The sequence below is a fragment of the Oncorhynchus mykiss genome, chromosome 2, assembly GCF_057628025.1.
Source record: "Oncorhynchus mykiss isolate SJ-2025 chromosome 2, ASM5762802v1, whole genome shotgun sequence".
Taxonomy (NCBI): domain Eukaryota; kingdom Metazoa; phylum Chordata; class Actinopteri; order Salmoniformes; family Salmonidae; genus Oncorhynchus; species Oncorhynchus mykiss.
Window position 1 is genome coordinate 85,780,986 of NC_143023.1, and position 120,502 is coordinate 85,901,487.

The 120,502-nt window shown below is 42.7% G+C and overlaps 8 protein-coding genes across 20 annotated transcripts in view; 2 read left to right on the top strand and 6 right to left on the bottom strand.

Annotated features, from left to right (window-relative positions):
• LOC110498230 (adenosine deaminase 2-A) overlaps positions 1-596 on the top strand; it is a 6,835-nt gene extending 6,239 nt beyond the window's left edge. For both annotated transcript variants that reach the window (XM_021574876.3, XM_090210825.1), the window contains exon 10: positions 1-596. This exon is cut by the window's left edge and continues 230 nt beyond it. The gene's annotated coding sequence lies outside the window, so the exon portion shown is untranslated.
• Positions 368-5,571, bottom strand: ribc2 (RIB43A domain with coiled-coils 2). 2 transcript variants are annotated; one of them, XM_021574882.3, is made up of 7 exons: positions 5,289-5,571; positions 2,694-2,775; positions 2,236-2,547; positions 2,030-2,148; positions 1,608-1,835; positions 1,297-1,463; positions 368-788 (listed from the first exon to the last, which is right to left on the bottom strand). In XM_021574882.3, exons 1-7 carry the CDS (start codon positions 5,403-5,405, stop codon positions 710-712), a joined length of 1,104 nt encoding a protein of 367 aa, XP_021430557.1. In that variant the 5' UTR covers positions 5,406-5,571; the 3' UTR covers positions 368-709. The 2 variants fall into 2 exon arrangements, with proteins under 2 accessions (XP_021430557.1, XP_036813550.1); XM_036957655.2 differs by having other exon boundaries at positions 2,030-2,547.
• A 404-nt stretch (positions 5,572-5,975) lies between these two features.
• LOC110498224 (putative polypeptide N-acetylgalactosaminyltransferase 8) lies at positions 5,976-11,958 on the bottom strand. Its single transcript, XM_021574863.3, has 11 exons — positions 11,680-11,958; positions 9,168-9,450; positions 8,467-8,633; positions 8,201-8,387; positions 7,819-8,016; positions 7,593-7,707; positions 7,272-7,457; positions 6,959-7,096; positions 6,731-6,823; positions 6,461-6,628; positions 5,976-6,313 (listed from the first exon to the last, which is right to left on the bottom strand). The coding sequence occupies exons 1-11, from the start codon at positions 11,870-11,872 to the stop codon at positions 6,194-6,196; spliced, it is 1,848 nt and encodes a 615-aa protein (XP_021430538.2). The 5' UTR covers positions 11,873-11,958; the 3' UTR covers positions 5,976-6,193.
• A 15,810-nt stretch (positions 11,959-27,768) lies between these two features.
• On the bottom strand, positions 27,769-34,040 carry LOC110498255 (putative polypeptide N-acetylgalactosaminyltransferase 8). Of its 4 annotated transcripts, none has more exons than XR_005038580.2 (12): positions 33,702-34,040; positions 33,078-33,324; positions 32,739-32,905; positions 32,473-32,656; positions 32,233-32,375; positions 31,365-31,419; positions 30,072-30,186; positions 29,699-29,884; positions 29,398-29,535; positions 28,623-28,718; positions 28,362-28,543; positions 27,769-28,140 (listed from the first exon to the last, which is right to left on the bottom strand). XR_005038580.2 is itself a non-coding variant. In XM_021574894.3 (12 exons), exons 1-12 carry the CDS (start codon positions 33,979-33,981, stop codon positions 28,006-28,008), a joined length of 1,911 nt encoding a protein of 636 aa, XP_021430569.1. In that variant the 5' UTR covers positions 33,982-34,038; the 3' UTR covers positions 27,769-28,005. The 4 variants fall into 4 exon arrangements, 3 of the variants coding, with proteins under 3 accessions (XP_021430569.1, XP_021430563.1, XP_090066971.1); XM_021574894.3 differs by having other exon boundaries at positions 28,362-28,529; positions 32,473-32,653; positions 33,702-34,038; XM_021574888.3 differs by having other exon boundaries at positions 28,362-28,529; positions 33,702-34,037.
• A 711-nt stretch (positions 34,041-34,751) lies between these two features.
• Positions 34,752-40,265, bottom strand: LOC110498273 (NADH dehydrogenase [ubiquinone] 1 alpha subcomplex subunit 9, mitochondrial). The gene is made up of 11 exons (XM_021574904.3): positions 38,773-40,265; positions 38,238-38,408; positions 37,455-37,552; positions 37,223-37,314; positions 36,792-36,933; positions 36,582-36,684; positions 36,163-36,233; positions 36,016-36,092; positions 35,561-35,656; positions 35,239-35,305; positions 34,752-35,054 (listed from the first exon to the last, which is right to left on the bottom strand). Exons 1-11 carry the CDS (start codon positions 38,825-38,827, stop codon positions 34,884-34,886), a joined length of 1,143 nt encoding a protein of 380 aa, XP_021430579.1. The 5' UTR covers positions 38,828-40,265; the 3' UTR covers positions 34,752-34,883.
• Positions 40,266-41,315: 1,050 nt separating this feature from the next.
• Positions 41,316-58,735, bottom strand: dyrk4 (dual-specificity tyrosine-(Y)-phosphorylation regulated kinase 4). The gene is made up of 13 exons (XM_021574914.3): positions 56,454-58,735; positions 53,695-53,769; positions 51,929-52,081; positions 51,335-51,649; positions 49,787-49,923; positions 49,125-49,265; positions 48,150-48,288; positions 47,875-47,956; positions 47,569-47,741; positions 47,374-47,434; positions 43,357-43,486; positions 42,915-43,087; positions 41,316-42,814 (listed from the first exon to the last, which is right to left on the bottom strand). Exons 1-13 carry the CDS (start codon positions 56,475-56,477, stop codon positions 42,582-42,584), a joined length of 1,836 nt encoding a protein of 611 aa, XP_021430589.3. The 5' UTR covers positions 56,478-58,735; the 3' UTR covers positions 41,316-42,581.
• A 31,360-nt stretch (positions 58,736-90,095) lies between these two features.
• Positions 90,096-95,151, bottom strand: LOC110498321 (uncharacterized). Of its 4 annotated transcripts, none has more exons than XM_021574957.3 (6): positions 94,912-95,151; positions 94,616-94,662; positions 94,404-94,508; positions 93,852-94,019; positions 93,592-93,726; positions 90,096-90,926 (listed from the first exon to the last, which is right to left on the bottom strand). In XM_021574957.3, the coding sequence occupies exons 1-6, from the start codon at positions 94,926-94,928 to the stop codon at positions 90,799-90,801; spliced, it is 600 nt and encodes a 199-aa protein (XP_021430632.3). In that variant the 5' UTR covers positions 94,929-95,151; the 3' UTR covers positions 90,096-90,798. The 4 variants fall into 4 exon arrangements, with proteins under 4 accessions (XP_021430632.3, XP_090067036.1, XP_036813622.2 ...); XM_090210910.1 differs by having other exon boundaries at positions 90,096-90,921; positions 94,912-95,150; XM_036957727.2 differs by lacking the exon at positions 94,616-94,662 and having other exon boundaries at positions 94,912-95,136.
• A 190-nt stretch (positions 95,152-95,341) lies between these two features.
• Positions 95,342-115,106, top strand: LOC110498298 (FERRY endosomal RAB5 effector complex subunit 3). Of its 5 annotated transcripts, none has more exons than XM_090210873.1 (14): positions 95,342-95,436; positions 103,168-103,286; positions 103,419-103,564; positions 105,208-105,389; positions 105,514-105,613; positions 105,728-105,849; positions 106,334-106,440; positions 106,641-106,838; positions 107,168-107,293; positions 108,177-108,251; positions 108,439-108,641; positions 111,582-111,639; positions 111,728-111,795; positions 113,213-115,106. In XM_090210873.1, exons 1-14 carry the CDS (start codon positions 95,429-95,431, stop codon positions 113,303-113,305), a joined length of 1,605 nt encoding a protein of 534 aa, XP_090066999.1. In that variant the 5' UTR covers positions 95,342-95,428; the 3' UTR covers positions 113,306-115,106. The 5 variants fall into 5 exon arrangements, with proteins under 5 accessions (XP_090066999.1, XP_090067001.1, XP_021430608.2 ...); XM_090210875.1 differs by having other exon boundaries at positions 95,343-95,436; positions 103,101-103,286; positions 103,451-103,564; XM_021574933.3 differs by having other exon boundaries at positions 95,347-95,436; positions 103,101-103,286.
• Positions 115,107-120,502: the final 5,396 nt, after the last annotated feature.

The following is a 120,502-nucleotide window of genomic DNA, read 5'->3' on the forward strand; positions in this document are numbered from 1 at the left end:
GGATGTAGGTGTTATTGAAACATCATTTTTGGTATTTCCCTTTGCCTATGATGCTGTAGACAGTTTGGCAAATTAGGGTTGAGAAGGAAAAAGAGAACAAGTTCATATCGCCCTCACGTGGATAGGGTGTGTATAACACTCCTGTAAGAAATCAATCAGGAGACCACACTGCTGTCACCTCCTACAAAATGGAGGCCCCTGACAGAAGTTGAGTTCACTAGTCAAGGAGTCATGAAGGAAGCGTTTTTTTTTACACAAAGGCATTTGATCATTATTATTTCAGTTGCAGAGAATTGTATTTGCACTGTAATTGTGAATTCAAGGAGACTCTACATGGTAATAGAGCACAGTGAGAAAAATATTACACCGAATGAACTGACCAGCTAGTCTTTAATAGCATTTTATGCTGGTAATGTGATTTTAATGGAGAACATGTGCATTTGTACAGATTTAATTAATTATACGGACACGTTATGACAAATGCATGCAGAACAGTAGGCAATGCCTTATTCATAGACACACTTTTCTATTAATACTTTTTTGATTGTATTTTTTTAGTTGTGAAATAGTTTTGAATTAAGGGAAGGAAAACATCAGATTTGTTCGTTTTTGTTACAAATCATTTATCTACATTTTCACTTTTTAATACAAGAAACATTTCTCCATAATAGTCTAATGCATGGCATAGTAAGTAAGGCCCTGTCATCCTTTATCGACTGCTGGTGTTGAACTGGGAGAAGTAACTGTCATCTGGGATGTTAGTGTACACCTTCTCCAAATACTTTGTCCTGAAAAGAGAAGAATGCATTGGTCTAGAACTGATATCAAGAACAAAACTGTAGGCATTTGATATGTCGTCTATGCAATGCTATGGGCAGGTCAACAAGCTCTAGGGCTGGATTCAATCCGTATCGCGGAATATCACGGTAAATATTGCATATGTCTGCTCAATCGCAAATTACCTTTACATTTTAACACTGAATGCAGTCTCTGAACTAGGGAACATTGTCTTTAAATTTCAATCGAACGATAACGCGGATTTTCCGCAAAATTGATTGAATTGAGCTCCTAGTTGATCATTTGTGTGTCCATTAAGTGTGCTAATCTTGTTGATCAGTTTCTTCTGCACAATTGAATTATTTCTGAGCACAGAAGTGTTAAAGAAAATATTTTCAAAAAAAGTGACAAACAATGATGCTGTATGGTAATGAAGCCCAACAGTACAACATCAAACAAAGTGAAAGGTATACAGCTGCGTCCAAGTGTCTAAACCTTAACATATGGAAAGTGTCTTACTGTTCATGGTGGGCCTCAGCCAGCTGTGCGTTGGTGTTATCCTGGGTGCGACGGAGCTGCTTGTTGATGCGGGCCTGCTGTCTCTCCATTAGTAGGGCGGTTCGAGCCGAGGCCACACGGAACCGGTCCTGCTGGAGCTCCTCCTGCTGCTGCTCCGCCTGAATTCTCTGCACAACCAAACATGAAGAGAAGGTTAACACTATTTATGGGTGTTGCGATCTACTCTCGCTTTTGGTCCTCTTTCAGAAGATAGAGAGTGCAACATACTGCAATAAAAACATCTCTGCTGAAGGTAAACAATGTAGATGTACCCTCTTCTCATCTATCTGTTGCTGCTGGCAGTTGATGATGTGCTGCAGCTGCTCGTCTGCGAGACCCTTGTAGCTGTTGGGACTGAGGCGGGGCAGACCCAGCACACTGATGCCCTGCTCCTGGCTCTCACTCAGCAGCTCCCCCTGCAGCTGGTTCAGGATGTCTGTCCTGTTGTCCTCCTCCTGCTGCTGCCACTCCTTCCACCGCTTCTCTGCATTCTCTGTTGCCTGGGAACAGACAAACAAAATATCACACAGTTGACATGTTGACAGAATTACATTCTGTTCCCCCATATACAAATCACAGGAATCACACCACACATGGTGAGATTCAGTGCCAGATAGTACTATCAATCCTAATAACTTACCTTTGTCAGTGTGACAACCACACCTGGTTAAGCACCAGGTAAAATATGACTCACCTTTGTCAAATTGAAATTCTTTGTAGCGAGGGCTACGGTTCTCCTCCTCTCCTCCTCAATTGTTTGGAGCTGGAGAGCTTTGTTGTCCAGGTCCACTCTGTCCTGGTCATACTGCTGCTCTGCAAGGGTGAGGCAGGGGCGGAGATTATTTTGAGAGGAGGCAGTGAGTGTATCAGTGTCTAGCATCAGGACAGGTTGTAGCCTACCTTCCTGTCTCTGCTGGTGTCGCGCTGTGGCCAACTCATGCTGCTGCTGGAAGGACCACTCTCTGAGCTGCTCCTGCTGCTTCTTCAGCCTCCCCTGGCTGTCTGGGTCCTCACCCACCAGCCCCGGCAGCATCTGGATCTTCTCCTGACCTCTAATTTTGTCTGGGTTGCTCAAGTCATACTCTCGTCGACTCCACCGCGGCTGGAAGTTCAATCGGAAGTCCTCTATGGCTCCCTGCAGCAGACGCTCATCCTTAAGTTGGCGTTGATCAAGTAGACAAGCGGCCTTGTCGTTGCGCACTGCATCTGCAGCTAGAGAGCATGCATTCCAGAGACATATGACACTAGCTTACAGCTAGCTAACATCAATAAAACCTTAGTTGCATTGAAGCTTACTGTATGTATGGAAGCTTATATAGAGCTGTCAGGACTCCCATTCTGTATTTTATTGCACTTACCATATGCTTTAAGTGACTCTGCCTCTGCCTGTTCTTTTTTCTTTCTTTCATTCACTTGGGAAACAAGAGCCTCTTTATCTATCTGTGAGGAACAGAAAAGTGTGACAAACATGTCTTCACAACTAAATTAACGTGAGTGTTGTGATGTCACAGCCGGTTACAGTTGCAATAAAGATGATCCATTATATTGACCAGACCAGATACTCAAGTGGTCGCTGTAACAATGAAAATAAGTCTTCAAAAATGGAAGGCAGTCGGGAGGATCAGGTGGTGCCATTCTAACCAATGAGAGGGCAGATACGTGTGTGAACAACAGGAACAACTAATATAGAGCAGTGTTTCCAACATTTTTTAAAAAGCGACTAGTGACAAATCTAGCGACTTTTCCTGGTGTTATTGGAGACTTTGAGACTCTGACGTGAAAGCACGTATAGTTCTCAATGAGCAGCGGGTGCTGCCGTGGGTCCCACCCCCGTCCCAAAGCACTCACAGGCGGCCCAGTCCTCACGCAGCAGTCCCTCCCAGCTGCAGTCAGAGCAGGAGATGTTCACCCCACCGCATCCAGACTGCAAATGAATCGCGCATGTGGGAAGCCGCCGCTAGCTGATTCCACCCTGGCTTACATTCAGGGCGGATGTCAATGTAAAAAACTAAACAAAAAAACACTAGGTAACTCCGTCTGATTGTCTCTTTTGGGTCACTTTTGCCGGTCCCAAGCCCAGATAAGAGGGTTGGATTTGTGACATTTAAAAAAATAAGAATCGACAGAAGTTTATTTGTAGTTCTAAACATATTTAAGGTGTTTACTCACTTTCTCTTCCACAATGTTATTCCTCTCTCCTACAGAGTCCATCACAATTACATGCACAAAGATTGGAAAGCAGCTGCGGTTCAAATCCCACCGTACCTTCTCCGCTATGCAATCTGGTTTCAGAGCTGGTCATCGGTGCACATCAGCCACGCTCAAGGTCCTAAACGATATCTTAAGCGCCATCGATAAGAAACAATACTGTGCAGCCATATTCATTGACCTGGCCAAGGCTTTCGACTCTGTCAATCACCACATCCTCATCGGCAGACTCAACAGCCTTGGTTTCTCAAATGATTGCCTCGCCTGGTTCACCAACTACTTCTCTGATAGAGTTCAGTGTGTCAAATCTGAGGGCCTGTTGTCCGGTCCTCTGGCAGTCTCTATGGGGGTGCCACAGGGTTCAATTCTTGGGCCGACTCTCTTCTCTGTATACATCAATGATGTCGCTCTTGCTGCTGGTGAGTCTCTGATCCACCTCTACGCAGACGACACCATTCTGTATACCTCTGGCCCTTCTTTGGACACTGTGTTAACAACCCTCCAGACGAGCTTCAATGCCCTACAACTCTCCTTCCATGGCCTTCAACTGCTCTTAAATACAAGTAAAACTAAATGCATGCTCTTCAACCAATCGCTGCCTGCACCTGCCCGCCGAGCATCACTACTCTGGACGGTTCTGAATTAGAATATGTGGACAACTACAAATACCTTGGTGTCTGATTAGACTGTAATCTCTCCTTCCAGGCTCACAGAAAACATCTCCAATCCAAAGTTAAATCTAGAATTGGCTTCCTATTTCACAACAAAGCATCCTTCACCAATGCTGCCAAACATACCCTCGTAAAACTGACCATCTTATCGATCCTTGACGATGTCATTTACAAAATAGCCTCAAACACCTTACTCAACAAATTGGATGCAGTCTATCACAGTGCCAACTTCTCCTGTCCTATTCAGTGTCCTGTGTGAATTTAAGTGTGCCCTCTCTAATTCTCTTTCTTTCTTTCTCTCTCTCTCGGAGGACCTGAAGCCCTAAGACCATGCCTCAGGACTAACTGACATGATGACTCCTTGCTGTCCCCAGTCCACCTGGCCGTGCTGCTGCTCCAGTTTCAACTGTTCTGCCTGTGATTATTGTTATTTGACCATGCTGGTCATTTATGAACATTTGAACATCTTGGCCATGTTCTGTTATAATCTCCACCCGGCACAGCCAGAAGAGGACTGGCCATCCCACATAGCCTGGTTCCTCTCTAGGTTTCTTCCTAGGTTTTGGCCTTTCTAGGGAGTTTTTCCTAGCCACCGTGCTTCTACACCTGCATTGCTTGCTGTTTGGGGTTTTAGGCTGGGTTTCTGTACAGCACTTTGAGATATCAGCTGATGTACAAAGGGCTATATAAATTGATTTGATTTGCACCCCAGTATTTCTACTTTGCACACTCATCTGTCAAATCTACCATTCCAGTGTTTTAAATTGCTATATTGCATTTACTCCGCCACCATGGCCTATTTATTACCTCCCTTCTCACCTCATTTGCTCACATTGTATATAGACTTATTTTTCTACTGTATTATTGACTGTTTGTTTTACTCCATGTGTAACTCTGTGTTGTTATGTGTCGAACTGCTTTGCTTTATCTTGGCCAGGTCGCAGTTGTAAATGATAACTTGTTCTCAACTTGCCTACCTGCAAATAAGCCATTACATTTCTTGTTGACCAAATTCGACCCTCATATGACCATACAAAAACTAAACGCCAATTGCTGGAGAAGACAGAAACTTACCCCAATCGTTCTAACTTTAGCATTGAAAATCCTATCTTGACGTTGCATCTCTCGATTACGTCTCCTCTCCAAACTAGCCGCAGCAATGCGGTCCGAAAGTAATTCAGCATTGTACATTTTCCAATCTTCCCTTAGTCTCGCTGTGGTGAGAATCAAATGACCAGGGCTAGAATGCACTCTGCAAACATATCCGTTGCTAAGCTACCCGACATTCGGATACCTATGTTGCTGTTCACAACCAAGTGGGAGAGGTAATTGCCAGTTGAATGCATTCATGTGCATTGAACTCGTTGAAGAAATCCGATTGGCTAATGGCCAACAAGCTGTGTCGGTCTACCACGAACTAAACGTGCAGCCATCATGCTTGTGAACAAAATAATATTAAGAATGTTTTGTTAAACTGCCGAATATGCTGTTAGAGGTAATTTCCTAAAGTGGTGAGGTAACCCTAACCCTAACCCTAACCCTTTCACAGGTTAATTGCTCATGGAAGTCGCTCCGGATATAAGCGTCTGCTAAAGGGTCTAAAATGTATATGGTAAATACCATCTTCCCTCTTGGTTATGAACATATATATATATATATATATATATATATATATATATATATATATATATATATATATCCCTCTTCTGTCTCAGCATGCATGGATTGATCAGTCTTGCAGACAGACATTTTGACTACAACAATATTTATTTTTTTACAACTACTTTTATTTATGGCAATCCAAATCAAGGACAGAAAGGCACATTTCCCTTTCAACAAAATTAAATAAGCACTGTTATATCAATGCATAGGCATATGCCACATTTAGGTTAGTAGTCCAACGTGACCCATAGAACAGAATAGCAAACATAAAATGTGGTTTAGTCTAGAGGCAAACATGAATCCTCTATGCTGGTCCATTAGAAGGGCTTGATGATGTTTTGGATTTCCCATTTCTGGCCAGTGCATTTCTGGACCACAAGTTTCTGGTTTTGTATTTCTAAGCATCTTTTTGTTTGTCTGTTCTTAAGTTCCTTGCCCTGGAAAAGTATACATATTTTAATGATTTTAAACAGTGGACCTCTTTGGCAAAAAGGAAATAATTTAGGGGTGCATACAGTATAGGAAAGAACTGCCTAAATACGTATTAGGAGTGTATTGAGTTCAGTGTCAACTGTGATATGCACCTGCGTGAAGTCCCAGTGAATGCCCATGCCCTTCTGCACGGCCTCGTTACAGTCGTACAGATCAGGAAAAGTGTCTTCTCCACTGTCAGCCAAACACCTGTTGTCATTGTACTTGTGGGACTTTAGGCCACCAACGTAAAGCTCCCCATTACTGTGGTAGTATGTGTGCTGAACGATCAAACAAATAAAGATAGGACATTAGATTTTTCCTTGAATACAGAGCAAAGTTAATTAACTGTAACAGTAGGCGACAGTATTGTAATGAGTTACCTGTGGGCCATAGTTGAAGCAGTCGAAGGCTATAGGTGTATGACCAGGAAAAAGTCCTTGATCTATACATATGTTTGCATCCAAGTTCTTCATCTACAAGTAAAAGGGTCAAATATTAAGCAAGGGATGACATACTTTATCAAACATGTGGATAAATAGCCAGGCATTCAAACCTTCAATTTAAAAACTAGTTTAAAACCACACACAAAAGTACTGTAAAAAACATACCCCTCCATAGGCCAGTATATTGTCCCATGTGTCCAACTGAGGATAAATCTTTTCCAGGTACCACTTGAAGGGCTTACATTTCAGCTTTTCTCTGAGCTCCTTTCTCTCTGACACATCACCGATATCTATTCCATGATCCTATTGTTGAGAGTGTGATTATGGATTATTTGTTGTATCCCGCAAAACTCTTGTATTATCAACATATGTAATAAATCAAAAGCTTGCAAAACTTCCAATGGTTTTATGAGTCTCATGAAGGTAGAATTCATGGGTAAAAAAAAAAAGTTATGGGTATGTTATCATAAGCTCATACCTTAATTGGAATGTTCCAGGCAATATTGACATTATGTTTGTACTCATCCATCCAGATCTCTGCTGCCCTCAGTGCATTCCTCTTCATGGACATGCTCAGGTCAGGTGCGTAAGGCTTGTGGTTCCTCTCAATGTGGGCGATCTTAGAACAAGGCACTACCTCTATGCTTCCTCCACACAGCCACACCTGAAACATTTACATTATTTGTGGAGGACATTGACACCATTTAATGACCACAGAAAACAATGTTATCGAAAATATCAGATGTTCACAGAATCTGGTAAAAAAAAAAGAATGGTGTATAATATTGTTGCTTCTCACCCGCACACCTAGTTCGACATTTTCGCCTCCATACACTTTCATTCCACCATCTAGGGCACCGATTTCACCCAGGAATTTCCTGTCCACCACCATGATTCCCATGACAGAGGGACTCCTGATGACAGAGACAAAGCGTTAAAATAAACACTATACTCGCTGTCACCACCACAACCACAAAGATGTGGGTTTGACAGTATGAGTGATTCCATTTGCCTGGTCAACTTACTTTCCTGGCAGTGACGTGTCGTTGAGATGGTACCACTCCGGCCTGAAGGACTCATACATACACCATAGAGCCCAGTCAAAAGCATGGGCTGCTGGGACGTAATGGACAACATCCAGGTCGTAGTAATTCACCCTGTCAAACACAGGGGAGACCACCACTGTCCGGTCTGCCTTGATACGAGTCAACAGAGGCTCCGCCCTGCAAGCACAGAGAGCAGAGTCATGGAAAACAACACACTGGCCCTGTTCCTATAGTTCAAAGACTTGGCTGAACTGTACAAGGTGAGGGACAAGTTATACAGATATTTAACATGATGTGCAATATGGCAACTACTGGCACAGTAGCTATTTCAGAGACACTGTACATTCCTAAATACTCTTACCACTCTTTGTGGACCTCAATGTGAGCGTCTAGAATGGCAACCACATCCGCAGTAGCAGCTCTCCACCCAGAGATGCGAGCTTGAGTTAAACCCAGTGATTCAATATGTCTCACTCTGACCATGCGAAACAAAGGATTCTGCGCCTCAATGGATTTGACATAGACATCCAGGTCCCCCTTCAGATCATCTGATTGGGTAAAAAAAAAAAAGGGTAGTAAATTAATATTATCATACAAAAGCTGTCAGTATAGTTTGGTGAGACGTACCATTGGAGCTGTGGTCGTCCACCAGAATGATTTCTCTCAGCAGGTGTTCAGGGGTTCGGTCGATGATGCTGCGGATGGCCCGTTTAATGATAGACAGGGCCTCGTCCAGGTAGATCAATACCACAGCAATACTAGGAAGGTCCTTGGGGTATTTCTTCTCCAAACATCTGTTGAAGGAAACTAACCATCAGTTACACTCCTCTCATAGGTATGTTAAAAAGGGATACATCAGGATTTTGGCAATGAAACCCTTGATCTACTTCCCCAGAGTCAGATGAACTCATGGACACCATTTATGTTTCTGCATCCAGTATGAAGGAAGTAAGAGGTAGATTTGCAGCACAACGCTAACTAGCGCTAGTTATCAACTTCCTTCAAACTGCATGCAGACACATAAAAATGGTATCCATGAGTTCATCCGACTCTGGGGATGTAGATAAAGGGCTTCATTGCCAAAATCCTGAAGTAATCCTTTCATACAAATTATGTCTTGATCTTGAAGTTCAGTAACATGCAAAACTGTAGCCACATCGCCTTCCCATTGGAGATTCTGTACATTATTATTCCTTTCTGGTTTACAGCTGAATAATCATTATGTGCATGAAAGAAGGAATGTAACAACAGACAAGCGATAGTGTGAGTGAGGGAGAGAAACCTTAAAAGGGTGAGGGAAAAACGGCGCCAGAGAATCGTTACTTTACTTGGATTCACGTGTCTCTGGTAGCTCTCGGTTGAGAGGCAGACGATCGCTGAGGAAAACATTGTAGCCATATTTCTCAAACAAAGCCTGTGCCTCCTCCTGATCCTCATCCGATAGATTCTCTCCCCAGCCCTGAAACAATGGAGATTGCTGGGGCTTGAGCTTCTGTTCATCTTGTCCTCTCTGAGATTTGACCGGAGCTGCCACAACTTTCTGGTCTCTCTCATCCACAAGCATTTTCTGAATGGCATCCTGCTTTTGTTCAAAGTTTTTGAACAAATCGTCTGAGATGAATAAAATAAAGTGTTGGTGGTTTTATCCCAATTTAAGACAGAAATAGCTCTTAATTTGAATTGTGAAAAATAAAAAAGTTGTCAGAATATCTTCATCATACATACACATATTTAATCTGCCAGTGCGTGACAGATAATAGCATAGTCTTCCAATCAATGCATATTAAAAGCAGTCACACGTTTAAGTGAATTAGACATGTAAATTAATAACAAAAAGTCAGACACTTTAATAACTCATGAATATGTATTCATAAATAATTGAACTATGAATAAATAAGTATGTCATTATTTATGTAAAACGTATTGTGGTATATTTTGCCCTATGAGTTCGATCAGTAGAATTTTATTCAAAATGTTTCACAACTGTAATGGCCGCCAAAGGTTTACAGCAGTGTTAAGTATTAACTCTGGGGTGTAAAGACATACGCAAGCAACACATATTTTTGGAACATTTTCTATCATTTTCTTTCACTTTGAAAATGCAGAGTAGGTTGTGTAGATCTTTATGGGGGGGGGGGGGGTGAATATAATCCCTTTAGATTTAATTTTAAAGCAGAAAAATGTGAAGACTGTGCAAGGCGTACTTAAGACTTTCACTACCCCGACTGGCACTCTGACCAGACATCCTCATAGGCCTACCTATGGTATTTGTAAATATTCGTGCCCATAGGCGACGTTGTTGCCGGTGATGTCTGGTGAGGACCTGCCTTACAACAGGCCTACAAGTCCTCAGTCCAGCCTCTCTCAGCCTATTGCGGACAGTCTGAGCACTGATGGGGGGGGGGGGGGGGAGATTGTGCATATGTAACTTGGGCTGTTGTTGTTGCCATCTTGTACCTGTCCCGCAGGTGTGAGTTTCGGATGTACCGATCCTGTGCAGGTGTTGTTACACGTGGTCGGTCACTGCGAGGACTATCAGATGTCTGTCCTGTCTCACAGTAGGACATTGCAATTTATTGCCCTGGCCACATCTGCAGTCCTCATGCCTCCTTGCAGCATGCCTAAGACACGTTCACACAGATGAGCAGGGACCCTGGGCATCTTTCTTTTGGTGTTTTTCCAGAGTCAGTAGAAAGGCATCTTTAGTGTCCTAAGTTTTCATAACTGGGACATTAATCGCCTACCGTCTGTAAGATGTTAGTCTCTTAAGACCTTTCCACAGGTGCATGTTCTGTAATTGTTTATGGTTCATTGAACAAACATGGGAAACAGTATTTAAACCCTTTACAATGAAGATCTGTTTAGTTATTTGGAGTTTTACGAATAATCTTTGAAAGACAGGGTGCTGAAAAAGGGATGTTTCTTTTTTTGCTGAGTTTATAAGCCCCTTGGTCTCTCCCAGGACCGCAATTGGCAATTACAACCAATAAACTGGTTCTCTGACGTAAAAGTACATTTCCACATCCATTGTTACATTAGCAAATTCTAGTTAATCAGACAGTCATTACATTTCATCACCATTCATAAATAGACTGGCGTGCAGGCCACGTATCTTATTTCTATGCGCACTCCTATTACGCACAACCAGAATGACAGACAAGTAGCTATGACACAACGCGGGAAATATGAACAAAGGAAAACATTAATTTAACGAAATAAATAGCACTTCCATCTCGTGAATGTTGCCATGAATCTGTGCACCGAAACAACGAGTCACTTGAGTAGAGACAACGGTAAATGACCGCATGTCTTGTGGAACAGAAAGCCTACGGAAATTTCCAAACAAACATTTCTTCGACACTTGGTTAGGCGTAGGCACAGTAAATGATGATACTTGTAAAACAGCAATATATACATTTTGTAAAAAGTATTTACTACCTATAGCCTTTGGGGAAGCACATGCTCGAAACAAATAAACAATGCGCTTTCGTGACGAGAGTTTCCTAACTATTATTTAATAAAGAGCAAGCGACACAAGAAACAGATTTAGGGTGCGTTCGTAAATTCACTCTGGCCATCTACTCCAATTTTAGAGCACGCTCGTCTGAGTGCCAGAGCGCAGAATAACTGATGCATTTACAAACCCACCCCGTCTCAATGTGGAACTAAAGAATTTAGCCCCGAAAACGTGTAAACCTATACGTCCGTGTTCTAGAATATAAATAAAGACATGTCATGTGTTCCCTATAAAGTGTAACCAAATTATTTTCTTGAGTTTATACGTTATTCAAAAGGCACATCTTGAATTGAATCAACATTCAAGAAAGTTGACTTACTCACAGACTTTGTTGATGTTGCTTTCCAAGTCAGAAAATCTTCTATCAATATCAATAGTTTGGGCCTCAGTAGGCCTCTCATCTGTCTTTTTGTCGGTTTCATTCCTCAAAATCAATGATATATAGCTGAGGAATAAAATACATCCTAAAACTAATAGACGTTTCACCCACATAGACCTCATATATATTATTTGCATGATTCCGTTTTTAATGGCATAGTCAAGTGTCAAAGCAACAGAACCGGTGTGATGATAACTCGAGACGTTGGTATTATTAAGACAACACAAGCATTTATTTCAAAGAGTGGTCCGTAAGCCACGCCCCAGTGGGCAGAGCTAGGCATGATGCACTGGACACGTTTGGAACACCTTCAGCTATATATACATAAATATACATACATATATATATATATATATATATATATATATATACATATATATATATATATATATATATATATATATATATATATATATAGATAGATCAAATATTGATTTTGGAGCATAGAAACACCAAAAGGACAGTAAAAAAATCATCATAAGAAACAAGGTTTTTAAGTGTCTGTCCTAAATCTATTATATATTTCCTGAGTTTTTATATATAATAAATAAATATATATATATATATATATATATATATATATATATACATATTATATATTAGTTATGCTAATATAGTTGAGACCAGTTTACTGCAGTTAATTTCGTATTTGACTAAATAAGTAAAATATCTTTGAGTAGTAAATTGGGAATCAACTTGTCCCAGATAACAGAACATACCATTTATTGGGATCATCTGGTTGAGCTTGTTGACAAAACAGACCATGTTATGCCTTTTCATACTGAGATTTAATTGTCAAAGGTCTGCGGTGAATCTGTGTAAACTATGCGATTATATTGGAGACAGGTTTATATCAGTGAATGCCATCTATAAATGTACTGTTATAGTATGTCTAAGTAACAGCCATATAGCAGCCAGGGAAACTTTTTGTTCTCACTGTATAATAGAATATTCTGAATTTTCTGCCTGACTGTGGCGCACTTCACCTTAATTGTTAGGATTTTCATGTGATCACAACAAAACTACTTATTTTGCTCAAATGGAGATGGAATAAACGTGTGCTTTTTTGAAGAGATGGGCCTGGTTGTGAATAGAACATTTTTCTGCCTGGGTGTGGCGCTGTTTACCGCAATTTTCTGTATGACTTTGACCAGAACAAAACGATTTATTTTACTCAACTAGAGATTGAAATAAATTGTGTTTCTTTGAAAAGATGTGCCTGGTTGACATGAAAAATACATTAAGAGGAAATTATCCACAGAGGCTGATTATTTTTCTGCATATGGGCAATTCCATGGTAACGGAATTGTGCTGAGACTAGATTTTTCACAAAAAATGTATGCCAAACAAAGACCATTGATTTCAAAGTTTAACAAACCATATGTACAAGGACTCATTTTAAGTGATAATGGCTAGCTAGTTAGCGGTGGTGCGCGCTAATAGCGATGGGTAACGATGCTTCCTGGGTGACTGTTGTCTGTGTGCAGAGGGTCCCTGGTTCGAGCCCGGGTAGGGGCGAGGGAACGGACTAAAGTTATACTGTTACATATTAGCACGGGTGTTTGTCTTGGCCGGCAAACCGTGCCAATATATCATCCAAACACCGTCTTTGAGGGCATTATCCCTTTTATACAACGGGTTACCAACATATTCAAAGAATGATTGACATATTTTCATTAAACGTTTATTTTTATTCCACAAGATATAGTCCCGAAACAAATCTAGGATTGTGCTACCCAAGCAGGCTGATCATTCGTTCTACTGGTTTGGTTGCCAGAGACGCGACCCAGTCGTTCAGTATTTTTGTTCTGTATCTATGGACGCGACCCAGTCGTTCGTTCTAAATGTTCCGTTGCCAGCCTTATCTCTTGCTTGCTATCCAACTACAGCTAACGTACAGTAACGTCAAACAGTGCAGACCTGTTTACTAGCGACATTTATTTGGATACATCCATAACAATGAGCGAATGAGGCACGATTTCGCCTGGCATAGAAAGTGTGCTTGCTTGTTAATTAAGACACTGTTGTTCAGAGGAGCTAGCCAACAACACACCCCTGAGGTGCCTTATTGCTATTATAAACTGGTTACTAACTTATTTAGAGCAGTAAAAATAAATGTTTTGTCATACCCGTGGTATACCACGGCTGTCAGCCAATCAGCATTCAGGGTTCGAACCACCCAGCGGTCTATGACACTGCATCACAGTGCTTGAGGCGTCACTACAGCCCTAGGTTTGATCCCAGGCCGTGTCACAGCCGGCAGTGACGGGGAGACCCATGAGGCGGCGCACAATTGGCCCAGCGTCGTCCAGGTTAGGGAGGGTTTGGCTGGCTGGGTTTTTCTTGTCTAGCGGCTCCTTGTGGCAGGCCGGTTGCCAGCTGTACAGTGTTGCCTCCGATACATTGATGCAACTGGCTGCACGGGGTAAGCTAGCATTGTGTCAAGAAGCGAGCTCAGTCATTGAAGTCTATTTTCTTTTCTTTAATATTTTATTTTGGCAGTAACCCTCCAAAAAGTAATTCATAAACCTTTTTAATTTCCATATGTATAGAAAGCTAGGTTTTTGCTCTAGCACTACACAGCTGACTCATAACCAACTCATCATCAAGATTTGATTATTTGAATCAGATGTGTAGTGCTAGGGCAAAAACCAAACGTGCACATAGGATGGGCCCCAGGACTGAGTTTGGAAAAATGTTCCAGATAGTTTGGAAAAATCTTCCACATATCCTGCCTAAGCTGTTTACATGCACCTTTGATATCCCTCTCACAAGTATCCCTGCAACTATGAATAAACATAATATTCCTAATTTAAATTCAAATGAAATAGTAACTGAAATCTGGACACTGACTGCAGGTAGGCCTATAACCTCTCACATGTAGCCTAAAAGAATATGAACTCCTGCAGAATGATGCATTTCTTGCGGTAAAATTATAAAATACATGTTATTTTTCTCTGGAAAAAAATTATAAAACCGGTCCATTTTCTCTGCAGTTGTTGAACAAATCGACTGATGTCAGTAAGGAAGCACAGTTCATTCCGTTTGTGCAATACAGAGACATTTTGGAAATTAATGAGCACTTTCTGTTCTGCAAGAAGCTAACGGGGAGAACTACAGGTGAGGATGTGTTTCACATTATTGACAGCTTTTTCTCAGAGCACAATCTGGATTGGAAATCCTGTGTTCGTGTGCACACCTGGGAGAGTGAAAGGATTTTAATTGCCATTAAATCCAGGCCTCTGAATCACCTACTGTTTGAAAAGCTCTGTGATGACAGTGGGACTGAGCACCAGCAGCTACTGCTTAACACGGACAGCAGTTGGCTATCTAGTAGGAAAACGCTACAGAGGCTTTTTGAGCTGCGATCTGAAGTAATGATTTTCTGTCTGAGCACTCACACACCCTCTTGTGGCTGTGATCAAGGACATAGGCATGGCGGGCACCCAAGTCTATCTTGCTGATGTGTTTATCAAACTCAACAACCTGAATCTAACTCTGCAAGTTAGACACACATTCTAAACATGTATGACAAAGTGTGTTGATTCATTAAGAAGATCAAACTTTGGGAGTGGAAATGTGAAGATGGAGATATAAGTTTTCAGCAGCTTGACACCTACAGTGGGCTATAATTCTACAAGTGATGTTGAAAGAGCTCATATGGTGCAAATAGTGAGCTCACATTTATCCAAAATCATTGAGTACAATTTCTACTTCCCTGACATTGAAAACAAGTCTGCCAAACTCGACTGGGTGTGTCATTTGTTATTTTTTAACATCTCATTTAGTAATCATGCCGGTCGCACGTGCATGAGGGGGTACTTCAGTCAGGTCAAAGGGTTTTAGTGGTACAGTACCCCACAAAGTATGGATACCACCGTTCTAGGGCACACTGGCATAATGCAGTTTCTCTAGATACCTGCAAGGTCAGAGTTCGCGCTCTCCCCCAGCTTGGATAGAAAGTTGTTGTAAAACCAGTCTATTAATGCTCAATAATAGGCTACAATCAGTCCACCCTCATAACACTGGTGGGCTGCAACACTAATTTACTAGGGAGTGTTTCATTATGCAGTGTAGGCCTACAATCGATAGCTGTATACCATATTTGGCTGCTATTTATACACTTTAAAAAAAACGAGACATCAAATAGCCTAATGCTGCGTTTAGACGAGGGACGTATAAACCGTCATACCAGTCGGTTCCAAGATGGCATAGCAGTTCAGACGTCTTTTGTCCTAGTCTTGTCGTGTCCCGTATATATACAGTGGGGCAAAAAAGTATTTAGTCAGCCACCAATTGTGCAAGTTCTCCCAATTAAAAAGATGAGAGAGGCCTGTAATTGTCATCATAGGTACACTTCAACTATGACAGACAAAATGAGAAGAAAAAATCCAGAAAATCACATTGTAGGATTTTTAATTAATATGTTTGCAAATTATGGTGGAAAATAAGTATTTGGTCAATAACAAAAGTTTATCTCAATACTTTGTCATATACCCTTTGTTGGCAATGACAGAGGTCAAACGTTTTCTGTAAGTCTTCACAAGGTTTTCACACACTGTTGCTGGTATTTTGGCACATTCCTCCATGCAGATCTCCTCTAGAGCAGTGATGTTTTGGGGCTGTTGCTGGGCAACACGGACTTTCAACTCCCGCTAAAGATTTTCTATGGGGTTGAGATCTGGAGACGGGCTAGGCCACTCCAGGACCTTGAAATGCTTCTTACGAAGCCACTCCTTCATTGCCCGGGCGGTGTGTTTGGGATCATTGCCATGCTGAAAGACCCAGCCACATTTGATCTTCAATGCCCTTCCTGATGGAAGGAGGTTTTCACTCAAAATCTCACGATACATGGCCCCATTCAGTCTTTCCTTTACACGGATCAGTCGTCCTGGTCCCTTTACAGCCCCAAAGCATGATGTTTCCACCCCCATGCACAGTAGGTATGGTGTTCTTTGGATGCAACTCAGCATTCTTTGTCCTCCAAACACGACGAGTTGAGTTTTTACCAAAAAGTTCTATTTTGGTTTCATCTGACCATATGACATTCTCCCAATCTTCTTCTGGATCATCCAAATGCTCTCTAGCAAACTTCAGACGGGCCTGGACATGTACTGGCTTAAGCAGGGGGACACGTCTGGCACTGCAGGATTTGAGTCCCTGGCGGCGTAGTGTGTTACTGATGGTAGACTTTGTTACTTTGGTCCCAGCTCTCTGCAGGTCATTCACTAGGTCCCCCCGTGTGGTTCTGGGATTTTTGCTCACCGTACTTGTGATCATTTTGACCCCCGCGGGGTGAGATCTTGCGTGGAGCCCCAGATCGAGGGAGATTATCAGTGGTCTTCCATTTCCTAATAATTGCTCCCACAGTTGATTTCTTCAAACCAAGCTGCCTACCTATTGCAGATTCAGTGTTCCCAGCCTGGTGCAGGTCTACAATTTTGTTTCTGGTGTCCTTTGACAGCTATTTGGTCTTGGCCATAGTGGAGTTTGGAGTGTGACTGTTTGAGGTTGTGGACAGGTGTCTTTTATACTGATAACAAGTTCAAACAGGTGCCATTTATACAGGTAACGAGTGGAGGACAGAGGAGCCTCTTAAAGAAGAAGTTACAGGTCTGTGAGAGCCAGAAATATTGCTTGTTTGTAGGTGACCAAATACTTATTTTCCACCATAATTTGAAAATAAATTCATTAAAAATCCTACAATGTGATTTTCTGGATTTTTTTGTTATCATTTTGTCTGTCATAGTTGAAGTGTACCTATGATAAAAAATGACAGGCCTCTCTCATCTTTTTAATTGGGAGAACTTGCACAATTAGTGGCTGACTAAATACTTTTTTGCTCCACTGTATATATATTTACAACTTTCTTCGCATACATTTTTATATATATTTTTTATTTTCCTTAAACTCATCTTCAAAACCGCCTCAACAATTTATATATATTTTTTTAAAGAAAGTATTATTTACTTTAAATCTGTAATCCTCCATAGAAGCTAACCAGAAGCTAATCCAGAAACGGATCCAGAAATTAGCCAGAAGCTAACCAGAAGCTAGTTAGATTCTTTACTGGCTAATCGTTAGTATTCAGCTAACCACGGTTTGTGGTCATCAGCTATCCTTTAGCTCGGAAATCTATCGCCAGTTTTGTACGGCGCGGCTCGGACCGGAACATACCGGACCTATTTTTCTCTCCATGTCCCCGGATTTCAACCGCTAACTCTGGACATTTATACCTGGATCTTGCGGCTAGCTAGCTGCTATCCGTGTGACTATCGGCTTACGGCGATTCCGGAGCAAACATAAATTATTCCGGAGCTAGCCAGCTGAAGAGTTCCATCAGTCACTCCTGGGCTACAATCACCTATCCGGACCCGTTTTACTGCCAACGCGGAGCCCCACCGGGCCTTCACAACTGGACTACCGACGTTATCTACCCGAGGGAGTTATCCGGCTGGCTCCTCCGTCGCGACGGTACCTGAACGCCCATCTGCGGTCCCCTAATCGTTAGCTGTCTTATCGGCTGCTATCTGAATAGACCTATCAGACCATTAGATTTTTTTTCTTTTTTTTTTCTTCTTGGGCCTCTATAACTATATCTATTGTTTGTTTTTTTGCGAATTGTATTTATCCCACCTACCACACGGAACCCCACTAATCCTACCGACGGAAACACACGAGGTGGCTAAAAACAGACCTCCATCCTATGCTAGCTTGCTACCGATGGCCCGGCTAGCTGTCTGAATCGCCGTGACCCTAACCAACCTCACTACTCACTGGACCCTTTTGATCACTCGACTAAGCATGCCTCTCCTTAATGTCAATATGCCCTCTCCATTGCTGTTCTGGTTAGTGTTTATTGGCTTATTTCAATGTAGAGCTTCCAGTCCTGCTCACTATACCTTATCCAACCTATTAGTTCCCCCACCCACACATGCAATGACATCTCCTGATTTCAATGATGTTTCTAGAGACAATATCTCTCTCATCATCACTCAATACCTAGGTTTACCTCCACTGTATTCACATCCTACCATACCTTTGTCTGTACATTATATCTTGAAGCTATTTTATCGCCCCCAGAAACCTCCTTTTACTCTCTGTTCCAGATGTTCTAGATGACTAATTCTAATTGCTTTTAGCCGTACCCTTATCCTACTCTGTTCCTCTGGCGATGTAGAGGTGAATCCAGGCCCTGCGCATTGCCTAGCTCCACTCCTATACCCCAGGTGCTCTCTTTTGATGACTTCTGTAACCGTAGAAGCCTTGGTTTCATGCATGTTAACATTAGAAGCCCCTCCCTAAATTTGTTTTATTCACTGCTTTAGCACACTCTGCCAACTCGGATGTTCTAGCTGTGTCTGAATCCTGGCTTAGGAAGACCACCAAAAATTCTGAAATTTTCATCCCAAACTACAACATTTTCAGACAAGATAGAACTGCCAAAGGGGGCGGTGTTGCAATCTAATGCAAAGATAGCCTGCAGAGTTCTGTCATACTATCCAGGTCTGTACCCAAACAATTTGAACTTCTACTTTTAAAAATCCACCTCTCTAAAAACAAGTCTCTCACTGTTGCTGCCTGCTATAGACCACCCTCTGCCCCCAGCTGTGCTCTGGACACCATATGTGAACTGATTGCTCCCCATCTATCTTCAGAGCTCGTGCTGCTAGGCGACCTAAACTGGAACATGCTTAACACCCCAGCCATCCTACAATCTAAGCTTGATGCCCTCAATCTCACACAAATTATCAATGAACCTACCAGGTACCTCCCCAAAGCCTTAAACACGGGCACCCTCATAGATATCATCCTAACCAACTAGCCCTCTAAATACACCTCTGCTGTCTTCAACCAAGATCTCAGCGATCACTGCCTCATTGCCTGCATCCGTAATGGGTCAGCGGTCAAACGACCTCCACTCATCACTGTCAAACGCTCCCTGAAACACTTCAGCGAGCAGGCCTTTCTAATCGACCTGGCCGGGGTATCCTGGAAGGATATTGATCTCATCCCGTCAGTAGAGGATGCCTGGTTATTTTTTTTAAATGCCTTCCTAACCATCTTAAATAAGCATGCCCCATTCAAGAAATGTAGAACCAGGAACAGATATAGCCCTTGGTTCTCCACAGACCTGACTGCCCTTAACCAACACAAAAACATCCTATGGCGTTCTGCATTAGCATCGAACAGCCCCCGTGATATGCAGCTGTTCATGGAAGCTAGAAACCATTATACACAGGCAGTTAGAAAAGCCAAGGCTAGCTTTTTCAAGCAGATATTTGCTTCCTGCAACACTAACTCAAAAAAGTTCTGGGACACTGTAAAGTCCATGGAGAATAAAAACACCTCCTCCCAGCTGCCCACTGCACTGAAGATAGGAAATACTGTCACCACAGATAAAACCACTATAATTGAGAATTTCAATAAGCATTTTTCTACGGCTGGCCATGCTTTCCACCTGGCTACTCCTACCCCGGTCAACAGCACTGCACCCCTCACAGCAACTCGCCCAAGCCTTCCCCATTTCTCCTTCTCCCAAATCCAGTCAGCTGATGTTCTGAAAGAGCTGCAAAATCTGGACCCCTACAAATCAGCCGGGCTAGACAATCTGGAGCCCCTTCTTTCTAAAATGATCTGCCGAAATTGTTGCCAGCCCTATTACTAGCCTGTTCAACCTCTCTTTCTTGTCGTCTGAGATTCCCAAAGATTGGAAAGCAGCTGCGGTCATCCCCCTGTTCAAAGGGGGGGACACTCTTGACCCAAACTGCTACAGACCTATATCTATCCTACCCTGCCTTTCTAAGGTCTTCGAAAGCCAAGTCAACAAACAGATTGCTATGCAATCTGGTTTCAGAGCTGGTCATTGGTGCACCTCAGCCACGCTCAAGCTCCTAAACGATATCTTAACCGCCATCGATAAGAAACATTACTGTGCAGCCGTATTCATTGATCTGGCCAAGGCTTTCGACTCTGTCAATCACCACATCCTCATTGGCAGACTCGACAGCCTTGGTTTCTCAAATGATTGCCTCGCCTGGTTCACCAACTATTTCTCTGATAGAGTTCAGTGTGTCAAATCGGAGGGTCTGCTGTCCGGACCTCTGGCAGTCTCTATGGGGGTGCCACAGGGTTCAATTCTTGGACCGACTCTCTTCTCTGTATACATCAATGATGTCGCTCTTGCTGCTGGTGAGTCTCTGATCCACCTCTACGCAGACGACACCATTCTGTATACCTCTGGCCCTTCTTTGGACACTGTGTTAACAACCCTCCAGGCAAGCTTCAATGCCATACAACTCTCCTTCCGTGGCCTCCAATTGCTCTTAAATACAAGTAAAACTAAATGCATGCTCTTCAACCGATCGCTGCCTGCACCTGCCCGCCTGTCCAACATCACTACTCTGGACGGCTCTGACTCAGAATACGTGGACAGCTACAAATACCTAGGTGTCTGGCTAGACTGTAAACTCTCCTTCCAGACCCACATCAAACATCTCCAATCCAAAGTTAAATCTAGAATTGCCTTCCTATTTCGCAACAAAGCATATTTCACTCATGCTGCCAAACATACCCCTGTAAAACTGACCATCCTACCAATCCTCGACTTCGGCGATGTCATTTACAAAATAGCCTCCAATACCCTACTCAACAAATTGGATGCAGTCTATCACAGTGCAATCCGTTTTGTCACCAAAGCCCCATATACTACCCACCATTGCGACCTGTACGCTCTCGTTGGCTGGCCCTTGCTTCATACTCGTCGCCAAACCCACTGGCTCCATGTCATCTACAAGACCCTGCTAGGTAAAGTCCCCCCTTATCTCAGCTCGCTGGTCACCATAGCATCACCCACCTGTAGCACGCGATCCAGCAGGTATATCTCTCTGGTCACCCCCAAAACCAATTATTTCTTTGGCCACCTCTCCTTCCAGTTCTCTGCTGCCAATGACTGGAACGAACTACAAAAATCTCTGAAACTGGAAACACTTATCTCCCTCACTAGCTTTAAGCACCAACTGTCAGAGCAGCTCACAGATTACTGCAACTGTACATAGCCCACCTATAATTTAGCCCAAACAACTACCTTTTTCCCTACTGTATTTATTTATTTTGCTCCTTTGCACCCCATTATTTTTATTTCTACTTTGCACATTCTTCCACTGCAAATCTACCATTCCAGTGTTTTACTTGCTATATTGTATTTACTTTGCCACCATGGCCTTTTGTTGCCTTTACCTCCCGTATCTCACCTCATTTGCTCACATCGTATATAGACTCGTTTATACTGTATTATTGACTGTATGTTTTGTTTTACTCCATGTGTAACTCTGTGTCGTTGTATGTGTCGAACTGCTTTGCTTTATCTTGGCCAGGTCGCAATTGTAAATGAGAACTTGTTCTCAACTTGCCTACCTGGTTAAATAAAGGTGAAATAAATAAATAAAAATAGCGGGGCTAGAAAGATGGTCATGGCAAAAGCAAGCCAGCGCGATGATTCTCACGCATTGAAAAGTAATTTTTAGTAATTAGTATTAGTAATTTTAGTATTTAATTTAGTAATTTTTCTAATTAGTCCGTTGAATAGTCAGCACGTTAACTTTTCAACTGTGCTCCAACCTAGGCAGAGATGATAGGGGGACTCAACTTGTAAACACATTAGATTTTGTCTATGTAGTGTAAAATGATGGCAATGATCTTCAACTAATAGGCATAAACCACTTGCATATTTATATTCATAACATTTTATTTGAAGATTAGGTGATTTTGAGAAGTTATTGTCATAACAATAACAGTTTCAAACACCCAGCACGTGGGAAACATACAGTGCCTTGCGAAAGTATTCGGCCCCCTTGAACTTTGCGACCTTTTGCCACATTTCAGGCTTCAAACATAAAGATATAAAACTGTATTTTTTTGTGAAGAATCAACAACAAGTGGGACACAATCATGAAGTGGAACGACATTTATTGGATATTTCAAACTTTTTTAATAAATCAAAAACTGAAAAATTGGGCGTGCAAAATGATTCAGCCCCCTTAAGTTAATACTTTGTAGCGCCACCTTTTGCTGCGATTACAGCTGTAAGTCGCTTGGGGTATGTCTCTATCAGTTTTGCACATCGAGAGACTGACATTTTTTCCCATTCCTCCTTGCAAAACAGCTCGAGCTCAGTGAGGTTGGATGGAGAGCATTTGTGAACAGCAGTTTTCAGTTCTTTCCACAGATTCTCGATTGGATTCAGGTCTGGACTTTGACTTGGCCATTCTAACACCTGGATATGTTTATTTTTGAACCATTCCATTGTAGATTTTGCTTTATGTTTTGTATCATTGTCTTGTTGGAAGACAAATCTCCGTCCCAGTCTCAGGTCTTTTGCAGACTCCATCAGGTTTTCTTCCAAAATGGTCCTGTATTTGGCTCCATCCATCTTCCCATCAATTTTAACCATCTTCCCTGTCTCTGCTGAAGAAAAGCAGGCCCAAACCATGATGCTGCCACCACCATGTTTGACAGTGGGGGTGGTGTGTTCAGGGTGATGAGCTGTGTTGCTTTTACGCCAAACATAATGTTTTGCATTGTTGCCAAAAAGTTCAATTTTGGTTTCATCTGACCAGAGCACCTTCTTCCACATGTTTGGTGTGTCTCCCAGGTGGCTTGTGGCAAACTTTAAACGACACTTTTTATGGATATCTTTAAGAAATGTCTTTCTTCTTGCCACTCTTCCATAAAGGCCAGATTTGTGCAATATACGACAGATTGTTGTCCTATGGACAGAGTCTCCCACCTCAGCTGTAGATCTCTGCAGTTCATCCAGAGTGATCATGGGCCTCTTGGCTGCATCTCTGATCAGTCTTCTCCTTGTATGAGCTGAAAGTTTAGAGGGACGGCCAGGTCTTGGTAGATTTGCAGTGGTCTGATACTCCTTCCATTTCAATATTATCGCTTGCACAGTGCTCCTTGGGATGTTTAAAGCTTGGGAAATATTTTTGTATCCAAATCCGGCTTTAAACTTCTTCACAACAGTATCTCGGACCTGCCTGGTGTGTTCCTTGTTCTTCATGATGCTCTCTGCGCTTTTAACGGACCTCTGAGACTATCACAGTGCAGGTGCATTTATACGGAGACTTGATTACACACAGGTGGATTGTATTTATCATCATTAGTCATTTAGGTCAACATTGGATCATTCAGAGATCCTCACTGAACTTCTGGAGAGAGTTTGCTGCACTGAAAGTAAAGGGGCTGAATAATTTTGCACGCCCAATTTTTCAGTTTTTGATTTGTTAAAAAAGTTTGAAATATCCAATAAATGTCGTTCCACTTCATGATTGTGTCCCACTTGTTGTTGATTCTTCACAAAAAAATACAGTTTTATATCTTTATGTTTGAAGCCTGAAATGTGGCAAAAGGTCGCAAAGTTCAAAGGGGCCGAATACTTTCGCAAGGCACTGTATGTAGTACTTGTGAGCCTGAGCTTAACCTTGTCTTTTTTCAGCTTTAGATTCATCTCCCTTCTCTTTGTAAGAGCTGAGTCAGGTTGTGGTCATGGTCCTGCACTACTTCTTCCATTAAAGCACCACAGCCATATACCAGGATGTCATCAGATATGATGCTTATTCCTGGTAGTCCCTGAAGTGCATCATGTTGCCTTCGCTGATATTCCTCTGCAGCTGGTTTCACTCCAAAAGGTAACTTTGTCCACCGGTATCTACCATTGGGGGTCCAAAATGTGGTGAGGTAACTACTATCTTCAATTATTATTTCACTCTCCCAGGTGTGCACACGAACACAGGATTTCCAATCCAGATTGTGCTCTGAGAAAAAGCTGTCAATAATGTGAAATACATCCTCACCTGTAGTTCTCCCCATTAGCTTCTTGCAGAACAGAATGTGCTCATTAATTTCCTAAATGTCTCTGTATCGCACAAACGGAATGAACTGGGCTTCCTTACTGACATCAGTCGATTCGTTCAACAACTGCAGAGAAAATGGACCGGAATTATTATAATTTTTTCACCACTCGACAATATTAACTTCATCGATCCTGCGGCACACCATATTATTTGACAATGGAACAGTCTTCCGTGCATCAGCTGCTGTCTTATAAATCATAGTTTCTGCGAGTACAACAGAAGCATGCGCTCTGGCGCACAGAGCAAAGGATCAAGTGTACTTGGCACAAGCAGAGGATCAACCATTGAGCCAACGGGTAGACAGAGCAATGCAGATGCAGCGAAACGAAACTAAAGAAGTAGGCCTATACAAATAAAATAACTAGAGATTTCACACCAGTTGCCTCAGTAAATGTTTTCCTGCCTATTATGATTTGTAATAACTTAAACATGTTTTTTGGGGTAATATTTTTCCCTTCACATTTAAAAAAATCATCCCACCTACCCCCTGGGGACTACCGAAGTACCCCTAGGGGTACGCTTACCCCCGGTTGGGAAACACTGCTCTAGAAGACTAAATGAAATAGTGCTCACAAGAATGTCTTACATGGATAGAATGCAGGGGCGCAACTTTGGATTTAGAAGTGTGGGGGACATATATTAAACACTCCAAACAGCCTGCCTGACCGCTCGGAGGCGTCCTCCTGGTCCTAAAGCACACAGTTGCCTTGTTTTGTATCACATTCCAGTGATAAAAATGGGGGGGACAAAAATGCCATTTTTGTGGGGGGGACATGTCCCCAGTGAAAGTTGCGCCCCTGATAGAATGAATGCATTGGTAATGTAGTTATCACCGGTAAGGTTGTCTGCTTTGTTTAGGGGCCCGGGTGAAAACGCAGTAACTCCAAAATATTGGAAAGATTGTTCCCTTGCAAAATGGTAAAATTTTTCCCAATATTTATTTTCGAAACATTTTTTTTACTCTTCCCACCTACCCCCTGGGGACCCCCGACATACCCTTGGATGGGAAATATTGAGATAGAGGACTCATCTTTGTATCTGTGCCTTTATAGAGTCTGTAACAACATGGGCAGTTATAGCATCTTCTTAATTGGCTGATTGTTCCCAACTCATAGGAATCCCCACCCAGTTTACTTCTTTAATATGGTGGAAACCCTCAATGGCAATGCCAAAATAGAGGGCACATGGATATAACCTGTCTCTCTATGACAACAGGCACAACTCAGCTATAAAGTTTTTTTTTTTATATATCCAAAGTTGGCGAAATGCCACATGCATCCACTTATAGCAGTGCATTCGTAAGAACATAACCATTACGAAACTTAAATTCGATTAAATAAGCCCCATGTAGGAAATTAGCAATGACATTTTTTTGTTAACCAAATTCAACACTCATTGACCTCCATACCAAAATCCCTTACTTTGTGGGCGTACAGTGCCTTGCAAAATTATTCACCCCCCTTGGAGTTTTTCCTATTTTGTTGCATTACAACCTGTAATTTAAATTGATTTTAATTTGGATTTCATGTAATGGACATACACAAAATAGTCAAAATTGGTGAAGTGAAAAAAACGACTTGTTTTTAAAAATAAAGTAAAAAGTGGTGCGTGCATATGTATTCACCCCCTTTGCTATGAAACCCCTAGATAAGATCTGGTGCAACCAATTACCCTCAGAAGTCACATAATTAGTTAGATTGCACACAGGTGGACTTTATTTAAGTGTCACATGATCTCAGTATATATACACCTGTTCTGAAAGGCCCCAGAGTCTGCAACACCACTAAGCAAGTGGCACCACCAAGCAAGCGGCACCATGAAGACCAAGGAGCTCTCCAAACAGGTCAGGGACAAAGATATGAAGTACAGATCAGGGTTGGGTTATAAAAAAATATCCAAAACTTTGAACATCCCACGGAGCAAAATTAAATCCATTTTTAAAAAATGGAAGGAATATGACACCACAACAAACCTGCCAAGAGAGGGCCGCCCACCAAAACTCAAAGACCAGGCAAAGAGGGCATTAATCAGAGAGGCAACAAAGAGACCAAAGATAACCCTGAAGGAGCTGCAAAGCTCCACAGCAGAGATTGGGGTATCTATCCATAGGACCACTTTAAGCTGTACACTCCACAGAGCTGGGCTTTACGGAAGAGTGGCCTGAAAAAAAGCCATTGCTTAAAGATAAAAATATGCAAACATGTTTGGTGTTTGACAAAAGGCATGTGGGAGACTCCCCAAACATATGGAAGAAGATACTCTTGTCAGATGAGACTAAAATTGAGCTTTTTGGTCATCAAGGAAAACGCTATGTCTGGCGCAACCCAACACCTCACATCACCCCGGGAACATCATCCCCACAGTGAAGCGTGGTGGCAGCAAACTGGTCAGAATTGAAGGAATGATGGATGGCGCTAAATACAAGGAAATTCTTTAGGGAAACCTGTTTCCGTCTTCCAGATATTTGAGACTGGGACGGAGGTTCACCCTCCAGCAGGACAAGGGCCCTAAGCATACTGCTAAAGCAACACTTGAGTGGTTTAAGGGGAAACATTTAAATGTATTGGAATGACCTAGTCAAAGCCCAGACCTCAATCCAATTGAAAATCTGTGGTATGACTTAAAGATTGCTGTATACCAGCGGAACTCTTCCAACTTGAAGGAGTTGGAGCAGTTTTGCCTTGAAGAATGGGAAAACATCCCAGTGGCTAGATGTGCCAAGCTTCTAGAGACATACCCCAAAAGACTTGCAGCTGTAATTGCTGCAAAAGGTGGCTCTGGGGGTGAATAGTTATGCACGCTCAAGTTTTCTGTCTTTTTTTCAACAAAAAAATGTTCAAAGTGGTGTTGTTGTGTAAATCAAATGATACAAAGCCCCAGAAAATCCATTTGACTTCCAGGTTGTAAGGCAACAAAATAGGAAAAATGCCAAGGGGGAGAATAGTTTCGTTAGTCACTGTATTTTTTTGAATGACAAAACATGTGCAACACTGACAAGAAAGCAATGCTAAGACCCCAAAAAATATTTTTGTGTGTATGCATTCAATATACAGTGCATGGTACATGTTAGTTTATTATGTACACATTGGTAGCTAAAAGTTGATAATCAGAACCACCATCAACAAGATTATTTTACAATGCAATCTTTTATTCTGTCTGTTTGTGTCATGTTTTTCAGAGAAAGAGAATAAAGCAATTGTCTACATTGGATGTTTGTTGTCAATACCCTGCATAAAATCAATTTTGTATTTTCTTTTGGCAAGATATTGTTTGAAACAGTTATGATAGATAACACAAATGTCAAATCTAGAATTTCAGGAATGTGACCCCAACAACTTGTTCATGGGGGTGTTTTAGAACTCTCTTATGACATGTTGAATTCTCCAGTTTTGCCCAGTGCATTGTTGGATGACCAGCATATAGTATGAATTTTGTCCCTGGGCAATCTCAAGACATCTATTTGTGTGTGTGTTCCTGATGGCTTGACCCTGGAAAAACAAATGCATATATAAAATAACTTTGGATGAACTTTGCATGCTTGTTAAGTGAATGCTGTTATGAATAAGGCTTTGATGGAACTGTGTTTGGGTGTGGTGCATAGACCACTGTTCTAGAGCACGTTTTGGACAGGACCGAGTTAAGGAAACCCTGCTCCAGAAGATAGCTCTAAAATGTATGATCTAGACCCACAGGTCTGATTACAGGCTACCTGTTGGAAGTCCCAGTGCTTGTGTAGTCCTCTCTCCGCTGCCAGTTTACAATCATGCAGCGTTGGTATATTTCCAGTGCCAGGATCCACTAGACACCGGTTGTTGTTGTACTTGTGAGACTTAATCCCACCCACGTAGATCTCCCCATCAGTGTTGTAATAACATTGCTGTGGATAAGAAGCTGTCAACAGACGGGGAGAACGGATTTTGTGGCACAAAATTATATAATACACAGACACATACACAGAATACAAACATACCTGTGGTTGATAGAAATGACATCCATAAAGAAGGGGTATATTCCCAGGGACAGTCCCCTCATCAATACAATGGCTCTGCAGGAGGTCATTCTGCAGCTGGAGGTGCAAGAAGAAGGTATGTTTAGGCAAGAATATTTGGTGGTACACTAATTCCCTCTTACACTATCGTGCCCAGCCAAACTGTACCGGCTCTTGATATTTTCTTTTCACATTGCCCTTTAAACCCTTTAAATCCACATGGTGGATGTGTAACCAGGCCTTCTCAATACAGGTAGGTTTGGCCTCATAGTTTGAAACAGTAGACAGTATGCCATGCGTTCACTAAGAAGATCTATTTCCATGACTCTGCTGCGTTTAGACTGGCAGCTCAATACTGATTTGTAACTTTTTTTGCTAATTGTTTTTTGTTGTTGTTGACAAATCAGCTCTGAAAAAGATCTGATGTGATTGGTCAAAAGATCAATTAGTGGGAAAAATATCAGAATTGGGCTGTTTAGTTTTATGACTGCTTAATAAATATCCACCATCAAATTAGAACATTTGATTGTTACAACTGTTTGTCATAGTGTGTCTTTGTTTTAGTGCGCAACCATGAACATAATGAACCATGAACATAATGGAATGGAATTATATACCATTAGACCTTACAACTCATTTGGTTAAACATTGTTTGGCATTTACCTAGCAAATTTCAGAGTTATAAAAAGTTGTCAAAGTTATAATTCTGTACATTGTATTAATCTGGTGAGGGACTTAGTAATAATGTAACCCTTACTCCTCCATAGGCCACTAGCTCCTCCCAGGTGGCCAGTGTAGGATACACGTTATCCAGGTACCACTTGAAGGGCTTACATTCAAGCTTTTCTCTGAGCTTCTTCCTCTCTGACACATCGCCGATATCAATCCCATGATCCTAAGAGGCATACATCACAAAAATAATACCGTTAGAAAAACATCTAATCAAAATGATTTCCACAGGCTATTTATAGGAAAGAAAGATTGTCTTGTTTTTTTATGGGCAATTCCAATCAGTGTATTCCGTTTCCATGGAATTGCCCTCATCTCAATTTCCCTACCTTCAACGGAAGATTCCAAGCAATGTTCACATTACTTTTGTAGTCATCCATCCAGATCGCAGCTACCCTCAGTGCATTCCTTCTCATGATGTAACTCAGGTCAGGTGCGTACGGTTTGTGTGCCCTCTCAATGTGTGCGATCTTAGAACAAGGCACTACCTCTATGCTTCCTCCACACAGCCACACCTGGAATAAAACAGACCAGATCACCGCAAAATGTTATTGAAGATATGAGACAAAACATACTCTGATATGTGCTTGTAAAATGACACAAATCTAATACATACCCAACTGAGGACAATTTCCTTAGCTACTTGACATCAGATGTTGTAATTTGTGCAGCCATTATGCCATGGTAACCAGCTCAACCTACCCTGATCCCCAGCTCAACATTCTCTCCTCCATAGATTTTCATTCCACCATCAAGTACCCCAATCTCTCCAAGGAAAAGTCGATGTGCCACAAAAATACCCATGACAGAAGGACTCCTAGAAAAAGAAGTCAGTGAGTGATTATGTGGAACCAACCAGCAAGTAAAAGCACTGCTACAAGAAGTAGGAGCTACAACAGACACACAATGCACATCATTGAAAAAACATGCAACAATTTCAACGATTTTACTGAGTTACAGTTCATATAAGGAAATCAAGTCAATTGTTCGCTGTAGCTTATTCCTGCCCATACCAAAACCACACCGCCACCATTGGGCACTGTTCACAATGTTGACATCAGCAAACCGCTCAACCCACACGACACCATAAACACTGTCTGCCATCTGCCCGGTACAGTTGAAACCAGTATTCATCCATGAAGAGCACACTTCTCCAGCATGCCAGTGGTCATCAAAGGTGAGCATTTGCCCACTGAAATCGGTTACGATGCCGAACTGCAGTCAGGTCAAGGCCCTGGTGAGGACGACGAGCACGCAGATGAGCTTCCCTGAGACAGTTTCTGACAGTTTGTGCAGAAATGTTTTGGATTGTGCAAACCCACAGTTTCATCAGCTATCTGGGTAGCTGGTCTCAGACAAATCCACAGGTGAAGAAGCCAGATGTGGAGGTAATGGGCTGGCATGGTTACATGTGGTCTGTGGTTGTGAGGCTGGTTGGATGTACTGCCAAATTCTCTAAAACGATGTTGGAGGTGGCTTATGGTAGAGAAATGAACATTCAATTATCTGGCAACAGCTGTGGTGGAAATTCCTGCAGTCAGCATGCCAATTTCACGCTGCCTCAAAACTTGAGACATCTGTGGCATTGTCTTGTTTGACAAACTGCACATTTTAGAGTGGTCTTTTATTGTCCCCAGCACAAGGAGCACCCGTGTAATGATCATACTGTTTAATCAGATTATTGATATGCCACACCTGTCAGGTGGATGGAATATATTGGCAAATGAGAAATGCTCACTAACAGGAATGTAAAGAAATGTGTGTCCAAAATTTAAGAGAAATAAGCTTTTTTGTGTGTATGGAAAATTTCTGGGATCTTTTATTTCAGCTCATGAAACATGGGACCAACACATTACATGTTGCATTTATATTTTTGTTCAGTGTACATGGTATTCTTCTGCAATTCCTATTGACTGCTACTAATCAATACAGAACATGTGAGACAATAAGTCTCATAGTGATGGGGCTGGATGCTACATAGTGGACATCACTTACTTCCCTGGTTGTGATTCATCATGGAGCTCGTTCCACTCTGGTTTGAAGGACTCGTACATTTTTTTTAAATTTTTTTATTTTTTTATTTCACCTTTATTTAACCAGGTAGGCTAGTTGAGAACAAGTTCTCATTTGCAACTGCGACCTGGCCAAGATAAGGCATAGCAGTGTGAACAGACAACACAAAGTTACACATGGAGTAAACAATTAACAAGTCAATAACACAGTAGAAAAAAGGGGAGTCTATATATACATTGTGTGCAAAAGGCATGAGAAGGTATGCAAATAATTACAATTATGCAGATTAACACTGGAGTGATAAATGATCAGATGGTTATGTAAAGGTAGAGATAGAGATATTGGTGTGCAAAAGAGCAGAAAAATAAATAAATAAAAACAGTATGGGGATGAGGTAGGTGAAAATGGGTGGGCTATTTACCAATAGACTATGTACAGCTGCAGCGATCGGTTAGCTGCTCAGATAGCAGATGTTTGAAGTTGGTGAGGGAGATAAAAGTCTCCAACTTCAGCGATTTTTGCAATTCGTTCCAATCACAGGCAGCAGAGAACTGGAACGAAAGGCGGCCAAATGAGGTGTTGGCTTTAGGGATGATCAGTGAGATACACCTGCTGGAGCGCGTGCTACGGATGGGTGTTGCCATCGTAACCAGTGAACTGAGATAAGGCGGAGCTTTACCTAGCATGGACTTGTAGATGACCTGGAGCCAGTGGGTCTGGCGACGAATATGTAGCGAGGGCCAGCCGACTAGAGCATACAAGTCGCAGTGGTGGGTGGTATAAGGTGCTTTAGTGACAAAACGGATGGCACTGTGATAAACTGCATCCAGTTTGCTGAGTAGAGTGTTGGACATGCACCACAGGGGCCAGTCAAAACCGTGTGCATTGGCCCAGTAATGCTCCACCTGCAGGTCATCAAAACCAACCTTGTCAAACACCGGAGTCACCACAGTGGTCCTGTCTGCTTTGATCCTGGCCAGCAGTGGCTCTGCCCTGTAAGCGTGGACAACAAAAGTCAATCAATCAAAGATAAGCAGACAGATGCTGCCCAAGTAATGTATGCGAAACACCATACACACATGGCACTTACCACCCCACGTTGACTTCAATGTGGGCATCCAGAATGGCCACTGTATCAGCGGTGGCGTGCTCCCACCCTGAGATGCGGGCTTGAGTCAGTCCCATCTGCTGCTTGTGTCTCACCCTTTTTATAAGGCCCGGCCTTTCCTTGTGGATGAGCTCTATGTAGGCAGCTAGCTTTTCTCCCAGGTCTTCTGTGGAGAGAAGAGATTCATAATCAAGACTATAGACAAATACTTACTCCACTAGTAATGGAATGGTGTCTGTGAGATGCACCATTGGAGCTGTGGTCATCCACCAGAATGATTTCTCTCAGCAGGTGTTCAGGGGTTCGGTCGATGATGCTGCGGATGGCCCGTTTAATGATAGACAGTGCCTCGTCCAGGTAGATCAATACCACAGCAATACTAGGAAGGTCCTTGGGGTATTTCTTCTGCAAGCATCTGAGTGGTGAGAGATTATTTATAAGGCATACCACCACCTGTGCTTTGTGTCTTACCATTTATCAGACAGTAATAATTAAATGTCCTCCTCATTTCATCAAGTCATGACCAAGCAGCGTAGTTACGGTCATGACCATAGCAAAGTTACAGTCCTGATTACAGTTGGTTTAACCTGTTGTCTCGTGTATCTGGCAGCTCTCTGTTGAGTGGCAGTTGGTCACTCAAGAAGACGTTGTATCCATATCTCTGGAACAGGGCCTCGGCCTCTCTCTGCTCCTCCTCTGAGAGGTCATCACCCCACTTTGTAAACAGGTAGGAGTTGGGATACAACATGGGCACCACCATCTTCTTTGCCTCTGTTACCACAACTTCTTCCCTTGTTGGGGGGTCTTTCTGATATTTAGATTCTATTAATTCGGCTGTGGACAAAATGCTCACAGGTATTACTGATGCCACTGAGGAAAACTATGTGACAATGTTATTGGCATGAGTGTCATCTATCAGTAGAAGACTAACAACAATACGAACCAATTCCCTTTTGTTCTTAAGTAACACTTGATTTTACAGTATTTCTGAGTCACTGGCAGATTAATTTAATGATTGACTGACAATGACTGGATTATTTTAGCTCATATTCAGAAGCATATTACCCATGCAACATAACATAAATATTGCAGAAGTGCATTCCAAGAGTCACAATCCCCCCCAAAAATCACTGTGCATTTTGTCATGTACTTCAGTAAAGAATACTGAAATGCAAAGAATGTATGTCAAGATGGCGATTGAGAACACTTACATAGTTTGTTGAGGTTCTTTTCAATTCTCTCCAGTCTCGTCATCAGCACAGTCTTGGCAGTCTCTTTTTCGTGAAGCCTTTTTGTATTGGAAGTGGAACTCACTGCCTGTTTCATATAGACAATATACATGAGTGGAATAATGGCTCCAAACGTGATTCCCACTCCTCGCAGGACGTTGAGCTTCATTGCTACCTGTCGACAACCAGCCTGGTTATGTCCCTTTGTCATATACATTGATTCAGTAACTATGCCCTCTAAAGACGTTACAACTCCCTCCATGTAATGCCATAAAATACTTCTTATCTAATCAACAAAGAATACATGTGCCTATAAAAAAAGAAAGCAAATCACCATTGATTCACTTAACAGTTATGGAGAGTTGACAAGGTAGATCAACTGTTAACATAACACATTACAAAGAAAAGGCACAATAATTTAATACCAAGATTTCAACAGCCACGCTGTCTTCATCAGGTTATAATGACAAACACTGCGGGTCACTAGTTTATATAGTGTCAAAGGACACAGAGATGTCTGTAATCATGGCCGGCTGTGGTTTGATTTCATTGTTTGATTTACAAATATCAATAGTACATATACAAAAGCATGAATGGATAACATACATTCATAAACAATTAGGCTACATCATATAGGCCTACAAACACAAGCATGATTACACAAACACACATGTTAAGACCAGATATGTGATGTAGAACATCATTGATAATTGCTGAGGGAAACGTGGACATAACAGTTGAAATCTTATCAGTTGGTGTGGAGGTGGAGACTTGGTGTGTAGTGGGACTGTGGGAGGGGCTCCATAAAAACAGATAGTGAGTTACTGGAGGAAAGAATAGATTGCTGAACCTTGCTGACTCAAAGTCCTAAAGCACCGCCCAGATGGTGGTTTCAAAGTACATCTCCTTAATAAATAGTGATGCACATGTTACGTTACATGGGAGTGTGTTAAGGTGACTGATTATTTAGACTTATAGATTTTTTGCTACACAATGAATGCTGTTTTAATGGATCCATGGAATCAGAACGACAAAATAGTTTTAGACGATCATCTGTTATTTATTTATGTACAGAGTATTTGTAAAAGAAGACAGCACAGTTGTATAGGAGGATCAGCCTGTGGCTATGGTGGTGGTGTTGGGCGGTCAGACAAGACGGGCTACTCAATAGTTGACTGTCTTGGCTGGCTTGGTATCGGCCAACTCAGCCTCCAAGAAGCGGAAGCGGCGATGGCGACGCAGGACCTCGATAGCTTTCTGCTCTATGGAGGCAGGGATAATGCCTAGGTCCTCTAAGCCAGGAAGCCCTGGATACTTCATATCTGTGGTATGGAACTGGAACAAACACATTCAGGTCATTACACAAATCCAAGAGAAAGTTTAAACATATTTCCTTCATTCACATTTCTTCAACATGTGGCCAACAACATGAAAGAAAATTCCAATTTACCTTCATTTGTATAAAATGTGCTTTTTACAAAGATGCTTATAATATGCTGTTTATGTTGCATTTTCTTACTCGATCTACTTTGTCAGGAGTTGTCCAAGGCTCGAATGGGTTCATTGCAAAGAAACGTGCAACAAAACTGAAACCAGAGATAAAGGTAAGACATGTTAATCATACCGTATCTGATAGTATTGCATTTAAACAAACCAACAGGTTCCTTGTTCCTTGCCACCTCACATCCACTGGTCAAACTTGAGGCTTTTTGTGTTCTAAACATACTAACAGCTTGGCACACCACTTCATCACTCAGCCTATAATAGTACGTACACAGTTAATTTTCCTCCCGAGGACCATTTAAGATACCATGCAGAACCAGAAGCTGGTGCATACTCACTGATAGAGAGGGCGTGGGAGAGGGTAGGGCACAAAGGGCCTGTGTGCCACAGCATACACGTACTCCACCAGGTCATGAAGGAGATAACGGTTTGGTCTGTGTGGCAAGAAAACAAAGCTAACCAAAAGGCTGACAAACATTTTGGTTGCTACATCTCTCAATTCTGGTGGTTGACGTTTCTAAATAATGTACTGCATGTGTGAACATGAAACTGCCATCACACAATTATATATTTTATTCCACACCCTGGGTGAGTACAAGATACAGACCCATGCAATAAAGCAACTAATCTAGTCGATGAACAATTGTTTTTATGATTTATACTAGGTTCACCTAGTTGTTGAAAATGAGCAGTTTCAAATTAATGGATAGAATTTTACTTCATTTCCTGAACTGACTGGAAACGCAATTGACATCCCTAACAGCCAAAAGTCAAGCCCATTTCAAGTCCTTACCCAACTAGTGCATATGTCTTGCCATTGGCATCAGGGTCCTTGATGGCGTTGATGATAGCCTTGGCCACATCTACCACCTAAAAAGAGCAGACAGAGTGAGTCTTGAGTAACAGACATGGCTGACATCATGAGATCAGACACACTCACATGAACAGGCTGCTTCACCGTCTTCTTCCCCATGGAGATGAGAGGCACAGCTTTCCCAAACCAGCGCATGTCTGTGCAACAAAGGAAAAACAAACATTCAAACAATGACTGAACTCATCCCCTTTTAAACAATAATAGCATTGCATCAAGACCAATTGGAGCCGATACATCACCTTACAAAATATATATATTTTTTTTTTTGCCAATACACTGAAAATTCAAGTGTTCAACTATGCAACAGCCCCCTCAACAGTTTGCAGGCCTATACAGTCAACAGAGGCTGTGTAATTATGTCAACATATTCCCATAAATTCAGACACTGTCTACTTAAAGAGTTCTGACAGATCACAATCTTATTCAACTTTTTAACCATTTTTACTCTGGGCCACACAGAAATGAACTACGCTCTGCTTATTTACTGGCAAAATGGTTGAAGAATCTGTCCTCCCTTCCAAACATCTCAGCAGGCTTCATGATGATGGCATCAGGGAATTCATCTCTCACAGCTGTCTCACCTACTGCCTACAAGGTTACATCACACACATTACATGATATTTCTGCACAATGCCATGCCAGAAAGAAATATGTCCAAGAAAGAGAGTTCAACAGAGCTCTGCATTAGCCAGTACCTTATTCCTAAGGTATTTGGAGGGGCTGCGGATGTCAGCGTTGAGGTGAGATATATGGATCAGCTTTGTGATGCCTGCCTCCCGGGTGGCTATGGCAATCTGCTGAGGGATGCTCACGTAGGTGTCCTCAAAGGGATAGTTCCTTTACACAGATAGAAAGAGGAAGAACAGAACACTGAGTAAAGCCAAGTACAACAAACGTTTTGCAGAAGGTCATAATATAAGTGTTCCTAATGGTGGAAGCAGGGTTGAGGTTCTTTGCTCCACTAAGAAGTAATTCAAGCCTCTGGTGTAGTTAAAAGTAGGTTGATTCATATAGTGATGGAGTGATGGAGCAACTCTTTAGGTGAATGTTCACCACCAGTGGGTTCTTTTTAGCAACCATGTACTTTTCTAAAATATGTTTGTGTATACAGTCAGTTGGGCCATACTTGGTTTCCCACTCTCGTCCCACCAGGTTGATGACCACATTGGAGTGAGCCAATGCTTTTCTGATAGAATCCTTGTTCCTGGCATCCCACTCCTGAAATATAGCAAGGTGGAGTGCACATGAGGCTTGAGGGTAACCTGGCATGAGAAAAACCAACACTTAGCTAACAAATGAAGAGATTTGAAAGTGAAGTGATTAATGACGTCACATCTGATAAATAGTATTTTTCTCACCATAAAGATGACCTGTCCTAGATCCCCCATGGGCCTGAGATACATGAGGTCATACTGGTCACACCGGTGAGGAATCACAATCTGAGAACCCATACGACCTACAAAACCACCAGACAGGTCAACAAACACATAACTGCCCCGTAGGAAAGACAAGTATGCAGTCACTGCAGTGTAAACAAAGAGGATTGTCACAAAACCAAAGAAATGAATGCATCCCTCACAAGCACATATAAACATAAGAAATAAGTTGAAGAAGACCACAGAGCGGCCATGTTTTTATTTAACCTTTATTTAACTAGGCAAGTCAGTTAAGAACAAATTCTTAGTTACAATGATGTTCTACCAAAAGGCAAAATACCTCCTGCGGGTATGGGGGCTGAGATAAAAAATAAATAAAAAAACATAAATATAGGACAAAACACACATCACGACAAGAGAGACAACACTACATAAAGAGAAACCTAAGACAACAACATAGTGTAACAGTATAACTTTAGTCGGTCCCCTCGCCCATACCCGGGCTCGAACCAGGGACCCTCTGCACACATCAACAACTGACACCCACGAAGCATCATTACCCATCGCTCCACAAAAGCCGCGGCCCTTGCAGTGCGGCCCTAGCCATTTCACATCCGTTACAATAGCAAGGCAGCAACACATGAGAACAACATGGTAGTAACACTTGACAACAACATAACATGGCAACAACATGGTAGGTACACAACATGGTAAATTAAAAGGTTATCATCTGAAGGCTTCGGGACTGATGATGGTGAAACTCACCCAGGCGGTTGACAACATATCTTCCCAGGAAGCCGGTGGCTCCGAAGACTGTGGCTGCTACCCCACTGGAGGAGGAGCGCCCCCCTTTCCCTTTGGGGATGACAGCATGGTGGACCGTTCTCTGCTGGACTGTCACAGGGATGGCTGATAGCACCACAGGGGAGCAGGAACCTGCAGGGGGAGAAGTACAAGCAGAGGGGGTGGGGAATCTCTGATGGTTGTACTGTATTCAAACTGCCAACATCACAAATGATCAACCAACCAAAAACATAGGCCTTCTTAGTAAAAATGTCTGTGGCAGAAACTGATATCTTATATATGACATGGTGCTAGAAATTAGACAACTTGTCGTTTTCGTAAGCAAGAGCTAGCTAACCGGTTAACTTAGGTCATATCACAAAAAGGGTCACAGAGGGTAGCAATGTCGCTTAAAAACTATTCTCTGTTCAGATTAAACATTCTTTCAACTATCTCTCAACAGTGCAGTTATCGGTGCATGTCTATCATCTAAAAGTGCATGTCTTGTGTTACTCACGTGAAAACCTGGGAAGGACACTCGCAGGACGGCTAACGAGCGCAACGGCCGCCATGTTTCTTCTGGCGCTTCTTGGTACGGCAAGTCAGAAGGGTCTAGGTTTTGCGTGAGTTAATGGATTCGTTTGTTTGAGAGGGTTAAAATTTCAACATGTTGGCAATGTAACAGTATTTTTCTATATTGTAATCACTATTCTGAAATATAACCAGCCAGCCAGGGACTAACCTAACATATCAGGCGTAAACTATATATACTGTATATATATATTGTTTCCACTTATATTCTCATTCAATAGTGTAACTATTTAATATTTTGTGACTAAGCTAGGTTTCCATCCCATTGGCGACAGATTTTCAATCGAATATTCTAAAATCCGTATAAAAATAATATGCTAATTTTCCCACCAGAGATGTGTTTCCATCAATTTGACGGGTTGGGGATAAAAACTGTGAGTGATGACGTAGTCCACATACAAATACCTTTCGCGGTAAAATTCCCATGTAAACGAATAAAAAACACAAGTTAAATGGGTTTCCATCGCACTTCCAACTCTACTGATGGTTTTCTCACCAAAAAGTGTTGCGTGATATAGAGAGTGTGCCCACTCTGGTATTTGCACGTGCTCTCTAGTCTAGCCAACATCTCGCAAATACAGTGCGGGTAGGTCAAAGCCTATGATGAGATTATTATGGACTAAAAATTGAGTTTGTTTTTATTTGTCAAACGGCAGCCAAGCATCGATGCTCATGTAACCAGAATAAGACCCTCGATGTTTATTGGAAAGGAGCATCAAGCTCATCATCTTCAGCTTTGTGTGTAAAATCATAGGGGAAGCCAGGAAATAAAAAATACATAGGCTATTACAATCTATGTGTTGTGATTGTTTGCTCTATAATGTGTTAGTTCATATGCCCTGACACCGTGATATATGCATATAGGAATACGTTTGAGACAAGAAGAAGACACAGTGGCAGAATAAATTCAACTACATCTTTGTTTCATCACAAAACCGGAGAGCAACTTCTGTCCGGTGAAGTCCACAAAACATATTGCATGTAACAAACAATTACCTACAGCATATTCAAGTAAGGTAATGTTTCCGAAATGTTCGGTCTACTTAACAACTATTGATTTAAAACAACGCAGAGTTATCGAAGTCGCAAAGAAAACAGGAGCTGACTCCACTATTCCAGCACCATTACAACTTCAACATTTCAACACCATCTAATCACCTATGCTTAGTCTAATACAGTGACAACTAAAATATACCAAAAACGATTTAGTCCAATCAATTTAAGCTAAATATGATGTGGCTGTCCATGGTACTGATTTATCTGTGTGTGTTGTGTGCGTGTGTGCGTGAGTGCTTGCTTGTAGAAAAAATCAGGTTGACTCACCCTACCTGTACAGGCATTCCAATGCCATCCTCTTTCATGTTACCGAATCTGTTACCGACTAAACCGACTCTGTCATCACCTTGCACTTTCACCACCCTGTGAAGTTCACCATCATTTATTCAATCTGTAGCCTAGTAAACTGCATGCTTTCGGACCACACAAAATGTCATAGCGTGACTCCAAGTGTTATTACGTTAATATTTGCGCATAAAAGCGTTTCCACTGACATTTCTCGCATATTACATTTCACCGACACAAAAAGACTCACCTTGCCCAGCGTATTTAGTTTTGTCGACTTTTGTAATGTATACCAACAGATGTTGTTTCCATCAGGCCTGTCATTTATCCGACATGTACTTTACCCACATAAATTTGGATAGAAACCTGGTTACAGTCAATTCATTTAGTTGTCTCCCCCATTAAGATACATACAGATTATGGTGACTCTCCCTGTAAACTTGTGTAGCCAGGTCATTTATCAGATGCAAGGAAAATGACAGCATACATTTCACAAAAAAACTCATCATTACAGCTACAAAGAGCTTATGTCACCAATACCAGGATGTTCTGGTCTATATGCTCTATTTTCTTTGTCATTATGTTGACTTCTAGAAACTGCCATGGGATAACACAAAATTATGCAATTCCCTCACTGAATGTTTCCTGGCAAGCTACAGTATATCATTGATTACACAACTCTCACTTGATTACTTTTTGGTTAACTTTTTTATGTGGAGAATCTGTCTTTTATCCCAGATAAATACAGAGCTAAAGTGCAAGGATTATAACACTGCAAGGATTATAACACTGCAAGTGTCACACCCTGGTCGAGGTATTTTGTGTTTATCTTCATTTATTTGGTCAGGCCAGGGTGTGGCATGGGTTTTTGTATGTGGTGTGTTTTGTCCTGGGGTTTTGTTAGGTATTGGGTTTGTGGTTTAGTGGGGTTCTCTAGCAAAGTCTATGGCTGTCTGAATTGGTTCTCAATCAGAGGCAGGTGATTATCGTTGTCTCTGATTGGGAGCCATATTTAGTCAGCCATATTCTTTGAGTGTTTCGTGGGTGATTGTTCCTGTCTCTGTGTTCTCACCAGATAGGGCTGTTTCGGTTTTCGTTACGTTCTTTGTTTTGTAGTGTTTGCATCGATTTGTGTTTTACGTTTGTTTATTAAACATGGATCGCAATCTACACGCCGCATTTTGGTCCGACTCTCCTTCACATACAGAAAACCGTGACAGCAAGGCACAAACTATTAATACAATGATCGTCTCAGTGTCTAATCGTAAAAAACATGTTTACAAACACAAACATAATCGAGTATAAAATGATTATTTCATAGATAATACAAGGAACACCTGAACAAGTAAAACCTTGTCTACACTTTACAATAACCTGTAACATACACCGTACATAATGTTCTGTATTACATACATCAACAATCACAGCAGGTACATATGTACAGGGAAAACAAGCCATTAAACATCATTTGTATGTCTGGATAATCATCACCATTATAACTATGTAATATCATTCCAATAGCATTATTCAATCTAGTAAAGATGCAGGACATAAAGGTTTGAATAGAACATGTTTCTTACAGGGCACAGCTGAGCTGAAAGATCAGCAGTGACAAAAATACTTTCTTTGGCTCAGCTAATATTGCAAACGCTCCTTCAGAAACTAATAACCATTTTACAAGGAAGAACATTTTTTTTTGAAGCCATGCAAAATATTGCACAACGTAGCTGCTTTGGTTTGGAATATCTACACAAAGTACAGCAGTAAAAGAGTAAACCTAAAATATAAATAATATACTTTAAGAAGTCAATGAACGGAAAGAAGGCCATTGAAGGCCGAAACGTTAATCTTTTTAACTTGTTTAAATAAAACAATACATTTTTAATGGTGAGCGAGCATTGCATCTTTTCCTTTTCAAAGAAGTCAATGTACAACAGGTAACACTAGCTGGGGTTGAGTATTGTGATCTGGGCCACAAAAGATGCACATAACAAAAGCATAATGCTGTCGTACCACGGTATTCCTGAATTGTAACTTTAACTGATCCTGTCACTGTCTCTGTGCCTCCTTTAAACAGTAAACGAACCATCAACAATAACGAATGTTTGAATCAGGATTGGTAGCTTGCCAAACTATGAATATTTGCTCTTCTCCATGACACAGACAGTGCATTCAGTGGGATACTCAGAACAGCTAAAGTAACTCTATAGATTGTATAGAATTAATCTCATAGCCACAGGAATATCACAAAACAGGAGGTCCCCTGTACATGACAACAGTATGCATTATCTTTTGTGTCTGGTTAATGATGTTTAAGTTCATAATGCCTAGTGGTGCCCTCCTGCCCCCTCCCTTGTGCTGCTACATGATAGGGGGCAGACACTGGGACAACTCCTAATCTCTGTCAGTGCCCACGTTTAGTTGAGGCTTGATGATGATATGCACGGACCTCTCCCCACTCGCCTCCTGATTGGTGTCCCTGTTGACCTTGGCCACGCCCTCACACAACTCCACCTCTGCAGACGCTCCAATGGGATGCAGTCGCTCAGTGGTCACCATCTTGCCCCCTGCCTTGGCGGAGAGGTCTCTTTTCAGCTTGTCGTTGCTATCGGACCCAATCTTCTCAGCTGCAAAGTACAGAATGATGTGGTTTAATCCATAAATTGTTTTGACACACTGTGAAGATTTATTTTGAGAGATAAAAGAGAGTGAGAGGCCTGGTCTTACCTGTCCTGTTAGTAATTACTTTGCGGTAAGTAGCCTCGTAGTTATTTTCTGTGCTTTCCCTGGGCTTCCAAATCATGGGTCGTGTTTTGGGCCGGGGCTTGTTGAGACGAGCCTCCTGGATCCACTCATGTTGCATCGCTTCGTCTGGTGTCATACGCTTGGTTGGATCCCACCTAGATAGCACAGGAATATACCCTAAGTGTGCATGGAGAAGATGAAGCAAGCTAATAATAATACGTTTCTGGGGGCGACTATATTTGCCCTGCTACACACAAGTGTGTAATGGAAATGTGTTTCTTCATATCCCAACTCCTCCCGAGACACCCGCAGGGAGTGGGGTCACTACCAGAAATCTCATGACAAAAGTTCTCATGACCCTGAAACCACAGAGTAATAATCCTGTGCTGAATTCTAGATTTCTAGTGTGTCAGTGTTGAAGTACGCGAGGCAGTGTTGAAGGAAGTCCAGGAACAGAGGATCGTCGGTCTTCAAAACACTGGCCAGGTCTTTGGAGTTGGGTCGCCTCTTCCGCCCTTTGCTGTTTGTGATGTTTCTGGGGTTTCCTTTGGAGTCTGCAACAAGTCATCAAACACACTAGTTAGAGACTTACCAAACCTCATGGTTCAAACACAACCCAGAGATTCATCTGATTAATTTTGGACCTAATACTTTAAGATGTTTCGTTGCTCCTAATTGTATACATATTTTTATTTATTTAACTATGCAACTCAGTTAAGACCAAAATCTTATTTACAATGACGGCCTACCAAAAGGCCTCCTGCAGGGCCTGGGAGTAAAAATAAATATAAAATCACGACAAACACACATGACAAGAAAGACACCACAGCACTTGTCACGGTTTTCTGTATGAGAAGGAGAGTCGGACCAAAATGCGGCGTGTGGATTGCGATCCATGTTTAATAAACAAACGTAAAACACGAATCGATACAAACACTACAAAACAGAACGTAATGAACGTAACGAAAACCGAAACAGCACTATCTGGTGAAAACACATAGACAGGAACAATCACCCACAAACACACAGTGAAACCCAGGCTACCTAAATATGGTTCCCAATCAGAGACAATGACTAACACCTGCCTCTGATTGAGAAGCATATCAGGCCAGACATAGAAATAGACAAACTAGACAATGAAACATAGAATGCCCACTCAGCTCACACCCTGACCCCCCCCCCGGACGCACAACCTAAACCTATAGGGGAGGGTGTGGGTGGGCATCTCTCCGCGGTGGCGACTCTGGCACTGGACGTGGACCCCACTCCATAATAGTCTTAGTCCACCTCCTTAGCGTCCCTAGATAGGTTACCCTCCTTAATGACAGCTCGGGACAGAGGGGCAGCTCGGGACAGAGGGGCAGCTCGGGACAGAGGGGCAGCTCGGGACAGAGGGGCAGCTCGGGACTGAGGGGTAGCTCGGGACTGAGGGGTAGCTCGGGACTGAGGGGTAGCTCGGGACTGAGAGGAAGCCCAGCACTGAGAGGAAGCCCAGCACTGAGAGGAAGCCCAGGCAGGTAGTTGGATCCAGCAGATCCTGGCTGGCTGGCGGTTCTGGCAGATCCTGGCTGACTAGCGGATATGGAAGAGTCTGGTTGACTGGCGGATCTGGAAGAGTCTGGTTGACTGGCGGATCTGGAAGAGTCTGGTTGACTGGCGGATCTGGAAGAGTCTGGTTGACTGGCGGATCTGGAAGAGTCTGGTTGACTGGCGGATCTGGAAGAGTCTGGTTGACTGGCGGATCTGGAAGAGTCTGGTTGACTGGCGGATCTGGAAGAGTCTGGTTGACTGGCGGATCTGGAAGAGTCTGGTTGACTGGCGGATCTGGAAGAGTCTGGTTGACTGGCGGATCTGGAAGAGTCTGGCAGATCTGAAAGAGTCTGGCTGACTGGCAGTTCTGGCTGCTCCATGCTGACTGGCTGCTCCATGCTGACTGGCTGCTCCATGCTGACTGGCTGCTCTGGCTGCTCTGGCTGCTCCATGCCGACTGGCTGCTCTGGCTGCTCCATGCCGACTGGCTGCTCCATGCTGACTGGCGGCTCTGGCTGCTCCATGCTGACTGTCGGCCCTGGCTGCTCCACGCTGACTGGCGGCCCTGGCTGCTCCACGCTGACTGGCGGCCCTGGCTGCTCCACGCTGACTGGCGGCCCTGGCTGCTCCACGCTGACTGGCGGCCCTGGATGCGCGGCCCTGGCTGCTCCATGCTGACTGCCGGCCCTGGCGGCTCCTTGCAGACTGGCGGCCCTGGCGGCTCCTTGCAGACTGGCGGCCCTGGCGGCTCCTTGCAGACTGGCGGCCCTGGCGGCTCCTTGCAGACTGGCGGCCCTGGCGGCTCCTTGCAGACTGGCGGCCCTGGCGGCTCCTTGCAGACTGGCGGCCCTGGCGGCTCCTTGCAGACTGGCGGCCCTGGCGGCTCCTTGCAGACTGGCGGCCCTGGCGGCTCCTTGCAGACTGGCGGCCCTGGCGGCTCCTTGCAGACTGGCGGCCCTGGCGGCTCCTTGCAGACTGGCGGCCCTGGCGGCTCCTTGCAGACTGGCGGCCCTGGCGGCTCCTTGCAGACTGGCGGCCCTGGCGGCTCCTTGCAGACTGGCGGCCCTGGCGGCTCCTTGCAGACTGGCGGCCCTGGCGGCTCCTTGCAGACTGGCGGCTCTGGCGGCTCCTTGCAGACTGGCGGCTCTGGCGGCTCCTTGCAGACTGGCGGCTCTGGCGGCTCCTTGCAGACTGGCGGCTCTGGCGGCTCCTTGCAGACTGGCAGCTCCTTGCAGACTGGCAGCTCCTTGCAGACTGGCAGCTCCTTGCAGACTGACTGGCAGCTCCTTGCAGACTGACTGGCAGCTCCTTGCAGACTGGCAGCTCCTTGCAGACTGGCAGCTCCTTGCAGACTGGCAGTTCTGAACAGGCGGGAGACTCCGGCAGCGCTGTAGAGGCGGAAGGCTCTGGCAGCGCTAAACAGGCGGGAGACTCCGGCAGCGCTGTAGAGGAGGAAGGCTCTGACAGAGCTAGATAGGCGGGAGACTCCGGCAGCGCTGGAGAGGAGGAAGGCTCTGACAGCGCTGGACAGGCAAGGCGCACTGTAGGCCTGATGCGTGGTGCTGGCACTGGTGGTACTGGGCCGAGAACACGCACAGGAAGCCTGGTGCGGGGAGCTGCTACCGGAGGGCTGGTGTGTGGAGGTGGCACAGGATGGACCGGACCGTGAAGGTGTACTGGAGAGCTTGAGAGCAGGGCTGGCACAGGACGTGCAAGGCTAGGGAGGTGCACAGGAGGCCTAGTGCGTGAGGCTGGCACAATCTTCACCAGCCGACTAACACGCACCTCAGGACAAGTATGGAGCGCTGACCCAGGTGCCATCAAATCCCCGACACGCTCCGTCGGGCGAATATCGTACCTAAAGCACCAACACAGCAACTCCCTCATAACTCTCTCCTCCAATTTCCCCATTAACTCCTTCACAGTCTCTGCTTCGCTCACCTCCAACACCGGCTCTGATTCTGGTCTCCTCCTTGGCTCCTCACGATAAACAGGGGGAGTTGGCTCTGGTCTGAACCCTGACTCTGCCACACTCTCCCTGAGCCCCCCCCCCCCCCCCCCAAGAAATGTTTGGGGCTGACTCTCGGGCCTCCGTCCGCGCCGCCGTGCTTGCGTCGCAAACTCCATTCTCCGATAACCTTCCGCGCACTGCTCCATCGAATCCCAGGCGGGCTCCGGCACTCTCTCTGGGTCGACCGCCCACCTGTCTATTTCTTCCCAAGTCCTTTCCTCCTTTCGCTGCTGTTGCCCGTTACCACGTCGCTTGGTCCTGTTGTGGTGGGTGATTCTGTCACGGTTTTCTGTATGAGAAGGAGAGTCGGACCAAAATGCGGTGTGTGGATCGCGATCCATGTTTAATAAACAAACGTAAAACACGAATCGATACAAACACTACAAAACAAAGAACATAACGAAAACCGAAACAGCCCTATCTGGTGAACAACACAGAGACAGGAACAATCACCCACAAACACACAGTGAAACCCAGGCTACCTAAATATGGTTCCCAATCAGAGACAATGACTAACACCTGCCTCTGATTGAGAACCATATCAGGCCAGACATAGAAATAGACAAACTAGACAATGAAACATAGAATGCCCACTCAGCTCACACCCTGACCAACCAAAACATAGAAATATACAAAGTAAACTATGGTCAGGGTGTGACAGCACTACACAAAGAGAGACCTAAGATAACAACATAACATAGCAACAACACATGACAACAACTTGGTAGCAACACAACATGGCAGCAGCACAACATGGTAGCAGCACAAAACATGATACAAACATTATTGGGCACAGACAACAGTACAGACAACAGACAACATTATGTATACAACAACCTTATATATATTTCCGAAGTAAAGAAACACATTCTTACTGTACAAATCATAGAAAGTTCTTACCGAAAAACAACCTTCTCCTGGATGCTGTCTGCACAAAATCCTTGGGAGGCATTCCAAGTACCTATGAAATAAAAGAACAGAATGTTCTTGAATGGTGATGGATAAATGGATTCCTAAAAACATTTAACATCAGATACTCCAATTGGCTAGCGCTGGGGTCTGAGACTGTATGTCTGCAGGTGATTGGTTGTGTACCTCCATGATGCACGCAATCTGCTCCACCTCGCTCTCCCCAGGAAATAGGGGGAAGCCGGTGTAGAGCTCAGCCATGATGCAGCCCAGACTCCACATGTCGATGGCCATGCTGTAGGGGTGGCCCAGGATAACCTCTGGGGAGCGATAGAAACGACTCTGGATGTAGGTGTAGACTACAAGGGCAGGCAAGGAGAAAGGGAGGGAGCGGAGTTCATGTTCAAATTCTGTTATTGTATATGACTGCTGTGGCTTTGGAGATTTTAACATAAGACTTTTAAATCGGGTATTTGATCAGGTGAGACACACCTCTCTGCTGCTCATAACAGCTGGACCCAAAGTCAACCACCTTTATATTTCCTTGTCCTTTCTGAGACAGAAGTATGTTCTCCTTTTGTGAAAAAAAGAGAAACAATGTCAATTTGACATTTTCCAAGTTACCAAACAAAGTGCAACCAACTTATTTCCTCTGCAGTGCACTGGTACTGTGCATTAGCATGTCTGACTTCTCAGCTGGGTATTCTTTGTGTTGTTACTGTTCCATGCAGAGCCATTACAATGTATGGGGATTTGTGGAACCTTACCAGTTTGAGGTCACAGTGAATGATCTTCTCCTTATACAGCATCTGTAGGCACTTGAGCAGGGAGCGGGTGAAATGACGGATCAGGGCCAGACTGAAGCCCTGGAAGTTGTTCTTCTTGATCAGCTCATACAGGTTGACTCTACACAGAAAGACAAGAATTTAGAGAACTGGTCAAATGATAGCATGTCTGTCACTATTCCCAGTCTTTCTTTGCGTTTTCTTTTTCCCACCACTGCATAGAGGGTTTGGCCTCAAATGTAATAGTTTATTAGTCCTCTAGAGGCCAGCACTATACTGCATTTTGATATCATGGTAAATCTAGCAAGACCATGCAGTTTAGTAATAAGATATTTAAAAAAGGAAGTGGACACCATTATGTTGCATGCTGAATCAGATTACTTAACAGTCTTGAATGTCTTAACATTAAGAAGAGAGTCTCTCAGAGTTATTCTTTGTATTTCTAGATACTTCTGGGATTTACACACTTCTCTGTCCAGTGTAACCGGAGCCTTCACATCCCGAGCAGCCAGAGAAAAGTGATAGAGCCCTAATCAAGGCGTTAACTAAGGGACTGGGTGACGGTAATGTTAGACAGGGTGGCAGTCCAAGACGTCTACTAAAGGTCAGCCAGCCTGGAATAGAATACTATTTTGTCTCAGAGGGAACCTAACGCTAGTTGAGGCAGATTGTTCTAGGCGGGATGCTCACTTTGCTCAAGTAGTGTAGCATTTTAAGTGACTAGTGACAAACGAGCTGTGTATGTAATAGGGGAGTTGTACCTTGTTGTACCTTGGGAGAGGTGCCTAACCTTGAATACCTTTGATTAACACATGAATTACTCAGGGTTCCATTTATCTTCTACTGGGACTATTTTGATTGTGTGTGTGTGTGTGTGTATGTTTGTGCGTGTGATTGTTTTACTCATCATTCCAGGTGTCTTATCATAGTGTTATACATACCACACACTACACTCACCCTAGCAGCTCGAAGGTGATGCAGAGATGGTTGCGGAAGTAGAAGTATTCTTTCATATGGATGACATTGTGGCACTTTTCCCTGTCTTTCCTCCTCACAGCATCCAGGATCTTCAGTTCCACTAGGGCCTGGTGGTGAAACCTACAGTCCAATGTAAGAGTTAGTTAGAGTTAGTCATGACTCCATTCTGGATTTAACCATTAAAAATCAGAAATGGAAAATCTCCTAGCAAATATTTTTCAATTCCAGTTTTAATTTACTTTGGTGTGAAAAATTATGACAGCTGCAAAGAAGGGAGAATCTCCTCTCCCAGGAGAAACAGGATCTTTGAGAGGGTTTAGTTCAAGACAAGGCCCAAGTGGCGAGACCAAGGCAGCCCTATGGCGGTAAGCACCCATTTTGTTTTCTGCATTATTGAAAAGCATTAAGCCCTGATGACATTTGTATCAATCAAAGTCAAAGAGGAGGAGGCGGACTTCCATTGACACACAGGGTGCATTGGATCACCTGAGAGAGGACTGGTAAAGCAATGCCGAGGTAACTCCTTTGGAACACTGACCTGACGACCTGTCAGTACTGACCTCACACAAGAAGGTCAGTTTCAGAGTCTTTGAGCGTTGGATGCGTATTCAAGAGCATGTAGCAAAATGTTTTGTTTGTACCTTTTCTTGTTGCGAATGACCTTGATGGCGACCAGCTCTTGGGTCTTGTGGTCCAGACATTTCAGAACCTGTCCAAATGATCCTTTCCCAATCACCTCCAGCACCTCGAAGCGGAAGCCAATGTGGTCGTGCAGAATCTGGATACAGAACAGAGAACATTCAATTGGAAATGTTTGTGTACTGTGTATGGTATGTTGGACAATACTTTTGAATACAAGAGCCTCACTGCATGTACTTAAATGGTAGTTCATGATACAATGACATCCTTCATTATGGTTTTCTATAATGACTACTATAATGACTAATGTTAAACACTACTTCATTTACATTGACATTTTAGTAATTTAGCAGATGCTCTTATCCAGAGCGACTTACAGTTAGTGCATTCATCTTAAGATATTTGTATTTATTTATTTAATTTAACCTTTATTTCACTAGGCAAGTCAGTTAAGAACAATTTCTTATTTACAATGACGGCCTACCAAAAGGCTAAATGCCTCCTGCGGGGACGGGGGCTGGGATTTCAAATAAAAATAAATTAAATAAAAATATAGGACAAAACACACATCACGACAAGAGAGACAACATAACACTACATAAAGAGAGACCTAAGTTAACAATATAGCATGGCAGCAACACATGACTACATAGCATGGTAGCAACACAACATGGCAGCAGCACAAAACAGGGTACAAACATTATTGAGCACAGACAACAGCACAAAGGGCAAGAAGGTAGAGACAACAATATATCACGCAGAGCAGCCACAACTGTCAGTAAGTGTCCATGATTAAGTCTTTGAATTAAGTGATTGCGATAAAACTGTCCAGTTTGAGTGTTTGTTGCAGCTCGTTCCAGTCGCTAGCTGCAGCGAATAGCAAGGTGATAGCTAGGTAGCAAGGTGAGACAGTATATCACAGTCGTAGCAAGTACATTTTTCCTCAATAAGGTAATTATCAGCAAAGTCAGTGCTAGTAGGAAAAGTTAGTTAGTTCAAAAGTTAGTTAAAATTAGGTCAAGTTAGTTAGTTAAAAAGTTAAAGTGAGTTAGTTAACAGTTAGGTAAAGTTAGTTAGTTAGTTAGTTAAAAGTTAGTTAAAGTTAAGAAAAGTAAGTTCAATTTAGGTAAAGTTAGTTTAAAGTTAGTTCATAATAATACTGCTCCTGTGTTATTTCATTTGGTTATTTAGCTGAGCATCTGTCATGACTTAACTAGTTTTGTGTGACCTAGAGGTTACCATGAATGGGGCATAGGGCCATGAGTCTAAACAATGTTCACAGTCAGTCTCCCTGTAACAGCACAGCCATACAGGATGGAATAAGACACTAACTGCCTGTGGATAGTCAGTTAGACTCACATGGCAGTTTGGCTAGCGTGCATGGGACTTAACATAATTTCACTGCAGATTATTGTGAAGTTGAGAGAAAGGTCAGTTGGATGGTCTGACTGGTCATATCACAGCAAACAAACAAACAAACAAACCTTCTTACACCTTACCCCAAGGAACCACAATAATAATTTCAATTAAAATCATTGACGTAACTGTACCTTGTTGTAGCTGCCGTGCTCGTCGTCGTAGCCGGCATTCTGAGGAATTCCGTGAGAGGCCTTGATCTTCTTAGTCTCCAGACCCAGGAACCAGATCTCTGAGTAGTCCATGATCTCCTGCTGCTCAAACTCTGTCAGACGCCCTTGGAAGTGCCTCAGTGCCTCTGTGGGAGACATGGGCAGCCTCTGTCCTTTATAAAGCTTTGCCTCTTCCAGCTTGTTGCTGAGACCCTTGGTGGTGATAGAGTCAGACAGGTTCTCCACTGAGGAGCCAAACCATGTGGAGAACTGGGAGGAGGGCTTTGGTCTCTCATCCTGCAAATCACAAAAGGGATCAAGAGGTCAGTTGATCTGTCGTTTCAACCCTTTGGCTCCATCACTAAGCGTAACCCTGATGAAACTTGCTCTCACTTCCTTTTACATTACTGGGAAATTGCATGTCAACTGAGCGGTTTCACCTGAAGATGTATAAACTACCAAGGACTTACTATCATGTACAATTTACATGTGCATTTACAATCGACAACTGGAGTCAAGTTAACTACTTTTGGAGGCCAACAGTATAGTGTGACACAGTGTGAAATGTAGCCTCACCTGGTGTGTCTGGTAGTTGTTCTGCACCCCCTTGTTGGCGATGTGGGGCAGGATGCTATCGGACTGCTGGTGGTGGAGTTTGGCATTGCTGACAACAACCTGTATAACCGTGGGCTCCAGCTGGGGCAAGGTCACTACGCCCGAGTTCAATTTCTTCAAGAGAGAGAGAAGGGTTCAAATAAATAAAGGGTTTTTAAAATATGCAGATGAAAACATTAAAAGTATAATAACATTTTGTATCGTCATAACTAGTCTCACTTGCCAGACCCATGGTGCTCTAACCCCAGTTGTGTCCGAGTTACAGCGACTGTTGGAAGAGACTATGTGATCACGTAGTGGGAGGTAGAGAATCCTACATCCGTTCTAATTGTGGTGGCTCAGGTAACCAGGACCCCCAGGGTTGAGGATGGAATTACTCAGCAGGGTGAGTGTGAGGCGGGAACAAAAGCCTGGAGACTGGGCCATGACAGTCTGTCATCGTAGCTGCTGCTGTGGGGGACCTAAACTGGAGCAGGCCTTTCTCTAGCTGCCATGCTGCTTGCTGTAAGAGCACGTTTACATATGTCACTGGCTGCCTTGCAGGCATAGCTAAACGAATGATGGGGAAAGGAGACCTCTTACCTAGGCTACGACAGGGATCATGACTTTATTGTAAAATTGTACATGCCAGTAAAATATTGAATGACTTCCTACATGGTAATGGCAATGTATCTGCCGATATAACTAACATGTAAATACATAGGTGTTATTATGGACAGTTATTGTAAAGTGGAACCAGTAGTTCTTTATCCCTTTACTTTGGTAACAGCAAGCACAGAAGCACAAATCACCAGCCCGGTCTATACATAGCAGTGATATTTAATCGCACGTGCACAGGCTGCTGCAGTAGCGTCCAACTTAGTTATGACGCATAGAGACACAGGCTAAATATAGTTTCAAGCACCTGCTACAACAAGCAAATGGTAAATACAGTATTATACCAGCACACAACTGGTATCAGGGCAGGCTGATTAGGTAATCAAAAGAGAACCATCATGTTCTCCCAGAAGCTTAGCTGGTGCGTAAAACTCGCAAATTCAGCCAAAGAAAGAGGTGGAATGGGTTTGCACTCCTAAAGATGTCACATAAAGCTTACTTTATAATTTTTTACTGCATCAAGGATAGTGTACACAGACGTTTCGAGTTTACAGCATTGTGTAGGTGCAATTTCCTTTAATTCAAAACAGCATTTGTAAAGAACAACAGATGACCAGCAGGCTCATTAGATATACACTTAGAAAAAAAGGTGCTATCTAGAACCTAAAAGAGTTTTTCGGGTGTCCCCTTTGAATAACCCGTTTTGGTTCCAGGTAGAACCCTTTTAAGTTCCATGTAAAATCCCTTCCAGAGAGTTCTACATGGAACCCAAAATAGCTCTACCTGGAACCAAAAAGGGTTATTCTATTGGGACAACCGAAGAACCCTTTTGGAACCCTTTTTCTAAGAGTGTAGGCTACTACACTGTTTTCTTAAACACATCGTGTTTTATTGACAGTGAGGACTGCTTTAAGTTCATCACTGTAAATGGAAGGCCAAAGTTATCCCCTTGAGTTGTCATTCACCAACAACATTAAACATTTACTCCAATAGCATGAGTTAGCTAGGGTAGTGACGTTTGGTGGAGTGAAGGGAGAGGGCACTGCACAGACAGAAAGATACAGGATTGAAAGAGAGTGGGTCTGTAGGGGCTCAAATGCTCTACAGGTCACCAGTGAGTAAAGGCTCACCTGTGAATAGGGTCGATTGGTTCCCTGTTGGGTCTGGAGCCTGTGTGAGTGTGGGAAAGCCTCTCCTCTAGAAGACTGTGGAGGAAAGGAATATGGGAGACTTCCCTTAACATTACATTTACACACAGAACTTCTCTACACCTGTATTAGTCAGTGTGTGGGCGTTGGATGCAGCATTGCCAAGGGAGTCTCCCCCAAATCAGATTCAGTTTTAGTTAAATAGATTCAATATGACTCATAACAAGTCATTGAGGTCTGAATCTGCATTATGAATCGCATATTTTTAATAACTGAAACTTGATGAACTTCAAAGTATCTCTGTGAATGAGGAGAATAAATAGCCTGATTGTTGCTGGTGGGTGTTTCAGGCCCAGCACAGCGGTGGGTCTCACAGATAGATACAGTAGTGAAGTAGGATTACTACCATGCAAGCAAAGATGATGCACACTCTCCAAAATTAGAGTATCTTATGCAATTAGCTACCACAGTAGCAATGGTCTCTTTATGATCGATTTTTCCACAAGAAGCATTCCTTTCCTGGAGCATAGGCTTGTTAACCCTCTGATGTTCTATGAAGAGTGTAAGGGTGTGGTAATGATGGTGTAAGGGTGTGGTAATGCTGGTAATGATGGTGAGAGTAGAGAGCTGTTTTAACCTGGCACCAGAGAGAGCCTTCACTTCCTTTCACAAAGCCAATTCAGTCTGATGCTAGGCTTCATGGGGTCATATCAGTCACTGAGATTATATTATCTCTTGTGCCAATGTGACAGAATAGCTAGTTTTACACATGCCTTAATCAGAGGGGAGTGTGTCAACTAACACAGTGTGTTGAATGAGAGACACCATATGGGTGGACTGAAACATCCAGCCCAGATGAGCACAGGCAAAACTCCAGAGAGCCAGAGAGGGTTAGACAACGGCTGGCTGGTTAGCAGAGCAGATTGAGAATGGACTTGACCTAAATAACACTATTGGATTAAAAGGTCAGAAGAATAAAACAGTGGAAAAATATACTGTTTCTCATGAGTTCACTAAATAAACATCCATATGCTTCATATTCTTTATGAAATGACCAATTGCCTCTTACTGACCCATATGTGTTCCTTGACGAGAATATGACCGTATTTTGATTCCCATACATACACAGGGCAATGTATAAAATGATTTGGCATGGGAAAACTTAGAGTAGTGGAACACCAGTTCCCACCTAGGATTGCCTTCACATTGGCTTGGTTTGGAATCGGAACAAGTCAGCAAACACTCATTCAAATATGAACACATGCAGGATTCACATGTAAAACAACCAATCCCCTGGGAGGATTGTGAGAGTGAAGGTTGTACTGCGATGTCGGCCACTGTGGTAGGGCACTAAACAGGTACTGTACTTACTGTAAGCAGATACAAAACCGCTCATCCATTTGAAATGGGCACTCAGCAGACGGGGATTCAAACCAGCGACCTTTCAATTACTGGCCCAAAGCTCTGAAGAGCTAGGCTACCTGCCACCAATTCTAAGCATGCAATACCTCTGTGTTCAAATGGCAATGATTTGTCTTATATAGGCCTACTGTAGTATTACAATAGTCCAGCATCTGATAACTGAAGTCACTTTTTTTCTGAGGTCACTTGTAGTGTTATGATATGTGTTACCCTGTATTTCTACTTGGGTTGTGGTCATGAGAGGGAGGTGTGCTGGGGGTGTGCTCATCCCCTGAGGGAGGTGTGCTGGGGGTGGGGTCATCCCCTGAAATGTTATCAAGGGTCTGGGTGGGTCAGTAGAGCAATGATGCACAGAGCAACAAAGAAGCTGCCACTAGTTGCAGTGCACATCTCACTGGATACTGGAAAGAGCTTTTGGATTGTTGACATCATGCAGGTCCTTGAAAGGGAACACATTATTCCTAATATGTATTTTCTGAGACTCGCACGACACCAGTTACAGAACAGCATGAGGAAAGTAAAGCTTCAGCTCCAATGGTAAGGAACGTATTGCAAATATTGAATTGGCAGCGAATGGAAACAACTGTCTAAGAGTTGATAGCGTCAACAACGGATGAAGTTTCAGTAGCTATACAGAAACGTACACATTTTTTGCTCATGAAAAGTAGAGCATCAATCCCACCCAGAAAAGCTGACTGAGAATTTCAAACTTGATTCAGAGAAAATACACTGACTGATTTATAGATGGCTGCTGATCAATGTGACAATGATATTGCAAATAATAAATGACAGAGATGTCAACAAGGCTAATGTTATTTGTAAAAAGTGGATGAAAGAGTTGCTGTTTTCCTGTCCTTGGTCATTTGGGATACTGTTTATAGTAAAGCTATAGAGCTTCTGTCAACACCATGAATCTAGCCATAAAGTAAGTGTAGACTAAAATAGTTATGGATCATGTCTATCTTGAATACCTTCTCAGATAACCCATAAGCAAACTACTAAATGGGTCATAATATTTAGCTCCTACTACTGTTTACTTATCATACTATTCTGTAATTGAAATCAGTTTGTTAACGTTCAGTGGAAAAGAAAAGTGAATCTTCATACAATTTCAACTGCAAAATTAATGTTATATCAGACTTCAGTGGCATAAAAAATACATAACTGTCTGATGTTCAAGCAAACGATAAAATAGAATACAATAAGAGAGAAAACATACATGTTGTAAAAAACTGCATTGTCAACATATGTAGCCTAAAGATTGAAATAAATAACGGATTGTGTGGATATAGATACTCAAAATGGATTATTGACCTCACCTTGTTATTCATTTCGGGAAACATACCGCTTTGAATGTAGCCTACGACTGTAAGTAACTACTGTAAATTCCAGGTAAATGCAAGTCGCGAGCACATCTTCAAAAGTCCAGGCGGCTTGTCACGTTCAGATTCTCTTTAACTTCAGCAGCCCAAGTCAAACCGAAGAGCGATTGTCTCTTGAATCAGCACAAACTGACCGGGTCCTGAAACTCAAACTGCAACAGTCATAATTTTAAACATAGAGTCAGTATTGCTGTCGTCAGGAGGAGATTAGAGAAAGAAGCAAGCTGTAAACTGTCTATTCATCTGACGCGTGAGTCTCTGGAGAGGCTGCCTATTTAGGTTTCTGCAGCTGACAGCTGGGTCTACCCGAAATATGTTTTTTTTCCCGGTTAGGCTGCATATCGTCACCTACATTGGACTAGCACTCCTAAAATTCAGTAGTGGCCGGTGAGTGTGCGCCATTGCGCGCACAGTAGCCAATAGTCTACCGCAGAGGCTGCATCCCTGTGGATATCCTACAGAGTCGACGTAGGCTACTGAGTTTCTCACATTGCAGTCTTGATGTTTTCAGAGATGCTGATGTCGCTCATATTTTCTCACCTCACAATTTACCATTCACAGACCATTTCACACATTGCTATAACATTTATTGGGTCAGACTATTGCAATAAAAACTCTGTATTGAGGCATAATCACAGTTGACCCGAGATGGGGCAGACACTCTTTTTGTAAACACTGTGAATCATACATTAACCCCTATAAAGCTTTCCCCTATTTCGACCCTCACACGGGTTAAAGATTTGATGAAATTGTAGGTTTGCACTGGCAGACACAAACAGTAAAGGCGTACTGAATTTCATCTCTCCCTGTCTGTCACGCACGCACACATGTACACAAAATAAACCAATTGACAATGCAAAGCCTGTTTCATAATAGGTTATACAGCTTGATAATATGTCAAAGGTTTTAGAACACCTACTCATTCAAGGATTTTTCTTATTTAAAAAAAAAAACTATTTTCTACTTTGTAGAATAATACTGAAGACATAAAAACTATGAAATAGCACATATGTAATCGTGTAGTAACCAAAAAGTGTTAAACAAATCAAAGTATATTTTATATTTGAAATTCTTCAAATAGCCACCCCTTGCCTTGATGACAGCTTTGCACATTCTTGGCATTCTCTCAACCAGCTTCACCTGGAATGCTTTTCCAACAGTATTGAAGGCCAGCATCCCAGAGTTGCCTCTTCACTGTGGATGTTGAGAGTGGTGTTTTGCAGGTACTATTTAATGAAGCTGCCAGTTGAGGACTTGTGAGGCGTCCGTTTCTCAAACTAGACACTAATGTACTTAGTTGTGCACCGGGGCTTCCCACTCTTTCTATTCTGGTTAGAGCCAGTTTGCGCTGTTCTGTGAAGGGAGTAGTACACAGCGTTGAATAAGATCTTCAGTTTCTTGGCAATTTCTTGCATGGAATAGCCTTAATTTCTCAGAACAAGAATAGACTGACGAGTTGTGGAAGAAAGCTGTGCTAACATAATTGCAAAAGGGTTTTCTAATGATCAATTAGCCTTTTAAAATTATACACTTGGATTAGCTAACACAACGTGCCTTTGGAACACAGGAGTGATGGTTTCTGATAATGGGCCTTTGTACGCCTAGATAGTAGAATAGTCATTTACAACAAGGCTAGGCGTCCTGTTAGCGGGATACCTGTCGACAACATCTGGTTGAAATTGGAGGGCGCGCAATTCAAGTACATAATCGTAATATTAAACATTTATGAACATACAAGTATCTTATATTGTTTAAAAGCTTAAAATCTTGTTAATCTACCTGCATTATCTGATTTACAATAGGCTTTACTGCGAAAGCATACCATGCAATTGTTTGAGGACTGTGCCCCACATCAACATATTTTTCAACCAGCACAGGCTTCATAAAATCACAAATAGCGATTAAATAAATCACTTACTTTTGAAAATCTTCCCCTGTTTTCAATCTCAAGGGTCCCTTGCTACAATATGAATGGTTGTTTTGTTAGATATATCCCAAAAAGTCTGTTTAGTTGGCGCCATCGATTTGAGTAATCCACTCATTCAACATGCAGAGAAAGGAATCCAAAAAGCTACCCCTAACTTTGTTCAAATAAGTCACACTACGTTTCTATTCAAACGTCTGGTATCCTAAAATGTAAATAAACTATAATATTTAATACGGAAAGAAGTATGTTCAATAGAAAAGTAAAATTACGCGCCAACAGACTGATATTGTACCGGGACTCTTTCTACAAAAACTTAAAATTCTTGCTTGTTTTTGAGGAAACAAGCCTGAAACGAAGAACAAAGACTGTTTACATCTAGTGTAAGCCATAGGAATTGCAATATGGGAGCTGGAATTACATAGAACCCATAGCTTTCCATTATAAGAGCCTGGGAGCTAAAAAAAAAAACCTTTCCGGTTGATTTTTTTGTTTGATGTTCGCCTGCCATATTAATTGTGTTATAGTCTCATACACCATTTTAATATTTCTACAAACTACAGTGTTCTCTATCCAATGCTACCAATTATATGCATATACTGGCTTCTGGGCCTGAGTAACAGGCAGTTTACTTTGGGCACGTCAGTCAGGCAGAAATATCCCTAACAACAATGTCTACACTGTATTTCTGATCAATTTTATGTTATTTTAATGGACAAAATGTTTACTTTTCTTTTAAAAAACAAGGACATTTCTGAGTGACCCCAAACTTTTGAATAGTAGTGTATATACTTATATATATATATATATATATATATATGATTGTAATGAACACAAGGGGAGACAGAGAGCTGGTTTCAAGCGCAGGGCGCAGCAGGTGTTTATTGCAAAGGACCACAGGAGAAGGCAGGTAGCTGGGTCCAGGGACAGACAGAAGGTCATACACAGGAGGTCCAAAAGGGCAACAGTACAGGCAGGGAAAAGGCTAGTAACATAGTCCGGGAGATCAGGCAATAGGTAGATAACAGGAAATCCAATAGGCTAATGTACAGGCAGGGAATAGGCAAAAGGCGTCATTAGTGAGGCAGGCAAAAACTATTATACACGGGAGGAGTAAATCACGGGGAAACCCAGGGCTCCGAAAACATGTGTCACCAAACAAACAATACCTCACAGTGATGGGGTGCAAAGAACTGAACTAAATATTGTGTGATAATGACATACAGGTGTGTGAACAGGTGATCAGAATTCAGGTGATTGGGATCTGGAGAGTGAGCTGTGTTCAGGGGATGTAGGTGTTTGAGAGTGTGTGCTGGAAAGTGGACTGAAAAGTGAGCTGCGTTCAGGGGATCTACGTGTTTGAGGGTGTGAGTTGGAAGCAGATGTTACAATGATAATCAGTATGAGTTGTCCTATGCTGGAAATGAACTGCAATGGAGGCTTATTATGTACCAGCACATAAATGCTTTTAGGTGCACAATAAAAGCACCCCATCTCTTATACTGACCCTGGAAACAGCATGTTTTATTGGCGTAATGGGAGACAACGTAACTCGGTGTCCTTCACACCCAAACTTTAATGATATAAGTGTAAGATGTTTTTCCATTGTGACATAGGGCCAAGACTGAGTCACTAATCACAGATGGAGTGAGGCAGGTCAAAACCAAATCCATCCCCTTACACAATGAGGAAAGCTGCAGATAAATATGATTGTAGATGTTATACAACACAAGGGCTCTCCAGAAATCAGACAGGGCTAAGAGGATGATCTGTCCCTGCTGGAGAGTGCTCTGACCTTCAGCACAATTGGGCTCAGTAATTTCGTAGGTCTACCTACTACTCAGTCCCCTGTACCCTTTGTCAGACCTGTTGGAACAGGGCAACTCTCAAGCTCCTCCTGATTTAAAACTTCCAGAACCACCATGCGCTGCATTAGCAGGCTTCATTTACACTGGAGAACATTTAATTGAGCCAAGGATGATCAATTCTGGTGTGGAGAGTGAGGGACTTAAAATAATGCAGATTGATATGGGGTTAATTTGGGATGTTGTAGTTGGTTGTTGCTTTTCCATTATCCTTTTTTACATGTACAGTACCAGTCAAATGTTTAGACAAACCTACTCATTCAAGGTTTTTCTTTATTTTATTTTTTACTGTTTTCTACTTTGTAGAATAATAGTGAAGACATCAAAACTATGAAATAACACATATGGAATCATGTAGTAACCAATAAAATGTCAAACAAATATTTAATATTTTAGATTGTTCAAAGTAGGCACCCTTTGCCTTGATGACAGCTTTGCACACTCTTGGCATTCTCTCTACCTGCTTCACGAGGAATGCTTTTCCAACAGTCTTGAAGGAGTTCCCACATATGCTGAGCACTTGTTGGCCGCTTTTCCTTCACTCTGCTGTCCAACTCATCCCAAACCATCTCAATTGGGTTGAGGTCGCGTGATTGTGGAAGCCAGGTCATCTGATCCAGCACTCCATCACTCTCCTTCTTGGTCAAATAGCCCTTAAACAGCCTGGAGATATATTTTGGGTCATAGCCCTGTTGAAAAACAAATGATAGTCCCACTAAGCCCAAACTAGATGGGATGGTGTATCGCTGCAGAATGCTGTGGTAGTGTGTGCCTTGAATTCTAAATAAATCACTGACAGTGTCACCAGCAAAGCACCCCCACATCATCACACCTCCTCCTCCATGCTTCACGGTGGGAACCACACATGCAGAGATCTTCCATTCACCTACTCTGCGTCTCACAAAGACACGGATGTTGGAACCAAAAATATCCAATTTGGATTCATCAGACCAAAGGACAGATTTCCACCGTTTTAATGTCCATTGCTCGTGTTTCTTGGCTCAAGCAAGCCTCTTCTTCTAATTGGGGTTCCTTAGTAGTGGTCTCTTTGCAGCAATTCGACCTGATTCACGCAGTCTCCTCTGAACAGTTGATGTTGAGATGTGTCTGTTACTTGAACTCTGTGAAGCATTTATTTGGGCTGCAATCTGAGGTGCAGTTAACTCTAATGAACTTATCCTCTGCAGCAGAGGTAAATCTGGGTCTTCCTTTCCTGTGGCGGTCCTCATGAGAGCCAGTTTCATCATAGCACTTGATGGTTTTTGCAACTGCACTTGAAAAAACGTTCAAAGTTCTTGACATTTTCCGCATCGACTGACCTTCATATCTTAAAGTAATGATGGACTGTCGTTTTGCTTATTTGAGTTGTACTTGGTCTTTTACCAAATAGGGCTATCTTCTGTATACCACCCCTACTTTGTCACAACACAACTGATTGGCTCAAACATATTAAGAAGGAAAGAAATTCCACAAATTAACAAGGCACACCTGTTAATTGAAATACATTCCAGGTGACTACTTCATGAAGCTGGTTGAGATAATGCCAAGAGTGTGCAAAGCTGTCAACAAGGCGAAGGGTGGCTACTTTGAAGAATTTGTTTAATACTTTTTGGTTACTACAGGATTCCATATATGTTATTTCATAGTTTTGGTGTCTTCATTATTATTCTACAATGTAGAAAATAGTAAAAAATAAAGAAAAACCCTTAAATGAGTAAGTGTGTCCAAACTTTTGACTGGTACTGTACATCTATTCAAACCCCAATGTATGGTTTCTCCCATCATACAGCAGTAGGAGTGACTTCCCCCTGAATAGGCCAGCATAATCCCAGAAATCTTGTCCTCCAGAGATATTATTACATTTATGACATTCTGTTCGCTCCAAGATGGCATAGCAGTTCAGACGTCTTTTGTCCTCGTCTTGTCGTGTCCCGTATATATATATATATATTTACAACTTTCTTCGCATACTTTTTTTTTTTTTTTTTTTTTTACCCCTTTTTCTCCCCAAATTTCGTGGTATCCAATTGTTGTAGTAGCTACTATCTTGTCTCATTGCTACAACTCCCGTACGGACTCGGGAGAGACGAAGGCTGAATGTCATGCGTCCTCCGATACACAACCCAACCAGCCGTACTGTTTCTTAACACAGCGCGCATCCAACCCGGAAGAAAGACGCACCAATGTGTCGGAGGCTACACCGTGCACCTGGCAACCTTGGCTAGCGCGCACTGCGCCCGGCCCGCCACAGGAGTCGCTGGTGCGCGATGAGACAAGGAGATCCCTACCGACCAATCCCTCCCTAACCCGGACGACGCTAGGCCAATTGTGCGTCGCCCCACGGACCTCCCGGTCGCGGCCGGTTACGACAGAGCCTGGGCGCGAACCCAGGCTCTGCTGCAGTACAGCGCCCTTAACCACTGCGCCACCCGGGAGGCCATCTCATCTATTTTCCATAAACTCATCTTCAAAACACTCTCCTGCAACCCGCCTCACCAATTTATATATTTTTTAAAAGAAAGTATTATTTACCTCAAATCTGTAATCCTCCATAGGAGCTAACCAGAAGCTAACCAGAAGCTAGCCAGAAGCTAGCCTGAAGCTAATCAGAAGTTAGTTAGCTTCTTTACTGGCTAATCGTTAGTATTCAGCTAACCACGGTTTGTGGTCATCAGCTATCCTTTAGCTTGAAAATCTATCGCCAGTTTTGTACGGCGCGGCTCGGACCGGAACATACCGGACCTATTTTTCTCTCCCTGTCCCCGGATTTCAACCGCTAACTCTGGACATTTATACCTGGATCTCGCAGCTAGCTAGCTGCTATCCGTGTGACTATCGGCTTTCGTCGATTCCGGAGCAAACATCAATTATTCCGGAGCTAGCCAGCTGAAGAGTTCCATCAGTCACTCCTGGGCTACAATCACCTATCCGGACCCGTTTTACTGCCAACACGGAGCCCCACCGGGCCTTCACAACTGGACTACCGACGTTATCTACCCGAGGGAGTTATCCGGCTGGCTCCTCCATCGCGACGTTACCTGAACGCCCATCTGCGGTCCGCTAACCGTTAGCTGTCTTTTCGGCTGCTATCTGAATAGACCTATCGGACAATTTATTTTTTAAATTTTATTAAATTTTTTCTTGGGCCTCTATAACTATATCTATTGTTTTTTTTTTGCGAATTGGATTCATCCCCTCTACCACACGGAACCCCACTAATCCTACCGACGGAAACGCACGAGGTGGCTAATAACAGACCTCCATCCTATGCTAGCTTGGTACCGATGGCCCGGCTAGCTGTCTAAATCGCCGTGACCCCAACCAACCTCACTATTCACTGGACCCTTTTGATCACTCGACTAAGCATGCCTCTCCTTAATGTCAATATGCCTTGTCCATTGCTGTTCTGGTTAGTGTTTATTGGCTTATTTCACTGTAGAGCTTCTAGTCCTGCTCACTATACCTTATCCAACCTATTAGTTCCACCACCCACACATGCGATGACATCTCCTGGTTTCATTGATGTTTCTAGAGACAATATCTCTCTCATCATCACTCAATACCTAGGTTTACCTCCACTGTATTCACATCCTACCATACCTTTGTCTGTACATTATATCTTGAAGCTATTTTATCGCCCCCAGAAACCTCCTTTTACTCTCTGTTCCAGACGACCAATTCTTATTGCTTTTAGCCGTACCCTTATCCTACTCCTCCTCTGTTCCTCTGGCGATGTAGAGGTGAATCCAGGCCTTGCAGTGCCTAGCTCCACTCCTATTCCCCAGGTGCTCTCTTTTGATGACTTCTGTAACCGTAATAGCCTTGGTTTCATGCATGTTAACATTAGAAGCCTCCTCCCTAAGTTTGTTTTATTCACTGCTTTAGCACACTCTGCCAACCCGGATGTTCTAGCTGTGTCTGAATCCTGGCTTAGGAAGACCACCAAAAATTCTGAAATGTTCATCCCAAACTACAACATTTTCAGACAAGATAGAACTGCCAAAGGGGGCGGTGTTGCAATCTAATGCAAAGATAGCCTGCAGAGTTCTGTCCTACTATCCAGGTCTGTACCCAAACAATTTGAACTTCTATTTTTAAAAATCCACCTCTCTAAAAACAAGTCTCTCACCGTTGCCGCCTGCTATAGACCACCCTCTGCCCCCAGCTGTGCTCTGGACACCATATGTGAACTGATTGCCCCCCATCTATCTTCAGAGCTCGTGCTGCTAGGCGACCTAAACTGGAACATGCTTAACACCCCAGCCATCCTACAATCTAAACTTGATGCCCTCAATCTCACACAAATTATCAATGAACCTACCAGGTACCTCACCAAAGCCTTAAACACGGGCACCCTCATAGATATCATCCTAACCAACTTGCCCTCTAAATACACCTCTGCTGTCTTCAACCAAGATCTCAGCGATCACTGCCTCATTGCCTGCATCCGTAATGGGTCAGTGGTCAAACGACCTCCACTCATCACTGTCAAACGCTCCCTGAAACACTTCAGCGAGCAGGCCTTTCTAATCGACCTGGCCGGGGTATCCTGGAAGGATATTGATCTCATCCCGTCAGTAGAGGATGCCTGGTTATATTTTTTTATGCATTCCTAACCATCTTAAATAAGCTTGCCCCATTCAAGAAATGTAGAACCAGGAACAGATATAGCCCTTAGTTCTCCCCAGACCTGACAGCCCTTAACCAACACAAAAACATCCTATGGCGTTCTGCATTAGCATCGAACAGCCCCCGTGATATGCAGCTGTTCAGGGAAGCTAGAAACCATTATACACAGGCAGTTAGAAAAGCCAAGGCTAGCTTTTTCAAGCAGAATTTTGCTTCCTGCAACACTAACTCAAAAAAATTCTGGGCACTGGAAAGTCCATGGAGAATAAGAACACCTCCCAGCTGCCCACTGCACTGAAGATAGGAAACACTGTCACCACTGATAAATCCACTATAATTGAGAATTTCAATATGCATTTTTCTACGGCTGGCCATGCTTTCCACCTGGCTACTCCTACCCCGGTCAACAGCACTCCACCCCCCACAGCAACTCGCCCAAGCCTTCCCCATTTCTCCTTCTCCCAAATCCAGTCAGCTGATGTTCTGAAAGAGCTGCAAAATCTGGACCCCTACAAATCAGTCGGGCTAGACAATCTGGACCCTTTCTTTCTAAAATTATCTGCCGAAATTGTTGCCACCCCTATTACTAGCCTGTTCAACCTCTCTTTCGTGTCGTCTGAGATTCCCAAAGATTGGAAAGCAGCTGCGGTCATCCCCCTCTTCAAAGGGGGGGGGACACTCTTGACCCAAACTGCTACAGACCTATATCTATCCTACCATGCCTTTCTAAGGTCTTCGAAAGCCAAGTCAACAAACAGATTACCGACCATTTCGAATCTCACCATACCTTCTCTGCTATGCAATCTGGTTTCAGAGCTGGTCATGGGTGCACCTCAGCCACGCTCAAGGTCCTAAACGATATCTTAACCGCCATCGATAAGAAACATTACTGTGCAGCCGTATTCATTGATCTGGCCAAGGCTTTCGACTCTGTCAATCACCACATCCTCATCGGCAGACTCGACAGCCTTGGTTTCTCAGATGATTGCCTCGCCTGGTTCACCAACTACTTCTCTGATAGAGTTCAGTGTGTCAAATCAGAGGGTCTGCTGTCCGGACCTCTGGCAGTCTCTATGGGGGTGCCACAGGGTTCAATTCTTGGACCGACTCTCTTCTCTGTATACATCAATGATGTCGCTCTTGCTGCTGGTGAGTCTCTGATCCACCTCTAAGCAGACGACACCATTCTGTATACTTCTGGCCCTTCTTTGGACACTGTGTTAACAACCCTCCAGGCAAGCTTCAATGCCATACAACTCTCCTTCCGTGGCCTCCAATTGCTCTTAAATGCAAGTAAAACTAAATGCATGCTCTTCAAACGATCGCTGCCTGCACCTGCCCTTTCCAACATCACTACTCTGGACGGCTCTGACTTAGAATACGTGGACAACTACAAATACCTAAGTGTCTGGTTAGACTGTAAACTCTCCTTCCAGACCCACATCAAACATCTCCAATCCAAAGTTAAATCTAGAATTGGCTTCCTATTTCGCAACAAAGCATGCTTCACTCATGCTGTCAAACATACCCTTGTAAAGCTGACCATCCTACCAATCCTCGACTTCGGCGATGTCATTTACAAAGTGGCCTCCAATACCCTACTCTGCAAATTGGATGCAGTCTATCACAGTGCAATCCGTTTTGTCACCAAAGCCCCATATACTACCCACCATTGCGACCTGTACGCTCTCGTTGGCTGGCCCTCGCTTCATACTCGTCGCCAAACCCACTGGCTCCATGTCATCTACAAGACCCTGCTAGGTAAAGTCCCCCCTTATCTCAGCTCGCTGGTCACCATAGCATCACGCGTAGCACGCGCTCCAGCAGGTATATCTCTCTCACTCCCAAAACCAATTATTTCTTTGGCCGCCTCTCCTTCCAGTTCTCTGCTGCCAATGACTGGAACGAACTACAAAAATCTCTGAAACTGGAAACACTTATCTCCCTCACTAGCTTTAAGCACCAACTGTCAGAGCAGCTCACAGATTACTGCAACTGTACATAGCCCACCTATAATTTAGCCCAAACAACTACCTCTTTCCTTACTGTATTTATTTATTTATTTTGCTCCTTTGCACCCCATTATTTTTATTTCTACTTTGCACATTCTTCCACTGCAAATCTACCATTCCAGTGTTTTACTTGTGTTTTACTTATTGTATTTACTTTGCCACCATGGCCTTTTTTTTGCCTTTACCTCCCTTATCTCACCTCATTTGCTCACATCGTATATAGACTTGTTTATACTGTATTATTGACTGTATGTTTGTTTTACTCCATGTGTAACTCTGTGTCGTTGTATGTGTCGAACTGCTTTGCTTTATCTTGGCCAGGTCGCAATTGTAAATGAGAACTTGTTCTCAACTTGCCTACCTGGTTAAATAAAGGTGAAATAAATAAAAAATAAAAATAATAATATTACTACTGTTCTGTCAGAATATGCTTCCTAGACATCTAAAACTAAACTTTAATCTCTTATCAGTAGAACACCTTATAACAGCACAGTTATCTGATCAATAGGACTGGAAAGTATAAATCTCACATATTGCTTATGATGAGACAGATTGATATTGGTTATAATTATCTTACACATCAGACAATAATCATTTGACCAAGATCCTTGCACAGCACCTGGTGTCAACCAAATAATAAAACAATACTTGAATCACAGCACAGCACAAAAAATCTGCACTGGTATATAATGATGAGATAAACTAAACCAAGGCAGCAGTGTCTCCTACTACTTCAGCACTGTGGTCGTTATCTCCTGTAATTAAACACCCTTGTTCAAGCACTTCGACCATCAACACTCCCCCCCACCCCCCTCGTCAGCTCATTCTCTTCCTTTGGTCAGTTCATAAAATCCTTATTCACATTGCTTGACAATTAGTAGACAAATGTAGTCCATAAAGAAAGTCAAATTCGAAACTTCGGTTCATTCGCAACATTTAGTGCTGAAGCGTTACAATGGTCTAGTAAGAAAACGTATTTCTCAACAGCGTGAAAAAAATCCACTGAACAACAGACGAGTCTGTTAATGTGTCAGATAGTAACAGAGGATGTTGTTAATGATCAAACACCAAGTACATAAGCTACAGAGCTGCCAGAGTTCACAGGGGAGAGAGGCACAGTCATTACGCAGTGTGTCTTCTATCACCCAGGTGACTAAGTATTGTTTACTGACGTATAGCTAGCTAGCTGAAGCAGAACAAGTCACTGTGCAATTTCATGGAATCTGCATTTACCTATCGTAATCACTGGAAATTCACCAGATGTATAACATAATGTATGATTAACATTTACCAAAGTTTAATTTACTTTTGTTGCTAATCAAATGACCACCAGTGCATCGACTGAAAATAGCTCCATATCAAAACAGAGAGCAAGCGAGAGAGAAGAGATAGAGTGATAAAGGTGAAGTGATTGAGGATAAGAGAGCCTCAGTTTACCCTCTACATTAAACCCATCTATGTAACGCCCTCTGTGCCATGAATTACCTCATGTACCTCAGGCTGGACCCTCCTGTTCCTGCGTCCCTGGCTGCCCCAGCAGCCCTGGAGGAGGTTAAAGCCACAGCAGGCAAGCGAGGTCCTGTCTCCCCCCATTATGAAGCTCCTCCATGCTGCCACGCCCCCGCCACACCTCAGCCCCACCACACCCAACTGAAGAGGGCTCTTTTAGAGATTAGGGTCTGATCACCACAGATGCTGTTCCTTAAGACCCGTTTTACAAAAACCTTCCTTATCTTCGCCACACTGGTAATGTAGATATTCTTGTAGCACTCCTAAACAGGACTTCCTCTGGTAGTTCACATGGTGGAACTGGTCGAACAGAAGCTGGTCTGAGAAGGGTGGCTCCCTGTGCCATCTGTATCAGCCCTGGGCTTCCTCATCAATTTCCTAACTTCTTCTCTCTGGTCCAGGAGACAGGCAGGCAGGCAGGCAGGCAGGCAGGGAAGGGAGGCTGCCACTGTGCTTGGTGAGGGAGGAGGACGCTGGCGTGTGGAGGGGGCTCAACGAGGGACCCATTCTGAACCGGAGATGCAGCAGCAGGGCCTGGCGCTGGCTTCCTGTGAGAGGGGCCTCTTGGGGAGGAGGAGTGCAGGTGACAGACCCCTCTGCCTCCCAGGTGGGCTCTTCATGGGGCTGTGGAGTCCGACGGCGCAGACAGAGCACTAATAGGCTTCCCACTAGAGCTGTCCTATTCCCCCCCTCCCCTTGGAGACAGAACCACTAGAGCTGTCCTATTCCCCCCTCCTCCTGGAGACAGAACCACTAGACCTGTCCTATTCCCCCCCTCCTCCTGGAGACAGAACCACTAGAGCTGTCCTATTCCCCCCTCCTCCTGGAGACAGAACCACTAGAGCTGTCCTATTCCCCCCTCCTCCTGGAGAGAGAACCACTAGAGCTGTCCTATTCCCCCCCTCCTCTTGAAGACAGAACCACTAGAGCTGTCCTAAGCACTTGCAATGAGTAATGTGTCTACCATGGTCAAAATCTACTGTATGTCTGTGACTATGTCAATCAAACCATAGCTATTGTTTATTGTTGCTTGAAAAAGCTGATATTCTCTACTAAAGTCATCAGGCTTACTGGAGCATTGCCGAAGTGTCACCCAAGGCTGCCACTCAGTCTTTGTTCCTCCTCACACAGCCTCACACAGCTTTACTAAATCAAAAACACTTGAACAGACTGCTGAATTCCTAGGGCCGGGGTGGGAACTGAACTCTCTGGGGCTTATAGGTGGGAACTCACAAGTCAGTCAGTTAGTCAATCAGTTAGTCAGTCAGTAAGTCAAGCAGGGATGGAACTCATGGGAGGGGAGGGAGTGAACAGCAGGCAGGGAGGGCCTAGTTGGCCAAACCTCCTCTCAAACTCAGAGCCAGAGGCCCTAACCGGCAGCCTGCAGCCTGTTAGCACCGTCAGGTGACACAGCACAGACAGTATACAGTGCAGGAGACACAGCACAGACAGTATACAGTGCAGGAGACACAGCACAGACAGTATACAGTGCAGGAGACACAGCACAGACAGTATACAGTGCAGGAGACACAGCACAGACAGTATACAGTGCTTTCGAAAGTATTCAGACGCCTTGACTTTTTACACATTTTGTTACGTTACAGCCTTATTCTAAAATTGATAAAATAAAAATGTTCCTCGTCAATTTACACACAATACCCCATATTTACAAAGCGAAAACAAGTTTTAGATTTGTTTGCAAATGTGTTACATATAAAAAATGAAATACCTTATTTACATAAACTACCGTTAAAAAGTTTGGGGTCACTTAGAAATGTCCTTGTTTTTGAAAGAAAAGCACATTTTATGTCCATTAAAATAACATCAATTTGATCAGAAATACAGTGTAGACATTGTTAATGTTGTAAATAGTGTGACCCCAAACCCAATATATATACAATATATATATTTTCTTTTTAATTAAAAATTTAAAATCTTCCCATTTTCAAACAACGGGGCTATACATTTGGGTGAGGTTTTTTTCTCGCCTGAGTAGCCTCGTTTCACTGCCAAAAATAAAATTAAACCATCTAGCATTCAGCGAAATAACAACACAATGTCAAATACAGGTAGCCTAGTCAAATAATTAACATCCAATCACATTAACCGTTACACTCTTGCGGGAATTCCACTAACGGTCTGCATGTAGCCAAACTTAGCTGCTGCTCATGCTGGTATCTGTACTGATGCCGCAAAAGCCATGACAGGGAGACATAGTGGAGTAGTAACACACATGCAAGCAGTTGCTCCCAACACCACTTGGGTACACCGCAGCATCCACCGAGAGGCTCTTGCTGCCAAGGGAATGCCTGACTGACAGCGTGAAATACTGTACGTTTTTGACACTACAGTGAAAATTGGTCACTTTGTTAAAGCAAGGTCCCTGAACTCTCATGTACACTCATGGCAAAAAACAACATTTGAGATTGCGCTGACTCTGGTGCTTGAGGGGATACGCAGCTGGAGGTTGAATGTTTGAAGGGGTACGGGACTATAAAAAGTTTGGGAATCACTGCCGTACATGATCACAATGAGAAGTGTGTTAGATTATCTATGGTCTGACCCTGAACAGGAGAAAGAGAGAGCGAGAGAGAGAGAGAGAGAGAGAGAGAGAGAGAGAGAGAGAGAGCGAGAGAGAGTGAGAGAGAAATCGAGAGAGCATTCTCATCATGTTATAAATGAGTCACTTCCTTAGTGCAGCATCCGTGCTGTTTACAGTCATCATCATGACTATATTCTGCATAATTCCAACTTACTTTTTGATGACCCTTGGCAATGCAATCAATACTCAGTATCAATAATATATATACTAGACAGACAGATATGGTACAGAAACCATATCCATACCCTTGCTCTGAGCAGAGAAGCTGCAGCAGTACTGTGATAGCCAATCGATATCAGCAACATTGTGCAGGACAAATGTGAACGATACAGCAGATTTAGTCCATTCATTCAACTCTCCTGTCTTTGCCATGCTCCTGCTAAGCTGCGCTCTTAAAATACACCTGAATACAATGGGAGTTTTTCCATGCAGGGAAAATGACCTCCAGCTGAGTGTAATTAGGAAAGGATGTTAATGTAATGGGGTTATGGTAGGTGGACGGCTGTGATCTCAAGGGGAGTCCTACAGTAATCAATAGACTGTTGTGAAGGGGGAAATGCCAGTCTCTATGGGGGTGCCACAGGGTTCAATTCTCGGGCCGACTCTCTTCTCTGTATACATCAATGATGTCGCTCTTGCTGCTGGTGATTCTCTGATCCACCTCTACGCAGACAACACCATTCTGTATACCTCTGGCCCTTCTTTGGACACTGTGTTAACTAACCTCCAGACAACCTTCAATGCCATACAACTCTCCTTCCGTGGCCTCCAACTGCTCTTAAATGCAAGTAAAACTAAATGTATGCTATTCAACTGATCGCTGCCCGCACCTGCCCGCCCGTCCTGCATCACTACTCTGGACGGTTCTGACTTAGAATATGTGGACAACCACAAATACCTAGATGTCTGGTTAGACTGTAAACTCTCCTTCCAGACTCACATTAAGCATCTCCATTTCGCAACAAAGCATCCTTCACTCATGCTGCCAAACATACCCTCGTAAAACTGACCATCCTACCGATCCTTGACTTCGGCGATGTCATTTACAAAATAGCCTCCAACACTCTACTCAACAAATTGGATGCAGTCTATCACAGTGCCATCCGTTTTGTCACCAAAGCCCCATATACTACCCACCACCGTGACCTGTACGCTCTCGTTGGCTGGCCCTCGCTTCATACTCGCCGCCAAACCCACTGGCACCAGGTCATCTACAAGTCTCTGCTAGGTAAAGCTCCGCCTTATCTCAGCTCACTGGTCACCATAGCAGCACCCACCCGTAGCACGCGCTCCAGCAGGTATATTTCACTGGTCACCCCCAAAGCCAATTCTTACTTTGGCCACCTTTCTTTGCAGTTCTATGCTGCCAATGACTGGAATGAACTGCAAAAATCACCGAAGCTGGAGACTCATATCTCCCTCACTAGCTTTAAGCACCAGCTGTCAGAGCAGCTCACAGATCACTGCACCTGTACATAGCCCATCTGTAAATAGCCCATCCAACCACCTCATCCCATACTGTATTTATATCTTCTGCACATCTACCATTCCAGTGTTTAATTGCTATATTGTAATTACTTCGCCACTATGGCCTATTTATTGCCTTACCTCCCTTATCCTACCTCATTTCCACACACTGTATATAGACTTTTTCTACTGTATTATTGACTGTATGTTTGTTTATTCCATGTTTAACTCTGTGTTGTTGTATATGTCAAACGGCTTTGCTTTATCTTGTCCAGGTCGCATTTGTAAATGAGAACTTGTTCTTAACTAGCCTACCTGGTTAAATAAAGGTTAAATAAAAAAATTGGACACTCTCCATGGTCCTGGACAGGTGACAAGCAGAGGAGCAATGTGTCACCCAGGTAAGATGAGCATCATGATGTCATCATGATGTCACCACCAGCCCTTCTTTCATGTGTTAGAACTCACACACCTGTCACCTTTCACAACAGACTCTGCAAATGACATCAAAGTTGATTGGTCGCGTACACATATTTGCAGATGTTATCACATGTACAGCGAAATGCTTATGTTTCTAGCTCCAACAGTGCAGCAACTTAACAATACAAACTTAACAATTTAACAAAACAAACTTAACAATTTAACAAAACAAAACAACACACATCATCCAGAAAAATACTCAAATAAGGTTTATAGGATGAGCCCCGATATAACGATCGATGGTGGAAGATTTGGACTTTGGTGCAGTGTGGAAGGCGTCCATCATATTTATTCATGTGAACCAGCAACAAAACAAATAAAGAGTAACAAATTGTCCAGCTTTGTAGGGCTCAAAAACAACAATACAAAATAAAGATCCCAAACAACAGGTGGGAAAAGGCTGCCTAAATATGATCCCCAATCAGAAACAACGAATGACAGCTGCCTCTGATTGGGAACCATACTAGGCCAACCTAGAAACGAAAAAACTAAAATGACCACCCTAGTCACACCCTGACCTACCCAAATAGAGAAATAAAAGGATCTCTAAGGTTAGGGTGTGACAGTACCCCCCCCCCCAAAGGTGCGGACTCCGGCCACAAAACCTGACTCTATAGGGGAGGGTCCGGGTGGGCATCCAGCCTCGGTGGCAGCTCCGGTGCGGGACGCCGACCCCACTCCGCTCGCGGATCCGCCAGCGTTGGTGACGCCTCTGGTGCGGGGATTGTTGTCGGAAGCGGTGGACCGTGGATCGTCGTCGAAGGCTCCGGACCGTGGATCATCGCCGGGGACTCCGGACCGTGGCTCATCGCCGGGGACTCCGGTCCGTGGATCGTCGCCGGAGGAACCGGACCGTAGATCGTCGCCGGGGACTCCGGACCGTAGATTGTCGCCGGGGACTCCGGACTGTAGATCGTCGCCGGAAACTCTGGACCGTAGATCGTCGCCGGAGACTCTGGACCGGGAACCCTCGCTGGAGGCGCTGGACTTTGGATCGTCTCTGCAGGCTCCGGGCCATGGATCATTACTGGAGGCTCTGGGCCATGGATCATCACTGGAGGCTCCGGACCATGGATCATCACTGGAGACTCTGGGCCATGGATCATCACTGGAGGCTCCGGGCCATGGATCATCACTGGAGGCTCCGGGCCATGGATCATCACTGGAGGTCTAGAGCGTAGAGCTGGCACAACGCGTCCTGGACAAATGACCACCTTCGCACAGTAAGTGCGGGGAGCTGGCACAGGACGCACTGGGCTGTGAGGGCGCACTGGAGACAAGGTGGATAGAGCCGGAACAGGATGTACTGGACCGTGGAGGCACACTGGAGGTCTGGAGCATAGAGCTGGCACAACGCGTCCTGGACAAACGACCACCTTCGCACGGAAATTGCGGGGAGCTAGCACAGGACGCACTGGGCTGTGAAGGCGCACTGGGGACACAGTGCGTAGAACCGCCGCAGGATGTACTGGACCCTGGAGGAGTACTGGAGACCAGGAGCGCTGAGCCGGCACAACCCGTCCTGGACAGATACCCACTTTAGCACGACAAGTGTGGGGAGCTGGCACAGAACGCACCGGGCTGTGGAGGCGCACTGGAGACACAGTGCGTAGAACCGGAAAACATGGCACCTGAACGGTGACCAACTCCACACGGTGAGTACAGGGAGTTGGTTCTGGTTCCCACCTTGGCTCCGCCAACCACCCCGTGTGCCCCCCAATTTTTTTTTGAGGCTGCCTCTTGGGCTTCCGTCGTGGCCGCGAACCCCAGTGTCGTCATTGTTTTTCCTTCGCTGCCTCCGTCTGCTCCCATGGAAGGCGATCCTTTCCAGCTAGGATTTCCTCCCACGTCCAGGATCCCTTCCTGTCCAATATATCCTCCCACGTCCAGGATGTCTGCTCCTCCTGGGCACGCTGCTTGGTCCGTTGTTGGTGTGATCTTCTATAACGATCATTGTTGGAAGGATTGGACTTTGGTGCAGTGTGGAAGGCGTTCATCATATTTATTAATGTGAACCAGCAACAAAACAAATAAAGAGTAACAAAACAAAACGTCCAGCTTTGTAGGGCTCAAAAACAACAATACAAAATCAAGATCCCACAAACAACAGGTGGGAAAAGGCTGCCTAAATATGATCCCCAATCAGAGACAATTAATGACAGCTGCCTCTGATTGGGAACCATACTAGGCCAACCCAGAAACGAAAAAACAAGAATGCCCACCCTAGTCACATTTTGACCTAACCAAATAGAGAAATAAAATGATCTCTAAGGTCAGGGCGTGACACCCGACTAGAATACAGTATATAAAATCAAATCAAATGTTATTGGTCACACACATACAGTACCAGTCAAAAGTTTGGACACACCTACTCATTCAAGGGTTTTTGTTTATTTTGACTATTTTCTACATTGTAGAATAATAGTGAAGACATCAAAACTAGGAAATAACACATATGGTATCATGTAGTAACCAAAAAAAGTGTTAAACAAATCTAAATATATTTTATATCTGAGATACTTCAAAGTAGCCACCATTTGCCTTGACGACAGCTTTTCACAGTCTTGGGATTCTCTCAACCAGCTTCATGACGTAATCACCTGGAATGCACTTACATTTCCAGGTGTACCTTGTTAAAAGTTAATTTGTGGAATTTCTTTCCTTCTTAAAGTGTTTGAGCCAATCAGTTGTGTTGTGACAAGGTGGGGGTGGTATACAGAAGATAGCCCTAAAAACCAAGTCCATATTATGGCAAGAACAGCTCAAATATGCAAAGAGAAACGACAGTCCATCATTACTTTAAGACATGAAGGACAGTCAATGCGGAAAATGTCAAGAACTTTGAACGTGTTTTCAAGTGCAGTTTGAAAAACCATCAAGCACTATGATGAAACTGGCTCTCATGAGGACCACCACAGGAAAGGAAGACCCAGAGTTACCTCTGCTGCAGAGGATAAGTTCAGTAGAGTTAACTGCACCTCAGAAATTGCAGCCCAAATAAATGCCTCACAGAGTTCAAGTGACAGACACATCTCAACATCAACTGTTCAGAGGAGACTGCGTGAATCAGTTCTTCATGGTCGAATTGCTGCAAAGAAATCACTACTAAAGGACACCAATAAGAAGAAGAGACTTGCTTGGGCCGAGAAACACGAGCAATGGATATTAGACCGGTGGAAATCAGTCCTTTGGTCTGATGAGTCCAAATTTGAGATTTTTGCTTCCAAACGCTGTGTCTTTGTGAGACGCAGAGTAGGTGAATGGATGATCTCTGCATGTGTGGTTTCCACCGTGAAGCATGGAGGAGGAGGTGTGGTGGTGCTTTGCTGGTAACACTGTCAGTGATTTCTTTAGAATTCAAGGCATACTTAACCAGCATGGCTACCACAGCATTCTGCAGCGACACGCCCATCCCATTTGGTTAGCTCTTATGATGCATTTTTCAACAGGACAATGATCCAACACACCTCCAGGCTGTGTAAGGGCTATTTGACCAAGAAGGAGAGTGATGGAGTGCTGCATCAGATGACCTGGCCTCCATAATCACCTGACCTCAACCCAATTGCGATGGTTTGGGATGATTTGGACCGCAGAGTGAAGGAAAAGCATAAAAACCCTTGAATGAGTAGGTGTGTCCAAACTCTTGACTGGTACTGTATTTAGCAGATGTTATTGCGGGTGTAGCGAAATGTTTGTGTTCCTAGCTACAACAGCACAGTAGTATCTAACAATTCACAACAATACACAACTCTAAAAGTAAAATCAAATTAAGACATATATAAATAATAGGACGAGCAATGTAAGAGTGGCATTGGACTAAAATACAGTAGAATAGAATACAGTCTATACATATGAGATTAGTAAAGCAGTATGTAAACATTATTAAAGTGACTAGAGTTCCATTATTAAAGTGTCCAGTGATTCCATGTTTATGTATATGGGGAAGCAGCCTTTAAGGTGCAGGGTTGAGTACCGGGTGGTAGCCGGCTAGTGATGGCTATGTAACAGTCTGATGGCGTTGAGATAGAAGCTGTTTTTCAGTCTCTCGGTCCCAGCTTTGATGCACCTGTACTGACCATAGCCTTCTAGATGATAGCGGGGTGAACAGGCCGTCACTCGGGTGGCTGAGGTCTTGATGATCTTCTTGGACTTCCTGTGACATTTAATGCTCTAGATATCCTGCAGGGCAGGCAGTGTGCCCCCAGTAATGCATTGGGCTGACTGCACCACCCTCTGGAGAGCCCTGCGGTTGTCGATGGTGCAAGGTGATCCCCTTAACCCCTTTAGTCACAGACTGGACACAAAGGTGTTGTCCAAAACCAGTGAGACACGAACAATAAGCTCCTTTCAAATAGGAACAATTACCACAGATGGGGGAATTAACCCGATGACATCATGTGCCAATGTACAATGGGAATGTACACTTGTTTTTTTCATGGGCCAAAAGCCGCCAAATACAAGGGCTGTTCCAAAGCGTGTAATCAAATCACATCGATAGCTGGGTCTTTGATAGAGATAGCTTCTCAGAGACACTATGGCTGTAATCAAGTAAGGCTCCATTCAGGCCTGGCTCATTCAAAAGGCAAACATTTTTTTTACCTTTATTTAACTAGGATAGTCAGTTAAGAACAAATTCTTATTTTCAATGACGGCCTAGGAACAGTGGGTTAACTGCCTCGTTCAGGGGCAGAACGACAGATTTGTACCTTGTCAGCTCAGGGATTTGATCTTGCAACCTTTCGGTTACAAGTCCAACGCTCTAACCACCTGCCGTCCCATTCACTGAAACACTGGCCTTTTCTGAACGACACATCTCTCATTATGTTATATATTTATTTTTATTTTTATTTATTTTTCATTATGTTATATATTTGTCGAGTTCAAAGTGTTTTTTCTTTACTAGACAACAATGCATTATTATGTTCCTTAAATCAACTCAGATCTCAATTTATGAGCAAAACTCTCAAAAAATAAATACAAAAATCAACCTTCTTTTGTAGTATCTTTCGGAGCAGGCAAGTCTTCACACATTACACAATGATGGCCCGGTCCCCATAGAGGAGGAGCCGGGCTGTGTTTTGGCACTACTATCGAACTGTACCCTACCATGAACAACAGGAGCAACAGAGACTAATGTAACAAAACCAGTCACTAATTAACATCCCGCCTGGGTTGGGGTTTACACAGCATTCCCTGCAAATCCAATTAATGTTCATTAGACTTGAGGAGACGCCCAGCTGTCCTCTCTCAGCGATGCCACAACAACTGTGCCATGGAAACAGCGTCCAGGACAACAGCCCGTCCCGGAGCTATCATGGCCCTGTGGAACAATGGGACAGATAACAACCACACCTGGCAGAGGGAACACTGCTTTGCTCCCTGGCTCCATTGTGGTGGCGGCAGTGTCGAGCGCCACACACTGAGTGGCCTCTACCATGTGACGACCTGTGACAATAAGCCTGACAGCCTTTGTACTCTCTGGGCACTGTGACCCAGCACATACGTCTCAGCGGCCCTTTGACTGACACATTACCACCTCAATCTCAACACTGACTGAGCAGCAAATTAAGTTGGGAAAAAATAGTAAGGACAGTGAATAACAGGTTGAATTACGTTTCATAAGTTGGATGAGTGATGGGTGGGAGTGTGTGATCCTGACGTGTGTGGGGTCAGGATCACACACAGAAGAGGGCTGCCTTGCTTCTAGCTCCTAGAAAACTTTTCAGTATTTCGTTTTTTATGAATTATTTCTTACATTACTAGCCCAGAATGTTTTTGATGTTATTACATACAGCCGTGAAGAACTATTGGATATAAGAGCGGCGGTAACTCACCAGCACTACTAGCATTACAACCAGGAATATGACTTTCCTGAAGCGGATCCTTCGTTCGCACCCCAAAGGGCAATTGAACTGATTCCAGAGGCCGACCAAAAACAATGCCAGCGGAGAAGAGGTACTCGGAGTAGTCTTCTTAGTCCGACTTAGGAGGCGAGCACACCACCCAACCCACCGCTTCCAACTATATTACTAAGGTTCAGTCTCTGGATAATAAAGTTGACAAACTCAGGGCGAGGGTTTCTTTCGAGAGAGACATCAGGGATTGTAACATACTCTGTTTCATGGAAACATGGCTCTCTCGTGATATACTGTCTGAGTTGGTCCAGCCAGTTAGGTTCTCAGTTCATCGCGCAGACAGGAATAAATACCTCTCCGGAAAGAAGAAAGGCGGGGTGTATGTTTCATGATCAAGGACTCATGGTTAATTGCGAAAACATACAGGAACTCAAGTCCTTTTGTTCACCTGACCTAGAATACCTCACAATCAAATCAGACCTTATTATCTCCCAAGATCATTTTCTTTGGTTATAGTCACGGCCGTGTATATCCACACTCAAGCCGATACCACAACGGCCCTGAAAGAACTTCACTGGACTTCATGCAAAGTGAAAACCACTTTGTGACCGGGAATATGGCAGAATACAAACAGCGTAGTCATTCCCTCCACAAGGCAATCAAACAGGCAAAATGTCAGAGTAGAGATAAAGTGGAGTCGCAATTCAACAGCTCAGACACGAGACGTATGTGGCAGGGTCAACGGACAATCACGGACTACAAAAGGAAAACCAGCCACGTTGCGGACACCGACATCTTGCTTCCGGACAAGCTAAACACAGTCTCTGCCTGCTTTGAGGATAAAACAGTGCCACCGACGCAGCCCGCTACCAAGGACCGTGGGCTCTCATTCTCCGTGGCCGACGATAGACATTTAAGCTTGCTAACCTTCGCAAGGCTACCAGCACAGACGGCATCCCTAGCTGCGTCCTCAGAGCATGCGCAGACCAGCTGGCGTGTTCACAGACATATTCAATCTCTCCCTATCCCAGTCAGCTGTCCCCAGATGCTTCAAGATGGCCACCATTGTTCCTGTAACCAAGAAAGAAAAAGGTAACTGAACTAAATGACTAGTGCACCATAGCACTCACTTCTGTCATCATGAAGTGCTTTGAGAGACTAGTCAAGGATCATATCACCTCTACCTTACCTGTCACCCTAGACCCACTTCAATTTGCTTACCGCCCCAATAGATCCACAGACGATACAATCGCGATCACACTGCACACTGCCCTATCCCATCTGGACATGAGGAATACCTATGTAAGAATGCTGTTCATTGACTAAAGCTCAGAATTCAACACCATAGTACCCCCCCAAGCTCATCATTAAGCTCAAGGCCCTGGGTCTGAACCGGGTCCTGGACTTCCTGACGGGCAGCCCCCAGGTAGTGAAGGTAGGAAACAACACCTCCACTCCCTGTTCACCCATGACTGCGTGGCCAAGCACGCTTCCAACTCAATCATCATGTTTGCCGACGACTCAACAGTAGTAGGCTTGATTACCAACAATGACGAGACAGCCTACAGGGAGGAGGTGAGGGCTCTGGGAGTTTGGTGCCAGGAAAATAACCTCTCAACAATACAAAGGAGCTGATTGTGAACTTCAGGAAACAGCAGATGGGCTACCCCCCTATCCACATCGATGGGACCACAGTGGAGAAGGTGGAAAGCTTCTCCTTGCTCGTGTGCCTACAAACCTGACTCAGTTACACCAGCTCTGTCTGGAGGAATGGGCCAAAATTCCCCAAACTTATTGTGGGACGCTTGTGGAAGGCTTCCCGAAATGTTTGACCCAAGTCAAACAATTTAAAGGCAATGCTACCAAATACTAATTGAGTGTATGTAAACTTCTGAAACACTGGGAATGTGATGAAATAAATAAAAGCTGAAATAAAAAATTCTCTCTACTATTATTCTGACATTTCACATTCTTAAAATAAAGTGGTGATCCTAACTGACCTAAGACAGGGAATTGTTACTAGGATTAAATGTCAGGAACTGTGAAAAACTGTGTTTAAATGTAGTTGGCTAAAGTGTATGTAAACTTCCGACTTCAACTGTAGACTTGAAATCACTGGCCACTTTAATAAATGGAACGCTAGTTACTTTAATAATGTTTACATATCTTGCATTACTCATCTCATATGTATAGACTTTATTCTATACTTTCTACTGTATCTTAGTATCTTATCTATGCCGCTCTGACATTGCTCTTCCATATATTGATATATTCTTAATTCCATTCCTTAACTTAGATTTGTGTATATTAGGTATATGTTGTGAAATTGTTAGATATTACATGTTAGATATTACTGCACTGTCAAGCATTTCGCTACACCTGCAATAACGTCTGCTAAACATGTGTAGGTGACCAATAAAATTTGATTTGATTTGAATGTATAGGTTAGGATTCTCAGTTGCAGTACTCATGAATGGGATTATTTTTAGCCTCATTTTAATCTCAATTTGTAGGGCAACACCCACCAGGGCTGACATTGTCACCAGGCCTCTGGGCTCCTATCAAGCAAGTAAAGTGACATGTGAACCCCCTGCTCTATGACACTGATACAGCTCTGTAATCTAGCGCAGGTGAGTTCTCTCTAAATTTCCTGCTTTAATTCAGTGTCCGGTGTCAGTCGAGGACAAAGCTACGATGAGAAACCTTATCAGGGACAGAGTTCATCAGAATATTGGGTGGCAATGCAGTGCCCACTGTGGCCTGGTGCCCAATGGGCTGGCAGGCTGGGTTGCGCTAACTAGGAGTGGGAGCTGAGCCTTAGGGCTGGAACATACAACATGGTCCAGGCCAGGCACAATTCATTGGAGAATGTGCACCTGGTCTCACTTCACTAAAATGTTGTATCCTCTAAAAACAAAGGTATCAAGCAGTTGGGGTGTTAAAAGTGTATTTTCATGTAAAATAACTTCTCCTTGGTGGATTGAATTATTCTGTGGAAAGCGTCAATGCAGCACAATAACATTAAACATTTCACATCCTGCAGAAGTTGAACTGCAGTGAGTGAGGCACTTGATGTCTCTGTGTCTGGAAATGACGCAGTGGGTTCTCAAGGCTGTCTAGCGAGAGCAGCAACAACAACATCACTAGCCGATAAAAGAGCCTGAAAGATAATCAGCCTCCGCTAAAACCTTGGCAACAGTCCTTGTTGAAACATTTCTCAGAGGTGCAAGAGGTATCAATGCTGTTTGTCTATCTCAGTCTGAAGTTATAAGTTCTTCAGACAAATGCTGACAGCGTTAATGCCAACTAATAAAATATCCTAGTCTGAGGCTGCAATGTTAAGTTCAAAGCACTATACAGGGAAAAAATTGTGCTACAAAAAAAAGTTGTGCTACAATCAGATCTACGTGACTAAAAAGAGATGATTTACATTATTGATGAATGACCATGTTAACTCCTTGTAGGCCGGTGGCAGTTTTCGGTATTTCGGATGACTGACGTGCCCAAAGTAAACTGCCTATTACTCAGGCCCAGAAGTTAGGATATGCATATTGATAGAATTGGATAGAAAACACTCTGAAGTTTCCAAAACTGCTAAAATAATGTCTGTGAGTATAACAGAACTGATCTAGCAGGCAAAAACCCGAGGAGAATCCATCCGGGAACATTTTTTTTTGAGCTCACCACTCATTTTAATGGCTGTCTATGGGATTATCAAAGGAATACCTCCCAGATTGCAGTTCCTAGGGCTTCCAGCTGATTTCAACAGTCTTTAGAAAGAGTTTCAGGCTTGTTTTTTAAAGTGGCTCCCATTTTGGCTGTAGAATTGTGGCACACGTCGGTGAGGGCGCGCACTTCGTTATTTATTTATTTAAGTATTATTTTAAAAAAATCAAAATACAGATCAACAATATACATTCTTACATCATACAAAACCGAATGCAGGTATTAACGAGAAAATACTGAAACAAACAAATAATATTTAAAAAAAAAACAATTCTAGTGGAATTGTAATCACTCTGAAAAAATCTTATTGTAATGATTTAGGAAAATGTTATTCTTGTTATTGCTCACTAGGGTTAATGTTTTAATAAGATAGTTAAATTCAATCAAAAACATAATTCATTTTGGTATAGAATTTTTGTGTGTATGAAGTATTTGGCAACAAGAATAAGAAAATCACAATAATTTCAGTGGTCTTGTTATCATTGCAATAGTAACATATTATATCTTTCATGTCAAAAACATAGGTAGTGTTCATAATGGTAAATAAGTATTTTGCAGAAAAACTTTCCTCTCGGTGTAAGTTGGTTTTGTGAATGAAGAATTTGTCTAATATATTTATTACAACAAGATTTCTCAAGTAAGCCTACGCCTTCCAATCTGAGTTCTGGATAAACTTTGTGATCATTACCAAAGCTGAGTTTTCATTCGTGTAGTTAGACCACTGGGAATGGCTTTAATCACCAAAATAAACTCTCTGAAAGGTATTGGAAACTCTTTCAATGTTATAAATTATTCATACGTGAGAATATTACCCTTGTTGTCAAAAACATCAAGAACAAAGTCAATATTCCTCTCATGCCAGCTGGGGTAGAACTTATTCCTTACAGTTATGTCTGAATTATTCCACAAAAGAGCTTTATGTGGGGAAAAATTGTGCAGGAAACATATTTTCCAGGCCATTAAAGCTTGTTGGTGAAACCTAGCCAATTTAGCAGGTAATGTTTCAGGAATATAATTACATGTCAGTAAAAATTGAAGACTTCCCAACTTATTAAACACATTATTTGGAATGAAAAACCATATTGAATCAGTATTGATCAAACATCTTTTCAACCAGTTTATCTTGAAAGTGTTATTTATGTCAACAAAATCCAACACTTCTTGACCACCTTCAGCTCTTTTGTTAGAAAGGACTGACTTTTTTAGTTTGTGAGACTTATTTTTCCAGATGAAGTCAAGAAAGGTCCTATTGATCTCTTTACAAGTAGCAGGATTTACACATAACGATAATGAGGGGTACACAAAACGAGACAGTCCCTCTACCTTGGACAGAAGTACTCTCCCAAGTATAGAAAGATCTCTTTGTAGCCAATTATTGAATATATTTTTGGGTTTCTTAATTTTAGGAGAGAAATTCAAATGTTATCTGACTACTAAGTGTTTTTTTTGACAGATGCATTCCTAAATATTTAACAGTCCTTTACAGGAATATTTTCTATTTCTTTATCATCAGAGTCAAATAAACATAAGATTTCACATTTAGGAACATTCAGTTTTAATCCTGATGCAATAGAAAATGCAGTTATAGCATTAAGGGCATGGACGACCTGGTCTTTGTCTCATAATAAAGAAAAGGGAAGCATCATCAGCCAGTTGGGAAATTTTGATTTCTTTGTTAAAAATGGTTAATTTGCATTATTCAGAATATCTAGAGATAGAAGTTCCACAACCAAAATGAATAAAAATGGCGAAATTGGGCATCCCTGTCGTACACTTCTGTTGATGCTGAATCTTTTGGAAGAATTAAGGTTTGTTATTTATCTCCGGTAATGAACATACTATTCTCCGTCTTAAATTTGATCGTTTATTTACATATTAGGGTACCTGAGGATTGATTAGAAACGTTGTTGACTTGTTTGTACGAAGTTTATTGGTAAACTTTGGGATTCATTTGTATGCATTTTGAACGAGGGAAACCGGTGGATTACTGAATCAAGCGCGCCAACTAAACAGACTTTTTTGGGGTATAAAGAAGGACTTTATCGAACAAAAGGACCATTTGTTATGTAGCTGGGACCCTTGGGATTGCAAAAAGAGGACGATCTTCAAAGGTAAGTGAATTACTTTATCGCTATTTCTGCATCTTTGGAAAATGTTAGTAATGCTTTTGTACATGGGGCGCTGTCCTCAGATAATCGCATGGTATGCTTTCGCCGTAAACCCTTTTTGAAATCTGACAAAGTGGCTGGATTAACAAGAAGTTAAGCTTTTAAACAATGTAAGACACTTATATTTTCATGAAAGTTTAATATTATGATTTTGTATTTTGAATTTGGCGCTCTCCGATATCATCGGATGTTGTCGAATTTGATCCCGGTAACGGGATTTCCGCTCTAAGAGGTTTTAAAGAGCAATTGTCCCTAAAAACCGACTACTCATTTAGAAAACAGCCTATATGGCATTGATATGAGTCAGAAAAAAAAATTCTGTCAAAATTCACTAAAGTGTAAATAGGATCATTTTGGTCATAAAGTCAGTCTCGTCCAAAACAGAGTTTTGTAAGACTTGTGGTCTTGACTGCATCACAACATAAATGAAGGTTGGATTTGTTTCAATCTCGCCCACATGCACACGGCTAGGGGCACACAAGTAATCACTAATTCAGAGTGCAGCTGCACGCAACCCAAACATACACTACCAGTGACAGTTTTAGAACACATACTCATTCAAGGATTTTTCTTTATTTTTACTATTTTCTACATTGTAGAATAATAGTGACGACATCAAAACCATAAAAAAAACACATATGGAATCATGTAGTATCAAAAAAAGTTTTAAACAAATCAAAATATATTTTAGATTCTTCAAATAGCCACCCTTTGCCTTGATGACAGCTTTGCACACTCTTGGCATTCTCTCAACCAGCTTCACCTGGAATGCTTTTCCATCAGTCTTGAAGGAGTTCCCACTTGTTGGCTGTTTTTCCTTCACTCTGCAGTCCGACTCATCCCAAACCATCTCAATTTGGTTAAGGTCGGGTGATTGTGGAGGCCAGGTCATCTGATGCAGCACTCCATCACTCTCCTTCTTGGACAAATAACCCTTACACAGCCTGGAGATATGTTGGGTCATTGTCCTGTTGAAAAACAAAGGATAGTCCCACTAAGCCCAAACCAGATGGGATGGTGTATCGCTGTAGAATGCTGTGGTAACCATGCTGGTTAAGTGTGACTTGAATTCTAAATAAATCACAGACAGTGTCACCAGCAAAGCACCCCCACACCATAACACCTCCTCCTCCATGCTTTACGGTGGGAAACACACATGCAGAGATCATCCGTTCACCCACACCATGTATCACAAAGACATGACGGTTGGAACCAAACATCTCAAAGGACAAATGTCCATTGCTTGTGTTTCTTGTCCCAAGCAAGTGTATTCTATTACTGGTGTCCTTTAGTAATGGTTTCTTAGCAGCAATTCGACCATGAAGGTCTGATTCATACAGCCTCCTCTGAACAGTTGATGTTGAGATGTGTCTGTTACTTGAACTCTGTGAAGTATTTATTTGGGCTGCAATTTCTTAGGTGCAGTAAACTCTAATGAACTTATCCTCTGCAGCAAAGGTAACTCTGAGTCTTCCATTCCTGTGGCAGTCCTCATGAGAGCCAGTTTCATGAGATCCAGTTTCATCATAGCGCTTGATAGTTTTTGCGACTGCACTTGAAGAAACTTCCAAGTTCTTGAAATGTTTATTTGAGCTGTTCTTGCCATAATATGGACTTGGTATTTTACCAAATAGGGCTATCTTCTGTATACCACCCCTACCATGTCACAACACAACTGATTAGCGCAAACGCATTAAGAAGGAAAGAAATTCTATAAATTAACTTTTAACAAGGCACACCTGTTAATTGAAATGCATTCCAGGTGACTACCTCATGAAGCTGGTTGAGAGAATGCCAAGAGTGTGCAAAGCTATTTGAAGAATCTCAAATATAAAATATATTTAGATTTGTTCAACACTTTTTTGGTTACTATATGATTCCATAAGTATTTTTTCAAAGTTTTGATGTCTTCACTATTATTCTACAATATAGAAAATAGTAAAAATAAAGAAAAACCCTTGAATGAGAAGGTGTTCTAAAACCTTTGACCGGTAGCGTAATACCTGCAGTAATTTTGGGTTGATATCCCTATAGGGCTAAATTAGTTAGGGACCATCGGTAAATTACACAATGTAATAGGACAATGTGGTAAAATTCCAATGGCTCCAAATGTCAATGACTTAAAAACCTTCAACCAACTATAAAAAACTTAAACCAACTATAAATTAATATGCAAATAATATAAGCATTTAATGATAAAACTAAATGGTGTGCAACATGAAAACATTGTCTCAATTACACACACAAGAGACACCCACATTAAACCACACCCCAAAACCAAGTCACGTTTTAATTCAGTCATGGTGGCTAGCATTTTATAATGATCCAAATATTAAACGAGGCCAAATCAGTAAGTGCAGTCACTCTTTAAATGACTTGACTGTAGTAGCATATTGAAGTTGCCATATTTCTTCTGTGATTTTTTCCATATTGTGGCAATCTGACAGGTTACATGTAATTTATGTTGAGATTGAAATTACATTCTTAACTTAACCACTTTTAAACACTCATCCAAAAGATCTTCTGTCTCTGCTGAAATCATACTTCATGATGATTATTCCATGATTACCTTGTTTTCAGTCTAATTCCAGACTGACATCCCGTTGAGGTAGTTATTAATAGACCCAGTCGCAGGTAGCATGGAAGCCACTTCCTGTTCTGTCTCATTTCAAAGGGAATTAGTAATTCCTGCTTGCCGGAGACTGTCAATTCCCATGGCAGTTGAGTGGCCTGTATGAAAAATGTATCAACGGAGAGCGGAACCAGAGTGGAACCCTGGCCTGGTGCTGACAGGTGATGTATTGGCCACACTAATTTCCCGGAGGCCCATACCCAGCTGGCCCATACTAGGTCACACTCACACCTGCACTGCTAGAGCTGCTGGAGCTCTCATCAGAAAAATGGTAGGCTACTGTACCGAAAGCCCTCTTTTGAAATACTGTAGAAGGCTCTGGCTGAACCAATAACGTGGCCCATATTTGATTGATCCCAATGTTCCTGATTTTATAATAAGTCTAAGTTTAGTCAAAGTCCAGACCTGAATCCAATCGAGAATCTGTGGAAAGAACTGAAAACTGCTGTTCACAAATGCTCTCCATCCAACCTCACTGAGCTCGAGCTGTTTTGCAAGGAGGAATGGGAAAAATTTCAGTCTCTCGATGTGCAAAACTGATAGAGACATACCCCAAGCGACTTACAGCTGTAATCGCAGCAAAAGGTGGCGCTACAAAGTATTAACTTAAGGGGGCTGAATAATTTTGCACGCCCGATTTTTTAGTTTTTGATTTGTTAAAAAAGTTTGAAATATCCAATAAATGTCGTTCCACTTCATGATTGTGTCCCACTTGTTGTTGATTCTTCACAAAAAAATAGTTTTATATCTTTATGTTTGAAGCCTGAAATGTGGCAAAAGGTCGCAAAGTTCAAGGGGGCCGAATACTTTCGCAAGGCACTGTAGTTGTTTGGGCTATTTATAGATGGGCTATGTAACTTTATGATCTTCACACATTCATGTTTGTTGTTATTAGGAAATGTGCTAATTGTCACTGAGTTTACTCATCATCAGCCAACAGTCCAATAAGCTACTTGAACAATTCCACTGAATGAATCAATACCCTTAAGTTGCAACTTAAGATATTTCCTGATTAAATTCAGTGAAAACCATGTAATGCTTATCATGTAGTCACTGCAATAAATGAAACATCCCAATAATTCTGGATAATGGTAGGATATTTGAGACACTTGCTAAATTCAACCTACATGTGATTTGTGACTGAAAACTGTCATCCAGGAAGGAGAGAAGTGTACGAGAAAAAAGAAAGAGAAACCTTTGCAAAATAAGACTTTCGTTCACAGAAAGTGACTTCTGTTACTTTTGTCACTACATAACTTCACCATAAAGCTCAAATAGATAGATCAATAAATTTTAAAATGGCTAATTGAAGAGCTTACTTATGAAACCTTACCAAAAAAAAATAAAAAATGCAAGATTGCTGATTTGGAAAATTAACCGATCTATAGACATTGGTACACTGACCAAAAACATAGTTTTTCTCTCAATAACCAGGTTTCTGTCCATCGTTTTTATGCGAGTAAATTCATTCATTGTATAAAAAAAATATCATGACAACTGTGACGGAAACAGGACGTTTCGGTGTAATTTTATGTAAATGCCGACAGATAGTTTTGTCATTTGTGTCGGTAAAATTAATTATGCAGGAAATATCGGTGGAAACGCCTTTATGCGCAAATATTGATATAACTAAAATTACAGTGCATTCGGAAGCTATTCAGACCCCTTGACTTTTTCCGCATTTTATTACATTACAGCCATATTCTCAAATCTATTTTTTTTCCCTCAATGACAAAATGAAAACAGGTTTTTAGATATTTTTTTGCGAATTCATAAAAACATGTAAAACCAGAACTATCTTATTTACATGAGTATTTAGACCCTTTGCTTTGAGACTTGGAATTGAGTTCAGGTACATCCTGTTTCCATTGATCATCCTTGAGATGTTGAGTCCACCTATGTTAAATTAAATTGATTGGACATGATTTGGAAAGGCACACACCTGTCTATATATTGTCCCACAGTTGACAATGCTTATCAGAGCGAAAACCAAGCCTTGAGGTTGAAGGAATTGTCCATAGAGCTCCGAGACAGGATTGTGTAGAGGCACAGATCTGGATAAGAGTACCAAAAAAATTCTGCAGCATTGAAGGTCTCCAAGAAGATTGGTCTCCATCATTATTAAATGGAAGAAGTTTGGAATCACCAACCTAGAGCTGGCCGTCAGGCCAAACTGAGCGATCGTGGGAGAAGGGCCTTGGTCAGGGAGGTGACCAAGAACCTGATGGTCACGCTGTGGAGATGGGAGAACCTTCCAGAAGGACAACCATCTCTGCAGCACTCCAACAATCAGGCCATTATGGTAGAGTGGCCAGACGGAAGCCACTTCTCAATAAAAGGCACATGACAGCCCACTTGGAGTTTGCCAAAAGGCACCTAAAGGACTGTCAAGACCATGGGAAACAAGATTCTCTGGTCTGATGAAACCAAGGTTGAACTCTTTGGCCTGAATGCCAAGCATCACAAACCTGGCACCATCCCTACGGTGAAGCATGGTGGGGGCAGCATCATGCTGTGGGGACGCTGCAGGGACTGGGAGACTAGTCAGGATTGAGGGAATGATGAACGGAGCAAAGTACAGAGAGATACTTGATGAAAATCTGTTCCAGAGCTGGTGTGCCAAGGTTGTAGCATCATACCCAAGAAGACTCGAGGCTATAATCGCTTCCAAAGGTGCTTCAACAAAGTACTGAGTAAAGGGTCTGAATACTTATGTAAATGTAATATTTCAGTTTTTTATTCAATACATTTGCAAAAAAATTTAAAACCCATTTTTGCTTTGTCATTATGGGACATTGGGTGTAGACTGAGGGAAAAAAAATCTGTCATCACACGTTTTTTTTTATCCACATCAAGTCCATTTGGTAGAAACATACTGTACCACTGGTGGGTACATTTTCTTTATGCGGATTCTAGAATATTCACATGACAATATCTTGCCAATTGGATGGAAACCTAGCTACTGTTCACAGTTCCAGAAGATTTTGAAATATCCCTTTCTTTATTCCTCAGTGTTTCCTTCAATGGGAAACATTAAATTAATGTTCCAGCAGGGGGATAGCTGGATCAAGCAAACTTCTATAGTCTGAGAATGGAAATAACCATGATGGACATTAGTGAAATCCGAGTTAGAACCAGAGTAAATACCGTACCACCAAAAAAATGACACCTGTATGCAAAGTATCAAACACTTGTTAAATATTACAAAAAATACTGGACAATTGCAGGCATGGTAAGAAACAAATGTTTAAAAAAGAAACATTTTGATGAATAGCAATCACTAGATACAACATTTAAACAAAAATGATTACAGAACTCCAATATTAGCAATGCAACACAAGAGTAACAGGCTAAACACACAGTACACCAAAGAAAAATAGATTCTGACTTCACTCTGTTTAATAGGGCAAGAGTCAGTTACTACTAGCAGTGGGGTGCAGAGGTTTGACCCTTGCTAAGCGGGACAATCCCAGTCGCAAGCCTTGTCCCGGAGACTTTGTGGTGGAATTCAGGATTGAGTTGGGACTTATTCCACTCTGTGCTAGTGATAAAGAACAGAGAATTGAATTAAGACAGATAAATATACATATTTGGAGAATCTCAATTGGTTTTCCTCGCCTCCGGCCTCTCGTCGCCTACTTTTGAAAAAGTTCAAGGATCGAGGAGCAGAGGCGACGAAACACGGACACAAATGCGCTTGTATGAAAGGAGACTCCCTCTCTACTCATGCGCCATCAGGCAAATTACATTTACAGAGGTGGAATCCCCAAATAAATGTGTAAAGTGATCAAATCAAATTGTAGCTAGTTGTGCAATACATTTTACTTTTATTTAACCAGGTAGGCCAGCCAAGAAAAAGCAAAGCAGTGCAACAAAAACAACACAGTTACACATAAACAAACTTACAGTCAATAACACAGTAGAAAAATCTATGTACAGTGTGTGCAAATGTTGTAAGGTTAGGGGGGGGGGGGGGGGGGGGGGGGGGGGGTAAGGCAATAAATAGGCCATAGTGGCAAAATAATGACAATTTAGCATTAACACTGGAGTGATGGATGTGCAGATGATGATGTGCAAGTAGAGATACTGGGGTGCAAAAGAGCAAAAATAAATAAATAACAATATGGGGATGAGGTAGTTAGTTGGGTGTGCTATTTACAGATGGGCTGTGTACAGGTACAGTGACCGGTAAGCTGCTCTGACAGCTGATGCTTAAAGTTAGTGAGGGAGATATGTCTCCAGCTTCAGTGATTTTTGCAATTCGTTCCAGTCATTGGCAGCAGAGAACTGGAAGGAAAGGCGACCAAATTAGGTGTTGGCTTTGGGGATGACCAGTGAAATATACCTGCTGGAGCACGTGCCACAAGTGGGTGTTGCTAAGGTGACCAGTGAGCTGAGATAAGGCGGAGCTTTACCTAGCAAAGACTTTTAGATGACCTGGAGGCAGTGGGTTTGGCGACAAAAATGTAGCAAGGGCCAGCCAACGAGAGCATACAGGTCACGGTGGTGGGTAGTATATGGGGCTTTGATGACAAAACGGAGACTACATCCAATTTGCTGAGTAGAGTGTTGGAGGCTATTTTGTAAATGACATCGCCGAAGTGAAGGATTGGTAGGATATAGTCAGTTTTACGAGGGTATGTTTGGCAGCATGAGTGAAGGAGGCTTTGTTGCGAAATAGGAAGATGACTTTAGAATTCATTTTGGATTCGAGATGCTTAATGTGAGTCTGGAAGGAGAGTTTACTGTCTAACCAGACACCTAGGTATTTGTGGTTGTCCACATATTCTAAGTCAGAACTGTCCAGAGTAGTGATGCTGGACGAGCGGTCAGCAGTCGGTTGAAGAGCATGCATTTAGTTTTACTAGCATTTAAGAGCAATTGGAGGCCATGGAATGGGTGTTGTATGGTATTGAAGCTCATTTGGAGGTTTGCTAACAGTGTCCAAGGAAGGGCCAGATGTATAAAGAATGTGGTTGTCTGCGTAGAGGTGGATCAAAGCAGCAAGCAGCAAGAGCGATGATATTGATATATACAGAGAAAATAGTAGGTCTGAGAATTTAACCCTGTGGCACCCCCAAAGAGACTGCCAAAGGTCCGGACAACAGGCCCTCCGATTTGACACACTGAACTCTATCTGAGAAGTAGTTGGTGAACCAGACAAGGCAGTCATTTGAGAAACCAAGGCTATTGAGTCTGCATAAGAATGTGGTGATTGACAGAGTCAAGGATGGATATTGGTCTGTAACAGTTTGGGTCTAGAGTGTCTCCCCTTTTGAAGAGGGGGATGACCGCTGCAACTTTCTAATCTTTGGGGATCTAGATGATCCGAAAGATAGGTAAAACAGGCTAGTAATAGGGGTTGCTACAATTTTGGCAGATAATTTTAGAAAGAGAGGGTCCAGATTGTCTAGGGATCCAGGTTTTGCAGCTCTTTCAGAACATCAGCTATCTGGATTTGGGTGAAGGAGAAGCGGGGGGTGCAGAGCTGTTGGCCGGGTTAGGGGTAGCCAGGTGGAAAGCATGGCCAGCTGTAGAAAAATGCTTACTGAAATTCTCGATTATCATAGATTTATTGGTGGTGACAGTATTTCCTAGCCTCAGTGCAGTGGGCAGCTGGGAGGAGGTGCTCTTATTCTCCATGGACTTTACGGTGTCCGAAAACTTTTGGAATTAGTGCTACAGGAAGCAAATTTCTGCTAGCTAGCCTTAGCTTTCCTAATTGACTGTGTATATTGGTTCCTGACTTCCCTGAAAAGTTTCATATCGTGGGGGCTATTAGATGCTAATCAAGGGCAGTCAAGTCTGCAGTGAACCAAGGGCTATATCTGTTCTTAGTTCTACATTTTTTGAATGGGGCATGCTTATTTAAGATGGTGAGGAAAGCACTTCTAAAGAACAACCTGGCATCCTCTACTGACAGGATGAGGTCAATATCCTTCCAGGATAACCGGGCCAGGTCGATTAGAAAGGCCTGTGTGGCGGATTTTAAAACACTTCCACGCTAGCCACCAGGAAGATACTCTTGTGCATCCTTTGCTGAAGTCTGTAATCGAGGAGGGAAGCATACTCTTCAGTTTGCCTACTAACGAATTGACTCTCCCCTCGACCACTTATCGGTTTCCGGGTCGCGGGGAACGAAGGAGTTAAGTAAAGGGCAGACTTTTGTCCAGTAGAGAATCTCCAATTGTGTCACTGAGCCTCACCTGGTGGATTCCACTTTAGAAGCCTGCCACCTACTGGGCTGATAGGGGATGATCTAACAGGTAAAGTGGGAGTGTCAGCAAGCTTCCTCTGAGTTGACACAGGCTTTGATGTTGCTGGAGTCGGACTACAACTCTCTGTGGTGGGAGTAACAGAGGAAAGCACGGAGAAATGTAATAGCAGCACAATATACTTTACATCCATTATAATTGGGTGAACATTTCTTATTGAGGGCATTAACGTGATGACAGATGGTGGTTACGTGGTATGCAGGTAGGCTGGTAATCCTTATCCTCCCGCCCACTCTCAACCTGGCTGATCCTCTCCACTTTCAGTATGGATCTCTGTTGATCTTTAGCTTTGACAGCTGCCCATCTCTGGCTGGAGGGGTTGACATTGGATCCCCACTCACTTGTGACCTCATGAAGTTCTAGGAGAGAGAAAATCATTAGAACAAAGAGACTATAGGCAGGGTTTATTGTTAGTATTGTGATTTACAGCATGTTCAATTATGTCTGAGATGAAATACAGTAGGTTTGGCATGTTACCCTAAATAATGAATGTTCATTAAGGCTTTATAAAAGGATCTTTGTCAACTAAAGACAATCTGAAACCCATACACACACACACACACACACAAAACAGTGACTACCAGCCTACCTGCACACTAATCAAAATAGTGTCTGACTTTGTTGGCAGTGTGTGCTTTGTTGGCAGCGTGTGAAGATGTTTTTCTGATAACTTATTGCTACATATGTTTTCTAGCTTTCTATTTAAAAAAAATGATAGGCCTACGTGTTCTTTGAATCCTGACCGAAAGATTTGCTTGATTGATGCAGACCCTTGTCTCTCTGTGGTTCTTTGACAATGACCCGGGCTTTCTTGCTGGAAGGCCCTTTCATACAGGCAAAATCTTCATCTGATTGAACAAAAAAAGACAAAACATTACAAAAAGCAGGCGGATTAACATTATGACAATATGTAAAAGTTGAGAATGTCCAAACAGTTGACATCATCATCACGTACCATCATCAAGCTCCATCAAGTCTGAGTAATTCAATTGGTTCTTGGCTCTTTTGACGAGAACAAATAGTCATCATTCATCACACTAAAACAAAACAGTTATCATGATCTTTGCAGCTACTGTCAGCCTGCTACCTGTAGATCAGTGAAGGCTGCTGAGGGGAGAACGGCTCATAATAATGGCTGGAACGAAGCGAATGGAATAATTCTGCTCCAGTCATTACCCTTGAGCCCGTCCTCCTCAATTAAGGTGCCACCAACCTCTTGTGCTGTAGATTAGTTTAACGAACGTTACACACCTTGTTGGTCGAGCCATAATATCGTATTCAGCCAGCTTGAGAAACCAAACGCTACTAGTAGCTAGTTACTTAATGACGTAAATTAAGTCTCTTAACAGTGTCCAAACTAGAAACAAAATGAAATACTGAATAACTTAGATAAACGACCACATTGAAATAAAACAGTACAATTTCGCATGTTGTTTTTTTCAAGCTATCCCGCGACAAACTGAATCTTTCACATGTATATCTTGGGTTTCTATTTAGGGGATTCGTTCTGTGTAACTTTACATAGGCATAATGTTAAAATATGTATTATTAATTACTCAATACCATTATTCTACGAATAAAAATGTACAAATCCACATGCTTCTACTTTTCTGTCCTACGTGTAGATTGATTTGATGTATTACTGTTTTGAAAATAAAATCTGACGAAAGTTGTATTTAAAAAGCACAGCTAACTCAGCTGTGTCTGTCAGCTGGTTGTCCAAACAAGGGAATGAACACGGTCGTCCTTTTACATCCACAAAATACGAATGTACAGGTAAAACTAGACTTCTACGATAATCTTTATTATTCTGAAGCAAATATATCACGATTGCAGTATGACTAGTGTCAATATTGTTATTGGTTGCACTAAGTAAGCTAGGCAGCGACCACTGCAATGTTCGCTACCATTGCTAACAATGCTAAATAACCAGCGATTTAGCTAGTACGGCAGGGCTACCGTCAACGAAAAACCGTAGGTTAGTGGAATGTTCAATTAAACCGAAACGGTGCTGTTCTGAACGATCAGGGATGTATTCATTAGTCTGATTCCATTGGAAAACGTTTGGTCTATTGACAAACGTTTGGCAACAAATTGTTTACTCCAAACAGAGAACGTTTTGCAACAAACTATAGTTTATATTGGACAAATGTAGGTTGGTCCCTCTCCGTTCCGTTTGCTTCCATTTGGTTCATATATTAAACTGTGAAAGGTTTCCGTTGCGAAACGTTTTGACACGGAATCAGACTAATGAACACACGCCGGTTGAAGAAGGCTGTCAAGCACAGCGACTTCCATTTAAACATGCCACCCATATTGCTTCAAGCCTACCAAATAGAGCAAACCATGAGGTTGGTGGGACCTTATATGGGTTGGATGGGCTCGTGGTAATGGCTGGAGTGGATAGTGGAATGGTATCAACTACATCAAACATGGCTGGTCCTGTATCCCATGTATATAGCCTCGCAATTGTTATTTTACTGCTGCTCTAATTATTCGTTACTTTATTTTAATTTTTTTGGGGGTGGGGTATTTTTCTTAACTGCATCGTTGGTTAAGAGCTTGTGAGTAAGCATTTCACTGTAAGGTCTACCTACACCTGTTGTATTTGGCGCATGTGACAGATAACATTTGATTTGACATGGTTTCCATGTGTTCCATGCCATTCGCGACTTCCAGACATTATTATGAGCCAGCCTCCTATGGCGCAAACGTACCTCGGTCTGTGCAAAAACGTTAAACATTTTGATGGAAACGTGTTGTTCAGTAGAAACCGTTATGCAATGTAGCAAACGTTAAATAAAACTGACGCATCCCAGCCCTCATTGAAGGGACCAATTATTTCCATTAGACAACACAGCCACAGTCAAAATTGTCTATATTGTAAAAATGTATGAAAACAAAAATTTGCTTTTTGATCTTCATTTAAGGTTAGGACCAGGCATTCGTTTTTAGCAGTGTGGTTAAGGTTTGCATTAGGTATAAAAACAGATTTTTGGAAGAGAAATTGTAGAAATAGGCACATTTATTACTTTCTGGCTGTGTTAACTAGTGATGACCCACATTTTAATGCCTTGTTTTTACTATCTATTCATCTATCTGTCAGCAATAATCTGAATTTCACAAGCCTGGTAGCTAAGCTAAAGTAGTCTATTTCCCATTAAAGGCAAACTATGACTATAATTTCTGTAGAAGCTCAGAATGAGATGCACCCGTTCTGCCATTCTGTTAAAGGTCCCCAAAGCACACACATCCCTGGGTTGCTCGTCTTTTCAGTTCGCTGCAGCTAGCGACTGGAACGAGCTGCAACAAACACTGAAACTGGACAGTTTTATCTCAATCTCTTCATTCAAAGACTCAATCATGGACAGTCTTACTGCTGACTGTTGTGGCTGCTTTGTGTGATATATTGTTGTCTCTACCACCTTGCCCTTTGCTGTTGTCCGTGCCCAATAATGTTTGTACCCTGTGCTGCTGCCATGTTCTGTTGCTGCCATGTTCTGTTGCTACCATGTTGTTTTAATACCATGCTGTTGTCTTATAGGTCTCTCTTTATGTTGTGGTGTTTCGTCGTGATGTGTGTTTTGTCCTATATTTTTATGAATGTATTTTTATTTTAATCCCAGCTCCCGTCCCCGCAGGAGGCCATTTGCCTTTTGGTAGGCCGTCATTGTAAATAAGAAATTGTTCTTAACTGACTTGCCTAGGAAAATAAAGGTTAAATAAAAAAATCTGGTATACAGGATTCCATTGGATCGTTCCAACTCAAAAAGCAAAAGAAAAAGGATTAACGCCTGCTCCCGCGCTCCCCCCCCCCCCCCCCGCTCCCCCCCCTGCTCCCCCCTCCCCTGCTCCCGCTCTCCCTCCTGCTCCCGCTCTCCCCACCCCCGCTCCCGCTCTCCCCCCTGCTCCCCCCTCCCCTGCTCCCGCTCTCCCTCCTGCTCCCCCTCCCCTGCTCCCGCTCTCCCCCCTGCTCCCCCCCTGCTCCCGCTCTCCCCCCTGCTCCGCTCCCGCTCCCCCCCCGCTCCCGCTCTCCCCCCGCTCCCCCCCCCCCCCCCCCCCCGCTCCCGCTCTCCCCCCGCTCCCCCCCCCCCCCCCCCCCCCGCTCCTCCCCCCCTGCTCCCGCGTGTGTTCCCTGTTTCCACATTAACGTTCGTATGTTGTTTTGTTACCCGTGTGCTGATGCTGTTCCTATCCTGTTCCTTATTAAATGTTTGACTCCCCGTACCTGCTTCTCGACTCCAGTGTCGGTCCTTACACCCACCATCTGATTGTTCTGAAATCATTTCTGTACTTAGTAACAGATACAATTAGCATTCCTGAAACATTATTTTGTGGAAATATAATTTGATCTGAGAAATTAAGCTAAATCATTGCACTGAAATTGGCAATTTTAATGTATAGGATTCAGATTGTATTCAATAAATGTAGTACCCAACATCTGATTTGGGCCAAAGATTCTTCCTACTAATGAGTAACATGAGAAATCCCCCAAAAATATGTTGAAAGCCACCCACGGACCCCCCGCACCCAATGGCAATCCCACCCCAACAACCAGTATACAGTATCAGTTCTCTGTTTGACAAGTATTATGAAGCTGTGGCTTGGTGTATTGCTTCTCCATACCATGTAACATATTCCCTGTGAATCTGGTGTTTTTCTCCTTTTTTTCCTCCTTTGCTGATGACACTGTCTGATTTATTTAGAATGCAAGGCACGCTTAACCACCATGACTACCACAGCATTCTGCAGCGATACGCCATCCCATCTGGTTTGGGCTTAGTGGGACTATCATTTGTTTTTCAACAGGACAATGACCCAACACACCTCCAGGCTGTGAAAGGGCTATTTGACCAAGAAGGAGAGTGATGGAGTGCTGCATCAGATGACCTGGCCTCCACAATCGCCAGCCTCAACCCAATTGAGATGGTTTGGGATGAGTTGGACTGCAGAGTGAAGGAAAAGCAGCCAACAAGTGCTCAGCATATGTGGGAACTCTTTCAAGACTTTTGGAAAGTCATTCCTCATGAAGCTTGTTGAGAGAATGCCAAGAGTGTGCAAAGCTGTCATCAAGGCAAAGGGTGGCTATTTTGAAGAATCTCAAATATAAAATGTATTTTGAATTGTTTAACACTTTTTTGGTTACTACATGTTTGCATATATGTTATTTCATAGTTTTGATGTCTTAACTATTATTCTACAATGAAGAAAAACCCAGGAATGTGTAGGTGTCCAAACTGTTGACTGGTACTGTATATCACAACGTTTCCTTTGCATCTTTGGTTTTCTACCCAATAGATTTGTCTCATTATGAAAATAAATTGTTTGGTCATCCTAACAATTCAAGCCAGTCCTCCATGAAAGCAATTGTGTTTGTCATAATAGCAACCTAATGCTTCAACCCAACTCTGCTTGAATAGTCCAACAAGTGGCCACTCTCTGGGAGAGATATTTCAATGCAAGACTTTTCCTACAAACTTTGATGGAGAAATGGGCTAGGGACTAAAATGTTGTGACAACCCTAATAATATAATGAATTGCATGGCAGTCCTGTGTTTTTTTTCAATACAATTATCAGGAAACAGCTCTATATGTAATGTGATTAGTGACATTTACTATTCAAACCAAAACCATTACAATTGCAAAACACTTTACAGTGTGTGGTTGGGACGTTTACTATTGAAGACCATTTGAGACCATAACATTGAAACCATTAGAACTACTGTAGCCTAATGGTTTGCTTGTTCACCAGGAATGGTCAAACAGTAACTAATCCAGACCTTTTTTTTGAAGGGAATGAACCACACACAAAGGGTATGTTACATGGACACAGATTAAGCGTAAAAGAAGGACAAACTGATTTGCTTTCATGGAGGACTGGCTTGAATTGTGAGGATGACCACTCACTTTATTTTCATCATGAGCCAAATCTATTGATTTTTTACCCAAAGTTGCATAGAAAATGTTGTGATCTATGTGGTGTCTTCACTGCCATTGTCAACATGTCCCTGATTAAGTCTGTAATACCAACATGTATCAAGCAGACCACCATAGTCTACTACCGCATGGCAAGCGGTACTGGAGTGCCAAGTCTAGGACAAAAAGTCTTCAACAGTTTTTACCCCCAAGCCATAAGACTCCTGAACAGGTAATCAAATGGGTACCTGGACTATTTGCATTGTGTGCCCTCCCCCCAGCCCCTCTTTTTTTATGCTGTTGCTGCTCTCTGTTTATCATATGCACAGTCACTTTAACTATACATTCATGTACATATGTACATACTTCCTCGACACCATTCTGTATACTTCTGGCCCTTCTTTGGACACTGTCTTAACCTCTCTAGGGTAAGTGGGATGCTAGCGTCCCACTTGGCCAACATCCAGTGAGATTGCAGAGCGCCAAATTCAAATACAGAAATACTCATTATAAAAATTCAGAAAAGATACAACTATTTTACATAGGATTAAAGATTAACTTCTTGTGAATCCAACCACTGTCAGATTTAAAAAATGCTTTATGGTGAAAGCATACCTTACAATTATTTGAGAACATAGCCCAGCAGACAAATCATTACAAACAGTAACCAGCCAAGTAGAAGAGTTACACAAGTCCGAAATACAGATAAAATTAATCACTTACCTTTGATCTTCATATGTTTGCACTCAGACATTCATTTATTCAATAAATGTTCCTTTTGTTCGATAAAGTCTCTCTATATATCCGAAAATCTGAATTTTGTTCGTGCGTTTTCTTCAGTAATCCACAGGCTCAAACGCAGTCACAACAGGCAGACAAAAAAATCCAAATTGTATCCGTAAAGTTCATAGAAACATGTCAAACGATGTTTATAGTCAATCATCAGGTTGTTTTTAGCCTAAATAATCGATAATATTTCAACCGGACAATAACGTCGTCAATATAAAAGGTAAACAAGAAAGGCACTCTCTCGGTCGTGCGCATGAAAAAGCTCTGACACGGCAGGGTCCACTCATTCCGACTGATCTTACTCCCTCATTTTTCAGAATACAAGCCTGAAACAATTTCTAAAGACTGTTGACATCTAGTGGAAGGCATAGGAACTGCAATTTGAGTCCTAAGTCAATGGATATTGTAATGGCATTGAATAGAAAAAAAAAGATCCTACTTCCTGAAGGGATTTTTCTCAGGTTTTCGCCTGCCAAATCAGTTTTGTTATACTATTTTAACAGTTTTGGAAACTTGAGTGTTTTCTATCAAATCTACTAATTATATGCATATCCTATCTTCTGGGCCTGAGTAGAAGGCAGTTTAATTTGGGCATGCTTTTCATCCAAAATTCCAAATGCTGCCCCCTACCCTAGAGAAGTTAACAACCCTCCAGACGAGATTCAATGCCTTACAACTCTCCTTCCGTGGCCTCCAACTGCTCTTAAATACAAGTAAAACTAAATGCATGCTCTTCAACCGATCGCTGCCTGCACCTGCCCGCCCATCCAGCATCACTACCTTGGACGGTTCTGACTTAGAATATGTGGACAACTACAAATGCCTAGGTGTCTGGTTAGACTGTAAACTCTCCTTCCAGAACATCTTCAATCCAAAGTTTTACATCTAGAATTGGCTTCCTATTTCGCAACAAAGTATCCTTCACTCATGCTGCCAAACATACCCTCGTAAAACTGACCATCCTACCGATCCCCGACTTTGGCGATGTCATTTACAAAATAGCCTCAAACACCTTACTCAATCAATTGGATGCAGTCTATTACAGTGCCATCCGTTCTGTCACCAAAGCCCCATATACTACCCACCACTGCGACCTGTACTCTGTCATTGGCTGGCCCTCGCTTCATACTCGTCGCCAAACCCACTGGCTCCATGTCATCTACAAGACCCTGCTAGGTCAAGTCCCCCCTTATCTCAGCTCGCTGGTCACCATAGCATCACCCACCTGTAGCACGCGCTCCAGCAGGTATATCTCTCTGGTCACTCCCAAAACCAATTCTTCCTTTGGCCGCCTCTCCTTCCAGTTCTCTGCTGCCAATGACTGGAACGAACTACAAAAATCTCTGAAACTGGAAACACTTCTCCCTAACTAGCTTTAAGCACCCGCTGTCAGAGCAGCTCACAGATTATTGCACCTGTACATAGCCCATCTATAACTTAGCCCAAACAACTACCTCTTCCCCTACTGTATTTATTTATTTATTTATTTTGCTCCTTTGCACCCCATTATTTCTCTCTACTTTGCACATTCTTCGACTGCAAATCTACCATTCCAGTGTTTTTTACTTGCTATATTGTATTTACTTCGCCACCATGGCTTTTTCTGCCTTTACCTCCTTTATCTCACCTCATTTGCTTACATTGTATATAGACTTATTTTTCTACTGTATTATTGACTGTATGTTTGTTTTACTCTGTTGTTGTGTGTGTCAAACTGCTTTGCTTTATCTTGGCCAGGTCGCAATTGTAAACGAGAACTTGTTCTCAACTTGCCTACCTGGTTAAATAAAAGGTGAAAAAAAAAAAATAATTGGCCCGACCAACCAGTGCTCCCGCACATTGGCTAACCAGGCTATCTACATTGTGTCCCACCAACCCCTCTTTACGCTACTGCTACTCTCTGTTCATCATATATGCATAGTCACTTTAACCATATCTACATACTACCTCAATCAGCCTGACTAACCGGTGTCTGTATATAGCCTCGCTACTGTTTTTCACTGTCTTTTTACTGTTGTTTTTATTCCTTTACCTACCTATTGTTTACCGAATACCTTTTTTGCACTATTTGTTAGAGCCTGTAAGTAAGCATTTCACTGTAAGGTCTACACCTGTTGTATTTGGCGCACGTGACAAATAAACTTTGATTTGATTTAATAACCACAAGAGACCAGCAAAATGGATGAAAGTGTGTCCGTATAGCAGCAACAGCGACATCTAGTGGTCAAAACCCAGTACTCTCACACTACTTTATTGTATATAATGCAAGCAACTTAAATTACACATTTCTCTGAACAGGGGAAAAAAAACATCACCAGATTCTGAGGGAATACATTACATGGTATGGAGAAGCAATACTTCAAGCCGCAACTTCATACTACTTGTCAAACAGAGAACTTCTACTGTATACTGGTTTGGGGAAGGATTGGCATGGGGTGTGGGGTCTCCGTGGGTGGCTTTTGACATTTTTATTTGTATTCCTCGTGTCTTACTCATTGGTAGGAAAAAGGTTGGTCCAAATCGGATGTTGGGTACTATATTTATTGAATATGATCTAAATACTATAAATTAAAATGGCCAATTTGGGTGCAATCTATTAGCTTAATTTGTCAGAGATTAAATTAAACTACAGAACAATCTGAGATAGTTGGTGTCATGGCTTACGGAAATGACTTGGTACGATTCGATTGCATTATCATTACTGTACAAGTAGTCAGTATTTTATCTGCTTTCAGCTGAGAAAATGAAGAAAAACAAGGGAAAGGTGAACACCACTGAGAAGGAGTTTGTGTTTGGGTTCAGGGCAGGGAGGAATGACTGTGTCCTCAAAGTACCTCTGCAATTCCCTGTCCAAGAAAATGTCAGTGACCTTCATGGACGACTTATGCTGCTGCACAAAATACCTTGCTTTGTTGAGAATGGTAATGAGATTTCCAATAAACTAAATGTAATTAAATTCAAAACCAAGCACATTGATATATTCAACAACTTAGTCTCTTTTATTCATCCACACATACCTTTTGGTACTACTACTTTGATGTATCTTGGTTTAGAACTGAGGAGCACACTGTCCATGTTTATTGAGAGCGAAACCATCCAGGACTATGACAGAGAAGCAGAGTTGGCCCTACAGAGACTGACAACAGGAGAGGTGGACATCAACCAGCTTACAAACACATGGGCCAAGACCTACTCAGAGGTAAAATCATTAATCAAAACCAAAGACCATGTTACAAGCATTTTTTCGTATAAACTTTCGCCCTAAAGCAGAATTTGGCCCGTGGGTGATTTTTATTTATGTTCAAAGTTGCTTAATTAAGTCAGTTTTGCCCATTCTAACGTTCAATCGAACAGTAACTGAATGTCTCAATGCCTGTCTGCCTGTTTTATATAGTAAGCCACGGCCACGTGACTCCCTGTCTGTAGGAGTGATCCGTTTTCGTGAACGGGATGTTGTACCTAACAATTTCACAACTACCTTATACACAAGTGTAAAGGAATGAATAGTATGTACATAAAAATATATGATTGAGTGATGGTACAGAACGGCATTGGCAAGATGCAGTAGATGGTATCGAGTACAGTATATACATACAGTGGGGCAAAAAAGTATTTAGTCAGCCACCAAATTGTGCTAGTTCTCCCACTTAAAAAGATGAGAGGCCTGTAATTTATCATAGGTACACTTCAACTATGACAGACAAAATGAGGGAAAAAAATCCAGATTGTAGGATTTTTAATGAATTTATTTGTAAATGATGGTGGAAAATAAGTATTTGGTCAATAACAAAAGTTTCTCAATACGTTATATACCCTTTGTTGGCAATGACAGAGGTCAAGCGTTTTCTGTAGGTCTTCACAAGGTTTTCACACACTGTTGCTGGTATTTTGGCCCATTCCTACATGCAGATCTCCTCTAGAGCAGTGATGTTTTGGGGCTGTTGCTGGGCAAGTCAGTAAGTCAGACAGTTGACTGCTCCTTAAGTTTGGAACAATGTATTAAACAATTTTTGCCAACAGTTGCCTGGAGTTGCCAAGTTGTAGTGTTTGACTTTGATAAGTTGCAGCTCATCGATTTTATACACTGCAGGGAATGTTGCAATTCCAGACCTGCATCATCTGTCTGACAGTCTGAAGTGTATATTGTATATCATTAAAACAGCTGTGGTCTGATGAGAGATATTAATAGACATTATGGCTTTCAATTTAAATGGATCAAAAAGCAGAGACCCCTCGTGAAAAAATCCCTTTGAAACAGAATATCTTCCTTATTTTGTTTTTTAAGAAGGTCAATGAGATCATCTGCCTTATGCACTTCAAAGCTCTGGACTTTAAATTCTGCTGCCACTTGCTCAAGCACTTATAAAAAGAAAGAAGGCTGCCCCTCCTATAAAGCTCTGTTGGCTCACTGCTGTGGTGCATACAGGATTACCATTAACATTTTTCTGCACTAGCACAGAAGTACTCATAGACAATGTCCAGTGTATTTTAAGGAACTCCAAAGGTCTTTTAATGTCTATCATGTTTGTTGCATAAAGATTCCCAGACATGTATTAATAGAGGAAGTTCATACTCTAAATACTATTCTATACATTCTAAATATGACAGAAGTATGAGGTCGCTCTCTTAGCTTTGCCTCTATTGGGTTTGTTTAGGAAAACCATATAATGCTTTTCAGTCAGTAGTTGCCTGGGTCTTTCATTCTGTGCTGTGTCACTCACTTCTGCACTTCCTACAATGTCCTGTGATCTACTGAACAATGTCTTCCTGTGATTTTCCTTCGCTCTCAGAAGGTTACTCCCACACCAATGCCATTATTCTCTTTTGCTTGTTACTCTTTAGACTACACTGGAACATGCTCGTCCTGAGGAGCCCAGCTGGGATGAGGACTTTGCAGATGTTTACCACGAGCTCATCCACTCCCCGGCCTCTGACACTCTGCTCAACCTGGAACACAACTACTTTGTCAGTGTCTCAGAGCTCATCAGTGAGCGAGACATGGAGCTGAAGAAGTTACAAGAGAGGTTGGTATGACCATAGAGATGAGTCCTCAAGTGCAAAGTAGCCAATTAAATCATCGTAATTGAAGTTAGTGTCATTATAACAAATGCCTAAAGTGTTTTGCATTGTTCCGTTTTCAACTCCCAGGCAGGCAACAGAGATGGACAAAGTCATGCAAGAACTGGGAAAGACCATGACTGACCAGGATGTAAATGCAGTTGCATCTCAACACTTCGATGCCCAGCAGGTAAGACACAGAGCCAATCTGGTTGGCCATTTAAGCTACAAGCATTGTAATGCTCTATGTACAAAGATACACAGTCATAGAGATGTACGATTGGTGATTCTTCTGTCTGGTCAGGTGCTGGAGAACAAGTGGGCCAATGAACTGAAACAGGTGACTCATATTCAGAAGCAGGAGTATCAGGAGTGGGTGATCAAACTGCACCAGGACATGCAGAACCCCAATAACAGCACTATTAAGTAAGTGTGTGTGTGTGTGCTTGTGAATGCATGTGTGCAGAAATGTACTCAATTGTTTTCTAGGGGGATGTTCCTTGAAATCTCACTAATCTTCACCTTCTTACAGTGAAGCAAAATTGGTTAAATCAGATAATGAATAGACGAGTCGTGCTTAAATGGGAAAGAAAGCCTGCAGAAACAGTTGAATGAAATTTGCACACACAGCAGCACTTTCAAGAGACATTGAAATGGCATCCGAGCTCAAATGTTTTTTCCTTTGCTATATATGTCGTAATTATTTTTTATGTACAGTGTAGTTTGTCAGTCCCAATGTAATTCATCTGGGGTTGGTTTGTGTCCGTTCATCTTCCAGCCTGGTTCCAGATCTGTTTGTGCTGTCTTGCCAACTTCTATGCTCATTGGCGTGGGCAAGACAGCACAAACAGATCCGGGACAAGGCATCTTGTGAACCGTATCCTTTACAGTGTGATGTTGTGTTTGTCAGTGAGGAGATCAAGGTGCAGCCGAGCCAGCTGACAGAGGAGTCTGAGCCTGGGGTCAGGCTGTATGAGGAGCAGCGACAGCTGGAGGAGAGCTTCACCATCCACTTAGGTACTATACTGTCTGTGTCCCCATGGAAACACTGCTGCCTGGTCCAACATGCCCATGATAAAAATAAACCTTGATGACAGCGAATTAATTTACACTGAACTTCCTGACATCGTAAAATGTAAAGACATCCTGTACATTATATATTTTTGTGTTTGTTTCCGTATGTATTTTGACGGTGTTGTTGCTGTGGTGTTGTCCAGGTGCACAGCTGAAGACAATGCACAACCTGCGACTGGTGCGGGCGGACGTACTGGACTTCTGTAAGCACCGTCGCCATGGCAGCAGAGGGACCAAGCTGAGGCGGCTGCAGACTGCTCTGTCTCTCTACTCCTCGTCCCTGTGTGGCCTGGTATTGCTGGTGGACAACAGGGTCAACTCCTACAGTGGCATCAAGAGAGGTGAGAGGTCAAGGGCCAAATGTCAGGGGCCAACAAAGCAGGGGGACCACACTGTTAGACCCTGTTAGTTAAGTGAGAGGATGAAACACATTTATAATTGGAATAAATCAAATCTTATTGCCATGACCACATTTGAAGGTGTTTTTCTTTGGCTTTATGGCACCAGTGAGTTAAGTTTTAGCATGATTTAGCATTTTAGCATGACAATAGCTCAAAGGTTTTGTCACAGTAAAAACATTCTCCAACCCCAAAACCTCCGTAACCATTGTGAGATTATAATGAATCAATGTAATGAATCCTGTCATCATGTGTTTATATGTTTTCCCCAGACTTTGCCACAGTATCTAAAGAGTGTACAGACTTCCACTTCCCTCGGCTGGAGGAGCAGCTGGAGGTTGTCCAGCAAGTGATGCTTTATGCCCGGTCTCAGACCAGCAAGCACAAAGACCAGCCTGGTGAGTCAGTCACACACACCAGCAGCCCACCACTGGCGAACAGTCAATCATACTTCTGAGAGTGTTTTTTAATCATTATACTGTGTATATCCAATAGCTGCAATGAGAAACTGCCAATTTTCCAACCATTCTCTATATAACTTGCAAATATGGCCTTGTGGTATCACAGTGAAAAAGTCTGAACAAAGATGCGTTAATTCACTTGTATTTCTTCCCCAGACTCTGACTTGAATTACATGATGATTGAGATGAGTGTTCTCTGTAAGAGGACTGGATAGACCGTGATAATGTAACTATGAAATACAGGTAACTGCCAAAATAAAGGTAACACCAACATCGTTTCTTAATAGTAGTAGGGCGTTGAGCCACCAGAACAGCTTCAATGCGCCTTAACATAGAATCTACAAGTGTCTAACTCTATTAGACGGATGCGACATCCTTCTTCCACTTGGTGTTTTGAATTACTCAAGTGTTTCCTTAATTTTGGCAGTTATCTGTATACAAGGTACAGTTAGAACAATGTTAAAGATCCTGCTGGCCCAGTAAAGTAATGTTTGTTCAACGTTCGAGCAAGGGCAAAGTCAGTGGCCTGTTGGGGATTATGTCAGGACGGAAGGGACAATACTTTTTTGACATCATTGCCAACGTGTGTTGTCGGAAACCTCAGTCAAGATCCTTATTACAATGAATCCCCATTGAATGGTTGTTTAAGTGGAGAGATATCAGAAAGCTGAGTATAGAAACATTCCTCCTAGCTATCAGGCTTTATACGGATGGACCTATGACCTCTGTTGCTATTGTCATCTATTTCCTCAAAGGTTATCTTTGCACAAGTTTTCCATACAGGAAATGCAGAAGTCATCTCTTGTTTTCCCATTGACAGAGGTTCCTAGGAATGGAAGTAGTTGTGAAGATAAGAACCAAAATGTGGAAAAGAATTCTTCCAATATCTTACCAGGTAAAGTTGACTGAATATGTGGTTTTATCTTGGCCTAAGTCTTTAAGGGGCAAATCCTAACTTTGTGCATTGATGTCAATGGGAGACTAGGTGAACATTTGGCTTAAGTGGAAGAAAGGATTCACTCCTAAATGAAACCAACCTTAAGTCATTTCTAAACTTTATCTTCTTCTATCATCCTCTCCAGGTGAATTCTACATCTCCCGCCACTCCAACCTGTCTGAGGTCCACATAGTGTTCCACCTGTGTGTGGATGACAATGTCCGCTCAGGTAACATTACGGCCCGGGAACCTGCCATCATGGGCCTGCGCAACATCCTCAAGGTCTGCTGCACGCATGATGTCACCAACATCACCATCCCTCTGCTACTGGTCCACGACATGTCAGAGGTGAGAGAGAGCCTTATGTTATATGTGTAAAAGCAGAAGGTAATATATATATATATACCTCGAGGTCCCAGAAGTCAGATTCATAATGCATGTACAACCGTACATTATTTACAGGTGAGAGATGACAGTTAGTTATACATATGCTATGCTGTATGTGTAATTGGTTCAGGGCTCGACATTAATGCTTCTCTGCTTGCCCAGGGCAAGTAAAACAAATTGTCGGACAAGCAGATTATAGGTTTAAGTTGTCTGACTTGACAAAAACATCTAAATATCAAACAATTAGGCTACACTGATCAGAATTTGATCAAAGTCTCCTGCGATGTGTTGCGCACTGTCCTCCCAATCTCTGCAGAGCGCATTGGAGTATAATTATTGGAGGCTCGCATTGACAGGCATGATCGGTCTTTCAATCATGCAGTCGCGAGATGTGTTTTTGAGATAATGGAAAGCGAAAGGGGGATACCTAATCAGTTGTAAAACTGAATGCATTCAACTGAAATGTGTCTTCAGAGAGGTGTGGGGGGCTACCTTAATTGACATCCACATCATCGGCGCCCCGGGGAACAGTATACTAACTGCCTTGCTCAGCGGCAGAACGACAGATTGTTACCTCGTCAGCTCGGGATTCGATTCAGCAACCTTTCTGTTATTGGCCCAACGCTCCTACCCGCCAGGCTACCTGCCGCACAGTGTGCACATTTGTTGATATTAATTGCTAGCTAGTGACTTATTTGCCCAGTTATAGCACATTTTTGGGCAGCAATGAAAATCCTGGAAAGGTCAGGGTGTGTGCATCACCTGCATGTGTTCCAGTGCGAGTGGGCTATTTCCAGAGGAGAGAGAGAGAGAGAGACATTGCGCAGCAGGTAAAACTAGATAACCAGCCAAACTACACTGTTTTGAATGGCTAGTTAACTATTAGCATGTATTAATGTCATTGTCATGTCCGATGTCCTAAAATAACTTTCCACCGGCAAAGTATAACCGCCAATGGCCGACACGTAGCTGATACGGGTGCGCAAATGCTGCATACTCCGGCTGTAAAACCGTCACTCAAACACTCAAAATTGTCTGAGAAATAATTCTGACACCGTTGGAAAGGAAGGATTCCCCTCTACTCAATACTGGTCAGGTAATTTTGACAAAGTAAAAAAATATTCTTATAATAGCCTAATTGACAAGTAACTCCTATGCTGTCAAGATCTCCCCTGAACACGGAATATTTTAGCCTTACATAAACATGTCTTTGTTAGCTACCTTGCCCATCTTAGCCATTTGATCACTGTTTCATTGGTTGTAATTGTAATGTTGCAGAGTGGCCAACCATCCTCCAGGAGAGCTACTGGGTGTGCAGGATTTTGCTCCAGCCCTGCATGAACACACCACATTGTAAAGAAAAATCAGCTGCTCAACAGGACCTTGATAAGCTGACTGGTGTGTTTGCGCAGGGTTGTATCAAAAGCCTGCATACCCAGTAGCTCTTTGGATGGAGGGTTGACGGAACACGTGTTTTATACAGTAACCTATAAATGCAGTATTTTACCTTGTTGTGGGTTAAGTACCTTGCTTAAGGCTACAACGGCAGGAGATATAATGCACTGGATCAGAGACCAGGAGTGTTTCATTGTCAATACCAGTGATAATAATGAATGTATTTTATGAAGTGGCTCCTTGCATCATACAACACCATTTTCAGTCATGGTTTTGGAAATGGTGATGTTTTGTAGAAGAAAATGGGTGTGCGAAAATATTTGATTACTTATTATCTAACTGTACAGTCAGTTATCACAAGCTCTAAAAAAAAAATATCAATGTAGCCTGAATAATGAGAAATGATTTAATCACCCAATTGTATATTTAACTTTATGGTGTATGATTCAGTTGTTTTGTGAGTAAACCCAGTGAACTGACCACTCGTCATTCCATGGTTAGATGATTAGTAGAGAAAGGAGAAATGGATGAAAAATGGACTGATGAAGAAGGAGAGGAGGAGTAATGAATGTGTCCTATTTCCTGCCTTAGGAACTGATTTGTCTTTGAGTGCTGCTATGCCCCTCATGCCCTTCAGTTAAACAGTTGTGTGTTCGTCAGTCTGTTGTCCTCATCCCCCAGTGTCATCCTGACATGTTCCTACCCTGTCCCATGGCACATTCACAAGCCTTTGATACTGTTTCCCTTAATGACCTCCTCCTCCACATCTCTCTACTTTTTCATTCAGTACAACCCAAGCAGTGCTCTTAGCATTTTCTCCATTCAGGAGTAGAAGAGGGGGGAAAAGTGGAGAGTCTTGAACTGTTGTGTTTACTCAAACTCTGAGTATACAGCGCACGGTACACACAGGGTGGGGGGACAGCGGTAGCATTGATAGACAGCAGCACTCCTGAGTCCACATGGAGGCACCCAGAATTGAAAAACAACCATTACTCAACAAGCTGCTTGCTACCTGATGTAGAGTAGACCTCCTCACTGCAGTCTAGAGGGCTCTGTCCTTATCATGCCACAACATGCCTGATGAAACGTTTTCTCTCAAGTCAAAGCATGAGCTCGCTCACAAATGTACTCTGTGTGGTGTTCTCGCTTCCTAAGCTGCAGGAACCAAAGAAACTTATGTAATTTTATCATTTAAAAGCATTTCTGTCTGGAGTCTTCTTTTCCAGTGCTTTTTCCTACTGATGGATTGTACTTTTGCCCAACTCAGGCCTATATACAGGAGCATAATGACCAGCATAGTTGGTCAAAGGAGCCATAGAAGGCAATGAGCTGTACACCCACAGATGTCTTTCAAGGAACATTACTTTTATTCTCTATGAAAAGCTGTTGTTTGACAATGTCAGGAAGGCAGAAGAGAAGGGAACAGTGAGGGGATGACAGAGGATAGAAGGCTCATGTTCCACCATCCTGTGGCCCGACTGACTCCTTTTATTCTCTCCCCTGCAGGAGATGACTATCCCATGGTGCCTGAGGCGGGCTGAGCTGGTCTTCAAATGTGTCAAAGGTGAGAGAGTAAGATGTACCAGTGTCATTTTCCCCTCTTGTGTTACCTCTGAGACCTCTGTCCTAACTTAAGATGTTTCCCTCTACAGGTTTCATGATGGAGATGGCATCGTGGGATGGGGGGATCTCACGGACAGTCCAGTTTCTAGTTCCACAGGTAAGAAAACAGGTCTGGCTGGCTGCTGCTGATCTGGTCAGAACCTAATTGACTCACACATAGTATGCATTGTATTGCGGAATATATATTTTTAGCGACATTATTTAGGTTTAGAACTGTATCACTACAGTTGAATGTACACAACCAGACAGGTTAGATGTCTCTGACAAGGACTCAGAAAACAACACCAAAGCATTGTCAGTATTCACTATTCAGGGCTGATTAGTCTTTGACACCACTCATATAACTAGTATTATAGGTTGATTAAGTGTTGCCTGCCAAATGTGATTTAGTGGAGCCCCAGAATGAACCCTATTTGAAGCAAAAACAAGTACTTGAGGAGAAGATTCTGATCATTTCTTTTGGAACAGGAAGTTAAACACACTTTGGAGTTGGAGCTATTGCTTGTCCCAGCCATTCAGCATCCAACAATAGTACCCCTGTACAGTATGTCTCACAAAGGCACAGCTGGTCTTGTGTACTCTCCAAATACACTTCGGAGTGTACACAGTGTACCTACATTCAATTTACCATTACAAAAAAAGATTCCCGGAAGCTCAACATAAAACATATGTAACTTGGTCTGTCTATAGTGTCACTGTGTGATAAATGTTATGACATTAATTATAATAATAATACGTTGTTTAGGTCAAATAATATTATGCTGACTGCTCCTATATGTATTATTTTGTAAATACATTCTGTTAATAGTTCAGTAAAGTTTAAAAGCAACGTACTGGCCGTCTACATCTCACCGAGAAATTATATTCTGGAGCGCTCTTATTTCTCAAAAGCATCCCCCTTCATTAATATGGCTCTGTTACGGGTTAGTTATACAAGTCTTTGGTTACAGGCATGGGTGAAATTGTGTCCCTGTAGAGAGGGTCACCTATAGTATGATTATATGTTGAGTCTCGGGATAAAACCAGCATCAAAGGCCCCTAACAGCATTTACGGCTGCCAGATTTACGCTCCAACACCATTCAAAATAGCACCTCTAAAACAGCTTTGTTGTACACCTCAAACAGACACGTAGGTCTAAATACACAAGCAGTAGACGAGTTGTGAGGGGAGACATTAATACTTAAAATGCTTATTTGAAGGCCATGCTACCTATTAAAGGGACAGCTGTCAGAGAGCGCATAATTTCAGCATCTTGACTGGTCCCAAGGGAAATGGGACATTGAGCTAAATGTCCCTGCTTAGGTGGTTGTTAACACTTACTGTTGTACAAGCAAAACAATATATGTTGTGAATTTGAATGTTAAGAATTTCCCCCTAATAGATGTCTTGCATGTTAGTAGTTTGTGTCTTTGTCTGTGTAGGCTACTCTCTTGGAAAGTGGCTGTTCCATATGTTCATCCGTTCCAATGTGCATTAAACATTGATATCTACGTTGTCTGTGTTTTATTGACAGAGTATCTCTGAGGAGATGTTCTACCAGTTGAGCAACATGCTGCCTCAGATCTTCCGTGTCTCGTCCACCCTCACACTCACCTCCAAACGCTGACGGAGACACAGGGCCAATAATGGAGGCTTGGCAACTGTCAACATCATGCTGTTTTTGACAGATTCTACGGCCTCTTCCTCATCATGCTATAGCAATTAGCATTTTAGTCTTGCAGTCTGTGGTTAAGTCACAGTTGAGTCTACCATCATGAAAATAAACTAACCAAAGGAGTGACTGTACTCTCAGATTGTTACAGCATTCCAGTCAAAAGTATGAGATTCAGTGCTTTTGTATTGCAATGATTTTACAATATAGAGAGGGGCCTCAAGAGTTTTGATAATTGAGTTCCCTCTAACCTATTTAAATAGTTGCATTTTACAGAGGTTAGTGTGATGGATGACTGTCAATAGATTTAGCGATGCCTGCATAATTGGCATCATCTTAGGGCAAGGTGACATCATCTTGGCCCATCTTCCCAAAAAAGATGGATTGTGTTGTTGCCGAGGCAAGCATTATGCAGGTGTGTGTGTGTGTACTGCATTGCAGTGAATCAGTGAACTTTTTGTCATCTCACTCCACCCCAGTAACAGCAGAGGGCACTGTTCTCAGAGATAAAGAAGCACTCTGATAGATGATGTTTTATCTACTCCGTGCCAAAACATTGATTTAAACATTTACTATGAGACACAGAAAGTTTGTTTCTTATGTTGTTGCAGCCTAAACTCTATAGCCCATACCCCTGAATGTTTGCCCAACACATTTTCAGCACTTCTCAACTCATTTTTGATGTGGCATTCCAATTGACTGATCACAACTTACTGTGCACTGATCATAATGTACTGTTTACACACATCTTTACTATATGTTTTTAGTCGAAATGTATGTAAAGTGTTTAAACAATGTGACTATATCCTAAATCTTCTCTTTGTGAAATAATGTTTCAGATTTGACATTGGTTAGTTTTTTTTTACTGGGCTTGTAAACATTGGAGTATAGCCTACCCCATATTGCAGTTTGTGCACAATTTAATTTACTGTTTGAGTAGTCCACGATCGACTAATCTACCTGAAGCTAATATGACATGGTAATTACATTCTTCCATGTCTGTTTTGAAGTAAGTCATTTTAGTTGGATGAAATAATTTATGCTTGTCAGAGGTTTGCCTGCTATGATGAACAGCAATAGTATTAAGATGATTAAACAGATCAAGTGCACCATCAAAAGTGTCTTTCAAGGGAAAAACAGATGGCTGTGGCCATTCACCTCAGAGCTCCCAAGTCGGTGTCGTGTTAACCTGCTGTACTGTTTATACCGTACTGCAGTGGTGAGAACCTGCAAAACCCTACGGAAATGTGTGGCATTCTTGGCATTGGTCTCGGTGGCCTTAAGTATTGGGTTCCCTGGGGCAGAGGGACCATGGTGCCGACTCGGCAGCATCATTCCCCGGCCGGACCCCGTGCCTGTCCCCTCTCCCTAGTGTTGTGTGCAGCAAGGCAGCCTGGCCATCAGAGCAACACACACACACACACTCACAGGTCCTTTGACGAGGACAGCAAATCCCTGGAACAGTTGACCCCCTAGGGGGCTGATTGGCTGATCAGGTTCCTGGGTTCAGGTACATACAACAGTGAAACCTACAGTACAGGGCCCTATTCAATCAAAGCTGCAAATAATTGTTTCCGAAGACATGATTCCTCTTGCACAGCAAGAAATGCATGAATCTGAGATTAAGTTTCACACTGTTGATTGATGGGAAAGTGGGGCTTCTTCTCTACCAAGCAGGATTCATATTTAACTCCTCTGAGAATTAACTTGTACTGTATACTTGAGCTTATATCTTTATTAAAACAATTTAATAACTGCTTTGTTATTGTGTAGAAATTGAGTTTAGGGGTTATTGTTAGTACAAGTTGAATAAGGATCATTCAACAATGTGTTAATACAATGTTATTCCTATTGAATTACTACACAGACACGAGCTACTCAGTGAAGTTGTACCCCCTCTGAATAGCACAATACATCGTGTCTCCAGAAGAGACTCCTCTATTGGCTCACAGAAGCCAACAACAGTGTTTTGTGTTCTGTTACTGTGCCCATGTGGATGCTTGACACAAGCTTATGATGGTCATGCATATAAACTATTTATTTTATTTCACCTTTATTTAACCAGGTAGGCAAGTTGAGAACAAGTTCTCATCTACAATTGCGACCTGGCCAAGATAAAGCAGAGCAGTTCGACACATACAACGGCACAGAGTTACACATGGAGTAAACAAACGTACAGTCAATAATACAGTATAAACAAGTCTATATACGATGTGAGCAAATGAGGTTTGATAAGGGAGGTAAAGGCAAAAAAAGGCCATGGTGGCAAAGTAAATACAAATAGCAAGTAAAACACTGGAATGGTAGATTTGCAATGGAAGAATGTGCAAAGTAGAAATACAAATAATGGGGTGCAAAGGAGCAAAATAAATAAATTAAATACAGTAGGGAAAGAGGTAGTTGTTTGGGCTAAATTATAGGTGGGCTATGTACAGGTGCAGTAATCTGTGAGCTGCTCTGACAGTTGGTGCTTAAAGCTAGTGAGGGAGATGTGTTTCCAGTTTCAGAGATTTTTGTAGTTCGTTCCAGTCATTGGCAGCAGAGAACTGGAAGGAGAGGCGGCCAAAGAAAGAATTGGTTTTGGGGGTGACTGGAGAGATATACCTGCTGGAGCGCGTGCTATAGGTGGGAGATGCTATGGTGACCAGCGAGCTGAGATAAGGGGGGACTTTACCTAGCAGGGTCTTGTAGATGACATGGAGCCAGTGGGTTTGGCGATGAGTATGAAGCGAGGGCCAGCCAACGAGAGCGTACAGGTCGCAATGGTGGGTAGAATATGGGGCTTTGGTGACAAAACGGATTGCACTGTGATAGACTGCATCCAATTTGTTGAGTAGGATATTGGAGGCTATTTTGTAAATGACATCGCCAAAGTCGAGGATTGGTAGGATGGTCAGTTTTACAAGGGTATGTTTGGCAGCATGAGTGAAGGATGCTTTGTTTTGCGAAATAGGAAGCCAATTCTAGATTTAACTTTGGATTGGAGATGTTTGATGTGGGTCTGGAAGGAGAGTTTACAGTCTAACCAGACACCTAAGTATTTGTAGTTGTCCACGTATTCTAACACCTAAGTATTTGTAGTTGTCCACGTATTCTAAGTCAGAGCTGTCCAGAGTAGTGATGTTGGACAGGCGGGCAGGTGCAGGTAGCGATCGGTTGAAGAGCATGCATTTAGTTTTACTTGTATTTAAGAGCAATTGGAGGCCACGGAAGGAGAGTTGTATGGCATTGAAGCTTGCCTGGAGGGTTGTTAAAAGTGACCAAAGAAGGACCAGAAGTATACAGAATGGTGTCGTCTGCGTAGAGGTGGTTCAGAGACTCACCAGCAGCAAGAGCGACCTCATTGATGTATACAGAGAAGAGAGTCGGTCCAAGAATTGAACCCTGTGGCACCCCCATAGAGACTGCCAGAGGTCCGGACAGCAGACCCTCCGATTTGACACACTGAACTCTATCAGAGAAGTAGTTGGTGAACCAGGCGAGGCAATCCTTTGAGAAACCAAGGCTGTCGAGTCTGCCGATGAGGATGTGGTGATTGACAGAGTCGAAAGCCTTGGCCAGATCAATGAATACGGCTGCACAGTAATGTTTCTTTATCGATGGCGGGTAAGATATCATTTAGGACCTTGTGCGTGGCTGAGGTGCACCCATGACCAGCTCTGAAACCAGATTGCATAGCAGAGAAGGTATGGTGAAATTCGAAATGGTCGGTAATCTGTTTGTTGACTTGGCTTTCGAAGACCTTAGAAAGGCATGGTAGGATAGATATAGGTCTGTAGCAGTTTGGGTCAAGAGTGTCCCCCACTTTGAAGAGGGGGATGACCGCAGCTGCTTTCCAATCTTTGGGAATCTCAGACGACACGAAAGAGAGGTTGAACAGGCTAGTAATAGGGGTGGCAACAATTTCGGCAGATAATTTTAGAAAGAAAGGGTCCAGATTGTCTAGCCCGGCTGATTTGTAGGGGTCCAGATTTTGCAGCTCTTTCAGAACATCAGCTGAACGGATCTGGGAGAAGGAGAAATGGGGAAGGCTTGGGCGAGTTGCTGTGGGGGGTGCAGTGCTGTTGACCGGGGTAGGAGTAGCCAGGTGGAAAGCATGGCCGTAGAAAAATGCTTATTGAAATTCTCAACTATGGTGGATTTATCAGTGGTGACAGTGTTTCCTATCTTCAGTGCAGTGGGCAGCTGGGAGGAGGTGTTCTTATTCTCCATGGACTTTACAGTGTCCCAGAACTTTTTTGAGTTAGTGTTGCAGGAAGCAAATTTCTGCTTGAAAAAGCTAGCCTTAGCTTTTCTAACTGCCTGTGTATAATGGTTTCTAGCTTCCCTGAACAGCTGCATATCACGGGGGCTGTTCGATGCTAATGCAGAACGCCATAGGATGTTTTTGTGTTGGTTAAGGGCTGTCAGGTCTGGGGAGAACCAAGGGCTATATCTGTTCCTGGTTCTACATTTCTTGAATGGGGCGTGTTTATTTAAGATGGTTAGGAAGGCATTTTTTTTTAAATATCCAGGCATCCTCTACTGACGGGATGAGATCAATATCCTTCCAGGATACCCCGGCCAGGTCGATTAGAAAGGCCTGCTCGCTGAAGTGTTTCAGGGAGCGTTTGACAGTGATGAGTGGAGGTCGTTTGACCGCTGACCCATTACGGATGCAGGCAATGAGGCAGTGATCGCTGAGATCTTGGTTGAAGACAGCAGAGGTGTATTTAGAGGGCAAGTTGGTTAGGATGATATCTATGAGGGTGCCCGTGTTTAAGGCTTTGGGGAGGTACCTGGTAGGTTCATTGATAATTTGTGTGAGATTGAGGGCATCAAGATTAGATTGTAGGGTGGCTGGGGTGTTAAGCATGTTCCAGTTTAGGTCGCCTAGCAGCACGAGCTCTGAAGATAGATGGGGGGCAATCAGTTCACATATGGTGTCCAGAGCACAGCTGGAGGCAGAGGGTGGTCTATAGCAGGCGGCAACGGTGAGAGACTTGTTTTTAGAGAGGTGGATTTTTAAAAGTAGAAGTTCAAATTGTTTGGGTACAAACCTGGATAGTAAGACAGAACTCTGCAGGCTATCTTTGCAGTAGATTGCAACACCGCCCCCTTTGGCAGTTCTATCTTGTCTGAAAATGTTGTAGTTTGGGATTAAAATTTCAGAATTTTTGGTGGTCTTCCTAAGCCAGGATTCAGACACAGCTAGAACATCCGGGTTGGCAGAGTGTGCTAAAGCAGTGAATAGAACAAACTTAGGGAGGAGGCTTCTAATGTTAACATGCATGAAACCAAGGCTATTACGGTTACAGAAGTCGTCAAAAGAGAGCGCCTGGGGAATAGGAGTGGAGCTAGGCACTGCAGGGCCTGGATTCACCTCTACATCGCCAGAGGAACAGAGGAGGAGTAGAATAAGGGTACGGCTAAAAGCAATAAGAATTGGTCGTCTAGAACGTCTGGAACAGAGAGTAAAAGGAGGTTTCTGGGGGTGATAAAATAGCATCAAGGTATAATGTACAGACAAAGGTATGGTAGGATGTGAATACAGTGGAGGTAAACCTAGGTATTGAGTGATGAAGAGAGAGATATTGTCTCTAGAAACATAATTGAAACCAGGAGATGTCATTGCATGTGTGGGTGGTGGAACTAATAGGTTGGATAAGGTATAGTGAGCAGGACTAGAGGCTCTACAGTGAAATAAGCCAATAAACACTAACCAGAACAGCAATGGACAAGGCATATTGACATTAAGGAGAGGCATGCTTAGTCGAGTGATCAAAAGGGTCCAGTGAGTAGAGAGGTTGTTTGGGGGTCACAGCGATTTAGACAGCTAGCCAGGCCATCGGTAGCAAGCTAGCATAGGATGGAGGTCTGTTATTAGCCACCTCTTGCGTTCCGTCAGTAGATTAGTGGGGTTCCGTGTGGTAGAGGGGATTAATCCAAATCACACAACAACAAAAAAACAGATATATATAGATATAGATATAGAATAGATATAGTTACAGAGGCCCAAGAATAAAAAATAAAAAAATAAATAATAATAAAAATAAATAAATTGTCCGATTGTCTATTCAGATAGCAGCCGATAAGACAGCTAACGGTTAGCGGGCCGCAGATGGGCGTTCAGGTAACGTCGCGACGGAGGAGCCAGCCGGATAACTCCTTCGGGTAGATAACGTCGGCAGTCCAGTTGTGAAGGCCCGATGGGGCTCCGCGTAGGCAGTAAAACGGGTCCGGATAGGTGATTGTAGCCCAGGAGTGATTGATGGAATTCTTCAGCTGGCTAGCTCCGGAATAATTGATGTTTGCTCCGGAATCGACGAAAGCCGATAGTCACACGGATAGCAGCTAGCTAGCCGCGAGATCCGGGTATGAATGTTCAGAGTTAGCGGTTGAAATCCAGGGACATGGAGAGAAAAATTGGTCCGGTATGTTCCGTTCCGAGCCGCGCTGCGCCGTACAAAACTGGCCATAGATTTTCGAGCTAAAGGATAGCTGATGACCACAAACCGTGGTTAGCTGAATACTAACGATTAGCCAGTAAAGAAGCTAACTAGCTTCTGATTAGCTTCTGATTAGCTTTTGATTAGCTTCTGGATTAGCTTCTGGCTAGCTTCTGGCTAGTTTCTGGCTAGCTTCTTGGAGGATTACAGATTTGAGGTAAATAATACTTTTTTTATAAATATTAAAAAAAAATATATATATATAAAAAGGTATGTGATTTTAAATATATATATATATATATATATATATATATATATATATATATATATATATATATATATGACACGACAAGACGAGGACAAAAGACGTATGAACTGCTATGCCATCTTGGAATGTAATGTGTGATATCAGAAACTAAAACAATTATACAGTGAAAATGAATTTTAATGGAATGTTCCCAACCTCACCAGCTTGTAATTGAAGTCTAGGGAATGGCCTCCAGGGGGCTAGATGTGACTGCTTTACACAAAGCATGGAGGTGACCACAAGGCTATTCAACTCTGCCTGCATTGGCTTCCTAGTGTTATTAGTTCCCCAACTCCTTAAACCTCTGGCCAGGCAACATGATGGTTCAGATGGTATTCAACATGTCTTCTGAACTTGTTTGACAATGAAGTAGAGGGAGTGTAATGTAAAATAGTTGTGAAATACAGTATGTATCCC

What these genes read in the sequence shown, in the direction of transcription:
- ribc2 (XM_036957655.2), bottom strand. Translation starts at nt 5,405, where the DNA reads ATGTACAATGCTGAATTACTTTCGGACCGCATTGCTGCGGCTAGTTTG. An exon ending in AGAGTCACTTAAAGCATATG is followed by an intron (nt 2,548 to 2,693) that starts GTAAGTGCAATA and finishes CATGCTCTCTAG; the next exon opens with CTGCAGATGCAGTGCGCAAC. An exon ending in AACAGATAGATGAGAAGAGG is followed by an intron (nt 1,464 to 1,607) that starts GTACATCTACAT and finishes TTGGTTGTGCAG; the next exon opens with AGAATTCAGGCGGAGCAGCA.
- LOC110498224 (XM_021574863.3), bottom strand. Translation starts at nt 11,872, where the DNA reads ATGCAAATAATATATATGAGGTCTATGTGGGTGAAACGTCTATTAGTT. An exon ending in ATGTCGAACTAGGTGTGCGG is followed by an intron (nt 7,458 to 7,592) that starts GTGAGAAGCAAC and finishes TAAATGTTTCAG; the next exon opens with GTGTGGCTGTGTGGAGGAAG. An exon ending in CCTGGAACATTCCAATTAAG is followed by an intron (nt 7,097 to 7,271) that starts GTATGAGCTTAT and finishes TCTCAACAATAG; the next exon opens with GATCATGGAATAGATATCGG.
- LOC110498255 (XM_021574888.3), bottom strand. Translation starts at nt 33,981, where the DNA reads ATGGAGGGAGTTGTAACGTCTTTAGAGGGCATAGTTACTGAATCAATG. An exon ending in CCAGATACACGAGACAACAG is followed by an intron (nt 32,906 to 33,077) that starts GTTAAACCAACT and finishes CTCACCACTCAG; the next exon opens with ATGCTTGCAGAAGAAATACC. An exon ending in GTCATTTCTATCAACCACAG is followed by an intron (nt 28,530 to 28,622) that starts GTATGTTTGTAT and finishes TCTTATCCACAG; the next exon opens with CAATGTTATTACAACACTGA.
- LOC110498273 (XM_021574904.3), bottom strand. Translation starts at nt 38,827, where the DNA reads ATGGCGGCCGTTGCGCTCGTTAGCCGTCCTGCGAGTGTCCTTCCCAGG. An exon ending in GGACGAGAGTGGGAAACCAA is followed by an intron (nt 36,934 to 37,222) that starts GTATGGCCCAAC and finishes ATCTGTGTAAAG; the next exon opens with GAACTATCCCTTTGAGGACA. An exon ending in CTCCTGACAAAGTAGATCGA is followed by an intron (nt 35,055 to 35,238) that starts GTAAGAAAATGC and finishes TGTTTGTTCCAG; the next exon opens with TTCCATACCACAGATATGAA.
- dyrk4 (XM_021574914.3), bottom strand. Translation starts at nt 56,477, where the DNA reads ATGTTTCCCGAAATGAATAACAAG. An exon ending in AGCACGGCAGCTACAACAAG is followed by an intron (nt 49,924 to 51,334) that starts GTACAGTTACGT and finishes TTCTGTATCCAG; the next exon opens with ATTCTGCACGACCACATTGG. An exon ending in TTCCTTCAACACTGCCTCGC is followed by an intron (nt 43,088 to 43,356) that starts GTACTTCAACAC and finishes TGTGCTATCTAG; the next exon opens with GTGGGATCCAACCAAGCGTA.
- LOC110498321 (XM_021574957.3), bottom strand. An exon ending in CCAGCCTACCTGCATACCAC is followed by an intron (nt 93,727 to 93,851) that starts GTAACCACCATC and finishes CTCCCACCACAG; the next exon opens with AGAGTTGTAGTCCGACTCCA. An exon ending in TCTAAAGTGGAATCCACCAG is followed by an intron (nt 90,927 to 93,591) that starts GTGAGGCTCAGT and finishes CTTTATCACTAG; the next exon opens with CACAGAGTGGAATAAGTCCC.
- LOC110498298 (XM_021574933.3), top strand. Translation starts at nt 103,109, where the DNA reads ATGAAGAAAAACAAGGGAAAGGTGAACACCACTGAGAAGGAGTTTGTG. An exon ending in CCCAATAACAGCACTATTAA is followed by an intron (nt 105,850 to 106,333) that starts GTAAGTGTGTGT and finishes TGTGTTTGTCAG; the next exon opens with TGAGGAGATCAAGGTGCAGC. An exon ending in TGGTCCACGACATGTCAGAG is followed by an intron (nt 108,642 to 111,581) that starts GTGAGAGAGAGC and finishes TCTCCCCTGCAG; the next exon opens with GAGATGACTATCCCATGGTG.